The 128,439-nt window shown below is 51.0% G+C and overlaps 6 protein-coding genes across 7 annotated transcripts; 4 read left to right on the forward strand and 2 right to left on the reverse strand.

The window, feature by feature from the left end:
• The first annotated feature begins 698 nt into the window (after positions 1–698).
• Positions 699–14,431, forward strand: SLC2A1 (solute carrier family 2 member 1). 2 transcript variants are annotated; one of them, XM_059866951.1, is made up of 11 exons: positions 699–833; positions 6,000–6,092; positions 9,622–9,782; positions 9,899–10,139; positions 10,477–10,639; positions 10,719–10,906; positions 10,998–11,102; positions 11,190–11,291; positions 11,520–11,723; positions 12,725–12,916; positions 13,620–14,431. In XM_059866951.1, exons 1-11 carry the CDS (start codon positions 816–818, stop codon positions 13,620–13,622), a joined length of 1,470 nt encoding a protein of 489 aa, XP_059722934.1. In that variant the 5' UTR covers positions 699–815; the 3' UTR covers positions 13,623–14,431. The 2 variants fall into 2 exon arrangements, with proteins under 2 accessions (XP_059722934.1, XP_059722933.1); XM_059866950.1 differs by having other exon boundaries at positions 12,725–14,431.
• A 2,049-nt stretch (positions 14,432–16,480) lies between these two features.
• On the reverse strand, positions 16,481–31,358 carry ZMYND12 (zinc finger MYND-type containing 12). Its single transcript, XM_059866952.1, has 8 exons — positions 31,224–31,358; positions 30,125–30,266; positions 24,136–24,307; positions 22,679–22,848; positions 20,595–20,717; positions 19,672–19,792; positions 18,073–18,218; positions 16,481–16,763 (listed from the first exon to the last, which is right to left on the reverse strand). Exons 1-8 carry the CDS (start codon positions 31,304–31,306, stop codon positions 16,644–16,646), a joined length of 1,077 nt encoding a protein of 358 aa, XP_059722935.1. The 5' UTR covers positions 31,307–31,358; the 3' UTR covers positions 16,481–16,643.
• A 51-nt stretch (positions 31,359–31,409) lies between these two features.
• Positions 31,410–34,870, forward strand: PPCS (phosphopantothenoylcysteine synthetase). The gene is made up of 3 exons (XM_059866953.1): positions 31,410–32,011; positions 32,762–32,865; positions 34,263–34,870. Exons 1-3 carry the CDS (start codon positions 31,480–31,482, stop codon positions 34,584–34,586), a joined length of 960 nt encoding a protein of 319 aa, XP_059722936.1. The 5' UTR covers positions 31,410–31,479; the 3' UTR covers positions 34,587–34,870.
• A 1,750-nt stretch (positions 34,871–36,620) lies between these two features.
• On the forward strand, positions 36,621–83,361 carry CCDC30 (coiled-coil domain containing 30). Its single transcript, XM_059866407.1, has 23 exons — positions 36,621–37,007; positions 38,864–38,984; positions 48,767–48,942; positions 52,788–52,941; positions 58,816–58,931; positions 60,781–60,873; positions 61,492–61,598; positions 62,397–62,589; positions 66,638–66,736; positions 67,330–67,467; positions 68,830–68,967; positions 69,764–69,921; positions 71,340–71,580; positions 72,953–73,126; positions 73,827–74,036; positions 74,591–74,748; positions 75,864–76,011; positions 78,195–78,316; positions 78,940–79,081; positions 80,520–80,656; positions 80,943–81,054; positions 82,090–82,157; positions 82,814–83,361. The coding sequence occupies exons 1-23, from the start codon at positions 36,621–36,623 to the stop codon at positions 83,034–83,036; spliced, it is 3,615 nt and encodes a 1,204-aa protein (XP_059722390.1). The 3' UTR covers positions 83,037–83,361.
• Positions 83,362–98,170: 14,809 nt separating this feature from the next.
• Positions 98,171–104,136, forward strand: LOC132337867 (guanylin-like). The gene is made up of 3 exons (XM_059866844.1): positions 98,171–98,501; positions 101,657–101,846; positions 102,700–104,136. Exons 1-3 carry the CDS (start codon positions 98,427–98,429, stop codon positions 102,762–102,764), a joined length of 330 nt encoding a protein of 109 aa, XP_059722827.1. The 5' UTR covers positions 98,171–98,426; the 3' UTR covers positions 102,765–104,136.
• A 16,132-nt stretch (positions 104,137–120,268) lies between these two features.
• Positions 120,269–127,729, reverse strand: SRM (spermidine synthase). Its single transcript, XM_059866836.1, has 8 exons — positions 127,517–127,729; positions 127,259–127,379; positions 126,953–127,045; positions 125,388–125,541; positions 124,628–124,711; positions 124,101–124,246; positions 122,600–122,722; positions 120,269–121,497 (listed from the first exon to the last, which is right to left on the reverse strand). Exons 1-8 carry the CDS (start codon positions 127,660–127,662, stop codon positions 121,480–121,482), a joined length of 885 nt encoding a protein of 294 aa, XP_059722819.1. The 5' UTR covers positions 127,663–127,729; the 3' UTR covers positions 120,269–121,479.
• Positions 127,730–128,439: the final 710 nt, after the last annotated feature.

A 128,439-nucleotide genomic window follows, 5' to 3' on the forward strand; every position in this document is an offset into this window, starting at 1 on the left:
CACACTCTCTCTCTCTCACACACACACACACACACAGACGGACAGACGGACAGACGGACACACACACACCCCACACACACACACTCTGTCTCTCTCACACACACACACACACAGACACACAGACACACAGACAGACGGACACACACACACACACACAGACACACACACACAGACACACACACACACACAGAGAGACAGACGGACACACACACACACACACAGACACACACACACAGACACACACACACACACAGAGAGACAGACGGACACACACACACACACACACACACACACACGGACACACACAGACAGACAGACAGACTGACAGACGGACACACACACACACACACACACACTCTCTGTCTCTCTCACACACACACAGACGGACAGACGGACAGACGGACACACACCCCCCCCCACTCTGTCTCTCCCGACCCCTCCGGTCCCGTCCCCTCCCCCGCCGCCCACGTGCAGCCCCGCACGCGCCACCGCCCCCCGCGCGCCCCCTCCCACGCCCCCCATTCGTGGCCCCTCGGCCCCGCCCTCCCCGTCTCGACCACGCCCCCTGCCTCACACCGCCCAATGGGCGCCGCTGCCTCGCGTGGCCCCCGCCCTGGCCCCGCCCCCTACCGCACGCAGCCCAATGGGCGCCGCGGCCTCGCGCCGCCCCCGCCCGCGCTCTTAAGCGCCTCCAATGCCCGGGCGGCGGCCGCGCCTCCGCCCCGCTCCTCAGCGCACCGCGCGCCCCGCGCCTCAGCGCCCCGGCCCCGCCAACCGCCCGCCCGCACGGCTCCGGCTCCGGCCCCGGCCCCGCCATGGACACCAGCAGCAAGGTGAGCCCGCGCCCCCGGCCCTGCGTTACGCAACTCCGGCCGCCCCCGCACACGCGCGGCCGCTGCGATCGCCGTTTGCTTTATTTTGTCCCCTCAGCCCGAGCGGAGCCCTCCGCGCAGAGCGGCCGGTGCCGGCTCCGCGCCTCGCAGCGCGCCCGGCCGCCGCTTTCGGGCTCCCCGCTCCCCTCGAAAGGCGGAAACGCGGCGGACCGACCCAATCCTGTCCCTTTTGACCCCGTTTCGGGAGGGGGGGCGGCCCCGGAGCTCAGCGAGGGCCGGGGCGGCTTTTGGGGGCTGCGGGGTTGGGGTGACCCCGCCGGGACCCCCCGGATCCCCGCAGCGCCGGGGCTCGGCCGGGCACATCCCGCCCGGAGCTTCTGACCCAATTCCTATTAATTTATCCCAGACTGAGAGTTATTAAATGCTCGGAGCTCTCCCGGCCGCTCGGCAGCCGCCGGGATCCACCAACACCCTCCCCATGCCAAATTAATTAATTTAGATTTCATTTGGAGGGGTAAAAGCCCAGAACGATCCCGGTGGTTAATTCTAACAGGTCACTGACCTCAACCCCCTTTGCTTCATTCCAGCCACCAAAGTATTTCCGTCCTCACCCGTATTCCCGACTGGGAATAAATCCAACTGCTTTTGCTTTTATTTTGGGGGGGTTATGTGTTAGGAAATTGTCTGCGTGGCGGCACGAAGTGTAATTAACCCCAAAATCGCGATTTTATCCTAATTAAAGATGCGACGGGAGTCATCCCTCTTGGTATTTTCCCCCCTGGAAAACAACTCCCTCTTCCCCCTTCTCCTCCCCCTTTTGACCATGAAATTCACAATTTTCTTACATTTAAGGATCTCTATGTCTCTCTATGTATGTCTCCTGTATTTTTTGGCGGTTCCAGCGCCTGTTTTCCCGGCTGGGCGGTGGGATTGGGGGTGGGAGCCGGGAACGTGCCGGCCGGCAGCGCGGTGATGGGGGCAGGAATTAAACGCAAATTTGGTCTCATACCCAAGAAATCCGACGCATTTAACTCCCGGCTTCCCGAATGGAGCCGCAGCCGCGTTCCCGCTGCTTTTCCAGCTCCGCAACCCCCCCCCCCCCGCCTAGGATGGATTTGGGTTAGAAATGATTAATTTTTGTAAAGGTAATTAATCTCAAGGATGATTTGCCGAGCGCTGATGGGTGACATTTCCATCCAGAGTGTGTTTTGCATGGAATAAAAAAAGGTATTTTTCATGGAAGCAGCTGGCGGTTGGGAGGTGGGGGACAAACTCCCCTCCCGCACCCCCTTTATACTTAATTATTAATGTTATTAGTATTATTAACGCGGGCCGTGTGTCTGTGTGCGGGGGGATGTCGCACATTCCGTGTGTTTTTTCCAGCTCATTCCATGCAAAAACGTCTCCCGTGCTGGTCGCAGTTGCAAAACTCGGCGCGATTGTGTCGCCGTCCCTGGATGACCTTTAAGTAGGGAAGCAAAATAAATAAAAAAACCAAATTCCGCCGCTCCTTCCCATCCCCCCGGTTCTGCCCCCCAGCCCAGATCCCAGCTGCTCCCCACCGTGCCGGTGTGACCCCCCCCAATGCCCTGGGTTTAGATCCTCTCTCTGGGTTTGGAGTGGATTTTTCCTGGCTTTCGGTGGGGTGGGAGCTTTTCCCGGGTCGGGAGGCAGCTGCAGCCGTGTTATCCGTGTGCCCTGGCTCCCGGGAGTGTGCAAATGAGTGTGCAAATAGTGTGCAAGGGGCTGCACCAGTGCCCACGACCCCTCCGCATCCACTCGGGAGCAGTGGCTGCTCCTTAAATCCTCGTGGATCATTTCGATGGTGTCTTTGTCATGTGGGTTTGTCGAAAATTCCCTCCTGGGACCCCCTTTTTAACTATTATTTGGATTTTTAAGGAATTACTAATTTTTCTTGCTCCACAGCATCCCAAAATCCTCCACGCTGGAGTAAAAAAAAAAACCAAAAAACCAACGGGATGTCCTCCTGGGACCTTTGTTTTTTTCATGTTATTGCTAATTTGCTTTTAGAGAAATTATTAATTCACTTGATCCATGAGACTATCAGCATCCCAAAATTGCCCAAATCCTCCTGCACTGGAGTAAAAGAAGTTGAAATTCCCTTCCGGGACACTTTTTTTAGTATTATTTGGAAAGAATTATGAATTCCTTTTTTTTTTTGAGGCAGCAGCATCCCAAAATCCTCCATGCTGGAGTGAAAATGTTGGAATTCCCTGCTGGGATACTCTTTCAATATCTTTATATTAATATTTTGATATAATTATTTTGCTTTTAAAGGGATTATTCATTCCTTTGATCCATGAGGTGGGCTGTATCCCAAAGTCCTTCCAGGCTGGAGGATAAAAAAAAAAGGGTTTAAATATAGAGCTGTAAAGCCAAAGGCAGCAGGTTTGGGGGGGGCCCCTGTTGTCCCCCCAGATCCTCCTCAGAGCGTCCTGGCTTCCGTGTTGGAGCTGGAGAGGAAGCAGGAAGCAGCTAAAAAGAAAACAAACAGTATAAATTTATTGAAAACCTGTCTTTCCTGTAACAGAGAGGAATTATTAGGGATAAAACCAGGAGTTTGGGGTCTAGCCAGGCTTAAATAAGTTTATTTTATGGAAATAAGAAGGAATTTGTCCCAAAATTCCTGATAAAGATGCTTTTTTCTGCAAGGAGTTAAAAAAAATTTCCCCACAGCCCCACGTGGGAATTGGCAGGAGCTGCCTGGGCAAAGCTGCCCTTAAAAATCGACTTTTCCCTTTATTTAATTATTTCCCCCTCCCCGCCCCAAACTTGCCTTTAATGGCGAAGTTCAGTCCAAGCTGAATGGCTCCCGGATCAGCACAGCGTTTAGGCTGGGAAGGGAGCAGCAGGGCAGCAGGAGCTGACTCACCCTGACCCTCCTCGGGACGAGCCTCCAAAAAGCAAATCTTTCCTGCCAGCTTTTCCGTTTCCTATCTCCAAACTGCTGGAATTTATTGGAAATACAAGTTGGGTTTTTTCCCTGGAATTTAATATGTTTTTTTTTTTTTTTGTAACCATGAAAAGTTCCTTTATTCTAAATGTTAAAATTGAAAAATCAATTTTTAAATATTTTCTTTTCGGATTTTTTTTTTTTGTTTGGGGTAGTGGCTGGTGTGGGTGCATCAAGCTGTTGTTACCTCTCACCTTCCTGGAGCAAAGTTCATCTGACTGCCGCATCCCCATCCCTGGAGCCATGACTCACCTGTGCTTGCCCTACCTAGGGGAGCGCCTGCCAGCTCCAGGGTGCCCTTTAGCCAGGAGAAATCAAAACCAGGACCCAAACATACCAGGGTGATCCCCCAAAAACAAAGGGAAATCACCCCAAACCTCCCAATTCCCCCCAAACCCACTCAAATCCCCCATTTTGTTAATAAGGTCTCCCCAGAAACAGGTGCTTTGAACATTCCCACCCTGGGATGGAGAAGGTCACTGTTGGAGTTGTGGGGTTTTGGGGCATTTTCTGTGCTTTTTTTTTTTTTCCCAGCCTGGTTGTGCCCTCCCAAACACGGAGGAGGTGTTTTCTCCTTGGGGTGGATTTACTCCGAAGCACCAACCAAACCCAAGTGCCAAAACCTCCCTGATTAGTTGTGTTGGGGCCAAGCCTAATTAATGAGCTTCATTAACGGGCCTGGCTTCATTCCCTCTGCTTTTCCCCTGGGAACTTTCACGCGGAGGGAGGCGGTGGCCAGAGTGGCAGGGTCAGGGAGCAGCATCAAATCCATTATTTACTAAAAGAAAGAGGAGAATGGTTCTTAAATGTAAAAAATGCCCTTTTTTGGGAGGGAGTTGGAGTCACCTCCCCTCATTTAGATGGGATCTGAGGCATCGATCTCTTGGGAATGTTAATCCAAGACACCCTGGGAGCATCCTTGGGGTGACATGTTGGTACTTAGGGAGAGCCCCCCCACCCCCTCAAATTAAGGGGTTTATAAATTTCACGTGGCTCGTCCCAAAGCTGATTAAGCGGGAATGTCGGATCCTGGTTCTAGTGCCGGGAAAATCTCCTGCCTGCGATAATTGGGCCGCTAACGAAGGTGGCCCAAGCGCTGGCCTGCCCTGACCCCGCTCCCAAACAAGGCTGTGATTGTTGCTCTGGCTCAGGCGGGAGGAAGAGGAGGCTGGGGAAGGAAGGCTTTGCCAGCTAACCCGGGTTTTGCTCAGTGACTCTTAATTAGACGGCGATGGGAAGCTGTCGTTAGCGCGGGAGCATCCTGCTGGCCCGGAGCCCCATGGTCACCTAGAGCCTCCTTGGAGCCCCCATAGCACCTCCAGGGCTGAAATTCCTGGAATCCCCCAAACTCTGGATGTTTTTAACCCCCTAAAAATGACATTTTTGTAATTATTTTTCCCCCCTTAGCACAAAAAATAGCGTGTTTTCTCTTTGATTCTGAATATTTGTACTCGCTGCCTTCCCAGTGTCCTGTGCAGTGCCCTGCTCTGCTTGGGGAGACAGGGCTGTGGGGATCCCAGCTTTAACCCTTTTCCCTGTTTTTATCCTGTGCACTGCCTTGGTATCACTCTGCTGAGGAGACAGGGCTGTGGGGATCCCATATTTAACCCTTTTCCTGTTTTTGTCCTGTGCAGTGTCCTGGTATCACTCTGCTGGGGAGACAGGGCTGTGGGGATCCCAAATTTAACCCTTTTCCCTGTTTTTGTCCTGTGCAGTGCCCTGGTATGGCTCGGCTGGAGAGAGGGCTGTGGGGATCCCAGATTTAACCCTTTTCCCTGTTTTTATCCTGTGCAGTGCCCTGGTATCACTCTGCTGGGGAGACAGCTGTGGGGATCCCAGATTTAACCCTTTTCCCTGTTTTTATTCTGTGCACTGCCTTGGTATGACTCTGCTTGGGGAGACAGGGCTGTGGGGATCCCAGATTTAACCCTTTTCCCTGTTTTTGTCCTGTGCAGTGCCCTGGTATGGCTCGGCTGGAGACAGGGCTGTGGGGATCCCAGATTTAACCCTTTTCCCTGTTTTTGTCCTGTGCAGTGCCCTGCTATCACTCTGCTGAGGAGACAGGGCTGTGGGGATCCCAGCTTTAACCCTTTTCCCTGTTTTTATCCTGTGCACTGCCTTGGTATCACTCTGCTGGGAGACAGGGCTGTGGGGATCCCAGATTTAACCCCTTTTTCCCTGTTTTCTGGCAGATGACGGCTCGCCTGATGCTGGCTGTGGGAGGAGCAGTGCTGGGCTCCCTCCAGTTTGGATACAACACCGGCGTCATCAACGCCCCGCAGAAGGTGAGTGCTCCCAGAACCCTCCACAGGGAAATTCCAGCCCCCCCAGCCCGTGTCTGAAAACAAACCAGCCTCTGCTGCCAGCCTGGCTAAAATAGTACATCCCACTAGGCAGCTTAGGGCTCTAATGGGATTTAAGAGGGAGTTATTTAGCTCCAGCCTTCCCTGGAGAATTTGTTTCCTCCTCCTTCCTTGGCATTTTTTGTTGGGAAAAATCCCAGCAGTGCCTGCAGGATGCTCTCTGGGTGTGGCTGGTGGAACTTTTCACCTCGGCTCTTAGTGAAGGTCTGCGAGTTAATTAAGGTTTGAGTCATCCTGAGTGGCTGCTCTGACCAGAGCTTGGGGTTTTGCATCCTAGCACAAGGTCTTGGGAGGGGAGAGAGCTGGCTGGGAAGGGCTGTGAGCAGGATGGAGTGCAGGAAGTGTTGGCTCTTCCCTCATGTACAGCCAGGACCCTCCTGCTGCTGGTAGATGCCAGTGGTCCCTGGAAAACATCACTTTTCCCAGATTTGGTGGCTGTTAGAGGTGTTAAACGCTTGGAAAATAAGCTCAGGATTGCAATGTGGTGCTTGCAATGTTCCCTGGGCGCAGCTCTTGTGCTGGGATAAGGTGTGGAGGGACAGCTTGAGCTCTGGTGGGAGCAAAGCCGTCCCCAAGTGTCATCACTCCAAAGAATGCAACCCACTGGGGCAGGATCCAGCTGCCAGGGTTTTAATCCCATCCCAGTGAGTGCTTCTGGAACGTCACCACAAGCATTGGGAAAACTCCTTGTGGGATAGAAGACCCTATGGAAAAACTTCCCAGGCCCCATCAGTATGGGAAGAGGAAAAAAGCCAGGGGTTTGTTCAAGGTGTTGCATTACACAGAATTGAATCCCAGGTTCAGTTCCTGGGGCTGAAGGCTGCAGCTCCCCCCCAGAAGCTGCAGGGTGCTGCTGAAGGCCTCCTGAATTATCCCAAAGCCTCCTTGCTTCACGTGCATGGGTTTGAGGTTGGGGATGGCCCTGAGCACACACTGCCTGGGAGATGGGCCATGGAGCTGCTGGAGCTGCTGGAGCTGGGAAATCCCTGGGATGGCACTGAGGGGCTGCTCCCCAGCTCTGGCACTGTGGGAGGGGGGAGTGCTGTGATCACCAGCCTGGTCAGAGCCACAGCCCAGGAGGAGCTTTGTTCCCTGGGCTGAAGGGGCTCTCCGTGCTCTCCCAGCTGCTCTGGCTGACATGGGTGGTCAGGGATCAGCTCTGAGCTTCCCCTGGGACTCAGCTCTGCTGCCTGCAGCCCCCAGCAAATCCAGACACTCCTGATGGGTGTTACCACAGTTTCCTCATTATTTTGGGGATTAATTATAGGAATGTGCCCTCTGTTGACAGAGTGACAAAACTATCCTTTGTCCCCTTAAAAAGGAAATAAGCCCGGAAGTTTCTCTCCTCGATTAGGTGAAAAAGGCATCTCATAGGCTTGAGAGACTTCACTTCAAACTTAAGGATGGCCAAGAGGACAGGAGCCTAAAAGTCCCACCTGGGCAATTTACTAGAAAAAGGAGAGAGCAAAGAAACAAATGGCTTTTGTGAGGTGTTTTACAGGAGCAAGAACCTCTTGCACCTGGCTCGGTTTTTCTCTGCAAAGAGTTTATTTTGCCTTTTATTAAAACCTTTTTGTTTCAAACACTACAACAGAAGCCATCCTGCTGATTTTATGCCTCCAAAGGTAGCTGAGCTATCTTGGGTGTGTTATAGACCTCCAAGAGCTCATGAGAGCTGGCTCCAAGAGGCAACTATGACTATGAATCCCTTGGCTCAGGCCAGGAGCAGTCATACGGTGCAGGACAAGTCACCAGTGTTGAGGGGAAGGATTTGGGGTGCTCCGTGTGGGAGCATGAGGGGAGGTGGGATGGGGGGTTTTCCTGGGCAGCAGGATGTGCTGGACACAGGGGGTCATCCCAGCCTTAAGGATGGGGACAAAAAGTGTGGAATTGGGATAGGGACACGTTACTGTGCAGGACTTGGAATGGGGGTGCACTGGGATAAACTGGGGCACAGTTGGGATGCAGGATGGGGATTCATGGAGTGCAGGAGTGGGACAGGAATGCCTTGGGATGCATTGAGGCACAGGATGGGGATGCAGTGGAATAAACTGGAGTGAAGGGTTGGGATGAGGATGCATCAGGGCACAGGTTTGGGATGCACTGGTGTTGGGATTCATGGAGCTGCAGGGTGGGGATGCATCACAACACTCAGCTGAAAAGAGGGGGAAAGCCCCAGTTTTGGGGAAAACAATTTTTTTTCCTTCACCCTTCAAACCCATTTTCACCTCTTCCTCTCCCAAAAAACCATTGGGCTCTTCAAAGCATCTTCCCTTTTTTCCAGGAGGAAGGGGCAAGAGGGGCTGGGTCTACTGAGAGCCTGAGCCAGCCCAATTATTCTCCAATAATCCAATCAATTATTTATTTTGGGAATACTGGTAAAAGGGGGAAAAGCATCCAAACCCCTGGGTGAAACAGGAGGGAACAGAATCACTTAAATATGGAAATTCTGACAATTTCCCTGCTTTGGAAGAGGAACAACTTGGTAAAATAATGATACTGTTGGGACTTGTACCCAGCCCAGTGTATATTCCTTGTGCTGTCTCTGCCAGGGCTCCTGTTTGGGCTTGGATTGATGGGAAAAGTGGAAGGTAGAGCACAATGGTGTAAAATATGGTGAATTGGGAGTGAAGCCATTCAGAGCAGCAAAATCTTGGAGCCACCTGAGGCCCAGCAAAGCAGGGAATCTCTGGAATTTCTGCTCCTTCCACCTGGGCTTGCTGGGGTGTTATGGAGCCCTTTGCTGTGGTGGTTTGGGGATGGGTGACCCTTAAATCATGGTGTTATAAAGGATTTGGATTGGGAGGAACCTTTAGAGGGTCATGTAGGCCATTTTCCCAGCCATGGGCAGGGACAGGAGCTTGGTGAAGCTACCAGTGATGGGCTAGCTTTAAAAATACATCAAAAGTATACAAAATGTATATATTTTGTATAAAAGTGTATATGCTTTGTGTATAAAATGATGCAAAATTTATCTAAAACCACTTAAATTCACAAACCAGGCTGTTCTTGGTGTTTCAAGCCAAGGCCTGCATTGCGTGTTGGCATCACGGTCCTGCAGAACCACGGCAGAGATCGTGTGTTATGGAATTCTTGGGGGGGGAAAAACCTGGAAATCCAACTCCAGGAGTATCCAAGGGGATGGGAGCTGCCCTGTGTTCCTCCCCTTGCTCCGCGGGGCCGGTGCATCTCTGCTCCTGCCCTGCCCTGGGGAGCAGCGTGACCTCCCCGTGCCTGCCCGGCCAGTTTGGCGTCCCTCCCGCCGTGTCTCTCCGGGCAGGGCGAGCCCAGAACCCGTCGGGCTGCATTTCCCCCACGTATCCCAGCAGTTCCCTCCCTTGGCCAGCGGCTCCGGTGACGCATTGTCTTGTGAGAGACTCGTCCCTCCGGTGGCGCGGCCGGGGCGGGGGCGGGCTTGACGCGTGGTTTGGTTTCCCTCCTTGTTTTCCAGGTGATTGAGGACTTCTACAACCGCACGTGGCTGTACCGATACGAGGAGCCCATCAGCCCCGCCACCCTCACCACGCTCTGGTCCCTCTCCGTTGCCATCTTCTCTGTCGGGGGCATGATCGGCTCCTTCTCCGTGGGGCTCTTTGTCAATCGCTTTGGAAGGTGAGCTCCGAGCCTGGTGGATCCTCTGCTGCCTCATCCCACCCTGGCCTTCCAAGGGCTGACCTTGGGCTTCTCCTGGTGTTCCTCACTCACCTTTCTCCTCCATCCCTCTCCAGACGCAATTCCATGCTGATGTCCAACATCCTTGCCTTCGTGTCAGCTGTCCTTATGGGCTTCTCCAAGATGGCTTTTTCCTTTGAGATGCTCATCCTGGGCCGCTTCATCATCGGCCTCTACTCTGGCCTCACCACGGGTTTTGTGCCCATGTACGTGGGCGAGGTGTCCCCTACTGCCCTGCGGGGGGCCCTGGGCACCTTCCACCAGCTTGGCATCGTCCTGGGCATCCTCATTGCACAGGTGAGCACTGCAGAATATTTTGGGGGGTTCTCCCTTTGTTTGGCCCTGACACTCCTCAGGGCCTGCAAGGATGAGGTGCTGTGGATCTGAAAACCTTTCAGGTGGAGCTGGGGTGGGAGGGGTGAAGCTGGAGCTCAGCAGGAGCAGGGATGCTGTGGAATCTGAAGGTTTGGGATGGGTAGCATCAGGGTATTAACATCTCTTGGCCACCTGGAAGCAGCACAGGAGTCCCTCCAATGGCTGTCCCAGCTTGGAGCACACCATGAGTTGCAGAGTTGTGTCCAACCAGGACCTTACCAGCTGGAATGGGTGGCTCAACTCTTGTACTCCTCCTCAGGTGTTTGGTTTGGACTTGATCATGGGAAACGACTCCCTCTGGCCGCTGCTGCTGGGCTTCATCTTCGTTCCTGCCCTGCTGCAGTGCATCATCCTGCCCTTCGCCCCTGAGAGCCCCCGGTTCCTGCTCATCAACCGCAACGAGGAGAACAAAGCCAAGAGTGGTGAGTGACCCCTCTGCAGGGCCCATCCTGGCACTCTGGAGGGTCCTCGACATCTCCTGAGCCCACCTCTCCCTCTCAGTCCTCAAGAAGCTGCGAGGCACAACTGACGTGAGCAGTGACCTGCAGGAGATGAAGGAGGAGAGCCGGCAGATGATGAGGGAGAAGAAGGTGACCATCATGGAGCTGTTCCGCTCGCCCATGTACCGCCAGCCCATCCTCATCGCCATTGTCCTGCAGCTCTCCCAGCAGCTCTCCGGGATCAACGCGGTGAGGCTGGGTGGGGTCTGAATGACAGGGGTCAGCTTGCTTCACCCAGAGCTCCAGGACCTGACTTGTGGCACCTCCCTGCTCTTTGTAGGTCTTCTACTACTCCACCAGCATCTTCGAGAAGTCGGGGGTGGAGCAGCCTGTCTATGCCACCATTGGCTCTGGCGTGGTGAACACAGCCTTCACGGTGGTCTCGGTGAGTTTTGGTCTCTCCAGGGAAGGTGGGAGGAGGGGCCTTTCCTTCAGGCTGGGGAGGTGCTGATGGATCTTGCCCATCCCACAGCTCTTCGTGGTGGAGCGAGCCGGACGCAGGACCCTGCACCTCATTGGGCTGGCAGGGATGGCTGGATGTGCCATTCTCATGACCATTGCCCTCACGCTGCTGGTGAGTGCTGGGGAGGCTGGGAGGAGGAGGAGGAGGGATGGCTGGGGAGGAGGAAGGACTTATTCCTCCTTGAAGTGATGGCTGAGCCTTCAGTCCCCATTGTTGCATCTCTCCTGAGCTCCTAGAATTCCAGCTTCCAGCTCATGGCTCCTGTGCCACCACCAGCTGAGGTGTCCAGGTGCCATGTCCCCTTCATGGCACCAACCTTCTCCCTCTCCCTTGACCTAGGACCAAATGCCCTGGATGTCCTACCTCAGCATTGTGGCCATCTTTGGGTTTGTGGCCTTCTTTGAGATCGGCCCAGGCCCCATCCCGTGGTTCATCGTGGCCGAGCTGTTCAGCCAAGGCCCCCGTCCCGCTGCTTTCGCCGTGGCCGGGCTCTCCAACTGGACCTCCAACTTCATCGTGGGAATGGGCTTCCAGTACATTGCGGTAATGATGGCTGGAGTGCTGGGGGAGTGGGCATGGGACTGGGGACTGGGGAGCTGCTGGGGGGTCCCAGAGGATCCCAGCAGTCCCAGCCTGTCAGACTGTGTTGGTTTAGGATGGATCCAGATCCCAGTTCTGGATCAGGGATGGAAACAGTGTCCAGCTGGATCCCTATGCCAGACTCCAGTGCAGGATCCCACTGCTGGATCCTCCTGCCAAATCCAAATCCTGGGTCTGGTTGCTGGTTCCTGGTGCTGGATCTCATTGCCAGATTTTGGTGTGGAGTCCTGATATCAGATCTTGGTGCCAAATCCTGCTGCTGGATCCAGTGTTGAATTCCAGGGCCACATTCTTGAGCCCTAAAACCTAGGCTGAGGTGGTTTGGTTGGGTTAAGATCCCTTGGGAAGAAGGACTTGGGGCGGGAGCAGGAACTTGACTCAGTGTTTCTTATGGAACTCGAGGTGTTCCTTGAAAGGAAGACCTGGGTTTTGGATGGCCCATGGCAAGGTGTGGGCAGGGTGGGTGGGACCAGCTGGTCCTTCAACCATGGCCCATCACTCTGTGTCCAGAGATGGGAATGGACCTGGGGAAGATGTGGAGCCACCAGGAGCTCAGCCTGGAGAAGAGGAGGCTCAGGGGGGACCTTCTGGCTCTGCACAACTCTGACACGAGGAGGCAGATGGGGCAGGGGGGTCGGGCTCTGCTCCCAGGGAACAGGGACAGGATGAGAGGACCCAGCCCCAAGCTGTGCCAGGGAAGGTTTAGATTGGATATTGAGAACATTTCTTCATGGAAAGGGTGGTCAGGGAGGTGGTGAAATCACCATCCCTGGAAGTGCTCAAAAACACGTGGATGTGGCACTTGGGGGCGTGGGTTAGGGGTGGACCTGGCAGTGCTGGGTTGATGTCAGACTCAATCTCAGTGGGCTTTTCCAACCTCAACAACTCCATGATTCCGTGACCTCCATCCATGCGCTCACTTCCCCCTTTCCCTTCAATCCCAGCAACTCTGTGGCTCCTACGTCTTCATCATCTTCACGGTGCTGCTCGTGCTCTTCTTCATCTTCACCTACTTCAAGGTGCCGGAGACCAAGGGCCGGACCTTTGACGAGATCGCCTCGGGCTTCCGGCAGAGCGGGGGCGGCCAGAGCGACAAGACCCCGGACGAGTTCCACAGCCTGGGCGCTGACTCGCAGGTGTAACCTGGACCCCCGGCGCCACCGCCCCCCAACCCGGGGGGACTTTTTAAAACACTTTGTACAGACCCCAGGCAGGAGGGAGTGGAGTGGGGGGGATCTGGCTCTGATGCCCCCTCTCCAGCCTCCCCCAGTGGTTTACTGGGGACAGACTGAGCTATTTTATTTTATTTTTTTTTTCCTGCTAGGAACGGATTTCATTTTATTTAATTTTTTTAGTTGGTTTCGCGTCCAAGATTTCAAAGCCAATAGGTGTTTTAAAACCCAGCCACACAGCCCCCACCACAGGAGGGCAACTCCCTGTTTTTATTGACGACGCGATAGTTATTTAACGGAAAATCACGTAGAGGAAGTTTTTTAAAAGCTGGAAACTTATTTTTTAACATTCTAATCATAGAGGAAAAAAAAAAATCACATAAATTGACTAAATCTAATATTTTTTTAAAAAAAACCTACCAAGGAAATGAGTCATTTTTTTAAAGTCTCCTTGATTTCAAGCCCTGCGATGGGTTCGTGGACGGGGACCTCCCGCCCGGGGCAGCGCGGAGGACGGAGCCGTCCGGATGGATCTGTTGGAAAGGTCAATCCATTGTCACAGGCTCCTCTCCTTTCGCCTGAATTCCAGCTGGGAGGGGAAAATGGGAGAGGGGGGATGTGTTCTTGTTGAATTTTGGGATTAATCTTGGCAATATTTGCCCGACAGTGAAGCGCCAGCGGCAGCCGCACACGACAGCATCCCCCTCCATCACCACCCCCATCCCAGGACTCACCAAAATCCAGCAACGCATGGATACAGCTGTTTCCTGCTCTGTGTATAGACTGGAAGATATTTATATTATATATATTTTTGTTCAATGGTTGTTAATAGTAGACATTTAAGTTATAGCGTTTCTGATTTGACAAGCCAAGTACTGTAAATATTCTTGGAGTATATTCACACTGTATAATGCATACAAAAGGTACAGAAAAAGGTTATAGTTTCTATAGTAACTAAGGAAAAAAAAAAGCTTGTACATGGTTAGGATGACTTTTGTATAGTTCTGCACTGTAGTTGTATCTATTGCACTGAATTTCAGGCTGTAGTATATTAAAAAAAAATACACATGAGAAATACTGTCCTTTTCAAACAAAACTGAAAACACACACAAAAAAAAAGCATTTCCCTGAGTGCAGCTGGTGTGGGAGCTCCTGGCACATTCCCAAAGCCACAGGGAGGGTTGTTTTTTTTTTGTTTGTGTTGTTTTTTTTTTTTTTGTTGTTTTTTTTTTAATAGTATCTTTTTTAAAATGTATTTGTTTGGTTTGGAAGTGAAGACACTTGACCACACGTGAAAGAAAATAAAGGGGGGGGGAATAAAATAAATCTCTTTAAAAATGCCTGTTCTCAGCTGGTTGTGGCACAGCCTCACCAGGCTGTGGGGGTGTGTGTGTGGTTTTTTAAGCAAATCCCTGCAGTGAAGTGCCAAGGGGAAGGTGTGTGGTGTGAACAATAAAGGAGAATGTGAGCAGCCACCCAGCCCTGGTGTCCTGTGCCTTTATTTCTTGCAGCCAAACTTTCCCTGCCCTGGCAGGGCTGGGGTGGGGGGGTAGTCTGGGAGTGCGTGTCCCTGCAAAGCTTTTCCACCACGGGAACGACTCACCTGGTTGCAAAATACCTGCTCTGGGTGCACAAGCAGATTTTAATTGCCTGGGGCAGCCTGGGCTGGGATCACGGGGGGACCTGGCTGGAGCTGTCCTGCCCTGTGGGTCCCAAAGCTGCTCCTCTTGCCCAGGACAGACCCTTGGTCATGCCATGAGCACCTGAGCAAGGGAAGGGAGGGAGGAGGTTGCCGCTGCTCCGTGGATTTGGTTTTTTCCTCTCCAGCTGAGAAGGTGCCAAGAGCTGCAAGCCTGAACACTTTCAGGCAAAGAAATGCTGATCTTGGTCACTTCAGGCTTTTTTCTATTTATTGAAGCTGCTCTTTGCCCTGCAGGGCACGGCTGTTGTAGGAATTGCTCTTGTAGTGTCTTTAAGAGCTCCCCAGAATGTTCTTTCTGTGCCCAGGGCTCCTCTCCTCACTCTGCTGTTTCGTTCCTGGCTCCAAGAGATGCTCAGCTCTGCACAACCTTCATTTCCAGGCTGGGTTTTTCTGTTGAACATTCAGAGCAGCCACACGGCCCTGCAGGCTCAGCCTGGGAGCACTGGAAGGATTACAGCCATGACCAAGCTCCAAATCCCTGGTGACCCAAATCCTTGTGCCCTGGGGCACTGTGCCAGCAGGCACAGCTCCCCAACATCCCCCACCCCATGGCAGTGATCATTCCAGCCCCTCGGAGATGATCCTTCCAGGCCCTTCCAGCACCTCCCATCCCATGGAGGCACTTATTCCCCACCTGGTGGGGTGGAGAGACCATAAGCATCTCCCACAGGAGTGTTGGGAGGTCTCCTGGCCCTTCCCCAGGCCTGTGCTGTGCACCCTGAGCAGCCTTATCCCACCCCCTGGAATGGAACGTGGCTGAACCTGCGGTTTTCCCTTCCCCAGCAGCAGCAATCCCTGCTAATTGCTCAGGCCCCAGCTTGATGAAGCGTTTACAAAGCTCACTTGACTCCAGCCCAACTCGGCAAGGCAATTAAACACCCTCATAAATCCTCCTGCAGTAAATGAGCCTTAATGGGAGCTCAGGGCTCAGCCCAAGATTCCCTTATCCCCTTTCCCAGCCGTGAGGGATCACGAAAACGGTGGCTGCTCCGTGCTTCCCACACTCCCGACGGCCTCTGGAGACTTCTGGCCCTGCTCTGGTGTCCCTGTCCCTCCCCCCAGCAGGGTCACTCTGTCCCCTGGGGCAGGAGCCAGCTGGGAATGGGCCTTGGGGTGGCAGCTCCTCCCCAGGCTGGTGGCAGATCCAAGGGGATGCCTGCTCTCTGCCAGGAGGGAACTGCATCTCCTTTAGCTTAGAGTCCCCACTTGGAGCCTTTTCATTCCTCCCCTCAAGACTGCTTAGAGTCCCTCATGCCTCCTGGTCCCTCCTGCATGGAAGTTCTTCCTGTGGAACTTCTACCCCTGGAAGGGGAACCAATGAGTCTCTCAGTGCCCAGAGCTATGTGAAGCTCTGCAGAAAGAGAAAACTCTGAGCACCTGCCATAGTGGAAGGTGTCCTTGCCCACAGGGCAGGGGGTAAAGTGGGATGAGCTCTAAACCAGGCTGGTTTTCCAAACCAGGCTGGGGTTTTCTGGAAATTGGTTTGGAGATGGAGGGGCTCTGCAGGGAGCTGCAACACCTTGTCAAGCCCAACCAGGCTCCCAGGAGCAAGTGCCCACCACCCTAGCCCTTCCCTGTGTCCCTCTCCTATCCCTCCATGGGATCTCCCTCACCAAACTGGCAAACAAAGCCAGGAAGGCAGTAAGAAACACACCTGAGCTCCTCTTGGCTCCTGGACACCCACCATGAGGCTGAGAGGCTGTTTGCTCATTCCCAACCTGGCCAATAAATGATTTATTCAGAGTGTTTGTGGTGCTTTTGTTTCTCACCCTGGTGCTGTTACTCTCTGAGTAGTTAGAGAAGTGGAGCAGCACATGAAGACTAACTCAGACCAAAATGTTTATTTTCCAAACAGTTTGGGACAGCCACGGATGCAGCTGGAGAGAGGCAGCAAGGGGAAGGAGCAAGGGCTTGGTGACGCTGGTGGTGTCCAGGAACCTGGATAAGGGAGAACCTGGCCAAACAAACTGGGTCTGGCAGAGCCAGTTCTCATGTGGTGTGGGAAAACTGGGCATTAATCAGCTCCAGCAGGTGACCAATGGTTTCTAGAGAGTCTTGCTGGGGCAGCTGCTTGGCCAGGTCGAAGGCTTTCATCCCCACCTCCCGGGCCTGGAATGGGACAGAAGAAACGCCCAGGAATGGTCAGGAATCTGGATTTTCTCATGGGATAGTTAAATACCTGCTGAGGCTCAGCCTGGAGCAGATCCAGGCTCTCTTTCCGAGGTGACCTGTACAAGCTGCTTTACAGGAGAGCCTAAAGCTGCCAGCAGATCCCATATTTAGGATCCAGTGGTGCAGACAGAAGATTACTGACCCCAGCCCCCCGTGCTGGACATCACCTCCTGTCTAACACAGCTCCTCTGAACAGTCCCAAAGCCATGAAAAAAACCAGCTGTACTGACTCTGAACTAAATCCTTCATTTCTCTTGATAAGGAACAAAATAATTTTCCTTGGTAGCTCTTCCAAGGGATTAGACATTCTCACAATTATAAAGCTTTGTCTTTTTTCTTTTTCAAACAAATTCAAATTTGCTTGTGTCTCCCAAACACTCCTAAGTTGTGGCCTTCCCTAATACAATGAAGAGACCATTAATATTTCAATACAGTATTTTTCAACACCTTGCATTTTCACTCCTCAAAGTCCAGGCTGAAGAAACTCAGGGTTTTGAGCTCTGATCCCAAACACAAGGGCATGATTTCCAGATGGTATCTGCTCAGCACTTCCTCAAAATCAGTTCTTGGTAAAGCACAGAAATTACTAGTCACCTGAATTTTTAAGCCATAAAGACACAGGGATGCAGATTCCGAACTGGAATTACAGACCCCAATAGACTGAACCTTGAACTCAGGGGAGTCTGGCTCAAGGATAGGTCTGTGACCCCCAGGTCTTGCTCTGTGTAACCCTTGAGCTCAGATCTAAAGGCACCTACACTGCCAAGATAGTCCAGATAAAGGAAGAACCCAGAAAATGTGGATAACTGCAGGATCCACTGGCCTGGCAGAGACCAAAACACATCCCCCAGGACTGTCAGCCTTTACAGAGTGCAGGTCACAGAATCATGGAATAGTTTGGCTAGCAGGGGACTTTAAAGCTGATCTCAGATCCCATGGCAGGGACATCTTCTACAAGACCAGGCTGCTCCAAGCCCTGTCCCACCTGGCTTTGGACACTTCCAAGGATACAGGGGCAGCCACAGGTTCTCTGGGCACCCTGTGCCAGGGCCTGCCCACCCTCACAGGGAAGGATTTCCTCCCAATATCCCACCTAAGCCCTTGGTTTGAGCACTACGAGGCACTTTGCTCTTGGTCACCAGCGCTGTGCGCTCAGGACAGGTGCTGGGGAACAAGAGGACCAGGAAACAGCATGATCCCCAGAGCAGCTGGCCAGTTCTCCTGAACCCTTTCAGACACAACCTACCTTGGCTAAATCCAGGCCCAGGTAGTGGATCATGGCCAGGGAGTGCAGGACTCGGGCTGTTTCCCCAGGGTGCTGCAGGGGTCCCTGCTCCCGCAGCTCCAGCACCGCGCTCAGCATCCGCGCTCCCCTCTCGCGCTGCGCTTCGGCTGCACAGAGACACAAATGGTCCTGATGGGGGTTTTGTGGAAAGGGAATAGATTCAAAACTGCCCAAGTGGCTCTTCTAGACAGCAAAGCGTTTCTAGTACAAACATCAGCATGGTCTGAGGGTGGGCAGGCCCTGGCACAGGGTGCCCAGAGCAGCTGGGGCTGCCCCTGGATCCCTGGAAGTGTCCAAGGCCAGGCTGCAGAGGGCTTGGAGAAACCTGGGATGGTGGAAGGCGTCCCTGCCCATGGCAGGGGGTGGGATTAGGTGAACTTCAAGGTTCTTCCCATCCAAACCAGTCTGGGTGTCTACGATCCCAGCTTCATGCAAATTCCATGCCCATGAACAGGGCTCCTTTCATCCAGTCTGTGCTTGTGTTGATCAGCCTTCAGGCAGGATGTGGAGTCACAACAGCTACAGGAAAAGAACTGTTTTTCTACTCCTGTCACACCAAAGATGGTGTCCTGTAGCTCTGCTTTAGCTTTCGTCCTACTCTGGGAACTCCTGATGGGGGTAGTGCCAGGAAATGGGATTTTGAGAAATGTTTCTCTTTAAACCACAGAATCCCAGACTGCTTTGGTTTAGAAGGGATCTTAAAGACCATCTCATTCCAATCCCTGGCCATGGGCAGGGACACTTTCCACTAGACCAGGTTGCTCCAAACCCTGTGCAACCTGATCTTGAACATTTCATAGAGAGAAATTTTTATTCCCCTTTCCTGACAATGTCCTTATTAGCACAGATGGTAGAAAGGAGCCAAGCCCCAGAGTCTGGTCTGGTTTCAGGGGCACACTGATGCTTTCTGCACCTTTATGTGCCAGTGAGAGACTCCCCAGCCTTTCTCCCAAGAGTGCTCTCCTGATTAATACATCCAATTATTACAGGCTAGTCCATCATGTCCTGCTGCTCCAGGAGGGAGCTGTACCCCCACCTAAGTGAGCTGAGATGTCACATCCATTATTAAAGGGAGACCAAGGAGCTGCAGAGAAATGAGAATGTTCAACTATCAAATTGCACCAGGGGAGGTTTACTTGCAATATTAGAAGACATTTTTTCATGAAAGGCATGTAAAGCATTGGAACGGGCTGCCTGGGGAGATGGTGGAGTCCCCATGCCTGGAAGTGTTCAGGAAGCATGTGGATGTGGCATTTGGGATGTGGGTTAGTGGTGAACAGGACAGTGCTGGAGGAATGGCTGGACTTGATTTTAAAGGTCCTTTCTAACTCAAATGATTCCACGAGGCCATGAATCAAATTTTGCTTTGCTCCAGTCAGTGCCAAGGGAGCTGTGAAACGGAGAAGGCAAAGCTGGGATTCCATGGAACACCCTCATTCCTGAGGAACTGGCATTGCCATTAAATCCAGCCTCTGGAAACACCATGCCAACATGATCTTTAGGGTGCAGGGACTCTCTAACCCCCCTTCCCAAAGGTTTTGGAGCAATAGCAGCTCTTACACATCCCGTCCTTGAAGCTTTCCTCCTCCTCGGAGAACGGCGACGCCTCTGCCCGCGCCTGGAGCGCTCGCTCGTGCTGGTGGAGGGAGCTCAGCAGCCAGGCGTGCCACAGGCTGCTCACCTGGCAGGAAGCATGGGAATTATTTCACTCCTGTGAATCCCTGGTATTCACTTGTTCTCCAAACAATGTCCCTGCACGGCCCGTCCCCTGCGGGTCACTGAGCTGGGCTGGATGTTCCCAGAGGGATCGCAGCGCTCCTCTCCCACACAGCCCCAGCTGGGATCCTTCCCTTCTCCAGCTGATTTTCACCCAACTTCAACAAATCTAACCAAAATCTTCATCAAAAGCTAGTTGAGTTGAAATTTGGGATAGGAATTTGCAGCTCCCAGCACCTTATTTCCACAAAAATTGACTTAAACAAATAAATGTTCATTTTTTTCAGTCATTAAATCAATTAGGTAATTATTACTTTCCTTGCTTGATCAATCCATTCTGAAAATCTTTTATCAGTGTGACTTTTTACTGATTCCCAGTGTAAATTTTAGGTGGCTTGTTTGTATCCCACTCTTCCCTGGATTTAGGAACTCCACAGAGACCCTCTGTACTGGTGGGACTCTAACCCCTGGCACAGGAAATTTGGTAGCAAAGCTGTTTTTTAACAAGGTTTGGCTACCCAAACTGAAGAATTTTGAACTGATTACAGGAATAATTAAGAATTTTGAACTGATTACAGGACTAATATCTCATGGTTTTAACTCAGATAATTATTTATGTACAAAAAGGGTTTCTGGGACTGATCCTAAAAGGCAGCACTGACATTTGATATGGTCATCATCCCATTGAAAGGAAATGGAAAAAACACCGGAAAGAGCATCAAAAAAAGCTGAGAAAAACTCAGAGGATGAGTTTTGGTTCTACCAACCTCAGTATAGAGTGAGTTTGCTGCATCCATTTTATTCTGGTGGAAGAAAATATTGGCCATGTGGAAATACCCTCCAGAGACCTCAACAGAATTTAGTCCAAACTCAGCAGTTGCCAGGTAAACCTGAAATCAATATTAAATAAAAAATAAGCCCCAGAAGGTTCATGTTCATGTCAAACCTGGGAAGTTTTTCATTGTGGATTAATATTGCAAATGCTGGGGTTTTTTTATGTGTAAATTATGCCTGACAGTGATTGGAAAATGTGGTACTTAAAAGCTGGTTTTTGGGGGATTATGTAAAGGAATGATGGGCTAAAATCTCTACTTGGGGGTTATCCATAGGAATGAGGCACTAACAAGCTGTATTTTGGGGGTTATCCATAGGAATAAAGTATAAAACCTCTATATTTTGTGGTTATCCATGGGAATGAGGTACTAAAGAATTGTATTTTGGGGGTTATCCATAGGATCCATAGGAATATACCCAGTTCACTGAGTTTATCCATAGGAACCTACTAAAGTGCTGTATTTTGGGCTTGATCCATGGGAATGCAACATCCCAAATCCCCCCTGGCTGGGGCAGAGGCACCTCTTGGTTCATTCTCTAAAGTGCAGGGCAGGTTTCCAACCTGTCCCCCTGTCCCTGTGCCCCCTGTCCATCTGTCCCACCTCTCCCAGAGCCCATCCTGCTGCTTTCCCAGCCCCCAGAGGAGCAGTGGGAAGGCAGTGCAGCATTCCAGCTATTCTGAGCTGCTGTGTGACTCTCAGCAGATCCCAGACACGCAGCCAAGGTCCAGGCAGGTCCTGAACTTGCTAAGAGCTAAAAACTTCTTACCTGGTGCCCTTGCAGGCACCACATTTAGGCAATTAAAAAAAAAAAAAAGGAGGGGAGGAGGATTTTGGAAGTCTCCAAAGAGTTTTGGGAGATTCCTTTGTGGGATTCTCAAATGCCCCAAGGGCTTCTAGACCAAGCAGAGACACTGTTGTGTGTTATAATAGAAAGGGTCTAACTCTTCTCCCTTTATGTCATCATTTACACCCACACAAAGCCACTATCAAATTCCACAGGAGTGGGAATACATCACTCAGCACTGGATCACTGGATAAATTTAGTCTACATGGGACAGAAATAGGAGGTGGAGAAGTTCATCTGGCTTTGGAGGATCAAATGACAGGCAAAGAATCCACAGGAACACAGGTGGCAATGACCAATTCCAAAGAGTTTTCAAGGCTGAAGAGGTGGAATTGGAGAAAATATCATTGAACCAGATACTGAAATAGGGAAATCAGGCATTAATTAAATAATGGGTGACAGAGCTGGGAAAGTATTGAGGGAAATAACAGCCAAAATTTAAATTATCTGTGGAATAAAGGAAACTCCATCAGCTTGGGGCAGGAATGTCTGGGCATCTCTGCACTGAAATTAAGCTGATGGAGAAATTTATAGGGAGAAGCCATAAAGACAAAGAATGTGAGGAACATATGAGGAGTGTCTGAGGGAGGTTCAGCCTGGAGAAAAGGAGGCTCAGGGGGGCCCTTCTGGCTCTGCACAACTCCTGACAGGAGGGGACAGCTGGGAGGGGTCGGGCTCTGCTCCCAGGGAACAGGGACAGGAGGAGAGGGAACGGCTTCAGGCTAAGCCAGGGAAGGTTTAGGTTGGATATTGGGAAAAATCCTTCATGGGAAGGGTGCTCAAGTATTGGAGCAGGCTGCACAGGGCAGTGGTGAAATCACCATCCCTGGAGGTGTTCAAAAAACATGTGGATGTGGCACCTGGGGGCATGGCTTAGTGGTGGAGCTGCCAGGGCTGGGGGAACAGTTGGGCTTGATGATCATGGAGGGATTTTCCAGCCTTGGTGACTCCATGATTCTCTGTCACTTCACAGCAATAGGGATTGCTGGCAAAGCACATCTTTAGCTCACACATGGATCCACAGGTGTCTCAGATCTATCCAGTTTGGGTGTCTGTGATGTGAACCCTCTCAAGATCCCAAATCTGCCTGTTGGCATTTCCATATTGATCTGGGAGGAGAGAAGGAATTAAAATGGAAGCATTCCTTGTTCCTGTGTTCCAAGGGACTTACATCATTGGCCAGGTGATACAAAGCCTGGTCCAGGTTTCCTGCAGCAATAGAGAAAAGCCCCAGCCCACGGTGTAACTTAGACTGAAGAGCAGCACTGCAGTCTGGGCTTTGGAGGACAATCCACTGGGCTTGGGAGAGATATTTGGCTGCCTGTCGGGGACGGCCAGCACCTGGAAGGACATGGAGGGATAATCAGGGAAATAAGGAAGAAAAGGAGCATTTTTTAATCTGGAAAGTCAGAGAATACTATTGGCTGTCCTGGGGTAGCTTGATATGGAGATGTGTTTTGGGGATTCCCCACTTCTTTCCCAAGTGCTTCTGAGTTACCCAGGTGTCTAAAGGCTCATTTACAGACAGGTGAATGTGTAGAGAGCTCCAAAAGGAGCCAGAAACCACAGAATTCCAGACTGATTTGGACTGAAGGGGACCTTCAAGCTCATCTAGTTCCAGTCCCTGCCATGGACAGGGACACTCTCTATCCCAGGTTGCTCCAAGCCCCATCCAACCTGGCCTTGGACACTTCCAGGGACCCAGGGGCAGCCACAGCTTCTCTGGGGAACCTGAGACAGGAACTGCCCACCCTCACAGGGAAGGATTTCTTCCCAATATCCCATCCCAATATCTGCCCTGTGGCAGTGAGTGGGAAGCCATTCCTGTCCTGGCACTCCAGCCCCTAGTCCCAATTCCCTCTCCAGCTCTCCTGGAGCTCCTTTAGGCCCTGGAAGGGGCTCTGAGCTCTCCCTGGAGCCTCCTCTGCTGCAGCCCCAGCTCTCCCAGCCTGGCTCCATGGCAGAGGATACCCTGCACACAACCTCCCTGGAACACGTGGCCTAAGCAGGTTCACTGCAGGCAGGCACTGATGTCTCACCTTGTCACACTGGAATTACTCACAGGGCTTTTTCTCCCTGCTCTCACCACAGGCAGCCCCGCTGTGCCAGCAGAGCATTGTGTGAGCTCTTGGAATGGCAGTGATTTACAGGCAGAGCAGCTCCCATGCCCTTATTTGCCATGTTTTCCAAAGCAAACAATGAGAAAAAGCTCTGTTTGGGCACAGCAAGGTTTGTGAATGAACCAGGAGTTCTGTGGGTGCAATGGCCTCTGAAATGTTTGCTGAGATAAGAGCACAGCTAAGCACCCTCTGGAATTTAATGCTTTGGAGAGTCATCCGAGGGCATGGGGATAAAGAATAGACTTTCATACAGCTTCTCCTGTGGGAATTGGTGGAGAAAACATTTCATTTGATCTCATTGATCTCCTGAGCGCTGAGGGATTCCTTTCCCCGAGCCGCAGGAAAGGGGCGTGAGGGGGGCGTGTGGGGGGCGGCTCACAGCTCCGCGGTGCCCTTGAGGCACGGCCGGGCCCACAACTGCTCCTCTCCAGATACACGGCAAAGGAAAGCCGAAACCTGAGCCGGGAGGCCTTGCCCTTGCCAGCATTCCCGTGCCGACAATGCTCACCCGTGGAGGCCTCGGCCAGGAGCAGATAGATGGGCAGGAGCTGCAGGGAGGCCGGCCCGGAGAGGCGGGAGCTGAAGCGCAGCGCCTGCAGGGCGGCGGGAATGGCCTCCAGCGGCTTCCCTGCCCACAGGAACCCCTGGGCCGTGCTCAGCGCCACGGAGATCAGCGACTCCTGCGGGGAAACACAGCAGGGCACCGTCAGGAACAACGGGGAGAAAGGAATCGCAGAACCCCACCATGGTTTGGGTGGGAGAGACCTAAAGCCCATCTCACTGCATCCCCTGCCAGGGGACGCTTTTCACTAGGCCAGGTGTGTCACTGACATATTTTATGAAAAATCCTTTTGCCAGGATCTTCTCTCCTGAGAAGCTGAGAAGCTTCAGCTTCTCCACATTTTGCTGCTTTGGAATGTGATTTGGATAATTGTTCACCCAGCTTGTGAATTGTTTTTACTTGATGACCAATGACAGCCACCTGTGTCGAGGCTGTGAGCAGACACAAGATTTTATCATTCCTTTCTTTTCCTTTCAAGCCTTCTGATGAAATCCTTTCTTCTATTCTTTTAGTAGAGTTTTAATATAGCATTTTAATACAATATATACCATAAAATAATAAATCAGCCTTCTGAAACATGGAGTCAAGATTCTCATCTCTTCCCTCGTCCTGGGACCCCTGCAAGCACCACCACACAGGTGGTTACAGATGCACAGGCTCTTTTTAAAATTAGGTTTTCAAACTATAAAGCAGCAATTGTAATGTAGTTTGTGGCTGTAATTAATAGGCAGACATTAAAGCTGTCATATTAGAATGTATTAGAGTCTGGCTCCATTCCTGCTCTGAGCAGGAACAGCTTTGGTCATGTGGTGTCTTCCTGGATGAAGAATCCTTTACGCCTCCTGACAAGGTCTCATAAGGCTGCAGCAATAAAAGCTGTGAAGCACAGAAAATGATCATCACAAGACCAGAAAGGAGATTAGAGCCAGGGGCTCTGGTGTGACTCAGAGCCAGCCAAGCCCCGTGGTGCCAGCATGGCACAGCTCCAGCTGCTGGAGACACGGCCAGGGAGCGAGGGAGAGCTCCTAACAGGGAACTGCAGCTTCATCCCACCCTCTCCTGGCTGCTCCTGGACTGGGATTTGGTGTGCAGAGTCTGAAAACTGGTCAAAATCATAATGTATTGTTCTTCCTGGCTCTCCTGGACTGGGATTTGGTGTGCAGAGTCTGAAAACTGGTCAGAATCAGAAGGTATTACACTCAGCAAATCCATCCCCTGCTGGGGTTGGTGGTGCAGCAGCTCCTGCAGTGTTTGGGTTTGTCAGAATCCAAAACTTATCCTGTACTTATCCATATATAGCTGCTCCCTGCCTTTGCTGCTCCTACCAGTCCACACCATTTGGCCTCTCCAACGTTAGCAGCAGCTGATGCAATCCCCAGCTCCACAAACAGATCTCCATCCCAATTCCTGCTCCCTGCCAGGAGCTGTGCATACTGTGCCCTTACAGGGATGCCAAGGAAAAAGCACTAGGATCCTTGTAGGGTGACAGAATTCCAGAAAGGTTTGGGTTGGGAGGGGCCTTAAAGCTCATCTTTCCCACCCCCTGTCATTGGAAGGGACACATTCCACTGGACCAGGTTGCTCAGAGCCCCATCCAGCCACTACTAACACTTCTCCATCAGCTTTTCCTAGCAGTGGTGCAGCAGGAAAGCTGCCTGGGAATCAGTGGTGCTGCTGGAGAGCACAGAACTGCTGGTTCTACCCTGGTTTTCTCAGTGAGACACTGAGGAAACACCAGTTCACCCCTTTATCAGCCTCTGCCTCCAGCTGGGGCAGAGCTGGGCAGAGGCACCAGGCTCAGAGCTCCTGGAGGCCAGGCTTGGGCATTCTGCTGAGCTTGAACTGCTTGGAGTGAGGCAGAGTTGTGCCGTGGGTGAAGGAGCAGCTCCAGGAAAGAGCTCCAGGACAGCCTGGGAGTGTTTCCTGGAGATCCTGGCTGAGGTAAAGAGACACCTTTGGGGATAAATGAGATCACCAAAGAACACAGCCCAGAGCAACAGCCCCAGCTCCAGTGAGGAGAGCCAAGAGCCAGAAAACACAGTGCCCATTCCTGAGCTACCAGAACATGGACAGGGGAAAGGCTGCTTCTCCAGAGAAGCTGTGGCATCCCTGGAAGTGTCCAAGGTCAGGTGGGACAGGGCTTGGAGCAACCTGGGATAGTGGAAGGTGTCCCTGTCCTTGGCAAGGGCTGGAATGAAATGGACTTTAAGGGCTCTTCCACGCCAAACCAGTTTGGGATTCTGTGAAACACAAACTGTGTCTGGGGAGCAGGTGGTGCCCAGGAGAAAACCAGCACATGCTTGGGGCAGCAGCAGGAAAAGCTGGTATTTCTCAGGCTGCTTTTTCTGTCTGTGCCAGTCTGGTGCAACCAGTGCAGGCCCCAGTGCGTGGGCATGGCCCAGATTGGCATCTGGGAGGTGCTGGAGATTGGGATCTTTCTTTTTTTACTCCTTGTCAATGCTATCATCGCTGCTTCCCATGGCCTGAAACATCTGCAGCGAGGACAAAGCTGGGGGTTGGACTCTGGCACAGCTTCCAGGAGGAGAAGGAAGAGCAGGAGGCAAGAGGAGCCCTGGAGCAGTGAATATTTCCACCCACAGTTCCAAGCCTTGGAGCAAAGCTCCCTTTGGCCCTGAAGAGCCCCGGGGGGATGGTTCCCTTTGGCCCTGCCCTGGTTTCCCCCTCGCCCCTGGCCCTGCCACTTTGGGCTCTCTCCATGTGTGTTGCAATTTGAGGTTTCTCTGAAGATGCCCCCACACAGTTTTTGGGGTTTGAGGGGGCTGAGGACCCCAGCTCTGCTCCAGGTGGGAGCGGGGGGTTGGGAACACTCTCAGGGCTCAGTGCCACATCCTTTATTCACTCTCAGGCACCAAAATCTATGGTGTGGCTGAAGAAATGAGGATTTCAGGAAGAGGGAAGGCTCCAGTGAGCTGGAGCTGAACCTGCAGCAGAGCAGTGCTGGATCTTTTCCCATGCCCAGGAGCTGCGGGGAGCTGACATCACGCAGGCAGGTGAGGCTCTTCTCCAAACAGAAACTTGGAGTTCTGTTGGTTTGGAGGTGCTGTCTGCAGGCACCCCCCTGGCTATGTTGACAGAAGCAGATTTCTATCAACAAAGCTTTGGAGCACAGACAAGGAATGAAACTCATAAAACCTCCTGGCTCCCAGCTCCCTGCTCCTTGAACCACAGGGCATTTGGATGTGCCCAGGTTTCCCTGTGTCCTGACTGAGGCTGGAGCTCTGTGTTTGCTAAACAAACACGGGGCAGGAGTGGGTGAAGTACAGCAGAAATGTTCAAAAAGCAGCAAACCCAAGGCAGGCTTTGGGCAGGTTTTCTTCTCTAGTTATCATGAGTCTGCAGAGCTTTTCCTTTGACTCCAAAGGCCTTTTTTGCACAGAATCCCAGACTGGTTTGGTTGAAGGAAGCCTAAGGCTCAGCTCATTCTGCCCCCTGCCATAGGTAGGGACACCTTCCACTGTCCCAGGCTGCTCCAAGCCCTGTCCCACCTGGCCTTGGGCACTCCCAGGGATCCGGGGGCAGCCCCAGCTGCTCTGGGCACCCTGTGCCAGGGCCTGCCCACCCTCACAGGGAGGAACTTTATAAGCATTTTTTGTTGGATCTGGAATAGGAATGTGATGCACTAAATAATCTCTCCCTCTCCCAACACCTCTGAGCCAGCCCAGGCCCAACTTGGCTGCTCCAAATCCTGCTGGACACAAAGGACTTTTCCCTCTTGCTGGGAAAGCCAGCAGGTAACTGAGGGATTTCCATTGCCTCCCTCCTTTCTTTGGAGAGAAGGAAAGCCAAGTGTCCCAGCACTGCCCATTCTCAAAATCTATTTTATTTAAATAGGCTGGAGACAAAGGTCAAAGAACAGATGATGCTGTGGGTTGTTTAGGAGCTTATAAAAATCTCCACTTCAAGAAAACCCCAGTCTTCTCTCCCTGCCTTGCCCATGGAGCCATTCCCAGCTCCACACTGCTGTTTGCTAACCCAGTGTGAACCCCAATCAAGAGTGACTTTCTCTACACCAGCCTTCCTGCTGTCTTTCCCTTCACCTAATTAAACCAGCAGATTAACTTCCAGCTAATGAAGGAGCACTTCCCTCAGCTGGCAGCCACGTGGCCTGCTGGAATGTATGGGGATAATTTTAGTTGCAATAAAGTCAGTGATGTAATCAGTGTCAACATCAGTGTTCAATAGCAGGGGAGTTGCTTGGAACAGCTTCAAGCACTTCTGGATGCAGAATCCTGCCACACCCCCATGGCACCCATTTTAACCTTCCTTGCAGGTTTTATAAAGATCAACTTAAACAGAACCTGGAGTTAAGGAAGTTTTGCATTTTCCCTTTGGGACACACTGGCCTGACACACCTTCTGTGGACTTTGCTCAACAGTCTCCCCTGGAATTTTCAGCCAGACAGGAGTTTCCAAACCAGCCTGTGATGTCATTGCCCAGTTCCTGTAAAACCAAAAGGAATCTGCTGCCTGAAGCCTGTCACAAGCTCTCACCAAGCAGGACTTGTGCCTTTGGACTTCATCTTTCTGGAAGCTCCCAGGAAAGGTGACAGCAATGAGCTGGGCCAGAAACACCTTGGAAATAATAATTCATGTAAAATTCAAAAGATTAGGGATGCTCTCCTCAGTGGCACCACTGGATTGTTCCAAACCACTGTGTGCTGCCCTATTCTCTCTCTGGGAGCTCTTTTAGAGGGAAAATTCATTTCCACAGGGAGGATTTTTCAGGAGCAGAAGCACCTGGGTAGGTTATTTAGGCAACAGTGGAGAACAGCAGCTCCTGCACTCCATAAACAGAAACAGAAGGAGCTGCAAACCACTGGGGCTGGAGAGGAGCTGCACATCTGCATGTCCCTGAGGCCTGGTAGAGAAAAAAGGCTGCACTTAGTGGGAAAGGGTGTTCCAAGCTGGCTAGGAAAACAAAGGGAGGAGACTTGGCTTCTTTGCCCCTCTGCTCCCATCAAACAATCTGGAAGATGCAAATCTCAGCTGGATCCCACACTAGCCTGGGTGATGGACCAACCCCCTGGAAAGGTGGGAAATCCAGGATTGCTGATGCCCCAGGAAGCTCAGGACATGAAGTAAACACTGTGGAAAAGGCTGGAGGCTCAGGAATTACTGTATTTGCAGAGACCCTCATGGCAGGGAGGACTAATGAATCTGACTCCATGTTCTCAGAAGGCTAATTTATTATTTGATGATACTATATTATATTAAAGAATACTAAACTATATTAAAGAATGCAGAAAGGATACTTACAGAATGCTAAAAGATAACAATGAAAACTCCTGACTCTTTTCAGAGTCCTGACACAGCCTGGGCCTGATTGGCCAAAGAGTGAAAACAACTCCCAGCAGAATGCAATGGAACAATCACCTGTGGGTGAACAATCTCCAAACACATTCCACATGAGCACAGCACAGGAGAAGCAAATGAGATCAGAATTGTTTTCCTTTTTCTCTGAGGCTTCTCAGCTTCCCAGGGGAAAAATCCTGGGCGAAGGGATTTTTCCAGAGCATGTGAATGCCACAGGGAATGACAGAGAGGATGCTGCCACTCCTCTTATTTTTGAAGTTTTGTTCAAGAAAACAACCCTCAAACCTTTGCAGCCAAGTCCCAAATCAACCAAGGAGGTGCCATCCTCTTTCTTGGGCGCATCCAGAGGGAGCAATTCTAAGGGGGTGGATCCTGTGAAGGCAAAAGCCTTGCTTGGTTTTAGGCAAGAAACTCCTTTCTGTTTTATAGGGATTGGGCAGTGACAGCCAAGGCTGCTTTGGAGACTCCAGGGTGGCTGAAAATTCCAGGTGAGCCCAGTCTGCCCCTGGTGTGTCCCACCATGGACAGCCAGGGTAGGGAGAGGAGCTGGGGTTCCTTCCCTGGAAGCACTTTGGAGTTGTGCTTGTTCCTCCTGCACCCACCTGCTTCCTCAGCAGCTGCTCCTTGCCCTGTTTTCTGTCCTTTTCAGAATGGAAGCAGGACTGGGGCTGAAGGACTGGGAGGAGCAGGTGGCAGATATGGCTGTGGATGCTGTTCCAATCAGTTTTCTGGTGGGAGACATCACTGGCAAAAGAGGGGAGAAGGACACTGGCATTTGCTGGGATTTTATGTAAGGGAAGATTATTCCCTGCTGTCTTTCAGGATTTCTCCACAACAATTACCCAGAGCCCCTGGGCTGCCTACAGGGTACCCGACAATGATATTCCCAAATGGCTGCATTTCACAGCACCCTCCTGCCCCATCCCCACAGCTCTCTGTGCTAAAATCCTTATTTACATCACTGCCTGAACTCCTGATACAGCTGAGTTTGAACAAATCCAACACTGGAAAAACAAAAACCACAAACCAACCCAGCCCAGGTCACTCTGGGAACGGGGAATGTTCTGGAACTCGGTGACTGCTCTGAGGGTGTGTGAGGGATGTTTGTGACTCTCCAGAGCTCCCTGAGCTCTGCTCCCTGCCTGGTGCAGGAGCTGCTGGGAGGCAGCAGGAGCACTCCAGGTGAGTGTGCCTGCTCCAGCTCCTGCTGCCCTGCTGGCTGAGCTCCAGCCTGGGCTCCCTCCAGGCTCCCTGCCTGCTGGGCTTTGTCCCACATCTCATCCCTGTGTCTGTGTGCACTGAGCCTCATCCCAGGGATGATCCCTGCCTCCTGGTTGTGTCCCAGACCACAACTCAGGCTTTGTCCCCTTCTCTCTGCCCCTGTTCTGGGCCTGTTCCTGCCTCCTACGTTTCATCCCGGGTTTTCTCCACGTGTCCCAAGCCACATCCTGTGGCTGGTTCCTGCTTCCTGGGCCTCACCCTGGCCCTTCTTCCCATGCCCTGCGCCTCACCCTAGCCCTCGTGTCCTGAGCCTTTTGTGCCTCTCGTCCTGCCCCGAGTCTGTTCCTGCCTCCTCCTTCCTGGGTTCATCCTGAATTCTCATCCCAGGCTTTCTGCCTGTGCCTCAGCCCACCCCGGAGCCAATCCCTGCCTCCTGCTGCCCTGTTCCTGTCCCCCGGGCCTCCCCCCGGGCTCTCTCACCAGTAGTAGGTGAGGCGGCAGCCGGGGCAGCGCAGCGGCGCCGCTCGGGCCCCGCACAGCTCGCAGCGCGGCGTCCCCGCCATGCCCGGCCCTGAACCCTCGACGCGTCCCCGGTTGCCGGGGCGACACTTCCGGTGAGGCGGTAGCCGTCACTTCCGGCCGGCGCTAACGGGCGTTCTGTTGCCGAGACAACACTTCCGGTGCGGGGAAGGCGACACACGTGATTTCCGGCGGGCCGTGCGGGCCGGTCCCGGTCATGGCGGCGGCGGCGGCGAAGGAGGAGGAGAAGGACAAGGACAAGGACGATGACGACGACAACGACGCGAACGCGGCGGCGACCGAGGGCCGGGTGCGGGCTTGGGCTGCGGCGCAGGCGGCGCGCGGGCGGCGCGTGGCGCTGGTGACGTCGGGCGGGACGCAGGTGCCGCTGGAGGCGCGCGCCGTGCGCTTCCTGGAGAACTTCAGCAGCGGCCGGCGCGGGGCGGCCTCGGCCGAGCGGCTGGTGCGGGCGGGCTACGGCGTGTGCTTCCTGCACCGCGCCCGCTCCGCCTTCCCCTGGGCCCGCGCCCTGCCGCCGCACGGGCCCGCGCTGCTCGACGCGCTCCGCCTCACCCCGGGGCCGCCGCCCGGCGTGGCCGCCGCTCCCGCCGCGCTGCCCGCGCTGCTGCCCGCGCTCCGCGAGTACCAGCACGCCACCGAGACGGGAGCGCTGCTCGCCATCGAGTTCACCGGGCTCGCGGAGTACCTGGCGCTGCTGCAAGCCGCCGCCCGAGCCCTGGCGCCGCTCGGTACGGCCGTGAGGGCACGGGGGGAACGGAGGGAACAGGGAGTGAGGGACGGGGCGGCCACCGGCTCGTGGGGCACACGGCAGGAGAGGATGGAGGTGTGAGGGAACAGGGTGGTTCTGTGCCAAGGTTCGGGGTGAGGAAGGATGAGGCTCTCGTGGGGGACCCAGTGTGAGGGGACAGGGTGGTCCTGTGGCAAAGTTCTGGGTGAGAGAGGATGGAGTCCCCCGGGGGTGTGAGGGGACAGGGTGATCCTGTGCGAAGGGTCGGGATGAGGAAGGATGAGGCTCTCGTGGGGGTCTCAGTGTGAGGGAACAGGGTGGTCCTGTGCCAAAGTTCTGGGTGAGAGAGGATGAGGTTCCCGTGGGGGTCTCCAGCATGAGGGGACAGACGGAGCAGGAACGATGGGATGTGATGGGAGGAGGGTGGAGGGGTCCCCAGCATGGGGTAGGTGACAGAACTCCCTCACGGTGGGCCCAGCTATGAGGTGATCCCGGCAGCTGTGGGGCTCTGGTGTGAGGGGACGAGGAGGTCCCCTTGCTTGGAGGGCTCCTGCACCCCGCCATGAGGGTCTGGGCTGTCCCTGGGCTGTTGGGGTTTGGCAGGAGGGGACAGGACAGAGCCTGTCAGTGCTGCCCTGCTCGGGATTGTGCTGGGGGATCCCCCCACCTGGTGTGAGTGGTGGCAGCTCAGCTGGCTCTGGGGTGGCAGGGCCAGGCCGTGCAGCAGGGGACAGCAGCCGTGTTCCCACAGGCTCCAGTGCCATGTTCTACCTGGCAGCTGCCGTGTCAGATTTCTACATCCCCGTCTCCGAGATGCCGCAGCACAAGATCCAGTCCTCGGAGGGGCCCCTGCAGGTGAGGCCCCCCTGGGCACGGCCCCCTGGGCCACCCCCCTCAGCCATCCCCTCCTTGCTTCCAGAGTCCTTCTCCTGAGAGCTGGCTGTGGATAAAACCTGGAGAAGCTGTGTTGTGAGAGGGTGAGATCCCACAGGGACAGAACCCTCTGGAAATCCTGAAGTTGCATTGTTTTATCTTGCACTGAGGGGCCCAGATAAGAGGGCAGGCCAGGATCAGTCCTGCTCTCCTTTGATCCAGGTTTATTTTTAGGCTGGGATGAAGGGGCGAGGGGTCCCATGGGTTATCTGCAGGGAGGTCAGTGCTTCAACACGTCTGCAGTGGTGGTGTGGCACATGAAGAGGGCCCCCTGAGGTGCCTCCTGCCTTTCTGGCTTTGTCCTTTAAAGCTGCCCGTGCTTCCATGGAGATGAGGAGAGGGTGGGTCTCAAGAGAGCTGAAGTGCTCCAAGAATAGCTCCTGGAGTACTTGAGTTCTGCCTTTTGTCTGGAGAGAGGCTTCGGAGAAGGGCCTGGAGTGCTAGGACTAGGGGGGAGTGGTTTCAAACTGACAGAATGGATTTAGATGGGATATTGGGAAGGAATTGTTCCCTGTGAGGGTGGGCAGGCCCTGGCACAGGTGCCCAGAGCAGCTGGGGCTGCCCCTGGATCCCTGGCAGTGTCCAAGGCCAGTCTGGAGAGGGCTTGGAGCACCTGGGACAGTGGAAGGTGTCCCTGCCATGGCAGGGGTGGAATGGGATGGGATTTAAGGTCCCTCCCAACCCCAAACCATTCCGTGACTGGGATCCATCTTGCTTGTATGCATGACAGAACAACACTGCAGTGCTGAGGTCCCTCTCAGAGCAGGTGTCTCTGTAATTCTTAATATAACAAATATCAAATTTATTTCATGAATTACTTTCTAAGAAGTTGCTGGGCTTCATTCTTTAACGTTAGCATTGGAAAGATGAGACCTGGCCTGATTCCCAGTGGTGGATCCAGAGGTTGGGAAGCTGGAGAAGTCTCCTGTTTTTCTCCATGCTTAGCACTTTTATGAGGTGAAAAGAGGATAAACTACCCGAATTTTGGAGAGGTCAAAACTCAGATTTGTGCAGTTAAAATGCTTTTTTAAATCTTCTCTCCTCACGTTTACATTCCCCCAGTGTGGGTAGCTCTGGGAATGCAGGGTTCCTGTGGCCTGGCCTCAGAACCCCCTGACTGTGAGCACCACATGGGTCATTTAATTTCAATTTAGTGTCATTTGAACCTTGTTTGGTGAGAGCTGCCTTGAAAAACTTCCTGGTACAAATGGAATATGAAACAAAGCTGGAACTTCCTCCTTTCCCATCCTGTCTCATATTAAAACTCCCTGTAATGTTTTTATTGATTTTTTTTTTCTTTTTATCATTTCCCACTGCAGATCACAATGAAGATGGTGCCAAAAATGCTGTCACCCCTGGTCAGAGACTGGGCCCCCGAGGCCTTTGTGATTTCCTTCAAACTGGAGACAGATGCCCAGATCCTGCTGGATAAATCTCGGCAGGCTCTGGAGAAATACCGGCACCAGGTGGTGGTGGCCAACATCCTGGAGTCCCGGAGAACCTCTGTCATCATTGTCACCAGGGACTCACAGACTCCCTTATCCCTGTCTGATGAGGAGATAGCCCAAGGCATGGAAATAGAGGAGAAGATTGTGAGTTACCTGCAGGGCCAGCACACGGCCTTTATAGAGAGGAAAGGCTGAGGAGGAAAATCTGGGAGGAAAGGAGGGAGTGGTGCTGCAGAGGGAGTGGGGCTGGAGCCTGTGCAGGTGAATAAAGCAATCCCCACGGAACACAAGGAGGGACGTCCAACGCTCTGTCACTTTCATACAGCTTGGCCACAGCTGCTGTGGCTCTGTAAAAGAGAAATACATGGAAGTGAAACCATTCGAAGGAGGAAAGAAGCTTGTTTCTGTCCCGTGGGCTGGGAGAGCTGGGAGGATGAGAAATGGTGAAGTCTCTGTATATAAAGAATTTCTTGAATCTCCCTCTTTGAATTTTCTTTCAGAATGGCAGGAGGAAGGAATGGGGCTTCTCAGGAAAGATGTGCTGGTTTTGTGACTGGAGTGGGGAATCTCTGGTGTTGAAAGTAGATGGTGAAACCAGGGTAGCAAAAAGGAAAATGAGGTGACAGCAGCTTTGGGGAAGCATCTCTTGTGCCAGGAGAGATCCTGGGAGAGATCCTATGTTCCTGCATTTCAGGTGCTCCAGCAGTGTCCCTAAAGCATCTGCTTCAAAGGTTTTCCCTCCATCCCAGGTATCTGAAGGTTGCTTTGCTTCATATTCCATTGACACCAAAAAGTTTTCCAAGGCAGTGTTTGGGCAGCTCTCACCAAACAAGGCTCAGGTGTCACTGCAGAGCTTGGTAAACAAAGGCAAGGCCTCATTTGGCATAGACCACAGAGGATGGCCAAGGTTGGAGAGGGGGAGTGGGCACTGGGGGGGCTGGTGTCCTGGGAAGGGAATGGAGCTGGGGTAGGAAGGGGCTGGAGCACCAGGAGCAGCTGAGGGAGCTGGGAAGGGGCTCAGGAGAGCCCTTGTGGCTCTGCACAACTCCTGACAGGAGGGGACAGCCAGGGGGGGTCAGGCTGTGCCACAGGGAACAGGGACAGGAGGAGAGGGAATGGCCTCAGGCTGGGCCATGGCAGGCTCAGGGTTGGATATTGGGAACATTGTTCATGGAAAGGTGTTCAGGTGTTGGCACAGGCTGGCAGGATGGTGGTGGAGTCCCCATCCCTGGAAGTGTTCAGAACCAAGTGTGGCACCTGTAGGGCAAACATGGCACTGCTGGGGGAATGGTTGGACTCAATGATCTTGGAGGGCTTTTCTGTGATTCTCTGACAGCAGAAGGGCTGGCAGGGATTGCCCCTGGAAGAGGAAGCTTCCTCTTGGCTGTGTGGGTTTAGAACTGGAATGTTCCTGGTTTTATCTGAACCTTCTTTGAACCAACCAAGGCTCAAGTTACCAATATCAAAGTGTGTGTTCCTCATTCCTGCAAGAAACTTAACAGCAGCTACTGTGTCCACTGTATGTCTGCTCAGGGGCAGAGACAAAATTTGTCCTCTGTCCTCTAAATAAATTCACTGGGATCCTGGAAAGGACATCAGCACATGGGAATGCTGGAAACACTTCCTGAGGTGAGGCTGTGCTCTGGGTAAAACCATGGAGTGTTCAGGAGGCAGCAGTGATTTTGTAATAACACCAGTCCTCTGAAAGTGAGAGGTGCTCAGCAAACAAGGAAAATAAAGCCAGAAGAGCAAGGAAAGAGCACGAGGATGGGATCAGTGGATGCCATCAGTGATTGGAGAAGTCCAGGTTGGTCAGGAGGGGAGAGATCCAGCTGGAAACTGAGTCAGGAGAAGGAAGGCACAACTTACCTGTGGCCAGGACTGATAAAGAAGGTGAATAAGCTCCAAGAATTGCCTGTCTTCATCTCCCAGTAGGTAACTGGTGGGAATGTCGAGTCTGGGGTTTCTCTTGTTGGTTTGGAGCCTCTGCAGACAGCATGGATGGCCCAGCAGGGGTGAGAATATAAAATCTTGACCAAGTTGCGCCTGCCCTTGCTGTGCCCGCTCCCGGCCGCCAGGGGGCGTCACTGAGCGGGGAGGGGGCGTGACAAGGCGTGGCCTCGTCAATCGCACGTGACACGCTGGGGGCGTGGCCTCACCCGGCCCGTTCAGGACAATGCTGCTGGGGGCGTGGCCTGTTGCCATGGCGCCGCGGGCCCGTCCCGCCGCATGGACGCGGCCGCCGCGGCCCCGGTGGGTGTCCGGGAACGGCCGGGGGGCGGCGGGGCCGGCTGCACCCCCGGCACCGCCCAGGGGGGCTCGGGGTGTTGGCAGCGCCCGCCCGGGGGGTTTTCGGGGGGTCGGGTCGGTGGTACCCCCAGGGTGGCCCGCGGGGATCGGGGTACCCGCGGCCCCCCGTGTCTCACGGCCCCTCTGGCCGCACCGCAGGCAGAGCCCCCGGTGCCGGCGGACACCATCCGGCGCTGGCTGCGCGCCGAGGGCGCCGACCCCGCCGCCCCGGCCGAGGAGCTGCTGGGTCTGGCCTGGAGGCTTCTGCGGCGAGCGGAGACCCGGCTGGGCGAGCTGGAGCGGCGGCGGGCCCAGGACATGAGAGACGTAAGGGCCGGAGAGCGGGCCCGGCTGCGGCCTGTGCTCGGGAGGGAAGGGGCTGGAGCCCCAGGAGAGGCTGAGGGAGCTGGGCAGGGGCTTAGTCTGGAGAAAAGGAGGCTCAAGGGGGCCCTTGTGGCTCTGCACAGCTCCTGCCAGGAGGGGACAGCCGGGGGGGATCGGGCTCTGCTCCCAGGAAACAGGGACAGGAGCAGAGGGAACGGCCTCGGGTTGTGCTCAGAGAGATTCAGGTTGGATGTGAGGAAGAATTTCTTCACTGAAAAAGTTGTCAGGCATTGGTAGGGGCTGACTAGGGTGTCCCCATCCCTGGAGGTGTCCAAAGACCGACTGAATGTGGCACTCAGTGCTCTGGTCTGGTGACAAGATAGAGTTTTGTCCCAGCTTGGACACTTGGGAGCCTTTTCCAACCTCAGTTGTTCTGGAGTACCCGTGGGTTAACCCACCCAGGCCTGTATCCCCTGATCCCCCCTCTGTGCAGCAGCATTCAGGTGTGTCATTACCATGCTGCTGCCCTTGGGAACTCGGGGTTTGTACTCCCCTTCCTCATCCTGGGCATCAAAAAGCACCTGGTGAGCCCAGCAGCTCCCTCAGAGCTCCCCACATCCCAGCACCCCCGTAGCTGCATGACCTCCTGAGCTCCCAGTCAAGGTTTTACCATTCCCAGGTGTTCCAAAGGCATTTGCAGGGCACGTGTTTGAGGTTATCTTGTAAACATGATGGGGTGGGATATTGTATTTGCAGGAACCCCCGTGGCATGGAGGAATGATGAATCTGACTCTATGTTCTCAGAAGGCTGATTTATTACTTTATGATACTATATTATATTAAAGAATACTAAACTAACTAACTAAAGGATACAGAAAGGATACTTGCACAGTGCTGAAAAGATAATAATGAAAACTTGTGACTCTTTCCAGAGTCCAACAGAGCTTGGCACTGATTGGCCAGTGAGGAAAACAACTCACAGCAGAATCCAGTGAAACAATCACCTGTGGGTAGACAATCTCCAAACACATTCCACATGAGCACAACACAGGAGAAGCAAATGAGAAGAATTCTTTTCCTTTCCTCTGAGCCTTTTCAGCTTCCCAGGTGTGAAAATCACTGATCACTTGTTTTTAAAATTTTAAAAATTTAATAGTAATAAAATGGTTATAAAAATAGTAATATAATTAGAGTAATAATAATTTGGACAATTAGGATTAGGACAATATGAGACAATAAAAACAAAGAGTTAGGGACAGTCCAGGTACCTCTTCCTGGGCAAAATAAGCCCAAAAAAGGCCCCACGTTAACAGAGGATTAACCCTTAAAAGCAACAGCCTGTTGCATATTCATACACCTCATCCATGGTGCATCAATTCCATTCACACACAGGATTCTGTCTGGGCAGGGTCAGCTTCTGCCTCTGAATCCTGACGGCGTCTGCAGGGCTGAGTGAGGCAGGAAGAAGTTCGTTTCTTCTGATAAGGGAGCAATAAATTCTCTTTCTCTGAAAGATTTCAGTGTCCTGTGGCTGCTGTCTGGTGTGAGACCTTTCTTTATAAAAAGTACCTTACATAGCACAGTTGCTATTTTAACATTATGTTATAATCTAAAACTATATTTAACGCACTACTTCAGAAAATTAACACAGCATCACTTTCTAACACAACACATATAATATTCATTTTAATGTTTATGAAAATCCAATAATAAAATACCCATTTTTCACACCAGGAGAAAAATCCTGGGCGAAGAGATTTTTCCAGAGGATGTGAATGCCACAGTGGAGAGCATTTTGTGCTGCTGGCTCACTGGGAGCACCAGCAGACATGGGAACAGCAGGGTTTTCTTTGTTCCAGGTGGAAAGCTACGTGGGCCACGTCCGTGCCCTGACAGAAGAGAGGGATGCCATTGCCTCTGAGTATGAGAAGGAGAACGAGCAGCTCAGGTTGGAGCTGGCCCAGCTACAGCTGCAGCAGGGTAATCCCTTCCCTGGGAAAGCACTGGCAGGTGTTTGGCTCTGGAAAGCTTCCTGGAGAGCCCAGCAGCATTTTTGGGGGGGTCTCAGGGAGGTCTCAGTGGTTGCTTGACAAGTTTCCTAAAGTGTTAATGAGCTATTCAGACAGATTTGTAATTGATTTAGAGCCTGCTTTTACTGCCTTTATTCAGGGAGTTTGGCAGCTCTCTTGTCCAGAGGCTGTTTGAAGACCAGAATTGATGCTGCTCTTTGGTTTCCAGCTCTAAATTATCTGTCACTCCCCCCAGGTCAGTGAATTTGCTCTTGGCTTTGGTTTACACAAACACCACATTTTTTAAAACAATGGGGGGGATGGGAATTGTTTGTTCTTATGATTCAAAACTTGGGTGTTCATTGTCACAGAATTCCAGGATGGCTTTGGTTGGAAGAGACCTTGAAGTTCATCCAGTTTCACCCCCAGCCATGGGCAGGGAGACCTTCCATTAGACCAAGTTGCTCAGGGCCCCTCAGAGCTTCAGTAATTTTGTTTAAACAAATTATTTCACTTATTTAACTTCAAATAATTTATTTTCAAACTCTAGGGTCACTTTTGCTAGGTTTAATTCTTGATTTTCTTCAGTCTTCTGTTGCACTTTCAGTGGTGCTCATAGCCCATGTCACCATTAACTCTTGTGAGCTGTATTGTCCTGGTCCTAAGATAAAATTTGGGGTGATGACACAACTTTAAGAGTTTCTTCATGATTCAGGCTTTGGAGCAGCAAATACAGGAGTTTGAGGGGAAATTTTAAGCATCAGTTGGGTTTTCAGGGAGCACACCTGGTGTTGTGACTTTCCAAAGGTGGATTTACCTAAAAATGTGATGTCTGTGGGCACTTAAAGCCGTGCTTTGTGGTGAAAAGGCTGCTTACTAAGGTTGAAGTGAATAATGAGCCCTTGGGAGCCTGGCTGTGGCAGAAAACTCTGTTCTGGTTCTCCCTTTCCACGAGGTGTCAGGAGAGAGACAGAATGTCCCCAGAGCTGGACCGTGGTCATTTCCTCCTGCTGGCTCTGCTCCCCTGGGCTTCCTCCGTTCCTCAGGGGCTCCTGAGGCTGTTGAGCAATGAGTACCCCTGGAATGGAGCTGAGATCCCTGTCCATGGGTCTGTCCTTGTCATGTATCCAGGAGGGATTGCTGGTTGCTGTCCAGAGTTGTCCCTGAGGGGGTTGTGTGGCTTTGGTGCTGTAGAGTGTTTCTGGAGGGATTTTTTGGGGATATCACTCAGATTTTGAGGTTTAGGACTTGTTGACTCACTGCTGGCATTGGCTGCTATCCTGGGATGTGTGTGGATAATTTAAGAATCTGGAAGCCCTGCTCCCTCTGGGCTGTCACCTGCAGGGAGATGTTTTGGGGTCCTTGTAGAGCACTTGGTTGAGTGACTGATGCTTTTATCCAGGTTTGTTCAGCTGGAGCAGAGGAGGCTGAGGTGAGATGAGGGCAGAGCTCATCCCAGGCTGCAGCTCCTCTGGAGAAGGATTTTATTTCTGCTCTCTGGGACCAGGGAAAGGACATGAGAGGAGGGCTGGAGCTGGGCCAGGAGAGGGTTAGGTTGGGTGTCAGGAAAGGCTCTTCCCCAGAGGGTGCTGGGCACTGCCCAGGCTCCCCAGGGAATGGTCCTGGCCCCAGCACTGCCAGAGCTCCAGGAGGGTTTGGACAGGCTGGGATTGTTGGGGTGTCTGTGCAGGGCCAGGGGTTGGACTGGATGATCCTTGTGGGTCTCTTTCAGTTCAGGATATTCTGTGGTTCCATGGTTCTAGGTCAGCCTCTTCATAAAAAAAAAAACCCTGGCCATCTCTAGTGTGGGATGGCTGGATGTTCTTGTGCTGGAGATGCTGCACAATCCCAAAGGTCTCTGTTGGGCTGCTCCAGCTCTCTCATGTGTTCCTGCTGCAGAGTTCTGTGCTGCATCCCTGTGTCTGACCCCCAGGCCTCTGCTTTTCACCAGAGTTCGTGGAACCATGGGGATGTTTAGGTTGGAAAAGCCCTTTAGGGTCATCAGCTCCAGCCATCCCCAGGACTGTCAGGTCCAGCCCAAGTGCCACATGCACACGTGTAAGAGCTTCAGTGAGAGATGTGGGATTCTAGGTGGGTTTTTCAAATGCAGTTTATTTTATCTAAGATGTTACAGCAGCCCAGGGTTGTGGGTGACAGAGCTGTGCCTCCAGCTCTCAGCTCCAGCTGCAGGCAGGCCTGGAGACTTTTTGGTTTTGGTTACATTGCATTATATATTTTTTTGCTGAGTATCTTAGTACAGTAGAACTAATTTATACTTAACTTTTGTCTATAGCTTATCATTACTATTATAATTACCATATTCATGTTACTATTTTCTAATCACTAAAAGTCAGTACATTACAGTTTAAGCTAGAAGATGTTTTTCAGTTTTCTTGCAGTAGAAAATTCTGAGACCTTTTTTTCTTTTTGCAACATTGGCTGACTTGTTTGCCTGTGCTATTTTTCTGCTTGATAAAAACATCTTGTTTGAGGTAAGTTTATTTTTTGTTCTAAGTCATAAAAACTTCCTCTAATTAGCATGTCTTTTGCTTCCTTAGTTATCCAGTAAGACTGGCTCAGCAGTGCTTTTCTTCTATCTCAAAACTTGCTTCCATCTCTATCCCTTCTTCTGATTCTACATTTAAAAATCTTTCTGCCAAGCACACATATCTGTGAGACTTTCCTGTCAAGCTTTCATCCTTCCCAACACACACATTTCTTGAACAGTGCCAGGAATGGTAACTCTGCTGCTTCTCTGGGCAGCTGTTCCAGTGCCTGACCAGCCTTCCAGGGCGTGTCCAGCCTCAATCTCCCCTGGCCCAGCCTGAGGCTGTTCCCTCTCCTCCTGTCCCTGTTCCCTGGAGCACAGCCCAACCCCCCCCTGGCTGTCCCCTCCTGTCAGGAGTTGTGCAGAGCCACAAGGTCCCCCTGAGCCTCCTTTTCTCCAGGCTGAGCCCCTTCCCAGCTCCCTCAGCTGCTCCCCATAGGGTTTGTGCTCCAGGTCTTGCTGCCCCTGTTATTTTTGCAGGACACCCAAATGTCTCAGCAGGCACAGGGTGATCCAGTGGCTTGGGCTGGAGAAAGGGCTTGTGGAAAGACAGACTGTGGTCTGCAGGGATTGTTAAAAATGTGGGCAAGGCAAGAGGACAGGATGGTGGTTGGTAGCTTTGGGAAGCACTGAAAGGAGAATGGGAAGGGGCAGCTGGGGCCAGTGGCTGGTGATACAAAGGAGGAGCCTGAGCTGTGAGTGATGCAGGGGGAAGGACAGGATCTGTGCTGATACACCTGAGCTGAGAGCTGGGGAAGGGAGCCCAGGGCCCCTGTGTGGGCTCTCAGGTCTGAGCACACTCCCTCTTCCAAGAGCAGGCAAACAAATCAGAAACTCTGCATGGTCTGGGATCACTTAGAGCAACTTGATCTGCTAAAAGCTGTTTTATAAAATCATGGAATTATGGAATGGGTGGGGTAAGCTCATACCCTACCATGGGCAGGGACACCTTCCACTGTCCCAGGCTGTTCCAAGCCCTGTCCAGCCTGGCCTTGGACACTTCCAGGGATCCAGGGGCAGCCACAGCTGCTCTGGGCACCCTGTGCCAGGGCCTGCCCACCCTCACAGCCAATAAATTCTTCCCATATCCCATCTAACCCTACTCTAAGTCATGGGAAGCCATTCCCCCTTGTCCTGGCACTCCAGGCCTTTGGCCAAAGTCTCTCTCCAGCCCTCCTTTAGCCCCTGAGGACAGCTGGTGCTGCTGACTGACACTGAGCAGTTTTTGAAGATAAAAAGGAAATATTCACTCGCACATTTGCCTCCTGCCCATCCCGGGCTCACAGGTTCCTACAGGGAGCAGCCAAGGCTGGTTGATGCTGGGCCATCGAGCTGAGCTGAGCTCAGCTGTCACCTCATCTGATACCTCTGCCCAGAGTGACATTTTTCCTTCCCTCCAGGCAGTTCCTGATCTCTTTCTGATGCTCTCGCTGAACGCGCCGGGTGTTGGTGGAGGGCAGATCGATGGTGCTCCCAAAAGCCTTCCTGAAAAACAACTGCAGTGCACTGAAACAGTGCTGGGGGAGCTGCCTGGATTTATTTAAAAAGTGGAATAAAAAGAAGACACAGTCGTGGTCTGAGCTTGTTTGTTGTAACAGCTGGGCTGGTTAAACACGCCCAGCAGGGCTGGAGGATGTAGGGCTTTGGTGGGGTGAGGTGGCTGCTGTTTCTCTGAGTATTCCTGGGGTAGGAAAATACAAATATTAATATAAAATTTGCTTCCAAACAAACATGGACAGAGGTGGGAGATGCCAGGGGAGCTGTTGTGTGACAGTGCCTGGGGCAAGGGTTGGCTTTTCCCAAACAGTGGATGGGGGAGGGAAGGGGTTTGTAAGGATCAGTGGGGTTTGCTCATAGGTGACCTGTGCTGTGTGGGCAGACCCTCCTCATCCTCACAAATCCTTTTTCCTCTCCAGCCTCTGAAATATGTCTGTGATCTAAAATGATGCTACTCCATCCTGCATTGCAGGCTGGGGACAAGGGGGGCACTTAAAGGAGTGTGTCTTTTGCTGATGGAGTGACAAAACTATTTTTTGTCTCCTTAAAAAGGAAAGAAGCTTAGAAATTATTTTTTTCCGATTAGGTGGAAAAAGCTACTTCATAGGCTTAGGGGACTTCACTTTAAACTTAAGGATAGCTAATTGGACAGAAGTTAAAAAGTTTTGTTTAAGCAATTAACTAGAAAAAGGAGTGAACAAAAAACCTAACTGCTTATGTAAGGTGTTTTACTAAGAGCAAATATGTCTGGCACTTAGCTTAGTTTTCTCTGTTTGTTATTTTGCCTTTCATTAAACCTTTTTGTTTCCAACACTGCAACAGAAGCCATCTTGTTAATTTTTATGCCTCCAAAGGTAGCTAAGCTATCTTGGGTGTGTTAGAGGCCTCTGAAAGCTTGTTAGACCTAGCTCAAAAAAGTTACCATAGCAGGCACTGGCAGGTGAAGGTGGTTCAGGGCACAGGGGGTCCCATCCTGGGCATAAACCAGAGCAGTTTCTGGTCATTTTAGCTGGCATTTGGCAAAACCATGGGAGGAGGCTGCCAGGCAGCTTGGGGTTTGTTGGGGAAGATGAAACAGGAAAGCCTTATAAATATGATAGCCTGGCAAAAGCTTTTGAGAATAGGGAAACTATAAGTGAGATTGAAATGAAAGCAAGCTTTGAGATCCCTCAGTTACTGAACACCTGGAAAACAATGGCATGGCCAGCTGAAGGCAATCCCCTTTGGATGGAACAGCACCCTCTGCTTGCAGACAGGTCCAAGGGTCAGAGCAGACCCTGCTAGCTTGGCAGAAGGGCCCAAAGAGGAGTTTTTGGGGTTTAAAATGTAACACAGTGTGGTAAGGGAATGATTCTCACAGGCTGTATGTAAATGCTGTAGGGTTTGTATCTTGTACTAGATTGGTTAGTGAGAATTAGACAGAAGAAGATTTATGGTATTGGAACGGGAACCTCGCCCTCTTACCCTCTTGCTTTTATTCTTCTCTCACTCTCTCTCGCCCTTTTTACCAGGCTCTTGCCTTCTCTCTCTTTCCCACTCTCTTTACCTCTCTCTCTCTTTTTGGGCTGCTCTGAGCTGTGGCTGGCAGCTCCCAGCAGGGCCCTGCACCCAGGCCCTTTGCAATAAACTGCAGGTTCCAAGCCCTGGCTTCAGAGATCTCTGCTCCATCCATTCCCACTGTCTGCCCCCATTGCTCCTACAGGGGTTCAGTTTAGTGTGATCCATGGGCTCTTCCCGAGGCACACAGAGCAGTTTGGATCCTGCAAACTGCCTGGTTTGCTCTGCTGCAGCAGGAAGCTGCTGGGGAGCCTTGTTTGACCCTGCATTGAACAGAGAAGGGGGGCACTGGCAGGTAAAGGTGGTTCAGGGCACAGGGGGTCCAATCCTGGCCATAAACCAGAGCACTTTCTGTTCTTTTAGCTGGCATTTGGCAAAACCATGGGAGGAGGCTGCCAGGCAGCTTGGGCTTCGGTTTAGTGTGATCCATGGGCTCTTCCCAAGGCACACAGGATCCTGCAAACTGCCTGGTTTGCTCTGCTGCAGCAGGAAGCTGCTGGGGAGCCCTGTTTGACCCTGCATTGAGCAGGCTGTGCTCTGTCTCCCTGGGGAAGAGCCTGGGGAACCTCAGGGTGTTTTCCATCCAGGGCTGGATGGAGCTGGCTGCAAGCACCGAGTGGAAACATGGGATCGATCGGAGCCTCGGGATGGGCTTGTGCTGGGCCTGTGCTGAATCACTGCCTGAGTGTCACTGCGTGCTGAGAATGGCCAGGAACAGGCAGGAGGCAGCACTGTAGAAAGAGCAAAGAAAGTTTTATTCAAGAGAACCACGCAGTTTTTATAGTGACACAGGAACAGGCAGGAGGCAGGACTGTAGAAAGAGCAAAGAAGGCTTTATTCAAGAGAACCACACAGTTTTTATGATGACACAGGAACAGGTGAGGGGCAGGACTGTAGAAAGAGCAAAGAAGGTTTTATTCAAGAGAACCACACAGTTTTTATAGTGACACAGGAACAGGCAGGAGGCAGGACTGTAGAAAGAGCAAAGAAGGCTTTATTCAAGAGAACCACACAGTTTTTATGATGACACAGGAACAGGTGAGGGGCAGGATTGTAGAAAGAGCAAAGAAGGTTTTATTCAAGAGAACCACGCAGTTTTTATAGTGACACAGGAACAGGTGAGGGGCAGGATTGTAGAAAGAGCAAAGAAGGTTTTATTCAAGAGAACCACGCAGTTTTTATGATGACACAGGAACAGGTGAGAGGCAGGATTGTAGAAAGACTAAAGAAGGTTTTATTCATGAGAACCACACAGTTTTTATAGTGACACAGGAACAGGTGAGGGGCAGGACTGTAGAAAGAGCAAAGAAGGTTTTATTCAAGAGAACCACACAGTTTTTATAGTGACACAGGAACAGGTGAGGGGCAGGACTGTAGACAGAACAAAGAAGGTTTTATTCAAGAGAACCACGCAGTTTTTATGATGACACAGGAACAGGTGAGGGGCAGGACTGTAGAAAGAGTAAAGAAGGTTTTATTCAAGAGAACCACGCAGTTTTTATAGAGTGATACCACAGATTCTGTTTGATTGGCTCGTTAACAAAAACATTTTCCTCACACCCTGTCCTTGAGAAGAACAGAAAGATGAAGCAGGAAATCACCACCTGCAGATTGTTTATACTTAATAAGTTATCACATCCTTACAACTCCCTGAAAATTCTCACAAGCTGCTGTGAGAAATGTGGTCATTTCTCTCTCTCTGTCCCGTGGCATCCACCCAGGAGAGTGAGGGACAGGCTTGGCCAGGGCTCTCCGTGTCCTGTGTCTGAGGAATATTTGCTCTGCTGAACCTCTGCTCTCCAACTCTAGCTCCCTGAGCAGGGACAGAGTGATTTGAAAGGATTTGAGAATGTTACTGTTTGTGTTAATGTCTGTTGGACAGCTCAGAAAATATTTTAACCTTGGACTTGATCTCAGAGGTCTTTTCCAACTTTAAAAATCCCTCCTAGGAGAACTTACTGAATAGGGATTTTTTTTCTTGTAATTTATCTTGTAATTTTTCTAAGGGCTCACCTATATGGCAGGGTTTTTTTAAATTTTGTGTTGGTATTTTCCCCACTATTTTCACTATTCCAGCCTTCTCTTCAGCTTGGAAACTTGTGCTGTGGAACCCATCTCATAGGATGACAGCTATCTGAAATGTTATCTGTCTGAATATCCCTCCTACCTCTCTACAGCTCCCTGCACTTCCCATCTTACAGCACTTGGAAACCTTATAATCTGGTTTGGGCTAGAGATTTGGTCTGTTGGTGTTGGTTTCAATGTGAATTACACAGAGAGTGTTTGAGAAGCCCTCCCCCAGCTCCACAAGCTGCTGGATCCAATGCAGCAGTTGCTGCCCTCATCATGCCAGACACCAAAGGTTCCTCATTTTCTCCTGGCAGGTAAATCCCAACCACTCCAACCAGGGGGTCTTTTTAACAACTGCTGGTTGCACAAACACAACAGTGCCCAGCTATGAACTGACTCCTGCAAGTCTTGTTGACACCTTTCTGCCTTAGGCACCCTTGAGTCTGGAAGTTTTTCCCAGTACAGAGTCTTCCTGGCTATAATTTTTGGATAAACATTGAAGCACTGGCAGTTTAATTCTTAAAGGGGTTCAGATCTGCCTTCTTCCTAGACATTCATTGGGAAAATAGTGATGCTCTCTAGGAGTCATCTGGTATTTTGTGTGAATCCTGCCAAAGAAAACATCTGTGACCCCATGTCCATCTGTTTGCTTTCTCTCCAAGGCTGGACTTGATGATCTGAGGGTTGGAACTGATGATCTTGGAAGTCTTTTCAATCTTAGCGATTCTCTGGTTCTCTCAGTATCTGTTTAATCTGGTGTTTAGTTTCTACCAAGCTGTGTTTGGGGTTGAAGGGGCTGAGGATAAACCAGCTTGGGAGAGCTCTGCCTGGGGGGAGCAGGTCCTGTCACATGCTTGGCTGGCAGGGAAGGGTATGTGAGGAGAAACCTTGGAGAGAGGGAATAGGGCTGGGATAATTCATAGCAGGGAATGGGAGGCAGTGAGGGAAGTGGGAAGCAGGAGAGACTTGAGGAGCTGTTGGGCTCCAGGAGAAATGGAGCTGTTGCAGTGAGAAATGTTTAGAGGGACTGGGACAGATCTCCAGGAAACCCTGCCCTTTGTTTCTCCTCTTCTGACACCAAGCTGTCACAAGCTGTCCTTAGGAATGGGTTTGTGATGGCTCTTGAATTGATCTCAGAGTGCAAAAACCAGCACAGCACAGGGAGTTGTGATAATGCAAACAAATGCACCTTTATTGAATGAGCACAGCAGAATGTGTTGGGGAGGAATTGGGGAAAAAGGGAAGACTAGGGAAAAAGAGGGAGGAAGAGAAAGGAAGGGAGATAGCTACCAGACGTAGAACAGCAAAGTCCTTCCATGTCCAGCTGCTGGAGTTCAGCAGGGCACGTCCAGGGAGATCTCAGGGGTGCAGTTCATCTGAACTCTTAGTATACTCTTTTTTGATGGGGGAAGGGGTAAATCCTGGAACCAAATCAAAAGTAGTCTATTGTATTTTCTGGGGAAAAATGGTCTTAGAAGAAGGGTGCACACAGTCCATGTTCTCAGCAGTGGGTGAGAGCCATTGTCTTCTTGGTCCACTGCTCACATCTGCAACATCCATCTTGCTTTGGTCAGCTTGCCTGCCCCACACACCTCCCCAGGCTGGGGGTGTCACTCCCAGTCCTTGGGAGGAAGGGGGGGCTTTTTCACACAGGGGTTTCATGTCTCAGTCCTTGAGGGAGAGGCTTCTTCCATCTCTGTCTGTCACAGTGCTTGTAAAACAGGTGAGGGGTCTTCTGTGGGGACCACCAAAAACCTCAGGAGAAGTCCAGCCAAGCCAAGGGGTGGGGAAATTCCTGGGCTATTGTTGCAAAAAGGGCAGAGTGCCCCTCTTTTCCTTTCACTGGGCTCAGTGTAGCATACAGCAAACACACCTGTGAACAATAGCTTAGCAATGCCAGGGGCTGTGCTCAGGCCTCAGGGCCTTGGCAAGCAACTGATTTCAACAAGACCAGAATTTCAGACAAGGGTCCTTTGTCTCCAGTGGTCCCCAATCTCTGTCCCTTTCATGACGATCGTGAGGCAGATGAGGGAAACTTGGGACAGAGACTTACACAAGCCCTGTCTTGCCTTGCCTTGCAGAAAGCCAGCTGAAGGAGGTGGAGGAGATGCTGGAGCAGGAGGGGCTGTCCCAGATCTCCTGCAGTGCTGCCAGTGAACAGGTCGCGTATCTCCTGGTGGAGCGGGCGGCGCTGCTGGGAAGGCTGGAAGTGGCAGCCCAGCAGCTGGGATCCCACAGCAGGATTGACAGGCTCCAGGTACCTCCTGCTCCCTGGCTCTGGCTGCCTGCCAGCTGTGGGAAAGGAATGTTTTTGGGATATTTCTGTAATGGAAATGGTTTCTCCTTTCTCTGAGGTCACAGTGGGGTCTTGGGTCTGAAATACTTGAAAGGTTTACAAGAAAGATGGAGTGAGAGTATTTGTAAGAGTCTGGAATGCCAGGACGAGGGGGAATGGTTTCAAACTGGCAGAATATGTCTAGATGGGTTATTGGGAAAGAATTCCTGGCTGTGAGAGTGGTGAGGCCCTGGCACAGGGTGCCCAGAGAAGCTGTGGCTGCCCGTTCTCTGGCAGTGCCTGGGGCCAGGTTGGGCTTGGAGCAGCTTGGGATAGAGGAAGGTGTCCCTGCCCTTGGTAGGGTGTGGAATGGGATGAGCTTTAAGATCACTTCCAGCCCCAAACCAGTCTGGGATTCCAGGATTCTAAGTCAGTGCCTTTCTTAATTCTCACCCTTTGCCCTTGATTTACTCCCACATCTGCACAGGGACAGTGAAATGGGTTATTTGTGATCCTGTGTTGAGGAGTTTGTTGTGTTTGGTGTAAGGATCTTCACTGGGTAAGAATGACTTTCCCTGGGTTTAGCTGGAGCAGAGGAGGCTGAGGACAGATCTCACTGAGGGCTGCAGCTCTCCTGAGGGGTAGCTCTGATCTCTGCTCTTTGTGAGGATCTGAGGGAGCAGCTGGACCTGTGCCAGGGGGGTTTAGGTTGGAGATCAGATTCTTCCCCCAGAGGGTGCTGGGCACTGCCCAGGCTCCCCAGGGAATGGCCACAGACCCGAGGCTGCCAGAGCTCCAGAGGGTTTGGACAGGCTGGGATTGTTGGGGTGTCTGTGCAGGGCCAGGGGTTGGACTGGATGGCCCTTGTGGGTCCCTTCCAGCTCAGGATATTCTGATTCTATGGTTCCAAGGCCATCACTTTCCACCTGCTCATGACTTATAGCCATGTCTCTGTGGATCTTGAGTCCAGGAATGCTCTGGGATTCCAGGAGCTGCTGTTTGTCCCTGAGGTCCCAAGCTGTAAGGAGGGAGCAAGACCTCAAATAGGGGTCAGGGTCCCTTCTCTTGTTTCTTTCTGTTTAATCAGGTGGAGGACACATTGGAGTTTTCCCGGAAAACTGACAGTCTCCCTGACAGGGCTGATTACTGTCCCCAGTGATGTCATTCCTGTCTGTGCCTTCGGAGCAGAAACTGTTGATTAAACACTCCATTGTTCCCGGGAGCATCCCACTTGTTTTGCAGAACCATTAGTGTTACAGGTTAAGGTGTTAATTGCTCCTCTTGCTCTGTTTACTGGAATGTGTGGCCTTGCTTGTTCCCAGCTGGCCTGTTCCACACTTGGAATCAAGGGCTGGACACGTTCCTGTCTGGTGCAGGGATGAATTCAGCTTTTAATCAGACTGCTCAAGCAGAATTGATTGTTTTATTGCATCCCCAGGAAAGCAGAAAGGCAGGACACAAACCTGCCTCTCTGTGTGGTCAGCTCTGAGAAATCCATGTGGAAATGCCTTCTGAAATCCATGTGGAAATGCCTTCTGAAATCCATATGGAAATGCCTTCTGAAATCCATATGGAAATGCTTTCTGGGGTCATGGCATGTGCTGGCTCACCCATCCTCTGAAGTGCCAAATATCAATGGCACCCAACGTGCTGAGCCTTGGGACCCCTTCAGTGCAGATGCAGTGGAGATGTGTAACTCCATAAAAAGAGGGATGTGGAGCAGTGGTCCAGGGAAGCTCCTGGAGCTCAAGTCCCTGTGCCTGGCCTGGGGCAGTCTGAGAATGAGCACAGGCTGGGGGAGGCATTCATGGAGAGCAGCCCTGCAGGATGGATTTGGGAGTTCTTGTGGATTGGAGGGTGGACACAGGCCAGGAGTGTGTGTTTGCACCCTGAAGGCCAAACAGCACCCTGACTGCTCCTCTCTGGAAAGGCTCCCCCAGCACTGCTGCTCCAGCTCCAGCATCCCCAGCACAGGAAGGAGCTGTTGGAGCAAAGCACGGAGATGCTCTGAGCCCCTTGGGAGCCAGGCTAGGAGAGCTGGAGGTGTCCACCTGGAGAAGGCTCTGGAGAGACCTTAAAGCCCCTTCCAGTGCTTGAAGGGGCTCCAGGAGAGCGGGAGAGGGATTTTGGACAAGGATCTGGAGTGCCAGGACGAGGGGACATGGGGGAGGAATTCTTGGCTGGGAGGGTGGGCAGGCCCTGGCACAGGGTGCCCAGAGCAGCTGGGGCTGCCCCTGGATCCCTGGCAGTGTCCAAGGCCAGGCTGGGCAGGGCTTGGAGCAGCCTGGGACAGTGGGAGGTGTCCCTGCCCATGGTGGGACTTTAAAGTCCCTTCCATTCCAAGCCTTTCTATGATCCCATGGTTGTGAGTCTCCCAGTGTTACTCTGGCAGAGTGAGCCAGTCACACTCAGTGAGAGCACTGGGGGCAAAACTGAGCCCTCCAGCTCTCGTGGGCAGGCCCAGGAAATCAGAGGTCTTTAAAAAATAGTGAACCCACAGAGCTGCCAGGAGGAGCTGGGAAAACAGGGATTTTCACAAGGGTTTGGAATAACTCTGGTGGAAACATTCCTGTCAAGTATAAGGCATGGTAATCCTGGCCCTTCTAAGTCAAGATATTGTGGGGCTGAAAATCCCCCTCATGATCCTGAGGGACACATGGCAGTGCCAAGGGGGACAGGTGGCAGTGCCAAGGGACTTGTGGAAGTGCCAAGGGACACATGGCAGTGCCAAGGGACACATGGCAGTACTGAGGGACATTTGGCAGTGCCAAGGGACACATGGCAGTGCCAAGGGACACATGGCAGTGCCAAGGGACACATGGCAGTACTGAGGGACATTTGGCAGTGCCAAGGGACACATGGCAGTACTGAGGGACACATGGCAGTGCCAAGGGACACATGGCAGTACTGAGGGACACATGGCCCTGTGCTGGTGGTGCTGTTATTCAGGAACACCTCTGTGTGCAAGGCTGGCTCTGCTCACACCTGTCAGGCACTGGGAGCTGAATTCCCACAGCAGCAGGAATGCACACAGCTTCCTGGGGAGACAGAAAGAAGGAAATACACATTTTTCTGCTGGCTCATAGTTGAGATGTCATAGATCACCAAGGTGATTGCCAATGCCCTCCAAGATCACTGAGTTCAGCCATTCTCCCAGCACTGCTAGGGCCACCACTCACCCATGTCCCCAAGTGCCACATCCACAGGGTTTTAGAACACTTCCAAGGGATGGTGTCTCCACCACTGCCCTGGGCAGCCCATTCCAATGTCTGACCACCCTTTCCATGAAGAAATTCTCCCTAATATCCAATCTAAACCTCCCCTGGCATAGCTTGACACCATTCCCTCTTGTCCTGTCCTTGTTTCCTGGGAGCAGAACCTGACCTCCAGCTGGCTGTCCCCTCAAAGCCACAAGGTCCCCCCTGAGCTTCCTTTGCTCCAGGCTGAGCCCCCCCAGCTCCCTCAGCTGCTCCTCATCACACTTCTGCTCTCTCTCATTTCAGGTTTGTCCTTAAGCAGATTGGGGGGGTTTTTACTGGGTTTAGAGTAAAAAACCCAGAGCCCAAACAGTGTCACAGCCCCATCCTCACCCTGTGACCAGCCTGGGTGGGAAATAATCCCTTCATGAGGGGAACACCTCACATTTCATGGCAGGGCTGCCTGGTGGGCATCTCCTGCCTTTGGTTAGTCCCAGAACTGGCACTGCAGATGAGGAAATACACGTTTTCCAACGGGACCAGAGTGGAGGGGGTGACAAACAGCTCTGCCTTGGTCACATCAGCACAGGGTTCCTCATTTCCATTGGCACATTAACCCTTGTGCTTCAGTTCTGCAGGGAAGAGCTGGAGGGGGAGCAAGCATTGCCTGCAGGAGATGTGGGAGATCTGGATGAGGCCCCTCAGAGGCTGGTGGTGTCCCAGGAGGAGATCCAGAGGGTGGCAGAAGGGCTGGATGCACAAAGCAAAGAGCAGAGTGGAGCAGGTAAGTGCTGCTCTGGTGGCCACTCCTGGCCTGCTCTTAGCCCTGGGGGGTGGGGGCAGTCTGTCCTCTGTCCTCTCTGCTTGGAATGTGGGAAAATCAGTGCCAGGAGTCAGCCTGCTCCCGAGGAGGTGGGAATGCAGTCCTTAACATTCACCATCATATTTTCTGAAAAATCCCTTCACCAGGATTTCTTCTCCTGGGAAGATGAGAAGCAGCAGCTTCTCCCTGTTTTGCTGCTTTGGAATGGGATTTGGAGATTGCTTCTCCAGCATGTGAATTGTTTTTAATTAATGGCCAGTCCCAGTCCAGCTGTGTTGGGCTCTCTGAGTCAGTCATGGGTTTTTATTATTCATTCTTGTTGAGACTTCTGATGTATCCTTTCTCTTTCTTTAGTATAGATATAATATGATATGATATGATATGATATGATATGATATAATATAATATAATTAATATAATATAATATAATATAATATAATATAATATAATATAATATAATATAATATAATATAATATAATTAATATAATATAATATAATATAATATAATATAATATAATATAATATAATATAATGTAATGTAATGTAATGTAATATAATATAAATCAGCCTTCTAAGAACAAGGAGTCAGATTCTTATCTCTCACCTCGTCCTGGGGACCCAACACCACCACAGTTAACAGCCACAAATCCATTAATTCTGGGAGTGGGCTTCTCTGATCTGTGATGCAGCCACACAGTCTGGAGGAATTTCCTATCCCTGGGAATTTCCCATCTCCTCTCCAGGGAGAGCTTTCTGCCCTGGGAGGGGATGGAGAGGGAATGATGCCTTGGCCTGGAAGCAGAGTAGCTGAATTACCATGGGCACAGGGTTAGTGAGCAGAGCTGACCTCTCATCCCAGGGTTCTCCAGGTACAGTTTGGGATGTTGCCTCCAAAGGATCCTTAGCAAGTGCAGCAGTGGGGAAAGGACTGGGTCCATTGTCCTTGCTGAGAATATTCCCTTTACCTCCTTCTTGAAATAACTGTTGACCAGCCCTGAAGTGTTATTTATTAGTAGGATTTTTAAAATAAATTCTGACTGTAGAAATAAACAGTTTTCTGGAGGGAGATGTGGTAAAGCTGCTCTTGGGGTGAAATGTCCATGGAAAATGTCCTTAGTGACACACAGGTGTCTGGATGCTCTTTTGGGGGATTCCTTGCATTGTCCCCAAATCTGTGCTGCAGAATTTCATTGGAGGACAGCAGCTGGGATGAGGTGACTCATCCCAGCCTCACATGCCTTTGCAGGAACCAACTGCCTTGAGGAGACTGGCACTATCTGGGGCAGGTTTAGAACTGCAGGTCCTGGGGCTCCCCTTGGGGCTCACACACAGCACAAGGACCTGAGAGTTTCTCTCCAGCCCTGCCAACTCATCTCCAGCCCCAGCAGCTCATTTCCAGCCCTGCCAACTCTTCTCCAGCCCCAGCAGCCCCTCTCCAGCCCCATCAGCTCCTCTCCAGCCCCATCAGCTCCTCTCCAGTTCCAGAGGCTCCTCTCCAGCCCTAGCAGCTCATTTCCAGCTCCAGAGGCTCCTCTCCAGCCCCATCAGCTCCTCTCCAGTTCCAGAGGCTCCTCTCCAGCCCTAGCAGCTCATTTCCAGCTCCAGAGGCTCCTCTCCAGCCCCATCAGCTCCTCTCCAGCCCCATCAGCTCCTCTCCAGCCCCATCAGCTCCTCTCCAGTTCCAGAGGCTCCTCTCCAGCCCTAGCAGCTCATTTCCAGCCCTGCCAGTTCCTCTCCAGCCCCATCAGCCCCTCTCCAGCCCTGCCAACTCCTCTCCAGCTCCAGAAGCTTCTCTCCAGCCCCAGCACCTCATTTCCAGCCCTGCCAACTCCTCTCCAGCCCCATGGGTTCCTCTCCATCCCCATCAGCTCCTCTCTAGCCCCAGGAGCTCATTTCCAGCCCCAGCAGCCCCTCTCCAGCTCCAGTCCCACCATTCCCAGCCCTCCCATGCCTGTGCTGGCTGGGATCGATGACATTCCCCAGGGATGGGATCAGTGATGTGGCAGCTCCAGTGCTGACTCTGGAGCAGGGGCAGGCTCCAGCCACGGATTGCAGCCTGCACTGCAGGGAGATCTGTGCTTGATGAGGTGCTAGATGAGCACAAGGCTTCACAAAATGTGAGTAAGGGTTTAATGCTTGTTTTGTCTCTGGGGTTTGTCTCTGTGTGTGCAGAACGAGGGTGACAACGTCCCAGTGGCTTCCCTGGTTCTGTATCTCTGCACAGCTTCTCCTCCTGAGCTCTGAGCCAACTGCTCTGGGAATTAATTGATTTGCTACTAAAAACCTGGACTGGGGTCACTCATCTTTAGTAAAACCCCCCTTGAACAGCATTTTTTGGTTCAGTGATAACTTGTGTGTGCATTGGAGGGAAGAATTCCTGACCAGTTTGAGCCCAGTTAGTGGGATTTTGTGAGGAAAGGCTTTAAATGGTGTTTAACAAAGTGCATAAGGAATGTTGAGGGGCTTTTCCAAAGCAGAACTTGGCTGCCACATCCAAACACTGTTGTCCTTGTGGAATCAGCCCTGAAGGCTGATCCTGAGGGGGAAAAACAGGAGAAGGAATGGGAAAATAGGGGGTGGTCAGGATTTTTGCAAGAGGAAAAGAGCTGGAATTTTGTTGTCCTTTCATCAACATTTTAATCATCATTTTATTATAGTTTTATAATAAATTTGTGTAGTGGTCAACAGGCTTTTGAGTAAGATTTCTGTTCTGGTGGAATATGGGGGTTGGAATGAGATAATCTGCAAGGTCCCCTTCCAACCCAACCCATTCTGTCATTCTGTGGAGATGTTCTTTGCTTTTTATTTGAAATGACACAACTGAAAATCCTTGTTTGAAAAAGGAATTTGTTCCTTTTTCCGAGGTGGAACCAAAAAAGTAGATTTTTTTTTTTTGCCTGAATTGAAGTAAGATTTAAACTTAAATTTCCTGTTCTCAGTGTTAAGTTGAAAAGGGAATGATATTTCTTCCCCTTTCTCTAAGGAAAATTGTCTCCCCAAGGCAGGGGGACACCAGTGTGTCCTCAACATGTGTTCCTAATGCAAACTCCTCTTTCTATTTCTGCCCTGGAAGTATTGGGAATATGCATTAATTGGTGTTGGGATTAATTTGTTCATTGATCCATTGATCCATAGAAAAACTGTTGTAGCCATTCCATTAAATTTTAATGTGCAGACAACAGGGATGCATTGGCTGGGATTGTGTTCCTGCTTGTGGCAGGGATGGATTTTATGGTGAAAATGTTGAGGTTTTCTAAAGAGAAAGTGAAACTCATATTAGATGGGTTTCTAACCCATATTAGATTTAAATGAGGTTTACCTCTGTGATCCAGAGTTAAACTGAATCCATGGAATAATGATGGAGAGATGGCTGTTGAACCTGGATCTGCAGGGACATCAGCCTTTGCTGTGGGAGGGAGAGGGCATGGATGTGGGGTGTGTTCCCAGGTGGATGTGGGGTGTGTTCCCACGTGGATGTGGGATGTGTTCCCACATGGATGTGGGGTGTGTTCCCACATGGATGTGGGGTGGATGTGTTCCCACATGGATGTGGGGTGTGTTCCCATATGGATGTGGGATGTGTTCCCACATGGATGTGGGGTGTGTTCCCACGTGGATGTGGGGTGGATGTGTTCCCACATGGATGTGGGGTGTGTTCCCACATGGATATGGGATGTGTTCCCACATGGATGTGGGGTGTGTTCCCACGTGGATGTGGGGTGGATGTGTTCCCATGTGGATGTGGGATGGATGTGTTCCCACATGGATGTGGGGTGTGTTCCCACGTGGATGTGGGGTGTGTTCCCACATGGATGTGGGGTGTGTTCCCACATGGATGTGGGGTGTGTTCCCACATGGATGTGGGGTGGATGTGTTCCCACGTGGATGTGGGGTGTGTTCCCACATGGATGTGGGGTGTGTTCCCACATGGATGTGGGGTGTGTTCCCACATGGATGTGGGGTGTGTTCCCACATGGAGGTGGGATGGATGTGTTCCCACATGGATGTGGGGTGGATGTGTTCCCACGTGGATGTGGGGTGTGTTCCCACATGGATGTGGGGTGTGTTCCCACATGGATGTGGGGTGGATGTGTTTCCACATGGATGTGGGGTGTGTTCCCACATGGATATGGGGTGTGTTCCCACATGGAGGTGGGATGGATGTGTTCCCACGTGGATGTGGAGTGTGTTCCCACGTGGATGTGGGGTGTGTTCCCACATGGATGTGGGATGTGTTCCCACATGGATGTGGGATGTGTTCCCACATGGAGGTGGGATGGATGTGTTCCCACATGGATTTGGGGTGGATGTGTTCCCACATGGATGTGGGGTGTGTTCCCACATGGATGTGGGGTGGATGTGTTTCCACATGGATGTGGGGTGTGTTCCCACATGGATGTGGGGTGTGTTCCCACATGGATGTGGGGTGGATGTGTTCCCACATGGATGTGGGATGGATGTGTTCCCACATGGAGGTGGTGTGGATGTGTTCCATGAAGATGTGCTCCCAGTGGATGCAGGATGTATTCCTGTTGAGACAGCACGACCCCTGTGGCAGGGAGGGATGATGAGGAGGACTCCATGGATGTCAGAAGGCTGATTAATTACTTTATTATACTCTATTATTCTATACTGTATTACACTATATTACATTACATCTAAACTGAATCTGCCAAGCACTCACCTCTGCACACACTGCCCAGAATCTTGTGACTGTCAGTGACAGTCCCGACACACACACACACACACACACACACACACACACACACACACACACACACAGAGACACACACAGACACACACAGACACACACAGACACACACACACAGACACACACACACACACACACCTGGCCCTGATAGCCAAGGAAACCAAACCCCATCACTGTGGGGAAACAATCTCCACATTGCATTCTACGTTGGCACAAACACAGGCACAGCAAATGATAAGAATTGTGTTTCCTTTCCCTGAGGTTCAGAGAATGGGAAACCCAGAAATATTCTTGGGAAGAATTGTGCCTTGCTTTTCTCTGTGAAGAGAAATGTGGCTACATATTCCCAGGGGATGTGGGATGTGTTTCCAGGGGATATAGGGTGTGTTCCCAGTGGATGTGGGATGTGTTTCCAGGGGATATAGGGTGTGTTCCCAGTGGATGTGGGATGTGTTCCAATGTGGGTGCAGGATGTATTCCCAGTGGTTGTAAGATGTATTCCCATGTATTCCCAGTGGATGCAGGATGTGTTCCCACATGGATATAGGGTGTGCTCCCATGTGGAAATAGGATGTGCTCCCAGGGGATGTGGGATGTATTCCCATGTATTCCCAGTAGATGTAGGCTGTACTCCTATGCATTCCCAGTGGATGTGGGATCTGTTTCCAGGGTATATAGGATGTGCTCCCAGTGGATATGGGATGTATTCCCATGTGGATATAGGATGTGCTCCCAGTGGATATGGGATGTATTCCCAGTGAATGTGGGATGTGCTCCCAGTGGATATGGGATGTGTTCCCATGTGGATATAGGATGTGTTCCCAGTGGATACAGGATGTGCTCCCAGTGGATATGGGATGTATTCCCATGTGGATATAGGATGTGTTCCCAGTGGATACAGGATGTGCTCCCAGTGGATATGGGATGTATTCCCATGTGGATATAGGATGTGTTCCCAGTGGATACAGGATGTGCTCCCAGTGGATGTGGGACATGTCCATGCTGCCTCCCACCTTTGCCACGTGTGGGATCAGCCTGGAATCCATGCTTGGAGTGTGGGCCAGGCAGGGCCTGGCAGGGCCAAGCCAGTGCCCAGCTCATTTCCTGGTGCTGCTGTCTCCAGACAGGGCTGAGCTCCAGAGGGCCATGGAGCACAACAGCCGGCTGGACAAGGAGATCCTGGCACTGCGGGCGCGCGTCCAGACGCTCGACCTGGAGAGGAAAGCCTTCCTGGAGCTGGTGAGGATCCCCCAAGCCAAGCCAAGAATCCTGGGCTGGCTCCTGAAAGTCATCCCTGCTCCCAAACTTGCCCTGCCTTCCCCTTTCCCCTCGCTGTTCTGTGCCCAGTCTTTCCAGAGCTGCAGTTTGGCTGTGGCAGGGCTCATGGAACAGTAAAATTTGGGAATTTTAGGCTGAATGCAGCTCTGGGAACTTCCTTCAGTGCAGGAGGAGTCTGAGGGACTCCAGCTTGAAGACTTTGGGACATATTTTCCTGTGCCCACGGAGAGGGATCAGCTCCCTGCTGATCAGTGTTTACCCCACTCAAGTGTGTAAATGGAGCAAGGAACACATGTGCCTGGACTGGATTAAAGAGTTCAGTTTACCTAAGTTCAGCCTAAAACCCCCACCAGTTAGAAATCCATGTGAAATTTATGCTCATTTTTGAATTCTCTCAGCCCCTTTGGTTTTTAACTCAGCCACATTGATTGGTTTGTTTTCTGTGGGTTCTCTTAATGGAATGACTTACACTACTAGTACATTACTATTAGTTAAATGCTCGGTGTTACACAGCCAGGATTCTCTAAATGCCACCTAGAATTAAGGAGCAATTAAGGATCTATCAACCAGATAATTCCTTAATGAGGTTGCCAACAGGGAAGGGATAGAAGAGTCTGCTTCCTATTAAAATGTATAATTGGGCACAAAATCTACTGCTGTTCTTATCTCCTGATTTCCTGATACCAGCCTTTGAGAGCCTGCCTCTGCCATCCCAGCACTGAGAGCTCTTGGCTGTCTTGCACTTCTCTCATGTCCATGAGTATTGCTAAATTAATATAAATATCTCTGAGAAGATACTTTTCAAATAACATTTATCAGATAATATCTTGAATGGAGTTTGTTCCCATTTGAGGTGTTCAGAATTTTACAGTATTTTTTATAGCACAGATTTTTTTATAATTTTGTTCCTTACATTTAAAGAAGTTGCTGGTTTTTCCATGTCTGTCACCTGAAGCCTTGTATTTACAGCACAGTCTCTTTCTGGAGCTGCAAAAAACCATAACTTACTTCAAATCCCTCTGTTTACTTATTTTTTTATTCCAAATAATGGTTTCCTTGTTGTAGGACATTGCTCCTTTCAGTCATTCTGGATACACAAGTGTATGCAGTGTATGTTTTATAAGTGTATGCTTATAAAAAAGTAGAAATAAAAAATATAAATATTTATCTATATATATAGGTATATGTCTATATAGACAAAAACCATACAGATCCATGTAATATATTTTGATCACTGAAGAGGACAAAATGTAGCCAGATTGAGATCAGTTCCAACCACGTGTTAAGCTGAAAGGAAATTCCCTTTATTCCTTAGGATTGGGGTTTAACTGTTGGCACAGAAGTTGGGAACCCCCCAGTTTTTAGTTTACAGAAGTAGAAAATGTGCTTTATTGCCAGCTACAGCAGCTTGGTGTCCTGCAAGGTGTTTCCTTGCCTGTGGGTTACGAAGGGTAGGGGGGAACAGGCTGGGCAGGTGGCCTGGGATGAGCTGTGACTGTGGGGTGAAGAGCTGCTGCTGGTAATGGAATTCCATTGATCCCATGGATGGAAGACACTGGAAAGTGACCTCAGAAATAGCAGTTGGAATCTGACAGGTCAGGAAGTGAAATAAATTCAGGAAATTCATCCTTGAATGGATTGGAGCAGCAGCAGCATTCCCACTTTCGCTGCTCCTTATCTGAGGCCACTCAGCAGCTGGAGCATGCACAGGATCCCAGCCAATCCCTCAGGAAGGGAACAGTAACACATGAATAACAAAAGTGAGAGTGGAATGTCCAGCAGAGCTCAGGGCAGGTGTTGTGTGTTGCAGGTGGAGCAGCTCAAGGAGGAGATCTGTGAGTACCAGCGGAGCGAGAGGCCGGAGCCGCCAGCGGCAGAGGGACTTGGAGTGGCCTCACTGCAGGTGTCCCCTCTTTGTCATTCCAGAAAAACATGGTGTCCCCTCTGCCTCCCAGACCCTAGCTGTCTGTAAGAACCTGGATGTCCTGGGGGCTCCTAGGGCCGAGAGGTGGAGCTGGTGTGGCTCGTGTGTTTTATCTCTGGGCCTTGGGGTCACTCTGTGCTCGCACGGGAATGATGTGGAGCTCTTGGAGCTGGGTGAGGAGGCCAGGGAAGTGCTCCAAGGGCTGGAGCCCCTCTGCTCTGGAGCCAGACTGGGAAAGCTGGGGGTTTCACCTGGAGAAGGCTGCAGGGAGACCTCAGAGCCCCTTGCAGGGCCTGAAGGGGCTCCAGGAGAGCTGGAGAGGGACTGGGGACAAGGGATGGAGGGACAGGACACAGGGAATGGCTTCCACTGCCAGAGGGCAGGGTCAGATGGGTATGGGGAAGGAATTCCTGGCTCTGAGGGTGGTGAGGCCCTGGCACAGGGTACCCAGAGAAGCTGTGGCTGCCCCTGGATCCCTGGAAGTTTCCGAGGCCCTGCCCATTTCACAGGATGAGCTTTAAGGTCCCTCCAACCCAATCCATCCTGGGATTCTGGGATCTCAGTCCTAGTTCTGTGCTAATGTTGATTTTCTCTCAGGCACAGGGCACACAGGAAGAAGCAGGAGCTGATGGAGACCCTGGTGCCAGCAGAGCTGCCCCATATCAGGAACATGGAGATCAGGGTGTGGAAACCCTGCACAAAAGGTGAGAGGAGAAGAAATTCTTCACCCCTTGTACTTCCACTGGTTCCTGGTGCTGTGTCTCTGCTGCTGTCTCTTGCAGGATTATTTGATTCTTGAATTGTTTTAAATACTCTTTAGGACTTTGTTCTTCTGCTCCCAAATGGGAAAATTTGGAGGAAATGCAGTTCTGAGGAGTCACTTCTTCCAGTTAAATGCTGATACTTCCTCCAGTTTGTTGCTTTCCTAAAAGAAGAAAGTTGGGCTTTTGGGGCTCTCCACAGACAAAAAACCTGTTGTTTAAAAATCATGTTGTTTAAAAACCTTGCTTTTAAACCTGTTTTAGTGCTGGGAAGTTTTCTTTGGATTTGGTTGCTCTCCAGGAGTGCCCCAGAACACCTGCCTTTCAACCAGAAATATGGAACCAGGGATTTTGAAGGGAATTCAAAGCTTTGTTCTCCCAGTACCTGCTCAGGAGGTGCTGCACCTCATCTGGCAGGTTCAGGGAGGAAAGGGGAGCTGATCCTCTTCAAAAAGCCCTCTGACCCTTTTCCCTTCAGGTTCCCAAGCCTGTTCTCCACCTCAAGCAGCTGAATTTGCTGTGGTCTCTCTGCTGCTGGCAGCCTCGTGCCTGACCTGTTTCATCCCAGACCTTCATCATCCCTGGTGTAGACCCCATCACCCCTAATTCCCATCCAAATAAGGCCATGCTGGGTGGGAGACTGCAAATCAGCAGGAGAGTGTGAGAAAAACCTTGGCTTTTCCTCAGTGGAGCAGCTGGGATGCAGTTGCAGCCTCGGTGATGCTGGGTTTTGGTGTGCAGGTGCCGGGAAGCCATGGAGAGCATGGAGAGCAGGAATTCCCAGCTCCTCCACAAGCTGCAAAAACTGGAGCAGGAACAAGAGGGTTTGGTTGAGCACAATGAGAAGCTGGAATCAATCCTGGGAGAGACACAGATCCAAAGCAAGCAAGAGAAGCAGCAGCTGGAGAGCAAGGTGGAGGAACTGCACCAGAAAGTGAGTAAGGAATAGGAGAGATAAGGTTTGGGTTTCTTTCATTCCATCTAATTTTCTCTCTTGATTGGAAAAATAGAATGATGTTTGAGCTGGCCCTGAACTCTGCTGTGTTTGGTTTGACAAGAAAAACAGCCAGAAGAATCTGCTAGTTTGGGAGAGAGGGGGGAGGAAAAAGTACCAGCAGGGAGTGAATTACCCTTGGTTGGAAGTGCAGATTCCCATTATGGCAGTGTTGTGTTTTCCATCTCCTGTTCCCCCTCACAGAATCCTGCTTTGATTGGGAAGGGACCTTAAAGCCCTGCCATGGCAGGGACACCTTGCTCTATCCCAGGCTGCTCCAAGCCCCATCCAGCCTGGCCTTGGACACCTCAGGGATCCAGAGGCAGCCCCAGCTGCTGTGGGCACCCTGTGCCAGGGCCTGCCCACCCTCCCAGGGAACAATTCCTTCCCAAATCCCATCTGACCCTGCTGTCTGGGGCACTGATGCTCCTTGATCCCAGGAAATATCACTAGTTAAGTGTCCTGGTGGCAGAAGATTGCACTTTGGCTTTTCCCCAGGAACAGGATCTTGGAGATGTGTCAGATGGTGCTGGGTGTGAAGGCCCAGGATCCACAGTGCCTGGGAGCATCCCTCTGAACACACAACTGAGGGACAGGGAATTTTTCCACTCTTGTGGTGCTGCTGGGCACCTCTCTTGGAAGAGCTCTGAGATCCACCTTGAGAAGCTCTGCTCAATCTTGATCAAGATGTGTCCTCAGCAGCATCTTCCTAACCTGGCTCCTACTTGATTTTGGGTACCCTCACCCCAGGGTTACCTGGATCTGTTCCTGCTCAAATGTGAGGAGCCCTGGCACTACAGGCTGGGTTGGCACTGCTTCCCCAGGGGAAATCCTCTGTGGAGCATCACTGCCAGGACACCTGATCCCTCAGAGGGAGCAGCTGGAGAATTCACAGCCAGAGAGAGCAGAGGAAAACAGACTTTGGTCTGGCCAGGTGGGTTGGTGGGATTCTGCCCACAAAGGCTGGCTGAGCAGGTCCTTCCCATGGACTGATGTGTCCTAACCCTGGTGTTGGGTTAAAACATGGTGTTGGAGATGGTGCCAGCTATCCCACATGGATACACAGCTCCAAGCTGGTTTGTTAGAGGAAGAGATGCAGAATTCCCAGCCTGTAGCCTCTGGAAAAGCCTCTAAAAATTGGCCAAAGGCAAGTTCAAAACCTTAATGAGGGTGCCAGTGGCACCATGTTTGTCTCCTGTCTTGGAGGAGCCACAGGCCAGCTCTGGGGTGGGATGGAAAAGGGTCTGTCTGTCCCCATGGCAGAGCTTTGGGTTAACCTGGCCTTGTTCAGCTCACACAAAACTCTTCCCCCTTGGACCAGAGCGAGCACAAATCAAACAGCCCTCCACAAATCAAACTCGATGTGTTTTCAGTTTGGACAAACCCCTGCTCTGCTCTGTGGGCTGTCACACAGATCCCTGGGACTGCCATGCCAGGGAGCCAAGGAGATGTGAGGCATTTTGTCTGCAGGGGCTTGGCAGCTGCAGCAGCTGGAAAAGTGTGCAAACCCAGGGCACAGGAATATTTCTGTGTCTGCTCTGGGGTGCCCTGACCCCCAGGGCAGCACTGACTCTGACCCTCATCCATGGAGAAAGTTTCCCAGACTTCAAGAGAGACTGGAACCCACAAAAGTGTGAAATAGATTATAGAGAGCAGTGCAGGTGTGTCACTTGGTGAGAAATTGAGGGTTTGGGATTTTTAGGATGCTGTGGATGGCAGCAAGGTGGAGGGCACAGGGTGCTGTCCTGGGTTTCTTCTTCATCCTTCTTCTTCCTCCTTCTCCATGGGTTTGGGTGGCATTTTGTAATTGGGCAGAAAAGTCTGCACTGCAGCTCTGTGGGATCAGTTCTTGGGTTAAAAGGGAAAATAATCCAGGTGTCAGCTCTTAATTGGACAGTTCAGTCTCACAAGCCCTTGTACCAAGAGATTGTTGGGCATTTTGTGCCTTGTAATGAAAAGCTGCTGAACTCACAGCAGTGAGACTGTTTGACTAATAAGAAATAATAAACACCTGAGTGTGAGCATGAACTGCTGTCTCAGTGCCTTCAGTCCAGACCCAGAGACACCCACAGCTGGGACCCCCACAACAAAGAACCCTTTTGAGGCATGCAGGGCCAGGGAGCAGAGGAGGGGTGGATGAGGAGGGGGTTTTAGATAGATCCACCTGCTTAGCTGGAAGTTGCTGTGTCCTGCATTCCCAGGGGGCTTAAAGAGCCCTGGAGATGAGGAGGGAGGGGGCTGGAGCCTGGGCAAGGCAGAGCTGCTGGGTGTGTTCCAGTCCTGCCCTGGCTGGGAAGGACTTGGGAGGGTTTTGGTCCTGGCACAGCTGCAGAAGCCTTGGCTGGTCAGACTGTGACTCAGGATCAGGACAGTGGGATACAGAGTGAGGATTGTTCTGCTGCTGGCAGGGATTTGGGAGCACAAATTAAGTGCTTAAAAGTTAATGGCTTGGATGGAGACTAAAGAAATGCATTGGTGGACATCAGCTTCTGACCAAAGGCTGACTGGGGGTGAGTAGGGGAGGTGTGTTTTGCATTTGAGATCCCTTTTGGAGCTCCAAAGTCTTGCTGAACCCCAAATTATCGTCCAGTCATGCAGGAGAGGGGTTTGTTGTCCTTTAGCTCTTCTGAAAGAGGTCTGGGTGTTTCACCCCACTTTTAATACCTCTTCACACGTTGGTGAGCTCATGTCTTTGATGTGAAAAGCAGTGTTGCAGCAGCTTTCCTGTGTGTTGGAGACCATTCCCTTCTGGAATGATCCAGCAGAGCCAGCTGGTGCCAGGAGCTCATCAGGGAGAGCAAAGCTCAGGGGCTTTGAGGAGCTGCTGTGGGAATGGGCTGGGGCTGGCAGGAACTTGGTACTTCTTTGGCTTTGGGATTACATGTGAGGAAGAATTTCTTGTCTGTGAGGGTGGGGAGGCCCTGGACAGGTTGTCCAGAGAATCTGTGGCTGCCCCACCCCTGGAAGTGTCCTGGGCCAGGTTGAACTTGGAGCAGCCTGGGACAGAGGAAGGTGTCCCTGCCATGGCAGGGGTGGAACGGGATGGGCTTTAAGGTCCCTTCCAACCCAACCCCTCCTGGGATTCTGGGGTCTGCAGAACCAGTCTGGGGTTCTGTGAGCTGGATTTCACCTCCCTCTAGTGTCCCAGCTCATTTCAGGAAGCCAGGCTCAGGCAGTTAGGCAGTCCAGCCAGGGGTTTTAGAAATAAGCCCAGACTGGATCTCAAGCCTAAGGAAAGGGAAGCTGGCAGCAGAGCAGGGGGGCTGCCAGTGCCAAGACTTGGATTTTGGAAAGGGGTCTGTGGGAGCCCTAATGGGGAAGAGAAGCTGAGCTGCTCCTCTGGGATGATCCTTCTCTGGGCTGCTCAGAGCTCCTTTGAGCCCTTTATAACTTCAGGACCAATAATTTCCCCCCAAGAGCCCTTGGGGGGTGATCCAAGTGCAGAGTGAGACCTTGCCCAAACTCCCACCTGCCCGTGGTGCCAGGAGGAGCAAAAGTCAGTGGTTACAGAGATCAGTGCTTTGTTGTCCCAAATCCCAATAGGAGCCCTTCAGGAGTGACTGAAAACTTCCTGTGAGCAGTGAAGGGACCAGGGTGAGTCCTGATGGACCCGGCTGAACATCTGCTTGGGTAAGATCAGCACCCTGAGCACAGGGACCAGGGATGACCCAGCACCTAAACTGGGGTGTCTTGGGCTCCTCCATGCTGGGGGAGCAGCACAGTGTGTGGAACCCATGTGCCTGGCTTGTTCCACTCCTTTTGTGGAGCAGAATTCCATCTTGTCTGGCTTGAAACCAGATGGCTCCTTCCTCCTTGGAAGCAGCAGGATGAGGGATGAGCTGGAGCAGGCCATGCACATCCCCTCCTGTTCCTTGCTTCCAGCATGGGCCTTATCCCAGAACAGCAGCACAAGGAGCACTTCAGGAGTAGCTGTGCATTTAGTTGTGAGTCCTGGTTTGGTTTTAACTTGGGATTTGTCCATGTTCAGATCACCACTTTGGAAACTGAGTTGTTTGAGGTGCAGAAGAACAAAAGTGAGACGAATGGGAGCGAGCAGGTGACAACTGGAGCTCAGGAGATGCAGGAGGTGAGAGCTTTTCCTTGGGAAATTCACTGTTCTGTTTAGAAATGTTTTAAATGAGCATCTTAAATGAGCATCTGAAGTGTCTCTTTCCTGGGGATGCTCTTTGTCACCCTCTCCTGAGGATTTGTAGCTCCCCATGGATCACTGGAGGAAAGCAGCCAACGTGATCTCCATGAAAACTCTTCCCTTAGGAAGTTGTCTTGCCTTCAGCTCTGCCAGCTGAGGAGTTTGTTGTCTCCCCATGAGTGTGAAGTTTTCACCTGTGTGAAGGTGCTCAATTCCTGTTTAGGGGATGTGTAGGTACATTTAAAGCTGATTCCCATCACCTTCTGGGCTGACTTTCCTGTCCATTTGTTCCTTGCCAGCCCAACAATTGGATCTGCCTGGTGTGTCAGCCAGACAGAGATGGGAGAGGAGCTTCCCAGGGCGTTTGGGGTCAGTGGAGGCCCTGTGAGGCCTGGATAAGAGGTGTAGGAATTCCACTGGAAACATTTGAGGACTGTTCTTCTCCTCTCCTGGTTTCCTAGAAGACACAAATCCTGCAGTCTGCTTCTCTCTGATATTTTGGGAGTGACTCTGAACTTTTCTCATTCCAGATGTTGGAAAGCTGTCAGGAAACAATAGACAAGTTGGGAAGTCAGCTGGGAGAGAGGAGAGAACGGAGAAAGCAGCTGGCATCTGAGCTGGAGCTGCTGAGGGAAGATTTGAAAGCTGAGAAGGTTCTGGGCAGCCAGGTATGTCCAGCCCCTGTGGTGGCACTCCCTGCAGGAGCCAGCTGCCTTTGGATGCCCCATGAAACATCCCCAGGTGCTCCCCAGACTCATTGCCTGGCATCTCTTGATGCATTTCTCCAGCCCAGCCACTTTCAAACCTTTGGTGGAGAGTTTTCAATCCAGCTGCTCTCATGGCATCATCTCTAACTCCAGAACTTACTTTCCTTTCAGTGAATCTAATACCAAATCAGTAATTCCAGCTTTGTAGCCAAACCGTGATTCTCTGCAGGGCAGAGTGGGAGTTTTTAGACTCAGGCATTAATTTCATGAATTGAAAAATGAACATACTGCTGGGATTTCCCCAAGGGCCTTGGCACACTTGGCTTGAACCAATTTAGGTGCTGAATCAACTCCTGCAGGTTTCCCTGCTGGGAATGTTGCTGGAACTCTTGTATTCCAGCTGGGCCACAGAGGAGAGACAGTGAGTGGTGCCAGCAAAATTGTCCAAGGGCTGCCAGGACAAGCACTGAAAATCAGGGTAAAAATTCAGGAGCTTGACAGATCTGTGGCCTGGACAAAGGGACCTGGCAATGGGAGACTGGCAATGGGGTGGCACAGCCATGACAAATCCCTTTTTTTATCACTCTGAGAGGCCTTAGATCAGTTTGTGAGTCCTGTCACTTCCTTGAATCCAAGTGCAATTCCATGGAAGTCCTGAGCTGTTGGCAGAACTGCACGGACTCAGGCACTGCTGGAGGAACAGTGGCATCTAGAGGCCAGGGCTTAGTCCTGCTGCAACAAATCCACACTGAAACTCGGCATCAAAGCTTGGGGTGAAAACAGCCTGGCTGGGAGGAAGAGGCTGGGTCAGTGCATCAGTGCACACATGGGAAGGAATTGTCTGATCTGGGGAATGGTGGGCAAAATGGGAAGGGTCCTTTTGGAACCCTTGCCTCCCAGTAGTTCAGCCTGCTCGTGATCCAGGGATCTTTGAATCCAAATCATCCATCCCTGAAGGTCTGGCTGGAATTCAGCCAGCCACTGGCCAGGGGTCTCCCTGAAGGAGGGACTGTTTTCTGATCAAAGGGATCAGGAGGAGGTGGAATCCAGAGCCCTGTGTTAGACTGAACAGCCTTTAGCATGGATTTGGTGAATTCCTGGCCTCCCACATGGGCTCATTCCCTTTGGATGGAGCAGCTGCTCTGCAATGAACCATTTCTCAATGGTGCTGGAAACAAGATTTGCATGAAATCATTGGGTTCTGTCACCTGGAAATCTGTCCTTGTTTTCAAGAGATTTTTGGACAATTAAGAGGAGAAGTGTTTTCCTGAGCTTGTCCTTCGGGGTGTGTTCCATCCACTGACTCTGTTGTTACCTCTGCAGGGTTTGCCTGACTCCCACTCAGAGCTCACAGGCCACATAAACACCTTCCCAAGTCTCCAGAGAGCATCAGCCAGCAGGGATCTTGTGGATGTATCCCACGAGAAGCCCCACAAAGACAGTGCTTTGCCAGATCCAGAGGTGAGATGTGGAAAGAATTCCCAGCTCTTGTGGTACCTGATGCAGGCAGGAGCTGCTGGGGTGTGTTGCTCAAATATGAGCAAATTTGTCCTGGTGTAGATAAGATGCCTTGGAATTGGAATACCTGGGATTGAAAGCTCAGGAGGAGCTGTTGATTAAAAAGCTTCAGCAATCAAAGTTGGTGTTTAGTGAGGATAATGGTGTTGGTGTCTGAAGGATTTGGGTCCATCCCAGGTGAGCAGCAGATCTGACACTGGGCAGACTCCAGTTGTGATTCAGCTGTGAGTTCTGTCCTGATGCATTCCTCCTTTCCTGCCCCTTTGATTTTCTTGGCATCTTCTCCCCAAGTCTGGTGTTGAGGGTGTGCTGTTACCTGGTGTTACAGGGTTAGGTGACACTGGCAGTGGAGAAGCCACCCCCAGGGAGGTGTTTGGGGCAGAGTGGGAGCACTTCTGTGAGAGCCACCTGAACCCACACTTTGTGCCCCTCCTGGTTTGCCAAGAGCTGCTGCTTTTGTACAGAGCTTTGCCATCTGCTCTAAATCCCTGGGGGCTGCAGTTGTGCCACAGTGGGATGAAATCAAATAAAGAACCATGGCTTGGTGGTAGTTGAGACACAGCTACTTTCCATGCAGGAAAAAGGACTCACCCATGTCTCTGAGGAGGAAGAAGTGCAATTATTTAGCCACAGAATCACAAGCCATGTCTTGCTGGAGTCCCCACATTGCCCTGTATGGCCCCAGAGATTTCCATCACAGCAAAGGAAATGCAAGTCCTGGTGTTTTCTGACCTTACAGGCCTCTGAAGTCCTGCAAGACAGAGAGCAGAGTCCCAAAGTGGAGCAGAAACAGGAAGATCCCTGTGCAGATGCAAAGACCTACGAGGAACAGATGGCTAAAGTAGTGTTTTTGGAAGAGCAGATCAAAAACCTGAGGGAAGAACAAGAAGTGCTCTGGTAAACCTTAACAAAGCCTGTGGTATTTTCTGCTCCTTCTCTTTGCTGAATTAAGTTTTGAGCCTTTTCCAGCTCCTCATGGGGCTGCTTCTGGCAAAAATGGGTTTGGCATCTTCATGTTGTCCTTGGGTCAGCATCTCTGATTTTGGTGATTTTCCTTAGTCAGGATCAGCCAGGATTAAAGATTTTTTTTCTGCAGCTCTTCCAGATTCTGAGCAGCCTAAATGAGAGCTGTCCTTAGGGAGGAGGATTCTTCCCTTGAAGTTGGACTAAAGGAGTCTCAAAAATCTCTGTGGTGGGGTTGGGCTCCTCAGGGCTCACTGCTGGCAGCAGCTGGTAGTCCTAGTCCCACTGGAGTTATGGGTAGTCCTTGGAATTTGGGTGTCTTTGGAGGGGAGGGGTCAGCAGGTGTTGGTCTGACTCTCCCTTTTGAGTAGAGCAGGACAAATTTGGAGCTGGAGCATCTGGGCCCAGGTGCTCATCTGTCCTTAGAAAATAAAAGCTGGGATTAAATCCAGTATATTTGCAGTGCCCTGCATTTCTGGTACTGGGATAAAGCACAACCAGGAGAAGGCAGTGAGGAACCATGGAATCATTCAGGCTGGAAAAGCCCTCCAAGATCATTGAGTCCAACTGTTTCCCAGCACTGCCATGTTCACTCTTAACACGTGTCCCCAAGTGCCACATCCACAGGTGTTTTGAACACTTCCAGGGATGGTGGCTCCAGCCTGGACAACCTGTGCCAATGCCTGGACATCCAGGACATAGAATCACAGAATTCCAGACTGTTCTGGGGAGGAAGAGATTTTCAAGCTCATCCCATTCTACTCCCTGCCATGGGCAGGGACAGCTTCCACTATCCCAGCTTGCTCCAAGCCCTGTCCAACCTGGCCTTGGACACTGCCAGGGGTGGGAGAGCCCCAACTTTGATCTTGGATGGAGAGAATGGAGTTTGGGTGAAGATCAGTCAGGCAGCTGGACTGGGACACCTGAGGCCCTATTCCAATGCTTCCCTGTGACTTTGAGTCCAGAGCAGCTCCTGTGCCTTTGTGAGGACTCCTTAGGCAGCCTGGAACCTCCTCCAGGGGTGAGGATTCCTTAGCCAGCCTGTAACCTCCTCCAGGGGTGAGGATTCCTTAGGCAGCCTGTAACCTCCTCCAGGGGTGAGGATTCCTTAGCCAGCCTGTAACCTCCTCCAGGGGAGAGCAGAGCCTTTGGACACACGTGGTTTTGTGGGAAGTGTCCCAGGGAGACTGACCCTTGCCCAGAACTGCTGCACACAGGACTGAACCCCCTCTGGAGCCTCCCGAAGTGCTTGAGTGTTTCACTGGACTTTCATCTCCCAAGTTTTTCCCCTCTAAGGGTGTTTTCCCTGGATTTGTGTAGTTATCTCTCTCCTTTACTATTTCTCCTTCAAGCTCTGAATTACTAGAGAGCAACAAGAAGAAGGAGGAGCTGGAGAAGCAGCTCAAGGAGAGCAGTGAAGAGAAGAGGCTGTTGCTTGAAGAAATTGCCCAGCTCAGACGTGACATCCGGAGTGCCTGGGAGCAGGGCCCCAGTGGAGACATCAGGAGGATGACCCCAGGCTTGGAGCAGAGGGAGAGCAGGTTTCTCCCATGGCAGAGCTCTGCAGGCAGTTTAGAGGGGAGTCCTAAACAGGTATGGGCAGCTTTGCCATCTGCATCTTGCTTTTTGTCATTAATTGAGTGGCAAAACATAATTAAAGTGGGCTGGAAGTCAGCCCTGTGGTGTGAGTGATGGCTGGAAATTAGGGATGTGTTAATTTCCTTGTGTTGTGTCCTGGGATGTGGTGGGGACTTGGATAAACTGAACTGATTACACGTGGCAGAAATAAGTTATTTAAATGGAATTTTGTTCACCTTTCTCACCTTGTGAGCTGAAAGAGAAAGGGAGGTGCAGGTGTCCCTGCCAAACAGGGAGGAAATGCTGGAGGAACTCAGGATGGGGAGACTGAGGAGGAGCTCAGCTTCTCTGCAAAGATTTGGGAGAGAAAAGAGGACAGGGTGGTCTGTATGGCCGGGGTGGGAATGAGAAGTAGAGGACTGGAGTCCAGTTGTATCCAAGAAGCAGCAAATCATCTGGGAGGAGCAGAGCAGGACACAAGGAGTGCAGTGGATGTGGGAAGGGATCCTGATAGAAGCAGCTGGGGAAAGCCCCCCAAAACCAGTGGGGACAATGGAGCTCCAGGATGACTGACACTGCCAGATCCCACAGTGCTGCATCAAGACAATCCCAAACTTCCCAGCTTGGGAAAGTTACCTGGGGATTATCTGAGAAGGCAGATTAGGTCTTCAGTGAATTCCAAGAGCAGAAGGTGAAGATGCAGAGCAGGAATGCAGACCAAGGGATGGCTGAAAGTGATGCTGGAAAGAAAGGTTTTGGTCCAGCCCAGGCTTTGGTGTGTGTGCTAGGAAGGGGAGTGAGCTGAGGAGCTCAGTTACCTCCCAAGAGCCATTGCAGACCATCAGTGACACCTCCCAGTGTCCAGGCTTTGTCCTGTTGTGCTCCTGTCCTGCTGCCAGGACTCACCTTTCTCCTGCTCCTGATCCCTCTGGGGACTGGGCTGGCTGTGGCACTTGGATGCCTGAGTGAGACTCTGGTCCAAGAATCCAAAGTGACCTGGTGGCTTTGCTTTGATTGGATGGATTTGTTCCCTCATCCAGGTTATCCCCTCTCCCCTTCAGCCTCAGGAGCTGTATTGGCTTCTCTGAGCTGATGGAGAGAATCATTGAATCATTGAGCTTGGAAAAGGCCTCTGAGATCATCAAGTCCAACTATTAACCCAGCAGTGCATGCTCACCACAAGCCATGTCCCCAGGTGCCACATCCACAAGGCTCCAAAAGCCCTGCAGGGACAGGGAAGGGAGCAGGACACGGTGTAGGGACAGAAATGCCAGGCTTTGCACATCTTCCTGCCCAATGCCCTGAAACCCTACTGCCTTCTGCCCTCCTTAATCACCTTGATCCTGCCTTAGAGTCAATGTCTGTGTCACTGCTGCTGTTCCTGCAGGGTCTGTCTGAGGAGAGGTTCCAGCAGCAGGAGGAGAAGCTGCAGCAGCTGCGCCAGGACCTGCGGCGGGTGCAGAACCTGTGCAGCTCTGCTGAGAGGGAGCTCAGGTATGAGAGGGAGAAGAATGCTGACCTCCAGAGGCAAAATCTGCTGCTCCAGCAGGAATGCACCAAGGTAGGGACAGAGCCAGGCTCCCCGGTGTGCTCTGCCTCAGCTCCATGGGAATTATGGCCATCAGGACTGGAGCCCATTTCCCCCAGGCTGGGAGAGCTGGGAGTGCTCACCTGGGGAAGAGAAGGCTCCAGGGAGAGCTCAGAGCCCCTTGCAGGGCCTAAAGGGGCTCCAGGAGAGCTGGAGAGGGACTGGGACAAGGGCTGGAGTGCCAGGACAAGGGGAAATGGCTTCCCACTGCCAGAGGGCAGTGTTACACAGGCTGTTGGGAGGAAATCCTTCCTGTGAGAGTGGTGAGGCCCTGGCACAGGGTGCCCAGAGAAGCTGTGGCTGCCTCCTCCTCAGAAATGTTCCTGGCCAGGTTGGATGGGGCTTGGAGCAATGTGGGATAGTGGAAGGTGTCCCTGCCCATGATGGGGGGTTGGAACTGTCTCTAAAGTTCTGCTGTCTCTAAAGCCTGCCTTTTGCAACTTTCCCCAAACCCTCTAATTTTATAGATTCCCACAGGAACCAGGTGATCCTCAAGGGCCCTTCCTACCAAAAGTGCTCTGGGATCCTGTGACAAATTTCACTGCATCCAGATAAAACATGCTTTACTTCCTCTGTGATCCCTCTTTCTGGAATCCTGTTCCCCTTCCCTAGCCAAGCCAGTCCAGCTGATTTGGGCTGAAGTATAAATCTGATTTCTTCTCTGGGATCTCAGGTCAAAGCGGAGCTGAAGCAGGCCCGGGCCAAACTCTCAGAGACCACAGAAACATGTTCCTCCCTCTCAGCACAGTGGGACAGGAGCCAGCAGAAGGTCAAGGAGCTGGAGCTGGAGCTCTCCAAGTGCTCCCAGGCTGATAAGCTTAGGAGCAGCCTCCAGGAGAGGCTGGCCCAGGAGAAATCCAGAGCAGGAGAAGCACAAAAGAAGGTGAGTGCAAGTTTGACAGTTTGTGCAGCTCTAGTGCAGAAAGCAGGCAGGTTTGCTTCCCCAAATTCCTTTCTGTGATCCCTCGGCTTAATATTGTAGGAAAAAAGCCTGTAATTAGTGGGAGCATAATCAAGGCAATAGCAGCCATGCCTGATAACCCAGTATCTCTGAAATACTGATAGTGGGGCGGACAGGCACAGGGAACCCTGATCTTGTTCTTGCTGAGAAGATTTCCTACTGTTTGCTGGCTGGAAAATTCCAAACCTTGAGTTTTCCACGGCATCAATTCTGCCATGCTCCTGCAGAAATCATTGGAGTCTCTTTTGATGTGAGCAGGATCAGACTGGGTTGGGAAAAGATTGTTGGGAATTCATGACATAGTGTTTGGCCCAAAATCTGGTAGCCAGTGCAAAGCTTTTCCTTTGAATGGACTTAGAGTCAAAACAAGGAAATCTTTCCTTCCCATGCCTCAGCCACTGGGGAATCAGAGGGATCTGATTCAGACACTGGCCTGTACCTTCAGAAAGTTTAATCTATGTCCATTTTAATCCAAGGTCTCAAAACTGCAGCAAAAGCTGAAGGATTCCCAGCACCAGCTGCTGCTGGCAGAGGCCCGTGTTTCTGACAAGAAGCTTCTGGAAGAGGAGCTGAAGGAAGCTCGGGAGAATGAAGCTCGAGTGCAGCAGGAGCTTCATGAGGAGCAGTTGAAAAGGTCTCTGTGCTGTGCAGGGGCTGTGCCAGCCCTCCAGCAGCTCCTGTCTGCCCTGGGAGGGTTCAGGGAGACCCAAACCACTGCGTTGACCTCCTGTCTTCCCTTTGGACCTGCCTTATCCCTGGAGTTCTCCAGGGATTTCCCCTTCCTAAGGTTTAAAAGATTATTGGAGGTTTCATCTGCCTTGGAAGGGCCATGGCCTCTCCTGTCAGTGCAGTGATGCCAACAGCCCCCTTCCCTGTGCAGCTGGGAATGATCCCAGTGTGTCATCCCCCCTTTCTGTGTCACTGGGACATGGCACACCTGGGATGTGCTGATTCCTTTGTCCCCTCCATGCCAGCTGGGGCAAGAGGAGCTAGGGGGTGTTTTGGGTGACAGACAGACACCTTGGGGGCAGGAGGCACATCCCCCTGTCTTGGTCTGGAAAGACAGGTGCCTGCTAAGGAAGGCAGGAGCCTCCCCTGACATGGAGAATGTAATCCCTCCCCACCCCTCCAAATTGCTATAAATTTTACATTAAGGGGCTCTCAGGCAACAAAAATTCTGTGAGCAGGAATAAGAGTTCTTTAATAGGGAAGAAAATAAAAAGATAAAATAAACAATGCAGTAAACCAAACCAACCCTGCCAGAGTCAGAACCCAGCCTGACACCCTGTGGGTCAGGGTGCTGGCAGCAGTGCCATTGGAATTGTGGCTCAGCCCTCCTGCAGTGCCAGGGCTGGTTCTGCTGGAGCAGGGATCCTGGAGAAGGGTGCAGTCTGCCTCTGGAGGTCCAGGGGAAGAGGCAGCTGCTGCTCCTCTGGGAAATCCAGTGGAGAAGCTGTGCTGGTGTTCCAGAATCTCAGATTATATCTGGGTAGGAATGCCTGGCTCCTCCCTCTGGGCTCACATCTCCCAGTGGGATGCTGCAGTTCTTATCAGCCATGCAGGGACATTCCATGGCCTGTTATCAGCAGGTGTCCCCTCCCCAGGGAGGGTGGGTGTGATCACTCAGAGAGATAAGGCAAACTGCCCACCTGACAAAAGCCAACTGCCACACAGATGGTGATAGAATACACCTTGCCTTGCAATCTGGAGCAGCCCTGCAGCTCTCACTGTCCCCCGTGGTGTTTCCAGGAGGCTCCTGGAGCAGCAGGTGGAGGAGCTGCGGCAGCAGCTCCGGCATTCCCGGGAGACGGAGGCGTCGCTGGCCAAGATGCACGTGGAGCTCCAGGCCAAGACCCTGCATGTCCTGGAGGATGAGAAGAAGCTGGATGCTGGGGAGGTGAGTGACAGTGAGGGGGTTCTTCATCATACAAGGGGCAACAGGACCCCCAGGAGCTGGAATCTGCTCCTGGGCATTGCGGTGATGTTGGGTCCCCAGGATGAGGTGAGAGATGAGAATTTGACTTCAAGGTCTCACAGGGCTGATACATTCATATTATATTATATTACATATCACATCATCATATCATATCATAATCATATTGCATTATATTGCATTATATAATATTATATTATATTGCATAATACAATACAATACAATATAATATAATATTGCATAATATTGCATAATATTGCATAATATAATATATTATGATATAATGTGATATAATGTGATATAATGTGATATAATGTGATATAATGTGATATAATGTGATATAATATAATATAATGTGATATAATATAATATGATATAATGTGATATAATGTGATATGATATAATATAATACTATACAGTATAATATAATGTAATATAATATTGCATAATATAATATAATATAATATAATATAATATAATATAATATAATATAATATAATATAATATAATATAATATAATATAATATAATATAATAATATAATATAATATAATATAATATAATATAATATAATATAATATAATATAATATAATATAATATAATATAATATAATATAATATAATGTCATATCATATATCATATAATAGAATACAATATAATATAATATATCATATCATATCATATCATATCATATCATATCATATCATATAATAGAATACAATATAATGTGATATGATATGATACTATATTATATTATATTATATTATATTATATTATATTATATTATATTATATTATATTATATTATATTATATTATATTATATTATATTATATTATATTATATTATATTATATTATATTATATTATATTATATTATATTATATTATATTATATTATATTATATTATATTATAATTTATTACATTATACTATATTATATTACAATATATTACATTATACTATATTATACTATATTATATTACAATATATTACATTACATTATACTATATATATTACATTACATTATACAATATATGATATGATTGATATGATATGATAAAACTATACAAAAGAAAGAGAAAGGAGACATCAGAAGCCTAGACAAGAATGAATGATAAAAACCTGTGACAGACTCAGAGAGTCCAACACAGCTGGCTGTGATTGGCCATTAAATTAAAGCAATTCATAAGCTGGGTAAACAGTTCTTCAAATCACATTCCAGAGGAGCAAAACATGGAGAAGCTGAAGCTTCCCAGCTTCTCAGGAGAAAAAATCCTGGCAAAGGGATTTTTCATAAAACATCATGGTAACACCTGGGAGCTGCTGGAACTGGGAACATGTGCTCAGGGGCTGAGCCCTTGCAGATCTCACTGCAGTGTCCCATCTCCAGCTGATTTCTTGGGATGCAGCTCTGAGGGCACTGAAAGGCTTGGTGGTTTCTGCCTTCCGTTTATCTTGCAGAACTTGGAGGTTTTGCTTGGAAATTTTGTCAGAGTCCATTGTCTGGGAGGGTTCATTGCCCCTCTCTGCAATAAAATCCCACTGCTTGCTAGGGGGAGAAGGGAGTGCTCTGGGCTATAGCAGTGTGCTCTTTGGAGTGACAAAATTACCTTTTGTCTCCTCAAAAAAGAAAGAAGCGTAAAAGTTTCTTTCTTTGATTAGGTGAAAAAGACACCTCATAAGACCTTGAGGACTTCACCTCAAACTTTAATATAGTTAATTGGACAAGAGCTAAAAAGTCTTGCCTGGGCAATTTACTAGAAAAAGAAATGAACAAAGAAACTAATCACTTTTGTGAGGTGCTTTACCAAGAGCAAAAACTTCTCACACCTGGCTCGGTTTTTCTCTGTTTGTCATTTTGCCTTTTATTAAACCTTTTTGTCTCCAACACTGCAACAGAAGCCATCCTGCTGATTTTATGCCTCCAAAAGTAACTAAGCTATAGTGAGTGAATTATAGACCTCTAAGAGCTTATAAGACTTAACTGGACAAGCAGCTCTCACTCTGGGGGCTGGCTGGGTGTGGGCTGTAGTGGGAGCCACTGGGATGGATGAGGGAGAAGCTTTGGACAGGAGGCAGAGGGGAGGCAGAGGGGCCCCTCCAGCTGGGGCCACACACACACACAAGTTAAAGCCAGCCCTTTCCCAGCATGTGCAGTGCCAGAAGGAGAATCAGAAGCTCTCGGAGCAGCTGGTGCTGCTGAAGGAGGAGAACAAAGCCCTCTATGAGGAAGGTGTCAGACTCCTGAACCAGAAGGATCTCTATGTCAGGTAATGCCCAAAAACCTGCCTGGGCCTGCTGTTGGATTTGGCTGTGCTGTGGACTTTCCTGTCCAATATTCAGGCTTTTGGCACTAAATCCACGGGCCCTCTGTGCAGTGAGCTCACCCCCCATGTCTGCTCTCAGGGGTTCCAGACAGGTTTGACTGGGAAGGGACCTTAAACCTCATCCCATTCCACCCCCTGCCATGGCAGGGACACCTCCCACTGTCCCAGGCTGCTCCAAGCCCTCTCCAGCCTGGCCTTGGGCACTGCCAGGGATCCAGGGGCAGCCACAGCTGCTCTGGGCACCCTGTGCCAGGGCCTGCCCACCCTCACAGGGAACAATTCCTGCCCAATACCCCATCCAGCCCTGCCCTCTGGCAGTGGAAGCCATTCCCTGTGTCCTGTCCCTCCAGCCCCTTGTCCCCAGTCCCTCTCCAGCTCTCTTGGAGTCCCTTTAGACCTGGAAAGGGCTCTGAGGTCTCCCTGGAGCCTTCTCCGCTCCAGGTGAACTCTCCCAGCCTTCCTGCTCTCCTTGGGTGTGTCCTAGGCCTCTGAGAACTTATTAGACCTGGCCTGAGGAATATGTACTGTACTATAACAGTGACTGATGGTTGTCCCTGTTTGCCCAGGAAATACAACGAGATGCAGCTCAGGCACAAGGACAAGATCCGCAGGGCCAAGGAGACTTTCATCCACGAGGTGAAACAGAGGGACAGCAGGATCAAACAGCTGGAAAATGAGCTCAGCGAGTCGAAACTCCAGGTGGAAAAGGTGAGAGGACACATCCAGGGCTTCTCCTGCAAGGGGAGGCTGCAGGGGCATTGCTGCTTCCAGAAGTATTCCCTGGTGGCCAGCAAGGCTGGTGGCTCCTGGCCTGGGTCAGGAATGGTGTGGCCAGCAGGAGCAGGGAGGTCATTCTGCCCTGCACTGGGCACTGGTTTGAGAGCTGTGTCCAGTTGTGGCCCCTCAGGTTGGGAAGGACATTGAGATACTTGAGCACATCCAGAGGAGGCAATGAGGCTGGAGAGGGGCTGGGAACACAAACCCTGTGAGGAACCACTGAGGGAGCTGGGGGTGTTTAGCGTGGAGAAAAGGAGACTCAAGGGTGACCTTATCACTCTCTGCAACTCCCTGAAAGGTGTTTGTAGCCAGCTGGGGCTGGTCTCTTTCTCCAGACAGCACTGACAGAAGCAGAGGACACAGTTTCAAGCCGCATCAAGGGAAATATAGGTTGGATATTAGGAAAAGTTTTTTTACAGAAAGAGTGCTAAAGTACTGGAATGGTCTGCCTGGGGATGTGGTGGAGTCACCATCCCTGGGTGTGTTTAACAAAGCCTGGATGTGGCACTGGGTGCCATGGTTTAGTTGAGCTGTTGGGGCTGGGTTGGACTCGATGATTTTAAGGTCTCTTCCAACCTGGTGATTCTGTGATTTGGTGATTCTGTGAAAGTGATCATGGATTCAGGGAATGGTGTGAGTTGGAAGGGACATTAAAGCTCATCTTGTCCCACCCCCTGCCATGGCAGGGACACCTCCCACTCTCCCAGGCTGCTCCCAGCCCTAGTGTCCAGCCTGGCCTTGGGCACTGCCAGGGATCCAGGGGCAGCCACAGCTGCTCTGGGCACCCTGTGCCAGGGCCTGCCCGCCCTCCCAGGGAAGAATTTCCTTCCAATGTCCCATCTGACCCTGCCCCCTGGCAGTGGGAAGCCATCCCCCTTGTCCTGGCACTCCAGGCCCTTGTCCAAAGTCCCTCCTTGCAGGAGGGGACCAGGGGCACCAGCCTGTAGTACCAAAAAGCCAAAAGGAAATTCCTGGCTCAGGATTGCCCTTGGGGGAAGCCACATCCTCAAATCCCAGTCTGACACTGGCTGGGCTCCATGTTCCTTTGCCTCAGCAATTCCTGCTGGGAAGTGACCCCAGAGCTCTTTTTGGGGTATTTTACATCAAACAGGGTATTGCAGAGTCATTGAGGCTGGTGAAGACCTTGAAGGTGAGGATCTTCAAGTGCAACCATCCAGCCACCACCACTAAGCCATGTCCCCAGGTGCCACATCCACGTGGTTCTTGAGCACTTGCAGGGCTGGTGACTCCAAGCTTTTAGGGGCTGGCACCCTTGATGGTGGTTCCTTGGAAAGCCCTGAGGTGTGCAGAGGACAGAGAAGAGTCAAGAGTAACTGGTGGTTGTTCTTTCCTTCTCCACCACCCTAAGGGGAAGGTGCTGATTGCCCAGATCACTGCTGAGAATGAAAAATTACTCCAGGAGAGGCGACGGCTCCTGCAAAAAATATCAGACCAGGAGGAGTCCCCTTGGAGCCTCCGGTCTGGGATTCCCTCCCTGCAGAGCAGGTAGGCCCCTGCTGATGTCCATCCCCCCTGTTCTCCCTTTTCCTGGTTTTGTGCCTCTTTCTCTTAAGAATTCCAGAGGAAAGTCTGGACCGTGCCCCAGCCATGGGTGCAGTGGCTGTAATCATGGCTCTAATTAGGGGGTCATTACCCCGTTTTCCCATCCAAGACCTCGCCATTGAGCTGGAGGCTGTGGAGAGCAACAGCTCTGAGGTTGGAAAGGAAGAGTCCCCTGTGAAAGTGGAGCATGGCTGGAAGGGAAATAACCTGTGCTTTGTGCCATGCTCAGAGGGAAGACCCTGGAGGAGGAGAACGCCCGGCTGCAGGACAAGCTCCAGCTCTCCAGCCATGTGGGCTCCTCCCAGCGCCTTGCCAGGAGCAGCCCTGCTCCCAGCACAGAGGTGAGACCCCAGGAGGGCTGGGACCAGCAGGAATCACTGAACCTCAGGGGCTGGGGAAGAGCTGGATCCATCCCTTGAGATGGAAAGGGCTCCCGTGTAGTAGGTGGTGACAGATGTGGTGAGGAGAGGCTCTGTGGGGAGCTGAGGGCTCCATACAGATGTGGTGAGGAGAGGCTCTGTGAGGAGCTGAGGGCTCCATACAGATGTGGTGAGGAGCTGAGGGCTCCATACAGATGTGGTGAGGAGCTGAGGGCTCCATACAGATGTGGTGAGGAGCTGAGGGCTCCATACAGATGTGGTGAGGAGAGGCTCTGTGGGGAGCTGAGGGCTCCATACAGATGTGGTGAGGAGCGGCTCTGTGGGGAGCTGAGGGCTCCATACAGATGTGGTGAGGAACTGAGGGCTCCATACAGATGTGGTGAGGAGAGGCTCTGTGAGGAGCTGAGGGCTCTATACACTCAGCCCCTGCTCACCCCTGAGCTGCTGCCCCTGGGATGCCCCTCCACAGGGACAGGAATCTCACCTGGCACATTTAGAGCTGTTCAAAGGCCTCAGCTGTAAGCTGGCTCTGGGAAAGGAGAAGATTGGGAATGTTCCTCCTGCTAGGAGGAATGTTCCCTCCTCAGGCCAAGCTGAGCAATAATTCCTGAGCTGAGTGAAAGTTGTTAATGAAGAACTTTGGCAGGAGAAATGGAGAAAATCCAGGGAATCAAAGAGTTTTCCAACCAACCAGGTGGATTTAGGAGTTTCTTGGGACTTCTAATTTGGAGAGAACCCAGGTAGGTTGGAAAGGAGCTGTTGAGGGGGAAAGGGCTGTTTGGGGCTCACCTGGCCTTGGTGGGGTTTGGTTTGGATTATTTGGAATAAATTTACACCCAAAGGACAACCAAACCCCTGATTAGCACCTCTGTGGGGCTGCACTTGGTGGAGAGGACTCTCAGTGAAGCTGGGGGAGAGCTTGGAAGATCAGGAATTGTTGGAATTCAGGGTCTGACTTGTACCCTCTCCTTTCAAAGTCTCTGTTCCTCCTTGCAGGACCTGAAGCTTGCTCCTGGCTCTGAACGCCACCCCCAGAGCAAGGTGCTGCCACCTCCTCGTGCCAGGTACCGTGGGGGGAGGGAGGGAGGGGAGCCAGGGAGGAGCCACTGCAGCATTTTGGCTGCTCCACCCTGGGCTGTCACCTCCCAGAGGCCTTTTTTGTTGGTTTGGGGTCAAATTTTAGGGAAAACTGTATTAAAAGGGCATTCAAAGTGGTATTGAAACCACTCAGCTGGTGGGATGGAGAAGTCCAATTTTAGGGAAAATAGTATTAAAATGGCATTCAAATGGTATTGAAACCAGTCAGCTGATGGGATGGAGAAGTCCAATTTTCAGAATATTTTGGGGAACACTGTGGGATTTAGGAATCTTGGTGCTCAGGGGCTTTGGAGGAGCCTTTATACAAGAGGTGACGAGACCTGGAGTCCTAGTGTGGCCAGAGCTGTGTCCCACATCACTGTGGGATGTGTTCCTTCACTCCAATCCGTGCCAAACCAGATGAGGGGGAGGCAGAGGGACCCTCCAGCTCTGGGGGTTTGGTCACAGCCCCAGGCACTGCTGGGGTGGAGGATGGCCCAAGCAGGTTCTGGGCTGGCTGAGGGTGTCCCTTCCTTGCCTTGCTCCAGGAGAGGAGCATCAGCATTGTTCTGTGCTGCTCAGGGGTGTTGGTAAGGGTCACTCAGACTCCACAGAATGACAGAAAATGGAAATTTGTTTCCAGCTTCCCACCCCGAGATCTCCCAGAGCCCCTGGGTGTCCTGAAGGGCCTGCAGAGCACCAAGCCTGAGGGAGAGGCTGAGAGCCAGGATTCTTCCTTCTGCCCGTCCCCCTCGCAGCCTTCAGAGATTGGGTACCTGAACGTGGCCTCTCCTGGGGACAGCACGGCCCCCACGGCCTCCCCTCTGCCCGAGCAGAGCCTCAGCCTTGGCTCCCAGAGCTCCTGAGCTGGGAATGTTGGTGCAGCCCAGAACTGCAGGGGTTGGGCTCCAGCAGAGCCTGCACAGAGAACTGCCAGATGGACTGAGCCCATGATTGCTGGGATATGTTCCCACTAAAGGATTCCACTGCTTCTTGGTTTTGTTTTTTTAACCTGCCCACCTGTAAATGTGTGTGTGATCCCAGATCCACTGCAGGCTGGAATTTGTAAATAAACTCTGTACAGTGGTAGAGGGGTGGGGTGGGGTGAAGGGAGCCTTCCCTCAACCCTAATCCCCTGTCCAGTCCAAATCTATAAATTTTGTAAATAAAACTTACAGAAGTTCCCTTTTAGCCTGTGCCCCCACCCTGTCATTCCCCTTTTCCCACACTCTCAGCATTCCCTTTGCTCTGTGCAGAGGTGAACAGGATCTCTGAGCCCTGGGGACAGGGTGGGAATGGGTAGGGAAGGGAGATGGGAGGAGGGAGAAGCTCTGGGGGCAGGATGTGATGGGCAGAGGGGTCAGAAATGACAGAGAGGGAGGTGGGAGGGCAAAGGGAAATGGAGTGGGGGCAGAAGAGAGGAGGGATGTGAGCATCCAGGGAAGGAAAGGAGATACATTTGGAATGAATGGTCTCTGAGGATGTTGGGTGAGAGTGGGAGGGACCAGGCCATGCAAAACAGGGAGTGGAGGGAGGCTGAGGCTGCCAAGAGGGAAGCAGCAGGCTCAGAGCTGCAGCCCAGGTGGGAACAGAGCGTGGCTGGGCATCTCCATGGGCCCTTCTGTGCTCCCTGGGCTCTGCCTGTGGGTTTAGGGAGCTCTGGACCCCTCAGTGTGCCCCCTCTGCACCCTGGCTGTCCCTTAGAGGGCAGCCCAAGCCCTGGTGTCCATTCTGGGGGTATCCCCACCCCTGGGTTTGTTCTGTGCCATGCCCAGGCCCCAGTGCTGCCTTTGGGTGCCCCCAACCCCTGGCTGTGCCTGTCTGGGCTCCCCAGAGCCCTCCAGGAGCCTCTTGGGGTGCACAGAACCTCTCCCTGGGATTTGGTGTGTCCCAGAGCCCTGGGCTGTGCACTCTGCAGTGTGTGAGCAGAGCCTGGGGCAGTTGTGCATCCTCCTCCCTCTGGCTGTGCCCTGGGCCACCCCAGAGCCCCCAGAGAGCCCAGGGGAGGCACCAGGAGCACTCCCTTGGAGGGGCTGAGGGGTTCCTCCCTTGGGAGGGGCAGAACTGGCTCAGCCACACTCAGGGGAGGCAGAGTCAGGTCTCAGAAGGGGCACAAACCATCAGAGCCCCAGGAGGGAGCACAGAGTCACTTCTGAGGGCTGGGCATGACCCCGTGTTACACGGGACAGGGTAAAACTGCTGAGCCCAGGGAAGGTGCCTGGCTGTTCCCACTGAGCCTGAGCCTGTACTAACCCACTGAACTTGGTATTTTTGGGGCTTCCACCCCTGATGGATCCAGACTGTGACCATCACTTGGACACTGAAATTGCAATAACCAAGTCTTGTCATCCATGGGTGGTGAGACCTTTCCTCTCCTCTCTCTACTCTGACCCTTTCTTTTTTTTCTTTCTTTTCCTCCTGTATTTTCTAAAGTGTTATTTTTATACTTTTATATTGCTTTCTTTCTAAAGGAAATAACCAAAATGGCTACATAGGTGACTTCCATTGCAACCAAAGTGTGACATAATAAACGTGACATATATAAAAAAATATATCTGGATGGATGTGTGTGTGCAAACACCAATCATCCGTGTCCTTCCCTCCATTCCAAGGGATGTGTTAACCCAAGAGCCTGGGTTATCCCACCTCAGAGGTGCCTTGGCACAGCTCCATCAGTTCTCCCTCACCTCACAGCAGCTCTGTGCCCACACAGCAAAATGGGCAATCTTCCACAACCCTCCAGGGCCCAAAACCACCACACACTTGAGGTGGGACCTCCCCAGTGCTGGAAGCATCAACCAGGGAAGAAAATGCAAAGCTCCAGCCGTGACAGGGGCCATGGTGCAGATACAGAACTGAGGGAAGTGCTGGGGTTTGTGTTGGTGGGGCACTGAGAGGAGCACGGGGCAGGGCCTCCTTTTTCTGCCTGATGCCCAACCACTGCCAGCAAGGAATATTCTGCACACTGGGAGCACAGAGAGCAGGAGCTTTCACCATGATCCTGCCCACAGCACTTTGCACAGTCGTGGTTGTTAGGCAAATTCACCCACAAACACCTGAGGTTTCTGTCCCAAAAGGAGACAGAGGAGTCCTTTGGCTTCATTCCAACCAAGGCAGAGGCCATGGGGCATTCCCCTGGGGTCTCTCCAAGTTTTGGAGGACACAAAATTGGGATTTTTATCCCAATTTCCCAGCCACATTTCCCTTCTCTCTTTCCCCACTGGCTGAGGTACTTGAGAGGTTCAGACTCCCCAGAACACCTGGTACCAGAGATTCCCCTCGAATGTACAACCCTTCCTTTTCATTTTTAATTCTTACGGAATTTAGGGGTTTTTCTTCCCCATGGCTGAGGTACTTGAGAGGTTCAGACTTCCTGATACACCTGATACCAAAGATTCCCCTCTAATGCACAACCCTCCCATTTTTAATTCTTATGGAATTTAGGGTTTTTTCTTCCCCATTGTTTCTTTCATCTTTCAATGTCTCATTTCATTTCTCAGCAAACCTAAAGTTTATTTGTAAAAGCAAATCTCGTTTTCCATTCATCACTCAGTGCAATCCTTCCCGTGGTTTCTTTTCTCTCCCAGTGCTGGTTTTATCTCCCAGCAGCCCCACAGCTGGTTTGGAAAGACAAATCCACTGTTCCTCTCACAGTTAATAAAATTGGTGATATTTTTGCCAGACATCTGGGAGAAATGATGAGGAGAACTCCATCTTATCAGAAGGCTAATTAATTACTTTGTTATAGTATATTTTTCTATATTACATTACATCTAAACTGAATCTGCCAATCACTCCTCCACTCCACTGCACAGCATCTCCTGACTGTCAGCCAACAGCCCCAGCACACACCTGGAGTCAGCTGGTCAAACCCTCACACCAGCACCCAATTACCAATTCCCTTCAGGTAAGCAATCTTCCACCATGCATTCCACTTGTGAACAAACACAGGAGCAGCAAATGAGATCAGAATTGTTTTCTCTTTCTCTGAGGGTCAGAGAATGTGAAATCCAGAATATCCCTGGAAGTTGTGCCTCGCTTTTCTCTGTGAAGAGAAATGTGTGGCAATAAGGTGTGAAATGTGCCCCAATTTTGTACTTACCTGGGGGATGAGAGGAACTTGGAGGGGCAGATTGATGGGGTTGTCCCCTTCATCCTGCCCAGAAGGAATGTCCCAGGGTGAATCCCTGGCCACGTCGAGAGGTTTGACACAGGAGATGGATCTGTGATTGCAATGGCAGCGTTGGAGCTCTCTGGGCTGTGCTGCAGGCTCGTTTTCCTCATGCCCAGCACAGGAATGGATCTGGTGTGGGGTAGCTGGGATCCCTGTAGTTGGTAATAGATCCAGGAAACTGGGATCAGTTACCCCACACACCACACTCAGTGGGCCCTGCTCTGGGTGAACCCCACAGAGCCCCACTGCATGGATGTCGGAATTCAGGACATCCCTCTGGCTTGACAGATAGGACAGTCGGGAATTCAGGACATCCTGGATTGCCAGAACCCCTGCCAGGGGGCTCAGAGACCTTGGCACAGGGCCCAAGACCCCTGTGGCTTTGATTATGACCCATGGAAAAAGTTACCAACCTTATATGAGGATCTTCAAGCCACTAAAGTCTAAGTAGAATAATAGTTTGTCACAGGGTGAAAAATAGATTTTTGGGGTTTTTAGAATGGGGGTTCAGGAGGCAAGATGGAGGGATCTGGGCATGTCCACCTTTCTCCTTCTTCTTGGCCTCCATCTTCTGGGTGATGTTGGCATTTTTAGATTGGTTTAGAGTAGAAGCTCACTGTCTAACATAGGTAATAGGTATTGGGAAGTTATGGTAAGTAATGTACACATAGTTTTTAGTATAGAAAGATAACACTGCCTCTGAGATGGTCAGTGTGCCTCTGTCTGATCTGCTGAACGGACCTCGGCAGGACAGAGAAAGAATTTTATAGATAAGAAACAATAAACAACCTCGAGAACAAGAATAGAAGAGTTCTGACTCCTTCTCTGACTGCTGGGCTGGGAAAAGAGACTTTGTGACACATCTTGGGGTCACTGTGAGCAGCAGAAGTCCCGAGACATGGACTTTGTGTGCATCCAGCACCAGCCCTCTGGCTGTTTGTGCAATACCTGTTGTGGTGCATCCTCCTCCCCCTGCTCTACAGGAGCTGCTGATAAGCACTGGATGAAGTGAAGTGTCCCCTGACCATCCCAGGAGCTCCTGGGTTATAGCAGGAGCAGCAGCTGCCTGTCCAAGGTGAGGAGCAAAGGATAACCAGTCATTCCTGGCAGCCTTGGAACTCTCCCTGCCTGAGGCAGAGCCTGAGTGGAACAGCACCACTGTTGCTGGAGTTTTGAAAGCTATTTCCAAATGTTTTGGTTAACTTTGGATTCTGGCCAGGATGGGAAGTTACAGATGGCTGCAGCCTGTCATCTCCTGACCCTGCAAACAGCAGTGCCTTGGAGGCCTCCTGTGCTGCACTTCTGTGCCTGTGTAGGAATGAGGCCCACAGTCTGAGATAAGGGATTTCATGGGATATGTGGTGATGGGAGGACCTGGGTGTGAGAGGGTGATGGGTACCCAGGCAGAGGCCAGATCATCCCTATCCTTGGAATCTGCCAGGTGGAAGGGGGAGTGCTGCTCGGGTGCCACATTCTGTTCTGCCCTTGCCAAGACCCAGAGCCTTTGTAATCTCTCTCGTTGTGACTCTTGAGATCCCTCATTTCCAGATAAATTGGATGCTCCCCCCTCCTCCCCAAAGCATGGACACCCCCTAGTGAAGATTTGTGCCTCCAGATGCATCAGAGAATTCCTGGGAACATTCAGCCTGTGCAGCTTTTGTGGGTCCAGTGCATTTATCACCCTCAGTCTAAGGAGAGTCTGTCACCTGCTGCTCCAATAAACTGCACTGCTGGTGAATTTCTGTTTGTGACAGTTCCCACTGGATGTGACCAGATCTGCCAGGGGGAACTGGCTCCTACCAGGAATTCAGCCCTGCTGCTCCCAGCCCCTCTGATCCCTCAGGATGGCCTTATTGCTCTCTCCTGCTCCCTGAAGGAGGTTGTGCACAGGTGGGGTCGGTCTCTTCCACCAGGCAGCACTGACAGAACCAGGACACAGTCTCCAGCTACATCAGGGAAGTGATAGGTTGGATATTGGGAAGAAATTTTTCACCCAAAGAATAATAAGTCTTGGAATGCTCTTCCCAGGGAGGTGGTAGAATCACCACCTCTGGATGTGTTTGTTAGAAAAAAGCCTGGCCATGGCACTTGGTGCTGTGGTCTGGTTGAGGTGTTGGGGCACAGGTTGGACTCGATGATCTTAGAGGTCTCTACCAGCCTCATTACTCTGTGATTCTGTGATTCTGGTTGTTTTCTGTCAAATTCCTAACTCACACAGCAGTTATCAGTGTAACAGGATCTGTGTAAATCATTCTAAATCAATTTCCATCTGATTTTCCAGCCCCCAGCAGTGGCTGTGGGAGACTCCTCGGAAAGGGCAGTGCCTGGGTGGGGGCAGCCCCTCAAAATGAGGGGTGCAGCCTCCTTCCCCTGCAGGGTGAAGCCTGGGGGCAGGGGGGTGTCTGTGTGGGGCTCTGCAGCCCCTTGATGACACATGTGAGGTCACAGTGGGACATTCTGCCTCCATGGAACCACAACAACCACTGCCCTGAGAGTCAGAGAGCAGCCCAGCTGTGGTGCCCTGCTGTCCCACCAGGCCTCCCATCCTCAGGCCATGGTGGGATGGACAAGAAGAAAGAAAGAGGCCGGGCAGGAGGAGCTGCAGCCACGACACAGCTTTTCTCTGGCTTCTTCCTCGCGCTCTCTCCAGATCTGGTGTACTTCCACAAGGATGGTAAAGCCTGGCATCCTCCTGCCCCGGGGGCTGGCAATGTGCTGGTGGCTTTGCCCAGGGCGAGGGTCCCTTTGGAGAAGGTGATCTGACGTAGGGAAAGTGAAGGGAGGATGATGAACTTCATAACTTCAGCACGGCTCTTTCTCCTCTTCTGACAGAAATCATCAAAGTTTGGGATTGTGTGTCTGAGATCTACCGCCAGGACCTGCTGCTGAAGAAGGTGGGGCTGGCTTCCTCATGGTCCTCCCTCAGACCGTGGGGGTTTCCTGATCCTTCCCCATCTGTCTGGCCCTCACCAGCCCGGGGGGCAGAAGGTGTCCCAGGCAGTCCCTGCATTTTACTCAGAGACCCATTGAGAGCGCGGGCAAGAGGTCAAGCGGTGCTTGAGTAGAAGAACATTGGATTTCCTCTTTGGAGTCCTCCCCAGGATGGCTGGAAAGGAGGGACACCCTCTTTTCCAGCCATCCTGGGCCTTCCTGCACTCCCTGGGCCTTCCCAGGCTCTGGGAGTTTCTCTTGCACCCTGCAGATCCTGGAGAGGAGGGAGTGAGGAACCATTTGGAGTGAAAGGCTCTCCTCCAAAGCTCTCCTGGGGGCTCCATCTCAGCCCTTGGAGCTGCAGGGATGGAAAGGCCACAGATCACCCTTTGCCTTCCCTCCTGTTTGCCCTCTGATTGCTTGCTTTTGCTTGCAGAGAGTTGGGCTGATGGGCCTGGGTACCATCCACATTATGAAAAAGCCCATCTGGCATGGAGAAGGGGAAGGTTTCATGGCAGACACCCCGGAGTTTGAGCTGAACAAGCCTCTTCTGATGGCGAAGAATCTCCTCCATGGGCAAAGCCCTGTGTCTGGTAAGATGAGCCCTTCAGCCCTGTGCTCCCTTGGACATGCATGGGTCCCTCCAGGGCTCTCTGGGTGCCCACAGCGTGCTGGCTGCTGCTGGAGAGCTCCTGGAGGTGTTTCTGAGGATCTCCTGGCACCCAAGGGACTGATGATCCCCACCACCTTGATGATCTTCCACCTTGGGAAGGCAGGAACCAGCATTGCTGCTGGCTCCTGCAGCCACCTGGGAGGTTCTGTGGAGCTGGAGCACGGTGGTTGAGCTGGCAGTTCAGGGCTGGGGCTCTTGGCACAAAATCAGGACATTGGCTGCTGGCTGAAGAGTCACTGTGGTGGGAGGGGGCTGGTGGGCTCTCAAGGGGCCACAGAAGGGCTGAGTGAGTGACTTTGTGCTGGCTGGCTTCTCCACAGGGCTCTCCAAGGCTGACGAGCTGGTCTGTGCCGAGGTGGCCTTGCGCCTGCACAAGCCCAAAGCCACCATTGTCATGTGCATCCAGGCCACTCTGAAGATCTGTGAGTGGGCACTGGCAAGTGGGCAGAACCTTGACTTTGTGTTCAAGGACCTCGGCGTGCTGGCGTGCCGTGGCAAACACGTGGCCATGAGGTTCTTTGAGGGCTTGGTCCGAGAGGTGGCTCGCTCACAGTGCCTGGCAGAAGGTCTGCTCCAGGTGAGTCTGGCACGTGCTTCATGTGCCCTCAAACTCCTGGGGGCACGGCCTTGGGCAGCTTTCCATGCCCCTGGGAGCTCAGCCTGCTGTCCTGCTCCCAGGGAATCAGCCCTGGGTTTGGCCCCTGTGGAGATGCTGCTGGCGTGGCCTTGTTGTCCCAAAATGCTGAGGTGGTGGAGATGCTCATGGATTTGGGACAGTGTAGGGGCACAGGGTGGTGGAGTGAGAGCTGGGGCTGGGGGCTGGGAGTGGAAGAGGGGTTTTGTGCCTTGTGAACAGCAGGTAAACCCCCTGTGGATCCTGCCCTGTCTCTGTCCCTGTTGCAGTCACCAAATCTGAAGCTGTTAACCATAGCCCACCTGGAAAAGGACATTTCCCAGATTCCTCCTGGAGGTGTCTTTGTGCTGCCACAGTGAGTGCAATGGTTTCTGTACAGCAACACCTTTTGGTCCTGGCTTCTCCCATGTGGGAGGAATCCTTGGATGTATTTAATTTTGGAGGTGGAATTGAAATTGTCCATGGCCATTCTGGCTTCTTTGGGGAGTGTCTTCAGGCAGATTCTCTGGGAAGAGGGCCTGCTTTACCTTCCCACCTCAGTGGGAAAGACCTGGAGGCACAGCTGGGGGCCATGGAGCAGACAGCTCCACCAGCTCCTTCCTTTTCCTGTGAGGAAGACTGAGAGCCAGCAGGCCCCAGGTGTGGGAGGTTCTCAGTCACTGAGGGTTTGTTTCTCTGGAAAGCCTCTCTGACAAGAGGGATCCCAGACCTGGCTGACAGGAGCCCTGTGGAGGGAGATTCTCCTGCCCATGCTCCAGTGTTTTGTTTCCTTTGGAAAACTGGTGACCTGGGAGCAGCTTCTTCCCAGAGGCTGCCATGGACTCTGCTGCCTTACTCAAGCTGGTGCCACCCCCTTCTTTGCAGCTTTGTGCAGGCAGATGGGACGGCCCAGCCACACCCTGTGAGTGCTTTCCTCCTGGACACTGCCCCAGCAAGCAGAGCCAGGACCAAGCGCCAAACAACGCCAGGTACCTTCCCTCCTAGGAGCTGACATCCTCCATGCCAAAGGGAATCCTGCCTCCTGCCAGAAAATTGTCCAGCAGGTCCCTCTTTCTCTGACTGGGGACCCAAGGAAGCAGTGGGACAGGGGCATGGAGCAGGACAGCCCTCAGGGAAGGGGACTGGGCTGGGACAGGGGGGCTGGGAGATCCCTCATGCCCAAAGCTTTCTGGAGAGGCTGTTGAGAGGAGCTTCCTCTTTTTCTTCTTCAGGGAACCTTCCCAGCCACCTCCTTCGTCCTCACCTTCCTCCAAGTCGGATATATGATTTGAAAGAGATGGGAAGAGAAAAGAAGAAGGCTGATGGAGGAATGCAGAGAGGGAGGTGAGAGCCTGGCAGAGCTGGCTTTGGGTAATTCCATGCTCCTGTTGGTGATTCCCCGACTTCTGGGACCCAGGCTGGGCCCTCCCAGGGGGCTCCCCTGCTGGGAGAGACCCTCCTGGAGTGGTCTTGTGTCAGGAAAGAGAGACCCACTGGATTCTTTGGGTCTTCAGGTTCTTGTTTATTGTTATCTTATCTAGAGTTTTGCACGCTGTCCACACCAAGCTCAGCACACTGGAAAAGCACCACAAAAATGGCCAACAGTCTCTTGGTCCAAGGGCTTGTGAGACTAAACTGTCCAGTTAAGAGCTGACACCTGGATTATTTTCCCTTTTAACCCAAGAACTGATCCCACAGAGCTGCAGTGCAGACTTTTCTGCCCAATTACAAAATGCCACCCAAACCCATGGAGAAGGAGGAAGAAGAGGCATGAAGAAGAAACCCAGGACAGCACCCTGTGCCCTCCACCTTGCTGCCATCCACAACATCCTAAAAATCCCAAACCCTCAATTTCTCACCCAGTGACACACCTGCACTGCTCTCTATAATCTATTTCACACTTTTGTGGGTTCCAGTCTCTCTTGAAGTCTGGGAAACTTTCTCCATGGATGAGGGTCAGAGTCAGTGCTGCCCTGGGGGTCAGGGCACCCCAGAGCAGACACAGAAATATTCCTGTGCTCTGGGTTTGCACACTCCTGGACAGGTGTGAGGAGCTGACAGCTTTGGCCATGCTGCCTGTACTTATGGAGAGCAGACATGGGCACATGCCCAAGGCCTTGGCCCTTCCCAGGGCATGGGAAATGGGCAGCAGTGTTTTGGAGAGGCCTGGAAAAAACACCAGGAAGAGGCTGTCTCTGTTCTCAGAACACTTGTGTGGGTGTTTGCAGTTTGCTGCTTCCAGCTGAGAACTCTGTGAGGAAGGGCAGAGCCACCAAGGAGATGGAAGAACCCAAAGCTGGGCTGGCTGCTCCCACCATGCAGGGAAAAGGTGGCCAGGTATGTTACATGGATGGAGGATCATGTCCTGCCTCACTGCAGGGAGGCTGTTGAGAGGATCCCTTTGGATCTGTCCATTCTGGGATGTCTTTTGGGCCCTCCATTCAGTCCTGGGAATTACTTCATCCTTCTGTACTGTGCTGCCAGGAATCTTTCTCTGAACAGAGCCTCTGTGGTGTCCAGACTTCTTCAGGAAGCAGAGAGTCACTGCCAAGAGCTCTGGGGGAGAGAGGAGGGAGCCAAACTGTCCCTTGGGTCATGGGCTGCAGGATGGGACTGTCATTGTGGCCAAAATGTCTGAGCTGCCTTCCCTTTGCTTGATGAAACAGCTCGCAGCCCTGGCAGAGCGGAGGAGCCTGAGGAAGGCTGCTGCATTCTCTCCTGGAGGGTTTGAAAGGCTAAGGAAGGAGAGAGTGGCTGCTGTGGCAGGGGTGGCTGCTGCTTTGTCCCCAGAAGGGGCACGGGAGGAGAAGGCACCGTCCCCTCGCAGAAGGACACCACAGCCAAGGTAGGAGTGTGGCAGTCAGGGCTGGGGGCGTTCAGCAGGCAGGAGGGACCCCTGTAGGATCAAGGAAGGGGAGCCCTGAGCCCTGGGCTGGATCTGGTCCCTTGGACACCCCCTGGCATGGGCATGCCCTGGGCTAGCCCAGCTCCTGGTGTCCCACGTGCCCACTCTGGGGGTGGTGGGGCCAAGGGACACAGGAGCAGCAGGGGCTGGGCCAGGCAGGGCTCCAGCCAGGGACTGAGAGGGCAATCTTCCCTGCCTTGCAGGACCCCACGGGCAAAGCAGGTCCTGCTCAATCTGCAGCCCTACAAAGTGTCCAGGGAGCAGTGCATGAAGGCCGTGCAGATCAACCAGCTACGGAAATGGTCCAAGGACGACTCGCTCGGTGAGCAGGGGGGCTCCCCTCTGCAGGCAGTGGGGGCAGCTCCTGTGCAGCACAGCCCTCCCTGCCTGGAGCAGCCCCTGGGCAGCACTGTCTGTGCTACCAGCTGGGTGTGGGGGTCCTGGAGCTGTCCCTGAACCAGGCCAGCCCCAGGGACAGCCCCAGGGACAGCCCCAGGGACAGCCCCAGGGGACAGCCCCAGGGACAGCCCCAGGGACAGCCCCAGGGGACAGCCCCAGGCAGCTCGAGGCACGTGGGGACACGGGGAGGTTCCTCTGCTCTCTGGCCTGGCCTCTCCCAGGTCTTGGGCTGGTGGGGCTGGGTTTGCAGGGCAGGGGTGTCTGGGAACCTCCAGGAGCAGACCTGGTCTCTGTCCTCCTCCCTGCACCTCCTGAATCCTAAGCAGCTTCTGGATCTAACCTGAGCTTGGTGAAGAAGCTGAACGTCCACGAAGGGACAAGACCAGAACTGTGACATGGGGGCAGCCACGTGGCACCATGGAAAAAGGAATAAAGACCTAGGAAGCCATCACCTTGGTGTGTAAATTGCTGCTCCACACCAGAGACAGCCCCTGGCTGGGACAGCAGTGTTGGGTGATCCAGCTGGGAGTGGTGGACAACTCCAGTCACAGAATCCCAGGACAGGTGAGGTTGGAAGGGACCCCAGTGGCTCATCTGGTCCTACCGTGCTGCTCTGGCAGGGCCATCCCAGAGCACATGGCACAGGACTGTGCCTGGATGGGTCTGGAATATCCCCAGTGAGGGGCACTCCACCCCCTGCTCCGGGCTCCATCACTGCACAGCAAAGAAATTCTGCCACTGCTGGAAACTCTTCCTCTGCTGGAACTTCCTGGGCATCAGTTCCTGCCCGTTCCCTTTGTGCCATCCCTGGGCCTCCTGGAGCCCTCTGCCCCTCCCTGCAGACAGGAACAAGCAGGGATGAGGGCCCCTCTCAGCTGAGTCTGCTCTGGAGGCTGGACAGCCCCAGGCCCCTCAGCCTTTCCTCGGCAGGGAGATGCTCCAGGCCCTCCATCATCTCCACAGCCCTCACTGGCCCAGGAGCTCCACTCCCTCCTGTCCTGAGGAGTCCAGAACTGGACACAGCACTCCAGATGTGCCTCCCAGGCTGACCAGAGTGGCAGGAGCACTCCTGACCTGCTGGCAATGCTCTTCCTGATGCCCCCTGGATCCCATTAGTCTCCTTGGCTCCTCAGGACACTCTGCTGGCTCAGGGACACCTCACTGCCTCCTGGACCCTCAGGTGCTTCTCTGCAGAGCTCCTCCAGCAGCTCACCCTCACCCTCACCCTGTGCTGGTGCCTGCAGAACCTGCATTTCCCTTGCTGAACTCCAGAAGGTTCTTCCCTGCCCATCTCCCCAGCCTGCTCAGGTCCCCCTGGGGCTGTTGAGGCTGGGCCTAAAGAGGGACAAAGAGGGCCAGGTCAGCAGTCCCAGGTGTTCACTCTGTGAAAAGTGATTTTGGCAGGAGGGGATCATGAGGACCAACTCATGGCCACTGAGTCCAGACCCACTGACTCCAGAGGTGGACAAGACTGGTGGAATAATTAGTGTGAGATGGGAGACAGTCGTTTAACCAGTAGAAGATAGAATATTAATTAGAGATTAATGTAACATGCAGCCAATGAATTTCGGGGCCTTTGTTTGCTAAAATGTATAAATAACATAAAGCTCCACTGGTATTGGAACGGGAACCTCACTCTCTTTTACTCTCTCTCTTACCCTCCTGGCTCTTCCTCACTCTCTCATCCTCTTTAACACGCTCTTGCCTTCTCTCTCTTTCCCACTCCCTTCTCTCAGCCCTGCCCTGAGCTGTGTTTGGCAGCTCCCAGCAGGGCCCTGCCCCAGGCCCTTTGCAATAAACCCCCAGTTCCAAGCCCTGGCTCCAGAGATCTCTGGTGTCCGTCTGTCCTGACCGTCCTGCCCCGTCGCTCCCACCCCAGCTCACCTGTAGGACCTCATGAGATCCCCAAGGACCCATTCCCAGCATGGCCAGCTCCTCCAGGCTGGCCCCATCCTTTGGATGTGTCACCTGCCAGCAGGACAGGGTGTGCTCCTCCTCCCCTGCTCAGGCACCAAAGAGCCCTGTCCAGGGCAGGGCCCCGGGGTACCCCCACCTCACTGGGCACAGAACCACTGACTGCAGCTCCCTCTGCCCCTGCTGGCCCAGGGACACCTCTCCAAAAGTGCCTCTTTGGGCTCTCTCCAAGGCTGGATTTGATAACCTGGTTTATTTTCAATCTTAACAAAATCCTCTGCTTCCCTCCATGCCTCCTTAATCTGTTGTTTAGTTTCCACCAAGCTGTACTCAGGGCTTGACAGGTTGAGGATAAACCAGCTTTTGGAGAAGAAAATGGTTGTAAAAATTCCCAAGCATGTGGGAAATGAAATGTTCTCAGAGGAGATTTTTGCTGTTCCACCCTTGACCCACGTTAAAGTGATTAAGGGCAGAGGCCTGAGCTGCTGTGGGCTTGCAAATGCTGTTGGCTGCTGGCCAGGGCAGCAGAAAGCAGAGAAATCATTAAAGGAAAGGAAACAAGCTTGTTTTGTTGGAATAAGGATCATTGTTTTGTTGGAATAAAGATCATTCCAGTACAAACTTTGTGTATGCAGGCAGGTGGAGAGGAGAGATGCAAAGTCTTCCAGCTGACACTCTGCATTGTCAGCTCAGCTTCAACTCTACAGCAATTTGGGCTATACTGAATCAGAAAAGTCCCACTCCCTCCCTCCAAGCCCCCTGGCTGGGGACCTGGCTGCTTTGGATTCTGGAGTTTTACACAAAGCAGATGATTTCCACTGCAATGTGAACAATAATTTGGGTTACAGCCAGAACTGGAGCCCTTGGGGCATAAACCACTGCTGAGGCTGAGGAAGGTGCTCAGTGGGTGACTGTTGCCCTCTCCTGTTCTGCTGGGATCAGGAACACTGTTCTCCTGGTGTCTCTGTTAATCCAAACCCACACAGTTCCAGAAATCATTTACAGATTTGAGGACCTGAGCTTGATGTCAGAACGGAGCTGAGGCACGCTGGCCCCCCTCCATCCGTGTGACATCTGTGTGGGTTCCACACCAGCATGGGAGTCACAGAGAAATGGATTCATTCCGGGCAGCCTTTGCCCTTAATGACATCCCCTGCACCTTTTAACACCTTGATGCCTTTTAATTAGGGGCTGCAAAGAGCAGAGAGCACATTTTATAGCTGGGCATCTGCAGGCACAGCCTGGGCTTCTCTGCCTTGGCCCTCAGCTCTCTCCAAAGCCCTGACAGGAGTGGGATCACAAAGGACAGGACCAGGGAAAATGGCCTTATTGTGTTTGGGTTCCCCCAGACGAAGGCAGGAATGATGAATTGGACTTCGTGTTTTTAGAAGGCTGATTTATTATTTTATGATACTATATTATATAAAAGAGTACTGAACTATACTAAAGAATACTTACAGAAGGCTAAAAAGACAATAATGAAAACTCATGATTCTCTCCAGAGCCCTGACACAGCTTGGCACTGATTGACCAAAGAGTGAAAACAACTCCCAGCAGAATGCAATGGAACAATCCCCTGGGGGTGAACAATCTCCAAACACATTCCAAGGGAGCACAACACAGGAGAAGCAAATCAGACAATTATTGATTTCCTTTTTCTCTGAGGCTTCTCAGGAGAAAAATCCTAAGCAAAGGGATTTTTCCAGAAAATATGAATGCCACATATTGTGCCAGGGGAGCTTTGGGTTGGATGTTGGGGAAATCTCTCTGTGAAAGGGGTGGGCAGGCACTGCAAGGAGCTGCCCAGGCCAGTGGTGAAGTCAATGTTCAAAAAAGGCATTTTTTGAACATTGGAAATGTTCAAAAAAGCACTGGAAATGTTCAAAAAAGGCATTTTTTGACATGGCATTTGGGGACAAGGTTAATGGTGAACAACCAACCACCAGATCCTGGGTTGATGGTTGGACTCAACAGTCTTAGAGAGCTTCACAGAACCAGAAAGTTGTTTAGGTTGGAAAATCCCTTAAAGATTTATTGAATCCAACTGTTCCTCCAGCACAGAAAGATCCACCTTGTCCCTGGTGTCACATCCACATCAACAATCTTTTAGAGGGCTTCTCCAACTTTAACCATTCCCTGATTTTGTGATTACACTCCTCATTCCTGGGACCCCCAGAACAGACAACTGACTGGAACAGTGTTTTTCCTATTTTCTTCCAAACTTCTTTTTTCACTCCCAGTTCTGCAGAAAGTGGCCAGAATTCTGGGGACTTTCAGGTGCTGCCTGAGCTCAGTCCCCACCGTGGATGTATTTGCTGTGGTTTGCAATGTTTTGCCTGCCTGTGTCACAGCCAGTGCCTCAAAGGGGGAGCGACTCGTAAACGCCAGGATGTGCCTGGGTGTGCCTGACCAGCTGCACCCCCGAGCAGATAACTGAGAGTCCCCTCGGGGTTTATGACATGCCAATAGAAAGTCTGGATTAATGGATTACCAGCATCATGCTGGAGGAAGTCTTTATAAAGCTCTGACTGCTGGGCACTCTGAGAGCTCAGGGGAAGTCAGAGAGACACAAAAAAGGCCAAAGAAAGGCCAAAGACAGAGGAAATAAAATCTGTCCAGTTCAGGGGAGGCTTGGTTTGCAGGCACCATGAAAAGCTTTCTTTCCTGGACAGTCCTGGCAGTCCTTGTCCTGGTGCACCTCTCCCAGGCAGTCTATGTTCAGGTGAGTTTTTTCTCTTTCATTTGTCGCCATTACAAATTCAACAAAGTGATGATATTTTTAAAACTTCTGGTTGCAACAGGAATCTTGAACTGAATTAATAGATCTGAACTTTTGCTTTGCTCTGCCTTGATTTCCACCTGTATCTCCCCATAACCCAAAACCCAAAACCCAGCTCTGGGTTTTCCTTCTGTAAAGCACTTCAGGTATCACTAAATGCTGCTGCTGTTTATTTACCTTCTCCAGCCACATCTCTGCTCTGAAATCCCTTGGGGACTGAGGTGTTTCATGCCCAGAATTTTCTCCTAGACCTAAAGCCACGTGCAGTGAAGGTGCTGACTTTGGAGAGTGATGCAAACAAGGTGTGAACAAAGGAGAAATTGTCTTGTGTTACCTGGTTCTAGGCAGGAAGTTCTTTGTGGAAATGATCTGTGAGTTTATGGGATGGAGCCTGTAATGAAAGGGCAAAGAGCTTAGCTGGACCCAATTAAATATTAATAGGCAGAGAAGTGATTAAAGGAGCCTCTGTGAAATTTTCCAAGTACACAGCACCCATGGCTGATTCTCCAGGTCCTGGTTTGAAAAGGAAGTGACTTTTTTTGGGAGTTTTTGGAGTGTCAAACCATGACACTCCATACAATGTGGAAGGGGTGGGAAGGTACTTCAGGGCCCTGGTCTGTTATTGGGAAAGCTTTGGAACTCTGTGCACTCCTCCTGAGAGACTGTGGGAGATTTCAGTCTGATTGCAATGTAAACACCTTCCTCTGGGGACCAGGACAACTTGTTAAGCAATTACTGACTCTCTTTATGTGTGTGCAGCAGGTGTCCAGGGATCTTTGTGTCCTCTTTTTGTCCTTTGGATGGCAGAGATAGCCAGGGGTAGCAGGTTTAAGCTATTCCTTTCTCTCAAACCATTCTTCAACATTTACAGTCTCCAGAGGAGCAAACAGCTTCCTACCCAGTGGAAAACATCCCCCTTTTCCACTTGTAGCCATAAAAAAAAAATCAATAAATGACAATGGCTGCTTCTAGGCTATGTAAAGGAGTGGGAAGTGCATCTCTGGAGTCTGAGCTGGAATTCTCCTCTCATTAATCATTAAATCTATGTTTTACCCACTGTACTTGCAGTGAACTCTGCGTGCACTGCACTCCTTTCACTGAAGTCTTTGAGGTCTGACTGATTCTTTGATTCTTCACAAAGTTGGCTTGCACTCTTCTTCTCTGAAATTGGTCCTGAGACTTCCCTTTCTTGTCCCAGAGTTTGTCAAATTTACCTCTCTCTAATACATCTTTCTTACTCGAGGTGGTTTTGTCTCTATTTTGCTGTTCCTTTGTTCTTTTTTGTCCCCAGGACCTGCAGATGTCAGAGTTCCTGGTTTCTCTGAAATTGTGCCTGTGGAAATCCACATTTTTTTTTAGTTCTATGGGTTTTGCTTCTCCGCTGCGTGACCACAGCTGCCTCTACAGAAGTGAATTTTTCATGGGCAGCCAGGGCTGATCACAGAATCAGAAAGTTGTTTAGGTTGGAAAATCCCTTTAAGATTTATTGAATCCAACTGTTCCTCCAGCACAGAGAGATCCACCTTGTCCCTGGTGTCACCTCCACATCTTTTTGGAACACTTCCAGGGATGGTGACTCCACCACTCCCTTGGGCTGCTGATGCCAGTGCCTGATTAACTTTTATAGACCATCAAGGTCAGAAAAGATCTCTAAGATCCTTGAGGTCAACTGATAAATGAACCTGAGCAAGATCATAAACTGATTGCAAGAGGAGAGATTTTGACGTAGTAAATACGCATCCAAAGTCTCATTGGGGTTTTTAAACCTTGAACACCAAAACAATGAGACACTGTAAAAACCCTCCAAAACCCCAGCCAGAACCAAATCCCCTCCCCATGCTCTCACACCACTCCCCACTGGACTCATGGGGATGTGAAACTAATGCTAATATTTGGTCTTGTGCTGTATCAGAGTCACTGCACTTTATTTCTTTGGATGAGGAGCTGTTCCCTGACTCCAGAATCCCAGGATGGTTTGGGTTGGAGGGGACATTCAAGTTCATCTCATTCCAAACCCTGCCCTGGGGTTGGGACCTCCCACATCACCTTACTGACTGCACGTTGGCCACGAAACCACGTTAAAACAGCAGATATAAATCAGTTTGAAAATGCTCATTTGCTTTCTAGGCCAAACTCTGAGATTATCTGCAGATGGGTACAGACTTTGTGCACTTGGTTAAACAGCTGCAACTTAAATCTATGACCTCAAAAAGGAGAAATCTCTCAAAACTGAGGGCATGACCCTGAACTGATGAACAGGGAGAAGCAACTAAAACACAGAGTAATATTTCTCAGAGTCTTGCCCCAGCTTCCTTAAGTTTCTGGTGTGAGTCAGAAGTGTTCTATTTATGTTTCCAAACACTTGTTTTTCACAGATGGTGTGAGCAAGTTTTAAATGGGCACAGGGTGGGATTGCTGGGCACCTGTGCAGGGCCAGGAGCTGGAGTCAGTGATCCCGGTGGGTCCCTTCCAACACAAGAGGTTCTGTGATTCTAAATTAATGGAAACTTTCCACAATGCCTTGGGGTGAAGGGTTTAAGCCCTCAGCAATGTGTGGGGTGAAAGAAGAGCTGCTTTTGTGTGCTCACACCCTGGCAGGTCACAGCCAACACCTGCCATTCCCACTGCTGTGTTAGGAGGAGCAGTGAACCAAATAAATCCCCATTTATCCCCATTCCAGCCATGGTTTGTAGATCTCTACCACATATCCCTGGAGGTGCTGGATGGAGCTGGCAGCAGCCAGGTCTAGTGGGAGGTGTCCCTGCCTGGGGCAGGGGGGGAATGAGAAGAGCTTTAAGGTCCCTTCCAACCCAGCCCATTCCAGGATTCTGTGACATTTCCCAGTTCTCTCTTTTTAGGCTGAAGATTCCCAGCCTGGATCTTCCTATCCCAGATTTTATGGGTCTGTCTCACGGGGATGAGCCAGGACTGAATTCTCCCTCTGCCCACTGCCTTCATTCAGCACAGGTTTTGTCTTGGCTTTCTTTCAACACCATCTTTTCTCTCTGCTATACTTTTTGGGAGAGCTCTTGGTTGAAATGGAATGGATTTGCAAAAGGCCTGGCTTCCTGACACTTCTTTTTCCTGGTTCTTCACAGGATGGAGACTTGAAATTCCCCCTGGAGTCTGTGAAGAAGCTGAAGGAGCTCATGGATGGCAGCAGACACATCAACCCTCGCATGATGGTGCCCATGGCCAGCTATTCCCCATGCCAGGAAAAACTCCTCCCCGAGGAGTTCAGGCCAGTGTGCAAGAGGGAAGATGCACCCATGATTTTCAGGAGGCTGAGTATGTCATTCATATTTCGTAGTTCTCATTTTTACCACGATTTTCAGCCTTAAACATTCCAACAGCAGGAGGCAAAGCCACGGAATTGCTTCTGTGTCACTCCCAGGGCAGCTGGGAGGGCTTGTGCTGCCCTTGTGCTGCCCTTTCTCCTGCAAAGGTTGGGCTCCATGAACCACCAAGGAAAATTCCTGCAGAGCTGAGCTGAACTGTTCCCCAGGCACATCCCACTGCTGTGACCAGGGAAAAGTTCATCCCAAGCAGAATAATGCAATCACTGAATAGTTTGTTTGGGGGGACCTTAAATCCCATCCCATTCCACCCCTGCCACGGCAGGGACACCTTCCACCATCCCTGCTCCAAGCCCTGTCCAGCCTGGCCTTGGGCACTGCCAGGGATCCAGGGGCAGCCCCAGCTGCTCTGGGCACCCTGTGCAGGGCCTGCCCACCCTCTCAGGGAGGATTTTCCTCCCAATATCCATCTAAATCTACCCTTCTCTAGCTTAAGCCATTCCTCCTTGCCCAAGGTCCCTCTGCCATGGGCTGCTGCTGCAGTCTTTGCTTTTTTAACTTATTCTATTGCAGTTATCTGTGTCCAGTACAAGGGACACTTTGGGATAAAATGCTGCCATGTCCTCTTGTCCCCTTGCTTCCACATGTTCCCCTGGCTTCCCAAGGAATTCAGGTTTGATTTCTTCCCTTCAGTCAGATTTTAGCATGAGCTAATTTTACTTAGAGCAGTTCTACCTGCAAGGACCTTTCAAATGATAAAGCAGGAAGGCAAAGGAGTCCCCAAATGCTCTGGCAGGTGGCTCTGCCCTCCTGGCACCCCACTGAACCCCCTTTCTCCTGGGCAGGCCTGGCTGCTGAGGACGACCTGTGTGAGATCTGTGCCAATGCTGCCTGTGCTGGCTGCTTCTGAGCAGGTGGGAAAACCCACAAAAGACACGTCCAGCTGGGAAGTTTGTGCATTCCTGTGGCAAGATCACGTGCTTTCACCAATCAAATTCCTGGGCTTCACCTCCCACTGCAGCTGCCAGCTCATGGGGACGTTCCTGCAGTCCTGCAGCACCTGGATTCAGCAGCATCTGAATTGCAGATCTGCCAGCAAGGGGGCTGGGACTCCTCTGAGGGGTCCCAGTGCTGCAGGAGTTGGGTGACACTGGAATGGAAATGCCCTGGGTGTCATTTCCCACTATTTTGCCTGGGTTTGAACACGCTGGGTGAAACTCAGCATCCCCTGCAGCCTTTTGAATGGCTAATATTTAATGTCCAATAAGTAGTGTCTAATCATTCATATCATTAATGTCACAATGCCTGTGATTTGGCCTCCCCTACACCAACATGACTGGGTTATCCCCTTTCTCAGCCCTCCTTCCCAGGGGGTTGGATCCCTTTCCCTCCCACCTGTCTGCAGGTGACACCTCTGAGTCTGTAGCAGAACTGCAACAAGAAACTCGAGCTGAGCTCTGGTGCTGGGCAGGAGTGCCAGGTGTTTTCTGGCAGCCAGAAATCAGCTGTTCCTTGTACTGATTGTTGTTGATTTGGGGAATGGGTGTAGAGGAGCACAGGAACACTTCTTCACTGGCTGGATATCAAGGTTCTTTAAACTCTCTTTGAGAGAAAGGAATTCCAAAGTGCAGTGCTAGAATCACACTGAAATGAAAGCATTGTTGTTTATTTATTGGTGGCAAGATTGTGAGGAAATCATCTGTCCATGTTTATATGCTGTACAGGCAATAAAAAACGAGTAATAATTTGGATTTTTTTTTTGTTTATTTGTTTGGTTTGTTTGTTATTGCTGGGTTTTGGGGTGGATTTTGTTTTACAAGACTCTTCTTGCCTCCTTGCTTTTTCCCCATATAAGGCATTTCATGTCTGTGGCTTCCCTGAATAAAATGTATCTTTTAACAATTTTATTTTAACAATAAAATATATCTTTTAACAATGTCCTGAAAATGAACTTAAAACTGTCACTGTCATATTTTCTGAAAAATCCCTTGGCCAGGATTTCTTCTCCTGGGAAGCTGAGAAGCCTCAGGGAAGAATGAAAACAGTAATTATCTGATTGCTTCTCCTGTGTTTTGCTGCTTTGGAATGTGGTTGGAGATTGTTTATTCAATGTGTGAATTGTTTTTACTTAATGACCAATCACAGTCCAGCTGTGTTGGGACTCTGGAAGCAGTCATGAGTTTTTAATTAGTACCTTGTTACACCTTCTGTAAGTCTCCTTTCTCTATTCTTTAGTATAGCATTCTTTTATATAATATAAGATCATAAAATAATAAATTTGCCTTCTAAGAACATGGAGTCAGAGTCTCAATTCCTCCTTCGTCCTGGGGACCCCAAAAATACCACAGAAAACCAATTTGTAGTCACAGAATCACAGAATTGTTGGGGTTGCAAAAGCCCTCCAGGATCATTGAGTCCAACCTGTGCCTGATCCCTCTCTGGTCACCCAGCCCAGAGCACTGAGTGTCATTCCCAGCCCTTCCTTGGACACCTCCAGGGATGGGGACTCCACCACTGCCCTGGGCAGCCCCTTCCTCTTCCTGACCACACTCTCCATGAAGAAATTTCTTTTGATGTCCAGCCGTGCAAACCCAGGACACAGGAATATTTCTGTGTCTGCTCTGGGGTGCCCTGACCCCCAGGGCAGCACTGACTCTGACCCTCATCCATGGAGAAAGTTTCCCAGACTTCAAGAGAGACTGGAACCCACAAAAGTGTGAAATAGATTACAGAGAGCAGTGCAGGTGTGTCACTGGGTGAGACATTGAGGGTCTGGGATTTTTAGGATGCTGTGGATGGCAGCAAGGTGGAGGGCACAGGGTGCTGTCCTGGGTTTCTTCTTCATGCCTCTTCTTCCTCCTTCTCCATGGGTTTGAGTGGCATTTTGTAATTGGGCAGAAAAGTCTGCACTGCAGCTCTGTGGGATCAGTTCTTGGGTTAAAAGGGAAAATAATCCAGGTGTCAGCTCTTAATTGGACAGTTCAGTCTCACAAGCCCTTGGACCAAGAGATTGTTGGGCATTTTGTGCCTTGTAATGAAAAGCTGCTGAACTCCCAGCAGTGAGACTGTTTGACTGATAAGAAATAATAAACACCTGAGTGTGAGCATGAACTGCTGTCTCAGTGCCTTCAATCCAGACCCAGAGGAACCCACAGCTGGGACCCCCACATCCACCCTGAGCCTGCCCTGGCCCAGCCTGAGGCCATTCCCTCTGCTCCTGTCCCTGTTCCCTGTGGCACAGCCTGACCCCCCTGGCTGTCCCCTCCTGTCAGGAGCTGTGCAGAGCCCCAAGGGCCCCCCTGAGCCTCCTTTGCTCCAGGCTGAGCACCCCCAGGTCTGTCATGGTAATGCAAGTTCATATCAGAGATTTCACATTTCCCCTCCTATTTGTAACTGTTTAACTGCTTTCTCCATTCTTACACATGGAGCCCTCAACTCAGCAAGTTCCACCAAGACTCTCAGTGCACCAAATCTGTATCCTCAGCCCTGGAATCTGGAACCTAAATCCAGAATTGATTTTAGAAAATTATCATGAGGTGCATAAATTCCTACTTCATTTGACAGGAAAACTGTGAGGGTGTAGGAGAGGATTCCTTGCCTCCACTATTTTGTACCTCAGGACAAAATGCATCCAGAGCAAATTCCAAAGAGAGAGTCCCTCACTAAGGCTCTTCCTGCTGCCTTGAAGTCAGGAAATGGGGATTTCCTGCCTCAAACACTGCAGGGGCTTCTTTTAAACCTGCAGTTATTTCTCCAGATAGAGAAAGGACTTCCTATTTTCCTTTAGAACTGATGTGACAAATCCTCAGGTCCCAGCACAGCAGCTTGGAGCAGCTCCTGTAGAGAGGGAGGTTATTTTGTTTGGAATTTTGTTTGGATTTTGTTTGGAAACAGGATAAGAACCAAGATCCTGCTGAAACTGCCAGGGCTCAGGTGGGGCAGGAGGGATGCACTGGAGACCTTCCCACAAACCTTCTGCCCCCAGGGACACCCCAGACTTGTTTAGCTGGTGTGTGGAGCACTGCAGAGGGAAAAAGGGGGATAAATGAGGCACAAACCCTTTATTTTTTGTCCCTGCTGGCTGAGATTTGTGATTTCTGGGCGTTGGTTTGGCAGCAGGAGGTTGTGTCCCTGGGGAAGAAGGGGTGGGGGGCACACCTGAAAATGAACAAACAGAATGGCCTGGGCTGGACCAGGGTAATGTGGACAGGATGGCAAATAAAGGAAGCCACGAGCCAGGAGTGGAGATCTGATTTTGCTCTCCAGAACCCAGAGACTGAGGGCTGTGTTTGCAGCTCTCCCTGGGAGCTGTGGCTCAGAGCACAGCAGGGATTTCATCAGGGCTGGTTTCCAGCTCAGCCACCTGCACAGCCCGTGGCAATCACAGAACCAGGGAATTGTCAAGGCTGGAAAAGCCCTCTGGGATCATGGAGTGCAACCATCACCAGCACTGCCAGGCCACCCCCAGCCACCCCTGCAGGCTCCAGGAGCAGGGCAAACTGCTCGTGGCAATCATGGACACAGAACTGCAGGTCCAGCAGGAGATGTCCCTGCCAGGGGCTGGAACTAGATGATCTTTGGGGTCCCTTCCAACCCAAACCATTCTGTGGTTCTTCAACCCCTCAGTTCCTGGAAAATGAGCTGCAAGGGATTGTCTCACTGACAATTCCATTGGGTAACTTGTGCTATAAGAAAAGGTCACGTTGATTCCCTTATTTTTCACCAAACCACCAGGCTTGTGTCACCTCACACACCCTTCTCATTTCTAAATCCACTCTTTTCCCTGTTCCACTTATTAAAAAGTTCATTCCTTTTCTCCACTTGTGTTCTGTAAGGGAGGCCTGCATCCCCGTGGGGGTGGGAGCCAAGATCAGGCTGGACAGGGCTTGGAGCAACTGCTGGAGTGGAAATGTCCCTGCCCACACAGGGATGGGCTTCAAGATCCCTCCCAAGCCAGACCAGCCTGGGATTCTCTGATATGACTGATTCTCTGAGGTGCTATTAATGTTTAATCACTAATGAGGGGACAGACGTCAGCCTGGTGCTGATATCTTTCTCCTCACAGGAGATTTCACTCACCTCAACACTCCTTTATTGCCAGCTCCCAACAGTGGAGCTTCTTTGCAGCTGTTGAGCACTGAGATGACAAATTCCATCAGTAATTCCATCATTCCAAGAACTCCTTGGAGCACTGGCTAATCCAGAGCCTGGCAGCTTTCCCTGTGTCCAGCACCTGCCACCCCCAGCCCCTGGTTCCCCTCATCCCTTGGTGTAATTCTGTGTTTTGATGTCCACAGTCATCAGCAACGTGGGATTTCCCCCTTTCTCACCATTACTGGATGCACAGACTTTTGTGCCTGCTCTCCCTTAAATTTGCCTCACATTTCCCCCCAAATTTCTCTTTCCTTTCTCCTCCCTTTGCTTGGCTCTTCCACATTTCCACATTATCCAGGTCTTGGCTGATACATCCTTTTATTCTATTTATTGGCTGCCAGTTCTGGTCCTTCCTACTGTCACCATCCCTAGTCTCTCATCTCTAATTTTTGGATTTTTTTTCTCCTTGATTCTACAATGTGGCTCTTTATCCAGCTTTCATTATTCCTCCCCTTCCACTCCTCCCCCATGACTCTCTTGGTCCTTATGGGATTTCCTTGCCCATTTCTCCCTCTGTTCTGCTGAAGCTCAAAATTCCCAGGACTGATCATTTTTTCTTGGCTTAAAATAAATAAATCCTATGTATTTCTCATAGTTTTTCTCTCTTCTCTAGTTCTAGCCACCAGTGTTCTCAGACAAACAGCTTTAGATCCCATTAAAATCCTAATCCCATCTCCTCTTTCAATTCCTACCCTGTATTCCTTCTAGCCAGAAATGTTGTTTATCTGCTTCTATTCCCATTAACCACTGGCTTCCCACCCCCCTGGAATTCTCATGTCCTAGTTTGCCCATATTCTTCCTGTATGTCAGAATGTTTGTTAACCCTCACTCCTTTCCTCCCCCCTCCTTTATTTATTTATCTAGTTATTTATTTTAATTTTCCATAAAGAGATAAATCCAGGCAGCATTTGAGGCAAGAAGTTGTTTTAACAGCCAAAAACCCCAAACCTTTCTTCCTTTCAAATGTACAAAAATCTGGAGGCTCAAACCCATTTCTTCACAGACTCCTGAGTGGTTGAGGGTGGGAGGGACCCTGGGGTGATCCAGTCCCACCTCCCTGGGACCTGGGTGCCCAGGGCTCTTTCCAGATGAATTTTGGATGTCTCCAGGAATGGAGACTCCACCACCTCTCTGAGCAGCCCATCTCAGTTCTCACTCACCCTTCTTTTGGTCTTTTGTTCAATATCAGTGAAATTCTTACCTGCCCCCACCTAGGAAACAGAGGAACAGAAGCTTTTGCTAATTTCAAATGAAGCTCCTTTTTGGGAAAATTCCAATACTTTTCCTGGAAAAAATGCAGAATGGTTGCAGGAAGTGTTGATGGGGCTGGTGTCACCCCTGGGTGGGGCTCTGCTCCCAGCCCACACAAACCCAGGGATCCTGGAGTGCTCAGCAAACACTGAGCACACAAAGAGGAGATTGTCCTTGGGGTAACATTTTAACTAAAGGGTCAGAGAGAGCACCAGAGATGACGTGATTTGCTTTATAAGCCATAAAAAGGCCATAAAAGCAATGGCACACCCAAGGAGAATTTCCATCAAACATTTTGCATGTTCTGATAAAAAATATCAAAGTGGAGATAGAAACACTCCCAAGTCTTTCCAGGAGCTTAACCTGTTCTTTTTTATTTTTTCCCCCCAAGAATCTGAAAGACAAATTCCATGTTCTCCTATGTCTGGGATATTTGGACTATCAGGCACTGGAATCAGAATTGCTGATAAAAGTATTTTATTGTTTTCAGTTTATTTAATTTAATTTTTATTTATTATTTTATTATTTTTATTTATTTACTTAATTTATTTATTATTTTTATTTATTTATTTTAATTTTACTCCTTTAATTTCATTTTATTTATTTAATTTTAATTTTATAAAAGTATTTTATTGTTGTTTTCATTCCTGTCATGGTGAGACACCTTTTGACCAGATCAGTAAATATTCTGCTTTGCTGTTCAGGAGGATGAGGTGCCACAGTGAATCCCAGTATCCCTGTCAGCATTCATCTGCTCTAAATAGCACATACCCCACAGTTTGGTGTCTCCCAGCTGGGAATTGTCAGTTGTCCCAGGCATCTTTGACTTTTTGAGATCTCCTGGTAGATGTCCAGCCTCTCTCCTGGGACATCCCTGTGGAAAAAAACCTGGAAAATCCTGTGCAAGGTGACCAAGGTGGTGAGGGGCCTGTGGCACATCAGGTGGGGGGAGATGAACTTTAATCTGGGAACAAGGAGAGGAAAAGGTGCAGGGGCAATTGTGAGGGACAGGTTAATCATGGAGGGGCTCTTGTTTCCAGACCCTTCAGAAAGGCACATCCAGTGACACTGCTGTGACACTTCCAAGGATTAATGTCTCAGTTTGCTCATGGGCCACTTTGGCTGTTAATACCTCTGGAAGACCTCTTTTTTTGTTATTTTGGAAGCTTGCACAAAGTATGGTGCATTTTGTTGGTGAAAAAGAAATATTTATGACTGTTCTGAACCCACTGCCTGATCATTTTGTTAAATTCCCTTTGTCTGATACTATTGTGTTTGGGTTCCCCCAGATAGAGGCAGGAATGATGGATCTGACTCCATGCTCTCAGAAGGCTGATTTATTATTTGATGATACTATATTATCTTAAAGAATACTGAACTAAACTATACTAAAGAATACAGAAAGGATACTTACAGAATGCTAAAAAGATAATAATGAAAACTCCTGACTCTTTCCAGAGCCCTGACACAGCTTGGCCCTGATTGGCCAAAGAGTGAAAACAACTCCCAGCAGAATGCAATGGAACAATCACCTGGGGGTGAACAATCTCCAAACACATTCCACATGAGCACAGCACAGGAGAAGCAAATGAGATCAGAATTGTTTTCCTTTTTCTCTGAGGCTTCTCAGCTTCCCAGGAGAAAAATCCTGGGTGAAGGGGTTTTTCAGAGAATGTGAATGCCACATGAGATCATTTGGCTTTTTGTGCTGTAAAGCTGCATCTTTGATCTCCTGTACACTCAGAGCTTCAGGGCCTTCCCAGAGCTCCTGTGCTGGCCCTGAGTGAGGCTGGCAGGAGCAGACCTGGCTGAGGGAGCACACAAAGGCACAGAGAGCAACACGGAACTTGCAGGGCTAACAAAGGTGCCCCTCCAGCCCTGCAGCTGCTGAACAGATGGTTTCTGGGGAGAGTGGAAGGTCTGAACCCTGAGAAGTCAACAGCAGAGATAGCTGGTCACCAGAGAGCGGTGAGTGCACAGAACATCACACACAGAACTCTCCTCCTGCTGCATTCCAGGAGCAAAACAGATTGTGCCAAGGGAGTGTGCTGTGGTAACTCTGGGCATCTCATGCACATTGGAGATGTGACCAAAACCTTGTCATTGCCTGTCAAAAGTCCCTGAGGAACATGGAGATGCTCCCTCTGCTCTGGAGCCAGGCTGGGAGGGCTGGGAGTGTTCACATGGAGCAGAGGAGGCTCCAGGGAGAGCTCAGAGCCCCTGCCAGGGCCTGAAGGGGCTCCAGGAGAGCTGGAGAGGGACTGGGGACAAGGGATGGAGGGACAGGACACAGGGAATGGCTCCACTGCCAGAGGGCAGGGATGGATGGGAGATTGGGAAAGAATTGCTCCCTGTGAGGGTGGGCAGGCCCTGGCACAGGGTGCCCAGAGCAGCTGGGGCTGCCCCTGGATCCCTGGCAGTGTCCAAGACAGGGCTGGGAGCAGCCTGGGACGGTGGAAGGTGATGGATCCAGGGAATGGATGAGGCCTGAGGTCCCTCCAGCCAACCTCTCTCTTCTCCCTTTCTCCCTGCACAGGTGTATAGGAAACACTAGGAGTGCAGGGGAAGGGAAGTCCAGGATCCCTTTTGATTTACTGCAGGAAGCTCAGGGGGAGAACCAAAGGTGGGGAAATGCAGGGGTTGATGGAATTTGGAGAGGAACAAAGGACAAAAACAGGGCTCAGGGGACAAGAGTGGTCAGTGCTGTGTAAAGAGCTCACTGGGCAGTGGGATCCTGACCCTGATCAGCCAGTGTGACACAGCTGCTCATTGACCCCTGTGGCATTCACAGTCTCTGAAAAATCCCTTCACCCAGGGTTTTCCTCCTGGGAAGCTGAGAGGCCTCAGAGAAAAGAAAAACAATTCTGATCTCATTTGCTTCTCCTGTGCTGTGCTCACATGTGGAATGTGTTTGGAGATTGTTCACCCCCAGGAGATTGTTCCATTGCATTCTGCTGGGAGTTGTTTTCACTCTCTGGCCAGTCAGGGCCAAGCTGTGTCAGGGCTCTGGAGAGAGTCAGGAGTTTTCATTATTATCTTTTTAGCACTGTGTAAAGATCCTTTCTGCATTCTTTAATATAATATAGAATCATAAAGTAATAAATCAGCCTTCTGAGAGCGTGGAGTCAGATTCATCATTCCTGCCTTCGTCAGGGCATTGCTTGCAAATAAAACAAACCTCCATTCCCAAATCCTTCCCGGGGTCAGGGGCTGTTTATTCCCTCTGCAGGGAGGCCTGAGAGCCCCTGCAGTGGGGCTGTGGCTGCAGGGCTGCTGTGCCAGGGCTGGAGCTCTGTGGCTGTGTGGGGCTGTGATCCCTGGGAGGGACCAGCTGGGTGAGAGCCCTGGGGGCCAGGAGTCAGCACGTGTGTGAGGGTGTGAAACCCAGAGGATTTGGCTACCAGAGGGCTCTGAACAATTGCTGGAGAGGTCTTGGAGTCTGGAGGGGTCAGTGGGGAAGATCCAGGAGCAGCTGCTGGAGGTACACACTCAGTGTGGCTGAGCCTGTGCAGCCTTGCCTCTGTTGGGGTCCCACATTCTGCACCTCCCCATGAGCAGCAGCATCAAAACCCAGAATATTCTGCCCCAGCTAGCTACAATTCATCTTTGAGTTTAGCTTAGTAAAGCTGAGTTCAACTGAAGTATTTTAGGAACAGCAACTTCTAAAATTCCTTTTCCACTTCATGTTTGGGCTGACTGTTCCTGATGGATGTTAGTGATTAAATGTGATTGGGATGTGTGAAAACCCCAATCACTTGTTTTTAAAATTTTAAAGTTTAATAGCAATGAAATGGTTATAAAAATAGTAATATAATTAGAGTAATAATAATTTGGACAATTGGGATTAGGACAATATGAGACAATAAAAACAAAGAGTTAGGGGCAGTCCGGGTACCTCTTTCTGGGCAAAATAAGCCCAAAAAAGGCCCCACATTACCAGAGGATTAACCCTTAACAGCAACAGCCTGTTGCATATTCATACACCTCATCCATGGTGCATCAATTCCATTCACACACAGGATTCTGTCTGGGCAGGGTCAGCTTCTGCCTCTGAATCCTGACGGCATCTGCAGGGCTGAGTGAGGCAGGAAGAAGTTCGTTTCTCCTGATAAGGGAGCAATAAATTCTCTTTCTCTGAAAGATTCAGGTGTCCTGTGGCTATTATCTTGCTGTGAGACCTTTCTTTATAAAAAGTACCTTACATAGCACAGTTGCTATTTTAACCTTCTGTTATAACCTAAACTATATTAACACACTGCTTAAGAAAATTAACACAGCATAACTTTCTCACACAACACATATAATATTCATTTTAATATTTGCGAAAATACAATAATAAAATACCCATTTTTCACAGAATGGAAACTGAGAAATCCAGAACAAGCTGTGGTAAGCACTGAGCTGGCACTCAGAAGGAACCAGGGTTTTGTGCTTTTATGTATTCTTTGGAAATGTTTGAATGGCTGATGATGGTTTTTTCTTTGGGGCTTCCTGCACAAAAGAGAGTGTGAGTGGATCCTCAGAATTCCTGGGGAAGGGCTGTGTGACAAACATTGCCATGAGCTTTAGGACCGACCACCAGAGGATTTTCCAGGTCATTTCTTTTTACACAGTCCTTTGTGTGACAGGAATGTGCCCTCTGTTGACAGAGTGACAAAACTGTCTTTTGTCTCCTAAAAAAGGAAATAAGCCCAGAAGTTTCTCTCCTCAATCAGGTGAAAAGACATCTCATAGGACCTGGGGGACTTCTCCTCAAACTTAAGGACAGCCAATTGGACAGGAGCCAAAAAGTCCCAGCTGGGCAATTTACTAAAAAAGGAGAGAGCAAAAAGCCAAAACTTTTGTGAGGTGTTTTACCAGGAGCAAGAACCTGCTGCTGTGTTAAGAGCTTTGTTATTTTGCCTTTTAGTAAAACTTTTGGGTTTCCAACACTACCACAGAAGCCATCCTGCTGATTTTATGCCTCCAAAGGGTATAATATATTTATATATATATCTCGGGTATCATATATATATATAGTATATAAATTATAGATCATAAATTATAAAATATATAATTCATTATATAAATCTCCAAGAGTTTATAAGACCTGCCTCGAGGAGACCATACATCAGGCTCCCAGGTGAGAATTTAAATAGAAAGTACCAAAAAACCCCCAAACCACAGAGGTTTGCATGGCTTTGAGATCTCAAGAACAAGCCAGAAAGGAACAGCTGACTCTGCCTTGGCCCTCTTGAAAATCTGTCCCTTGTTGGTTTTGTGTATGTGTGGAGGGGGAAATAACTGCCTGTGTCTAAACCAGTCCCATCCTTATCCCCTGAAACTGGAACAGGTTCCTGCCATTGAGAGGAACAGTGGATTTGTCCTTCCAAACCAGCTGTGGGGCTGCTGGGAGATAAAACCAGCACTGGGAGAGAAAAGAAACCATGGGAAGGATTGCACTGATTGATGAATGGAAAAAGAGATTTGCTTTTACAAATAAACTTTAGGTTTGCTGAGAAATGAAATGAGACATTGAAAGATGAAAGAAACAATTTTGGGGAAGAAAAACCCCTAAATTCTGTAAGAATTAAAAATTAAAAGGGAGGGTTGTGCATTAGAGGGGAATCTCTGGGATCAGGTGTTCTGGGAAGTCTGAACCTCTCAAGTACCCCAGAAATGGGGAAAGAGAGAAGGGAAATGTGGCTGGAAATTGGGATAAAAAGGAGGCTGTGTCCTCCAAAAATTGGAGAGACCCCAGGGGAATGCCCCATGACCTCTGCCTTGGTTGGAATGAAGTCAAAGGACTCCTCTGTCTCCTTTTTGGTGTTTGTGGATTAATTTTCCTGACACTTGTGTCTAAACCAGACCCATCCTTATCCCCTAAAACTGGAACAGGTCCCTGCCGTCACGGAGCCTCAGGTGGCTGCCCTGGTTTTGCTGCTACAGTCGGGGCCCTTTCTTTCTCTGGGGTCTCTACTCCCCAGGCAGTGCACTGGTTACCTGAGCAGTGCTTCAGCAGGAGGGAAACTCACGTGCCAGGAGCTCATGAGCTCTCAGGAGCTCTCAGGTGTGGGGCCATCCACCCTGAGTATTTCAGGCATCAAAACTGTGAAAAACACCAATCACTTGTTTTTAAAATTTTAAAAGTTTAATAGTAATAAAATGATTATAAAAAAAGTAATATAATTAGAGTACTAAAAATCTGGACAATTGGGATTAGGACAATATGAGACAATAAAAACAAAGAGTTAGGGACAGTCTGGGTACCTCTTTCTGGGCAAAATAAGCCCGAAAAAGGACCCACATTAACAGAAGATTAACCCTTAACAGCAACAGCCTGTTGCATATTCACACACCTCATCCATGGTGCATCAATTCCATTCACACACTGGATTCTGTCTGGGCAGGGTCAGCTCCTTCCTCTGAATCCTGACGGCGTCTGCAGGGCTGAGTGAGGCAGGAAGAAGTTCATTTCTCCTGATAAGGGAGCAATATTGGGGAGGTCGTGGGGTTATGGTAATTGGAGGTGGCTTTTTTTTTTGAGTGGAATTTTTTTTGAGTTTGGTTTTTTCAAATTTATATATTTGTGTGCTTAGGGTAGTATTGTAAAATCAGGGTGCTCTGATGAGAAACAGAATGATTCATCTGACTCCATGCTCTCAGAAGGTTAATTTATTACTTTATGATATTATATTATATTATATTATAGAATACAGAAAGGATACTTACAGAATGCTAAAAGATAATAATGAAAACTCGTGACTCTTTCCAGAACCCTGACACAGCTTGGCCCTGATTGGCCAGAGAGTGAAAACAACTCAGAGCAGAATGCAATGGAACAATCCCCTGTGGGTGAACAATCTCCAAACACATTCCACATGTGAGCACAACACAGGAGAAGCAAATGAGATAAGAATTGTTTTCCTTTCCTCTGAGGCCTCTCTCGCTGCCTTTCAGCTTCCCAGGAGAAAAACCCTGGCTGAAGGGATTTTTTCAGAAAATGTGAATGCCACAGGGTGGTGGTGCTCCTGCTGCAGCTCTAAGCACCCATTCTTGTCTGTGTGCTTTAGATGGTCCATCCATGCTGTGCTGAGCCTCCACCACCAGCCGGCCCGTGGGAACTCAGGAGGTCGCACAGGGCTCTGTGGTGAGGCCCTGGCCTTGTCCATTTGAAGGTGTCACCTGGGGAGCCTGCAGGAATGGCTGAGGAGTTGCAGTAAGTCAGGGAGGTGGTGAGGAGGAGCCAGGGTCCCCTCAAGTTTCAGCAATGCCAAATCAGCTCGTCTCCTCTTAACCCAGGCACACCCTGCAAAGGCAGCGTCGATCTCTGGGCATGGCCCGAGGGCCTGGGCATTCTTAGGAGAATGGTGAGTAGCAGAATTGTTCTTTTTTAACTGCTGTGCAGCTAAGATCATGCAGGGATATTTGGTGCTCTTTATTACAGCTAAGAGACAAGAGCCCGGTGACGGCAGGCGATTCCCAGAGGGTGAGGAGCCCTTCCTTCACACCCTGTTGCAGTGTGTGTTTTTGATTGTAATGCACTTCTAGTAGTCAGTTTAATAGTCCTTCCTATGTTGTACTGTTAGAGCATATTTTATTACTAATGGATTGCTCCTTTCCCCCCTGTGTTGTTGGTTTTTGCCCTAGCTGTCCATCTCCCCAAAGATCTGCCCTCGTGTTCCCTGTTCCTCCTCCCATTGAAGGTCAATCCCTCCCCAAGCCTGCCCCTTGCTCTAGAAACTTCCCTACAATTTGGTATCCTTCCAGACCCATTGGTTTGTTTAAGTTGTTCTCCTCCCCTGTAGTCCCCTGTTGGTTTAAACACTGAATTTCCCACCTTGTGTCCCCCCCCCAGTTTCTCCCAGATGTATAAAGATTTTATCCTCCCCTGGGACCTCCCCTGTTTATAAACTGATGTGTGCCTTTGAGTCAGTGTCTTTCTGTCCCTGACCCTCCTGGAAATGAACACCTTTGGGAAACACACAGAAGACCTTTCTCTGTTCCTCGTCCCTACCCCAAAGCAGTCCACCTGTGCCAGAGAGCAGCTGTGCCCTGCAGCTGCACCCCAGATTCCACAGCTTTCTGGGGGTGGCCCCCTCTCGCTGTCAGGAGCTGGTTGGGCTGAAGAAATCCAACACCACAGCAACACTCGACATGGATTCTCATCCTCAGATGTCTGAGAGATAAGCCCAAGGCTGGGACCCAGACAGGGAAAGAAAGGGAGGTGCTGGGAGGGCTTTTTGTGTCAGCTTTGGATGCAGGGATGTGCAAGAGGTGGCCCCTTAGGCCACATAAAGGAAAAGTCTCACAATGCTGAGGTGCTCAGGGCAGAGCAGTCCCAGTGGGTGTTGTGTCACTTGTCTGTGTCTTTTGTCTTTTGCCTCAGCCCTTTGAGGGGCCTATCAGAAACCCAGGTGTCCACCTTTGCATCTCTGACCTTAGTGTTCCCCAGCCCAGTGCTGATTCCGTCAAAGCTTTGACTCGGGATCTCAGACAGGCATTGGAATCACCTCTCTGGTGGCATCCACTCAGATGTCTTGTCCTGTTCTGAGCTGTTCTCCACAGCCGTGCACCGCAGCGATCCATTCTAGCAGAACTTGTACCAATGCCATGATAGGCAGAGCATTCTGACCGTAGGACTCTTGGGTGCCCACCTTTGTGGTGCTTGGAATAAGTAGTTCAGTGAGCATCTTGCTCCTCCAGGGTTCTCTGAGCCTCGTGGGATTGCCATCGGTGTCACCTCGGTCATGCTGTTCCTCACTGTTCTCATTGAGAGAGAACAATGCTCATCTCTCTCTCTCTCCCTGGTGTGTGCCCTCGTTTGTCTTGTGCTGTGTCACAGGTGGAGTCTGTGTGTTTGGCTCTGCCCTGCTGCATAGCCTGGTGTAGGTACAACAGGACAAGTCCCGGGGACTTGAAATTTGTAATGTATGCTGTAGTTGGACTCTAGATGGCATTTGTAGTTGGACACGAGATGTCTGGAGCTGCTGGGTTGTCCTGCAGCACTCTGACTTTTGTCCTAGCATTCTTTCAGATGCAGCCAGATGAAATCCATGGCAGAGCACCCCATCCTGGGGCAGTGGGCTCTCCCGAGGTCAGCCACTGTTTGTCTTTGCAGGGGAAGGGTCAATGGTGACTGTGTTACAGCCTTGTTCTGTCTTTTCTTTTAGGAATTAAAGCAAGATGTTAGCAGTCAAGGTAATTGGGCAAGGTGAGCAGTGACCAGTGGCCAGATGCAGTTGTCATTGCTCAGGTCTCAATTTCTCTTAGGCACCATTGTTGTCTGTGTGCTTTAGGAGGTTCACTCGTATTAGAGGACTAGGACCTGAATGGATGTGGCCAGAGGGAGAGGACTCTGACCCCTGAGTGGGCAGCTGCCTCCTGAAATCCTGAACTGCACAGGGTGTCTGCCAGACCCAGCCTGCCACCACCTCCAACGGGGGATGCCTTGACTGTCCCAAGTGCCTGACACCAGGAACCTGGGCTGTGAGCTGTGCTTCCCAAGGACAGAGCCTGGCATTCGTGTTCTGGGTCCTGTGGCTGTGAGTGGGCAGCTGCCTAATGAAATTCCGAACGCCGCAGGATGTCTGCCAGACCCAAGCTGCATCTACTCCAGCTTGGGCTGCCCTGACAACTCCAAGCACCTCCAGCAAGCTGGCACCAGGAACCTGGGCAGGTGAGTTTTGTTTCCCAGGAAAGGGCCACTGTTGGTGTTTGGGTGCCTGTGGCCTGGAGTGGCCGGCTGGCTCCTGAAATTCCACATTGTGCAGGATGCCTCCCAGACCCAAGCTGGCACCACTCGCACCTTGGGCTGCTTTGACAGTGCCAGGTGGCTCCTGCCATCTGCCATCAGGAACCCTGGCTGGTGAGTTTTGTTTCCCAGGGAAAAGGGCAGGTGTTGGTGTTCGGGGGCCTGTGGCCCGGAGTGGCCAGCCCCCTGCTGAGGTTTCTCTCAATTTTTTGAAACTCTTCTGAGCTTCTAAAAATTGAGTTAGTTCAATGAGTAAAGCTCAGAGCAGTTTGACACAGTTGTACCTTGCCAACTGACTCAAGCAGTGACGTGCTGAAGCCCATCCCATGGGCTATGATGTGCTAAAGGCTCCATTCCCTTGCTTGTCTCCACCTGCTCTGACTGACATTACATTTTATGTTACCTGGGACAAAGCCCATCCCTGTTCATATACTCCTGGCTTAATGTGATGCTGGAACATGACTGCAGCGTGTCTAGGCAAACAACATCCTTGTGACTCTTTGCTTATGAACAGTCTTGCTTAACTAGCCTTAGGCAAAAGGCAGCTAAAACCCTGAAAAAGGTGAGTATTTTAGGTGCCCACCTAGAGACACTGCAAAAGTGGTCAGTGGTCAGTTCCACGAGACCCCACAGTGTCCTCCTGTTGACCATCACCCAAATTCCAGTGTCTCCTCAAGCCCCAGCATCCCTTGGCCACCACATCCTGCAGCATAACAGCTCAGACACAAATTTGTGGGAGGGATGATTGATCAGGAGACACAACTGCCTTGCAGGTGCCAAACACCATCCCAGCAGCTCACAGGGCACACAGACCTGTGGCAGTGCTCAGCACAGGGGGGATTTTTAGGACCTGAATCTCAGAGCTGCTCAGGTAGAATCAGCTGTAGCTGCACAAGCCCCTGCTCCCTCTCTTGCTGCATTCATGTGAGTGCTTGACTCAGGCACTGATCTCTGCCCTCTCACACTGAAGGCACTGAAGTGTTTGGAACTGTCTGTGGGGAACAGTGACCTGGAATCACTCAGGAACTCTACAGAGGGCCTTGTGGACAGAGTTTGTGTGACGTGGATGGGAAACAGTCTTGTCTTCTGTTCTCATCACTGGCCACTCGCTGAACTCACATATTTGGAGAAAGCTCAAAGAACCAGAAGGAATAATTAGCTGTGTGGAGTCCAACAACAGGTTTGGGGAAGCTCTTTCCCTCCTGGGCATTGTTGTACTCACCAAGGATGGGTGAAAGGCTTGAACTTGTTACTAGTTGGCTGCTGCTCTGAGGCCTTCCCGGACTGGAGTCCTGGTCTTCAGTCCCATTCTAGGGGAGAGTGCCAGAGCTAATTTTCTGTCCAGGATGAAGGGCTAAGTGAGGTTCAGGTCCCACAGGAATTTAAACAGGAGGAGCTAGAACCAGGCTCCATTACTGGTCTGCTCCTTATAAAAACACAGCAGCTGAGCAATGAAAATGCCTCACTAACCCAAACTATTTGTGTGAGAAAGAAGACAGTCACGGTGTTATCTTCTCAACACAAGAATACAGAGACCTGGACTCAGCTCTGCAGCTCAGCAATGCTCTGCAAACCCTTGTGACCACAAAGAAACTGCACCAATACTGGTGGTAGAAGGAGACACTGGCAAAGAAGTGCTAAGTCTCATCAGTAAGAGAAGAAAGCAGGAGAGTACTGACCCCACAAATCCTTTGCTGAGGGCACATAGTGGCTGGACTCTACACTGTTTGTAGGGTCACTAATATGGCAAAGCTCAATCCCAATCCTTGCTAAAGTCTGCTGCTTCCAGTTCTCTCTCACCAAGCTGAAAAGTCTCTCAGAATGAGCAGTTCTGTCTTTTCCTGATGCCACCTAGTGCCCTTCCCCAGCCTGCTCAGCTGGAGCTCAGCGGTTCAGCCCTCAGAGCCACCACCATTCCTGCAGAGGAAAAGAGGGTGCAGCTCAGCAGGGCCAGGACTGACAGGATCTACCTGATAGCAGCTGCAAAACCACTTGGAAAACTGTAACAGAGCAGCATTTGGACTGCAGAATAGCTTGGATAGCAGGGGCTGAGTCTGCAGCACAGAGGATGACAGAAGCTGGAGGAGCTATTGGGCAGCTACACTACAGTACAAAATATGTCATGGGTTCTTTAGTGCTTAATTTTGATGATAACTTATCATCCCTAAAGATAAGTGAGAGAGGAAGCCAGACCAACTAGAGAGTGCACCTGGAAGCACAGCAAACCTTGGGGATCTCTGTTTTCCCCCCCAAAAGAACACTGACCCACACTGATGTCACCTTAACCAGAGCCAAGTGTTTAATGAGTGCAAGGGAGTGACAATGGCACAGTGGTTGTGCTGGGAGGGTGATTCCCACGGGGCAGGGGGACAGAATCTTCAGAACAGAAGTAAAGAAGTGAAGGCAGCTCCATCTTACAGTGTACAGTGAGAAACAACTTATGCATCTGGGGACAGCATTGGAAATAATGCTGCCTCCTAAGGACTTGCAAACACCCCAGGCCTGAGGCATCTCAGCATGACTGAGATGAGAGATTTGTCAGCACAACCAACTCCCCAACATCAGTACTGAACATCAGGCAATGGAGCTAAGGTTTGCTTTATATATATATATATATATATATATATACACATACATACACACATATACATATATATATATATATATATATATATATATATATATATATATATAACCTATCACCATATTGATAAACATTCTTTGGAACCTCTCTGAGGGCAGAGGTAAGAACAGCAGTCAGCCTGTTGGCACCTCAGCACTTCTGTTTCTAACCAATTTTAAAAAATTAACAACCTTAACAAAAAAAGCCACAAGACTGCTGCCAGCATGCCTGGCTGGTGTTTAATACTGCTACTCCATCAGGGTTGGAGGGAGACCGTTGTGAATGGCAACAGTTTGCACTGTGACTTCTCCAGCTGTGCTGCAGAGCAGTGCAGGAGTCCCAGGAGGGCAGTGGGATGCAAAGGCTCAGACCTGTTACCAGTCAAAATGTGTCAGCAGCAGGGAGCTCCCATGAGGAGAGAGCGAGCTAACTGTGCACAAAGCTCCCTCTCTCTTTCTCTCTCTGTGCTTAAGGCTGAGTCAGGGACCCTCTGGACTGTTCCCAGCCCACCAGACAGAAATATGTGTCAGTTATAAATACATCACATCAGCTGGGGCGTGTGGGCTGTGGTTGGGATGGGAGAATTTAGAATGGGTGCAGGGAAGAGAGAAAGGAAAGAGACATCTTACATTTCCAGCACTGGAAAGAACAGTTTTGACCTCACACAATAAGTCACTGGAGCTTTTCAATAGTCTGATCTGGCTTATGTCCCATCATCCTTAGCACATCAGAGGGAATGTTGGCTGGCCAAGGGTTAAACAATCCCACACAGTGGAGAGCAAATCTGCAGTCTGCTGAGAAGATCCCAGCCACATCACTGATGATCTCAGAGTCCAACTTGGAGGAAGGAAGCAGCTCATGGTCTCACACATCGCTCAGGGCCTGCAGAGAGCCAAAGACAAATGTCAGGATGGACCTGCCCCAGCTCTGCAGGCTGCAGGGGAAACATGAATCACCACCTCTGCACATGGTTATGGCATTTGCCTTCATCCCTACAACACTCTAATGCCTTAATTTTTTTCTGGAACCTGCAGTTGCAGCCCAGTGGGCATATGATGGAATAATGTGGAAATACAGGCATCCTTCAAGAAGCAAGACTGATCTATGCTGGAGCATCCCTTCTTTACCCTCTTGTTTGTTCTAGAAATCAAGCACATTTTATCTAAGACTTTTGGAGCTTTCCAGTGGGAAACACCAGTCCTGCCTCCAACGCCAATCAGAAGAGCACAGAATAGTTTGGGTCAGAAACATCATCTTAAACCATCTTAAACATTATCTTAAACATCATCCTAAACCTTAACATTATCTTAAACATCATCTAAAAACCATCTTAAAACACTGGACAGGTTCCTTGTCTAGCATGATGCTGCATAAATCTGTCCTGTGGTCCCTGGCTGGTCCAGGTCCAAATTAGGTTTTTTTTTTTTTGACACTTGTTCCTTTCATGCAGCAGAATTATGATCCCATAATGGTGCATAGTGGTGACTTTGGTACTTTTATTTTCCCCTCTATGAGCAAAGAAGAGAGTTCTGGGGAGGCATGGGCTTCCCTTCAGCATGTCTGGGACTTTACAAGTGAGCAAGCCTCGTGCAGTCAACAGAGCTGGCACAGGCTGTTGGAAAGAGATTGTGGCCCCAGACTGAAAGGTTCAGGTAAGCTTGCATGGGCTGTTGGCCAGCCCCTGTCAAAGGGGATGTGAGTAAGTGCCTGCCTCTGAATTGCTGGTAAAAATCATCTTGGACCTGGCTTTGGTAGGTGAAGTAGGAGTGATCTGTCATCAAGGCACGGCACATGAGCCCAAAGAACAGCTCCTAAATGAACTCTAGTCTTCCCTGACTGACTCATACTCTGCTCTGTCATACAAAATGCTGTCCTGCTCTGACTTGCCCACAGAAGTCTTTGGGACTGCAAGAAATCCTCAGTCCTGTCTACTCCCACTCCTATCTCATCCTTGAGGGAGGTGTTGTGGCAGAGGCTGGCTTACCTTCCGTGCAAACTCTGGCAGGATGAATGCTGCCCTGTGAATGTCAGAGTTGTAGTACTTGAGACTCCTCTCCTCCACCTGCTGCTGGGAGAGCTGCTGCACAGGCTCCCGGAAATTTGTGTTCTGCAAAAACAAAGTCAGCAGCTTTGACTGTTTGGATAATGTAATATATGTTATACAATAATTAGTGCTAAAGGAAATTAAAACCACAGCATTGTGTACAAAGCCAGTGTTGGGCAACAAGCAGTAATAGGCTATGTGATAAGGATGGAGATTCAAACACCAGGAAGATGACTGTCTCCAGAGATGGATATTTCAAGGGATTTTTCCATCTGACAAGACCCCAGCAGGAGGTATTTGATAGGCATCATCAGAAGTTTATCCCAGAAGGTTTTCACCTGACAGGATTCCAGCAATTATCCACTGGTTCTGGGAAACGTGGCAGCAAGAAAGAAAAGACACTATAATATGCCAAAACATGCTAAAGAAGGGCCCCTTCCAGAGCCCAAAATACTGCATAAAACAAACCCCTTAGAAATTTCATCTGGAGACCCACAGGGACTTTGGTGTGATAGAGGCCAAATCCTGGGTTCCCAACTCTGACTGCCAGGCTCAGAGTCAAATCATTTGTGGCTTCTTCCAAACTGATATTTTGATTATTTAACAAATCTCCTTAATTATGAAATCGGAGTATTCATTTATAACAGATAAGGAGCCAAAGGCTGTGTGACAAGCATCCTGATGCAGGGCAGAGAGCTGAGATGACTCACAGGAAAACAAACAACTTTCTGTTCTAGTATGAGGCCAAAGGTTCTGCGCAGCCCCAGTAGCAAGGGCTGGGGTTTGTGCTCTGCAACTCCTGTGACCAGCACTTGTGCACAGATGTCAGTGCATGAGGTCAGACTGCATGAGCCATGTGCCAGATGGGTGCCTGAGCATCCAAGAAACGAGGCTTTGCTCTTCAAAGGAGAATCCATGTTGGGCACAGTGCATGCTGCCAGCACCCCAGGTTAACCATGTGCAGCAGCAGCAATGCTGGCACCCCAAACCCATCTGACAGTCCCATTGAAGCAGACTAGGAAAAGAGTAAACTTCAGTGGTCTGGCAGAGTTACCAGCCCACATCCTAACACCAACTCTCACTTGGAGGCCTCTGAGCAGATGACCAGTCACAGGCTGATTCTCAGAAGCTGCCTACTTTGTAACAGCAAATAAGCCAAAACCTTAAAAAAATTGGAAGTGACTTCCCCCCTTCCAAGTCTGTTGTATTAGACAGAAAACTATGACCATTTTTAAAGCAACTGGTCAATTCTGCACTTCATTGAGCCCTGAGCAGGCTGCACTGCAGCTCTGGAGCTCTGGGCTGGCAGAGCCAGGCCCCATCAAGGATCTTGAGGCCCCCACAGCTGGGAGAGCTCAGTGCCACAGCTCAAGTTCTGCAAGGGACAGCCTCAGGCAGGCTTGTAGGGAATGGAAAGGGCACGTGAGGTGCTGACACTCACGGGGTTCTTGCTGCAGAGCATGAAGCCGATCTGCCCGCTGGGGTACGTGGGGATGGTGCAGTAGGCATACTCCACCACCGGGAACAGGGACTTGCAGAACTGACGCATCTCCTTAATGAGATCCAGGTGCAGCCACTGGCACTCACCTGCAGGGGAAAGGCAGAGTGTGAGAGCTGCCCCTCTTCCCTGCACAGAACTGTGCCAGGTTAACAGTGGTTCCAAGTCTCAACCTGTCCAGCTCAAGTAGTTTCAAAGACAAGACAAGACCCCGATGCCAGTTTTGCTATGCCCAGTCCAAAAAATGAATGAGCTGACATAGATCAAAACCACTGCTTTTCCTGGGAGATGACATGTTTCACTCCCTGCATCACATCTCCCCAAGAAGATGGGGAGATGTGATGTGATGCAGGGAGTGAAACATATCATCTCCCAGGAAAAGCAGTGGTTTTGATCAATGTCAGCTCATTCATTTTCACTTGGTATGTAAAGGTCTGGCATCAGCCTCTGCCCAGGGACAGCATCCTCACCTTGGCAGCAGAGAATGCCATCTTCCCTCAGGGCTGTCTTCATCAGCTGGTAATAAGATTCTTTGAACAAACTTTCTGCAGGACCTGGGAGAAAGGTGAATAAAGAAAAGTTTTGAGCCTAGGTGAACCCCAGACTGCACCTAGCAGGGCAAAACAGTCAGGATTTTAGCTTTGCTAAACAGCAAGCCCAGGTCCCCTATTAAACAAAGTCTTAGCAGCTGCCTCTTGCTTCACCAAGCACTTTCTAAGCAGAACTCCTGCTCCAAACTGCCTTTTAGAGATGCCCCTCTCTGTGCTGACTAGGGCAGGATTGAAGGTGACTCAGACTTGTTGATGGGTTCCATATCTACATGTGGTCCTTCTCTACCTCAGTTTCCCCCTTCAGAAATACAGCAGCCTCACCCCAGCTATCTTCAGGGTAGGGGCTGCACCAACAGTGTGTGAGCCACTGCTTTCCAGCAGGCACGTGTGTAAAGCTGCCCCTCCAGCATGGGATTGCTGCACTCAGGGCTGCCAGAAGAAATAGTTGCTGGAGCTGAATTTTGAGGAGAGAAATGTAACAGCTGGCTTGAAGGCCTGCTGATACAATTTTATGGTTTCCATCCTTCCCTTTCCCTACTAAAAGAACCAAGCTGGCAACAGTCTTTTCACTTGAAAGGATCCTCAGCAGGCTGGCATAGCTTCCAAGAGGTAGGCAGAATAAAAAAAAAGTGAAGGAGGTATGTGGGAAACAGTGCCCTTTTATGGCTAGAATTCTTACCCATGGGGTCAGACGAGTCTGTGATAATCACATCAAAGGCTTCTTGATTTTGTTTCATGAACTCAAAACCATCTCCCACATGCAATGTCAGCTTAGCACTGGAATACCCCACTGCCATCCCTGGAAGGTATTTTTTAGATACCTGGATCACATCCTGCAACACAGAGAGCACAAGTGGGTCAGAGGCTTACAAGAAGCTGCTTCTCAGACTGCTGTGCAGCTGTGACTGGAAGAACAGCACAATGAGCCATTTCCTTCAGTACCTTCAGCTCAAGTCTAGTGAAATCCACAAAAGCTGCCAGCATCTTCAGCCAGCAAGCCACTCTCAGCCTTTTCCTGCAGCCTCAGTGTTCAGTGACACTGTGGTTCTGTTTGTGCCAAACTCAGCAAAAACCTGGAGCTTCAAAAGCTCCCTGAGAAACTGAGCACATATGATTACAGGTCAGACTGCTCTGTGCTCCTTTTTCCTACAGAACATCACTTGCATAGGTGATCTCAGCTAAATCAATTTATTTTTTCTTCCTAAGTAAAACCATGCCAGCAGGTTTCTGAATGCAAGATGAGAAATATCCCCATCTCTGCACTACAGCCATGATATCAATCCCCCTGTAAGATAAAGTTTTCTCTCTAAAATTGTTAGGCAGCTACTGCCCTGGGCCCAGCAGCTGTACTGACCACTAGCAGCTTCTCACAGCTGGCAAAACCAAAAAAATATGCTGGTGTCAGGCAGTGGTTGTTAAAACCAGGCACGTTTGCCTACTTAGCTGGCAGACAGAGCACACAATCTCATATAGCACTATTTCCTGTTCTCAATAGAGCTTTACTCCAAGCAAAACTTTCTGAGAAAAAGCTGAGTAAAGTAAAATAAAACTGGCTGAGAGGAGGACTGCTGAAAGAGTAAACTTCAGTGGTTTGACAGAGTTACCAGCCCACATCCTCTCACTTGGAGGCCTCTGTAAGCAGACAGGTTACCAGTCACAGGCTGATTCTCAGCAGGTGCCCACTTCCTAACAGTCATCATCAACAAGCCAAAGCCCCAACATGCTCTAATTGGTAGTGACTTCCTCCCTTCCAAGTTTGTTGTAGTAGACTGAAAATTACGGCCACTTCTAAAGCAACTGGCCCGTCTATCACAGAAGCAAATCCCTGCTGCTTATTTGGTTGCAAGAGACTGCTCAACAAAGCAACCATCCTCCTCTGCCAGGAGCACTGTGTTCGGCAGCGAAGGAAAGGGAAAAGCAGCACCTCCATAAAGCCAGGGCACTCCTCCAGATCCCGTGCTTGGCCCACGTCTGCCTGGAAGGGCCTCAATCGTACGTGTGTGAAGGAAATCACACAGAAGAGGCAGCCAGCTGCCACGTAGATGACTTGTAAGGCAAAGAGAGGTGGCGCTGTCATTGTCACGCCAGCAGAACCAGCAGCAAAGGCGCCTGGTGCTGACGAGAGCCAGCAGGTGAAAGCGCAGCTCCCGTGGATGATGTGAAGTCGGGCTCGCTTTGCCGGGCAGCCCGCCCAGGAGCCCCGAGCTCCCGCGGCTCCTGCCCGCAGCCGGGAGCCCAACGCACCTCATCGATCTCGCACTGCACCACGGACTCCACGGTCGGGTGTTTGACCACCTCTCGCAGCACTCCCCCGTCGCCGCCGCCGATGATCAGCACCTGGCACAGAAGAGGGCAGAACAGCGGCTGTCAGCGGGCTCGGCCCGGGCCAGCTCCGGCTCTACGGCCCGAGGAGAAGGGCGGGCAAGCGCTGCGGGCCCGAGCTGCCCGGACACGAACGGCGGGGCCCAGAGCCCCGAGTGGCCCAGGACAGGCCCCGGCAGCCCTGCAGGGGCTGGGGGAGCCCTGAGGCGCGGGCCGGGGAGCACGCACCTTGCGGGGGTCGGGGTGGCTGCAGAGGGGCAGGTTGGCGATCATTTCCTGGTAGGAGAACTCGTCCCGCTCCGTGCACTGGATCACCCCATCCAGGACCAGGACGTTGCCGTAGGTGGTGCTGGGCAGAGCGGGGAAGCAGGGTTGGAGCCGGCCCGGGGCCGCGCTCCCCCGCCCCCTCTCCGCGCCGCCAGGCCCCACCGCGTGGCGCTGACCGGCCCCGCCATCCACCCACCGCCCCGGGCGGCCCTCCCGCACCTGCGGAAAACGAGGATCTCCTGGTAACGGGAGCGCTGGTGGTGCAGGAGCTCCTCCACCTGCAGCGACATGGCCTGGCCGGGCCATAGCCGGCACGTCTCGCGGAACCAGCCCTCGCGGATCAGCGCCGCCGCGCCGCGCTCCATCCCGCACCGCAGCGGAGCGGAGCGGCCGCCCCCGGGCCGGGCCACCTGCGCTCGGCTGCCGCCGCCGCCGCCCGACCGCACCGGCGCGGGAGCCGCGCGCAGGGCCCCGCGCCGCCCCCGCCTGCGCGCGCCGCCATTGGCGCGGCCGCCGTGACGGCCGGGCCGCGTCAGGGCCGGGCGGGCGGAGCGGGGCCGCCCCCGCCGCCACGGGGAAAGGGCGTGCCCGAGCTGCGCCGCCACTGCCCCTTCTCCCTCTGCTCCGAGCCCTCGGCACCGCTCCGCCCCAGCCCCTGCTCCGAGCGCACCGAGCCCTCAGCACCACTCAGCCCCAGCCCCTGCTCCCTCTGCTCCGAGCCCTCGGCACCGCTCCGCCCCAGCCCCTGCTCCTCTGCTCCGAGCCCTCGGCACCGCTCCGCCCCAGCCCCTGCTCCTCTGCTCCGAGCCCTCGGCACCGCTCCGCCCCAGCCCCTGCTCCGAGCGCACCGAGCCCTCGGCACCGCGCCGCCCCAGCCCCTGCTCCCTCTACTCTGAGCCCTCGGCACCGCGCCGCCCCAGCCCCTGCTCCCTCTACTCTGAGCCCTCGGCACCACTCCGTCCCAGCCCCTGCTCCTCTACTCTGAGCCCTCGGCACCGCTCCGTCCCAGCCCCTGCTCTCTCTGCTCCGAGCCCTCAGCACCGCTCCGCCCCAGCCCCTGCTCTCTCTGCTCCGAGCCCTCGGCACCGCTCAGCCCCAGCCCCTGCTCCGAGCGCACCGAGCCCTCGGCACCGCGCTGCCCC

The sequence above is a fragment of the Haemorhous mexicanus genome, chromosome 23 (genome assembly GCF_027477595.1).
Source record: "Haemorhous mexicanus isolate bHaeMex1 chromosome 23, bHaeMex1.pri, whole genome shotgun sequence".
Lineage (NCBI taxonomy): Eukaryota > Metazoa > Chordata > Aves > Passeriformes > Fringillidae > Haemorhous > Haemorhous mexicanus.

Bases quoted from the DNA above. Each gene is read 5' to 3' on its own strand.
- SLC2A1 (XM_059866950.1), top strand. The intron at 11,103-11,189 runs GTGAGTTTTGGT...CCCATCCCACAG, and splicing joins CAGCCTTCACGGTGGTCTCG to CTCTTCGTGGTGGAGCGAGC. The intron at 11,292-11,519 runs GTGAGTGCTGGG...CCCTTGACCTAG, and splicing joins CCATTGCCCTCACGCTGCTG to GACCAAATGCCCTGGATGTC.
- ZMYND12 (XM_059866952.1), bottom strand. From the start codon at position 31,306: ATGGCGGGGACGCCGCGCTGCGAGCTGTGCGGGGCCCGAGCGGCGCCG. The intron at 24,308-30,124 runs GTGGGTGCAGGA...GTTTCCCCGCAG, and splicing joins AGCAGCTGCTGAGGAAGCAG to GAGTCGCTGATCTCCGTGGC. The intron at 18,219-19,671 runs GTAAGAGCTGCT...GTCTCTGTGCAG, and splicing joins AAGCTTCAAGGACGGGATGT to CCGAAGCGCAGCGCGAGAGG.
- PPCS (XM_059866953.1), top strand. From the start codon at position 31,480: ATGGCGGCGGCGGCGGCGAAGGAGGAGGAGAAGGACAAGGACAAGGAC. The intron at 32,012-32,761 runs GTACGGCCGTGA...GTGTTCCCACAG, and splicing joins CCGAGCCCTGGCGCCGCTCG to GCTCCAGTGCCATGTTCTAC. The intron at 32,866-34,262 runs GTGAGGCCCCCC...TTCCCACTGCAG, and splicing joins CCTCGGAGGGGCCCCTGCAG to ATCACAATGAAGATGGTGCC.
- CCDC30 (XM_059866407.1), top strand. From the start codon at position 36,621: ATGGACGCGGCCGCCGCGGCCCCGGTGGGTGTCCGGGAACGGCCGGGG. The intron at 73,127-73,826 runs GTAGGGACAGAG...CTGGGATCTCAG, and splicing joins TCCAGCAGGAATGCACCAAG to GTCAAAGCGGAGCTGAAGCA. The intron at 76,012-78,194 runs GTGAGTGACAGT...GCCCTTTCCCAG, and splicing joins AGAAGCTGGATGCTGGGGAG to CATGTGCAGTGCCAGAAGGA.
- LOC132337867 (XM_059866844.1), top strand. From the start codon at position 98,427: ATGAAAAGCTTTCTTTCCTGGACAGTCCTGGCAGTCCTTGTCCTGGTG. The intron at 98,502-101,656 runs GTGAGTTTTTTC...GGTTCTTCACAG, and splicing joins CCCAGGCAGTCTATGTTCAG to GATGGAGACTTGAAATTCCC. The intron at 101,847-102,699 runs GTATGTCATTCA...TCTCCTGGGCAG, and splicing joins CATGATTTTCAGGAGGCTGA to GCCTGGCTGCTGAGGACGAC.
- SRM (XM_059866836.1), bottom strand. From the start codon at position 127,662: ATGGAGCGCGGCGCGGCGGCGCTGATCCGCGAGGGCTGGTTCCGCGAG. The intron at 127,046-127,258 runs GTGCGTGCTCCC...CTTCTGTGCCAG, and splicing joins GCCACCCCGACCCCCGCAAG to GTGCTGATCATCGGCGGCGG. The intron at 122,723-124,100 runs GTGAGTGTCAGC...TTGTTTTTGCAG, and splicing joins TGCTCTGCAGCAAGAACCCC to AACACAAATTTCCGGGAGCC.